General features: G+C 38.1%; 1 protein-coding gene across 4 annotated transcripts; it reads right to left on the reverse strand.

Moving 5' to 3' along the window:
- Nucleotides 1-3,431: 3,431 nt before the first annotated feature.
- LAMA3 (laminin subunit alpha 3) lies at nt 3,432-116,178 on the reverse strand. Of its 4 annotated transcripts, none has more exons than XM_048940779.1 (78): nt 115,800-116,177; nt 110,803-110,955; nt 101,384-101,501; nt 100,938-101,056; nt 99,357-99,527; nt 96,874-96,971; nt 94,204-94,319; nt 88,509-88,627; nt 85,201-85,291; nt 84,065-84,196; nt 82,662-82,724; nt 81,352-81,393; nt 81,087-81,224; nt 80,140-80,274; nt 77,469-77,603; nt 75,107-75,244; nt 74,598-74,644; nt 73,132-73,231; nt 72,182-72,234; nt 71,752-71,857; nt 69,743-69,842; nt 68,808-68,964; nt 65,406-65,538; nt 63,901-64,043; nt 62,480-62,580; nt 62,220-62,370; nt 60,702-60,862; nt 58,745-58,853; nt 57,759-57,856; nt 55,947-56,112; nt 55,365-55,491; nt 55,141-55,280; nt 54,619-54,734; nt 53,886-54,097; nt 52,844-53,048; nt 49,397-49,541; nt 48,510-48,650; nt 47,868-48,032; nt 44,941-45,042; nt 44,733-44,816; nt 43,436-43,666; nt 39,762-39,875; nt 36,447-36,556; nt 34,655-34,735; nt 33,147-33,253; nt 29,956-30,006; nt 29,425-29,576; nt 28,828-28,938; nt 28,613-28,724; nt 27,886-28,053; nt 26,662-26,858; nt 25,110-25,226; nt 24,391-24,545; nt 23,145-23,286; nt 22,520-22,619; nt 21,915-22,031; nt 21,652-21,831; nt 20,669-20,811; nt 19,461-19,637; nt 17,438-17,589; nt 17,177-17,339; nt 16,551-16,684; nt 15,954-16,104; nt 14,522-14,641; nt 13,471-13,595; nt 13,046-13,166; nt 11,776-11,916; nt 10,904-11,034; nt 9,904-10,035; nt 8,834-8,978; nt 8,385-8,548; nt 7,790-7,979; nt 7,014-7,163; nt 6,363-6,522; nt 6,101-6,228; nt 4,814-4,907; nt 4,355-4,474; nt 3,432-4,178 (listed from the first exon to the last, which is right to left on the reverse strand). In XM_048940779.1, the coding sequence occupies exons 1-78, from the start codon at nt 116,076-116,078 to the stop codon at nt 4,033-4,035; spliced, it is 10,341 nt and encodes a 3,446-aa protein (XP_048796736.1). In that variant the 5' UTR covers nt 116,079-116,177; the 3' UTR covers nt 3,432-4,032. The 4 variants fall into 4 exon arrangements, with proteins under 4 accessions (XP_048796736.1, XP_048796735.1, XP_048796737.1 ...); XM_048940778.1 differs by lacking the exon at nt 65,406-65,538 and adding an exon at nt 65,729-65,867; XM_048940780.1 differs by lacking the exons at nt 65,406-65,538; nt 77,469-77,603 and adding an exon at nt 65,729-65,867 and having other exon boundaries at nt 115,800-116,178.
- Between the last annotated feature and the right edge of the window lie 4,332 nt (nt 116,179-120,510).

The following is a 120,510-nucleotide window of genomic DNA, read 5'->3' on the forward strand; positions in this document are numbered from 1 at the left end:
TTGATTTCATTGGTACAGAGGGTCCCAGAAAGTGGCTGAGAAATAAAAATTCATTGGTTATTCTGCCTTCAGTTCTTTATAGTCAGAGGATGCTTAGTGCAACCCTGGCAGCGAGTAGCTTCTTGCTGTTTTGAGATGTCTGGGCAAGCTGCACAAAGCAGGTTTATGCTTACATCTTGCAATCTTAATGCCCCAAGTGCAGCTATACTGTAGTATTATGGCACTACCTCCTGTAACAAAGCATTTCCATTTGCCAGGGACATCCATTTGGTATATTTTTGGAACACAAAGATAAAACTACAGAAGACTGGGCAAGAGCGCCCTAAATTTCTTTACATCACTGGAGAAAGATGTTGAAGTTGTTTAAATGAGGAAACCACAAAGAAAATGGTAAGAGGCAAAAAGCTCTGAGCTCATTTACAAAGTCACAATGCATTTACAGATTTCTTAGTGAAAACACATTTTCCAGGCTACACCACTGTTTTATGAGGAGCAAAAAGGAAATAGAGGGGGTGAAAAAACAACAAACCAACCAACAAGTAATTCCCCAGGGACTCCAGAATAGGCAAAGCTCCAAGGAGTCCTGCCTAACAAGCGGTTACAAAAGCAGAGCGAGCAACTCACATTGCTTCCTACTGAAGTAAAAGCATGGGGCCTCTGCATTTGCAAGAAAGCTCCACAGCAGCAGCATAGTCTTCAAGCAGTCTCTGAAGATGTTTCACTGGGATACTTTTGTTTGTTAGAGCCAGAAGTAATAATATCATTAATAAGCAGTGAGTGAGTTATATTTCCCTTGTATTTACACCCTTTTTTTCCTACAGTAACCATATGTTTCTTTTGAGAATGCCCTGTGACCTACTACATTTTGTTTGCCTGCAATTCCCACTGTTAGCTCTGCTAACTATCTTTCAGCTCCTATTATCATTTGGCTGCATTTTGTAGTTGTAATAAATGGGAACTCACTGGACTTGGTGTCATTCACCTCAGGTAACACACTCCCATTGAAGCTAATCCAAATCAACTGGAGAGGAACCCTTTGCTCTTGATTCTTACACAGGTAAGAGAGCAATAGCAAAACCAATGCAGTTCAGTCTAGAGAGGCAATCTGCCCACTTTATGTGCCATTCAAATAGTCATCACGTCAACCTAAACACAGTGCTAACGTGCCCAACTATTCAGCTATGTACTTGCAGTGCACTGAGCACCGTATTTCATATTTCCCCATAAAACTTTTCAAAACCTTCCTCAAAAGCTTGAATTGAAAGAGGAACAAACACACACTGGTATATAATTTTTTTTTTACTATTTTTAAGGTGAACAACAGAAACAAAATTCAGGCTGTAATACCGCTGCACCCTTGAATACAGGTGATGAGTAATAATGCAGGCTTAGAAAGGATGGCCAAGGCTGAGTGTTTTTGCAATTAAAAATATTAGCATTACTTAAAGGCTCAAATTGCAAATAGTAAAGATGACTAAAGGATAAAAAATGAGAGGAAAAACTCTTGTGGGATTTATTTACTTTTATTATAATAGAGTTATTGATAGACTTAGGGGTCCATATGAAGTGGTACAGTCAAAAGAAGTAAATAATATATGGAACTAACTAGCAAATGCCAATACTCAAATGACAAAAGCCTTGGAAATAAAAATATAAGAATAAAAATAACATGACAGAAGGTCTACCCAAGGCTTGCTTTGCTTTTTATTCACTTAACATTCCATTTTAGTACATTTGGTCACTTACGGTCTGCAGTGCATTGGGCAAACTGTTTATTCTCCCAGAGATCTTTCCTGGTGAACCTGGAACAAAAGATGTCTTCACAACTGAAATTCCACGCACCGTTAATTACTTGAAATACTACTTAATTCATCTCTCATTTTCCAGAAGATATTTCACATGTAAGTGAACTCAGAATGTTCTGAGCACGGACCATAAAATGCATGAAATACAGCTCAGCATGCACATGGATTTCTTGAGAATTCTTCATGAGACTGACCTAAATGGGACAACTTCCTTCCTCACGTAAAAATTATCCACTGACTCTTCTGAGTCAATTTCTTTCTACTAAGAGATCTGTATCAGCCTGATACAGAGCTGGCCATGTTCAGGTACAAAGCTCAGAACTCTGGCTGGCCTTTAGTGATTGTGTCAGCAATTTATGATTGCCCAACTCTTCAGAAACAGTACAACTGAAGTAATCATGGAGGAGAGAAAACAAACCACCCTGAAAATTAGGGGGGCTTTCCAACTTTGTTGTTATGTATTAAGACTGACACTTACTGGTTACTACACCATAGATTTACTGAGGTCTTCTTACATTTTAAATTTATTTTCTATCAGCATTAAAATTAGTTCTGACAAAATAAAATCAAATGGAAGGGAATTGAAATCCAGGCCTGGCTCCAAGTTTGTGATGCAAACATTTTTGCTGTATTCACTTCTTCTGTGTGGAGAAGAGAAAAGGCTTTTTTTTTTTTTTTTTGTGGCTAGGGAAAACCTGCTTCAGAGAGCAGTCTGATGGGCAGGGGATATTGAAATGTTACTGGAGGATATCTTGATTAAGTTTAACTGTTCCCCCTTTCTTCTCATAAGAATTGTCAGTTCCAGCTAAGGCCAGCAAATAAAATGAAAATTTCCTCACTTTTGGTCATCTGAATATTTGACAATGTACTTCAAAGGCAGGGGGTTACTTCAAGGCATCAGGTATAGAAAATATTCGGTTGTTGCTCTCTGATAAGATGATTTCCAAATGCAACTCCTCCAGACAGTTGGGTATTCCTTTTCCACATGGCAGGCTGCCACAGAGGAGAAGTGGTTCTGCAGCATCTCCAGACAGAAGGTGTCTCCCCTTGTGTGCCACTCCTCTGCTTGCTTAAAGACCTCAACCCCACTCACTTTCACCCCATCCCATTCCAGCAGAATAGCTCTGCAGCTGAGAACCCTCTGCACCATGGAGTTGCTGTAGAAGAGAAGGACTGCAGGACTCTGCAATGAAGAGCTTTCTGACAGCCATCCCACCCCAAAGACCTGCAGCTACAAGTACAAGGACAGAGAAAGGAGAAGCCCTGTCAAGTTTATTTGGGCCAACCCTATATTTAGAAAAATGGAAACTGGGTTCCTTCACTCCACCACAGATCATGATCGGGTGCAAAGATGTGAATGTCAAAGAACACAGTCTGCTGTTTTCATCCTGCAATTCACACTTGAGAGTTGCAGCATGTGCAACTACTGCTCATAATCTAACTTGCCTTCATTTAATCAGAAGGAAAATCGATGGAAGAAACTTCTGGCTAAGAAGCTTACAAGAAAAAATTCTCTGAGGTTTTTAGGTGACACAATTCTAAGAAGCAACAGTGATGGACTCCTGCTTATCTAGGCAAACCAGATCCTTAAACCAGATGTACAAAGCAAGCTGGATTTAGGTGTCTGAAAAAAGGAAGAAATACTAGATTTAAAATAACCAGGCAAGAACATGGGTGGCTTTAAGAACATACTACTTTTATTTGGTTCCAGAATTTCTAGTATTTCAACAAACTCTCAGAGTTTCACTCCTTAAAGTGCTTCAAACTCCATTTATATTATTATTTTTAACATTAATGTACATTTCTGTATAAAAATTCTGTTCATCAATCCAAAGAGACTTATATTTTTATAAATTTCTTTACATCGGCGGATCGTATTTGCTCTCAAGTTTAGCATTAAGGCAAATTCCTGAAATTAAGACACTGGAATTCCACACAACTATACGCTGTTGTGGGTGAGAGCAGAATTTGACCCAGCAGGGTATATACAATTGCTTTTTCTGCATATGTTTCCAAAGACACGATGGATTGCCCTGGAAATCAATGACATTTAATTGGGAGTTTATCAAAGCCGATACTTCAAATTTGCTTTGGCACAATCCACATCCAAAGGATTCATTTTCTTACCAACTACTCTGTGACACAGCAAGCAGCAAAAGGGGAACCCACAAGATATGAATTCACACAGTACTTCAGCAGACCCAACCTGATGAATGCACAAGCAAAGTTACGTGGCCGGGCACCCACGCAAACTCACAGCCCCGTGAACCTCTGAAATTCTCTTGGTGGAAACACGTTTGCCATTGACGCTAATATTCTGAAGACAGCCAAAAAATGGATCTTTGACTGGAAGCCAATGTGAGTCCAAGTTTGCTAAAATGAGATAGAAGAATAAAGTCAATAAAACAAGAAGGATTTTAAAGATGAACTAATGTGAAGCTCTCAAAAGAGGGAGAATGATATAAAACTGAATGCACGAACAGAACTTTCGTTTCAGAAAGGAATAAAAGCCAGTAGATACATTAAAAAACAAAGCAGCAATAATTTACCTGGAATTTTGCCGAAGTAGAGAGCCTGATGCACATATTCAGGAGAGAAAGGTGGATGTCCAATGGTGTAGTTACTCTCCGTGCCTAATTCTAGCTGCACAGTGTTCACCTTCTGAGAGACTGCAAAAAACAAGTAAACGAGAGCTCTTTCTCAACTCTATTGAAGAACCAACCAGCTAGGACACTATTTTAAACCAGCATGAAAAAATTTAACTTGTAGGAAAAACAGATTTCATTTCAATTCAAAGTCAGATTGACACATTTAGGTACTCTGGGGCTAAATACAGCCAAAAAAAAGCCCTCTTATGTATAGCCTTGAATTAACACAAAACACTTACATTGTTCTTAAGAGTGCTTTAAGAATAAGCAGAGAAGGAATGATTAACTAAGATCTGTGGCTGCAACGCTCTGTGTCCCCTTCTTTCCAAGCTGCAGAAGAACTGGTGTGATACAACGTACCTGTGATTGTATGCCACTGTCCATTAGTCAGAGATTGCTGAGGTGTGACTGATGTCTGGAATTCTCCTGCTCTACCATTTCCAGCAGCAATGACCTGTAAAACAGTTTTGGGTTAAGTTACCACAAAGAAAGGAACAGAAAAATACAGTAATTTAAGTAATTTATTGAACTTGTGGGGGGCTAGGTTTCACCTAGTATAAGAGTCAGTCATTGTATACATATTCCAGAAATTTTGCTACCAGATTCTCAGGAACAAATATTCTACAAGTTTTAAAAGCAAAAATACATCTTACAAAATGGTTTTAATGGTTTTGAAATAATCTCTCTGCATCAAAGTCTTTTCTTCTACACCTACTTTTCAATTCCCAAAGCAGTCACCTATACACTTCACATCTCCAGAGAGAATCACTGCAATATATTTCCCTGGACCTTCACATTAATTCACTCAGAAAGCTTGCAGCCTGATTACTTACTATGACATCTCCAACAAGAATCTCCCTGTGTTTTCTCACATCTTTCTCTTTATTCCCTGTAAGCAGGCTATTTGTCATTGACATCTTCCTCTCTTTTGGTAATGGCCAAGTAGCTGATATGCTGAAATCCATTTTCTACCAGGTTCCTCTGATGGTGTTCCATTGACCTGTTTTTACTTCCTATTGCATCCTGTCCATGCTAACAGCCAGCACGAATCTAAGTTACTGCTGAAAAAGGTGTCTGATCTCATCCACAAGTGCTTCACAACTGTTGGTGCCCCTGCTTCTATGTGCATTTGTGTTCTGTTGAGCAGAGACATCTTTTTATTTGAGGTCTCTACAGAACCAAGCACAATGGTTTTCTGGTCCAAAATTCAGATTCTGAGGCTATCACATTACAAAAAAAAAGCCAAAATAAAACAAAACAAAAAAATCAACATTATGACACACCTGTCAACTAGAGAAGTAGCTTGCAAGCAAATCCGGGAGACACGGATAGTTTTTGCATAGGGTATGATCCCACTAGATCATATAGTATCAAGAAAAGCCTAAGAAAATGAAGACTGTGCCCTCCTGCTGACATGTGAAGAAAACATGTGTGAGCTAGCGTGCACACAATGCAATCTGGTAGTGTAGGCATAGAGACAGGTTAAATGCTTAATTTTCTATGCCGTGATTTTAAACCACTCTAAGGAAGTTGTTCAGTGTTAAACCTGGAGACAAACGTAATACATAAGCCCAGAGTTCAAGGTCAGAACTCCTCCCTGCTGAATGAGAGTAATACAGCTGTAATGGAATCACAGCTTGTTCTTACCTTTCCTTCTTTCATGTAAATAGTCAAGTAATTGCCTGGCTTGGTTCCAGAATGGAGGAGTACACCTGTTGAACTCCTTGGACGAATGGCAAATACAATCCTAAAATCTAAGCCCATTTGTAAATTACCTGTGGAGAGTCAAAGAGTGGGTAGAAGAAAAACTGGAAATCATCATAAAAATACATACAGAAAACATCCTTCTACACTTATACATACACATTTAAGGCATAATTCCATATATCATAATCTCTACATAGCTTACCAACAGCAATGTATCCTCCTTCCTTAAAGAAATGAATCCCCATCTCCATGGGAGCATCCAGGCAAGGAAGCACATCCTTTTTTTGCTGAGGTGCATTCATGACTTTTCCATTCATCTTAAAATTTCTCAGGCAACCCTTGAAACTCTTCATTGGTATATTCTGAAACCATGTTTCAAAACGTGAATACCAAAGCATGATGGCCATCTTTTTAGTAAGACTACCCATTAGATCTTTTGTATTGTTGGACTACAGACAGCCATCTGTCGTTAAGGGTACCTAAACCCCATCTCTGATGTGAAAAGACACCTGGCAATAAAAAGTGCTTTAAGCATTACAGTAAGAGCTAAATTTGAGTTGATGTAACTCCTGCTTGCAGCACAGATATTTCCTAATGATGTTTCAACACAACAGGAGTTGAGAGATCTCAAGTACAACGTTTCCTAAGATGCTGTTTATTTTAACTTGTCTTAATTGTCTAATTTTTAAAGTAAAATGAACAACACACATTTCACACTAATATTCAGGTGCTCAGTCAGTGCTTGAAAATGTATACTAAAGCTTTTCAACATGGAAATCCTTCATATTAACACTTGCGCATGGAATCAGTACAGCTTGGGGAGTGTGTAGAGGTGCCTGCATCAGCTCTTTACCTTTCTTTTCAGCAATGGTGGCCCTCCCAGGTAGACTGGTGGCTTAATTTCAGTGGTGGAACTTCTTGCTAATCTTCCTAATCTTCCATGCTGAGCCCTCAGACCATCAACAACCAGGAGGACATTCTTCCCATCTCTGCCACATACCACCTTTTAAGGGTGCAACAAATAATAGAATGAGAAACCCCAATGCTAGTGAAAGCCATTAGAGCTAGTGTACCAAACAGGAACTGAAAAACTGTGCTTTTAAAAGGTGAATCATATACAGTATAAATAGAATATTTTCAGGATAGTCTGAAACTAGCAAAAGTAGAAATGGAAGAGGATAAATAAGATATTTCAGTTGAATATCAAGATGATTTAAAAACCAGGAGCATCTTGCAAGTCAACCATTCAGATTGTCAGAGATTCAGATTCTGGTCATCTTGCTGGGGCTTGCAAATGGAGTCACTCCACACTCACTCTGTGTGTGACTGAAATCAGAATTCTGCCTGACCCAAACACCTCACTGTATTCTGCATCTTAGTGCTCTGTATGGGAGACGTTGAAATATTTGAACTGAAAATAATGCGGTGACCATCAGTCTCTGCAAGTTCTCTCCTAACAGAGACCTGTCAGTCACATGAGCTTTGAGGCAAACGAACTAACTTCAGGTCACCACAAGGAACACTTTCACTTTTTCTTCCCTGTCTCTGCCTAATAACTTAGAAATTCAGGCTGTGCCTACCATGACTGCTAGTCATGGATTAATGTGGTTTCTGTGTCATACTACTTACAGTATGCCATTGTCCATCATTGTATTTAACACTAGTTTTGATTTTGATTCGTCTTCTTCCAGAACCAAGCGAAAAGACAAAACGTCCTTTTGAAATGTGGAGAGCCGTGTAAGAGTTCTCAGACTTTCCCTCCATGAAAATGATTAATCCTCTTGATGATCGCGTTCGTATATCCACAGAAAAATGTAACCTGTAGTGGAAAGTAAGCATACTCAAACATATGTCTGTTTTGTCAGGTGTTGTATTCTCCCTTCATCAGAAAAGCATCAGCGAAACTCGATTTGTGAATTGCAGAAGACATTTTGGGTGGAATCACAGTGTTCTGCATCGCCCGCCTTCTGAACGTGAATTAAAGTTGACTTACTCAGGCTTAGAACTCGGCATCAATATGCACCATAGCTGCCCACCATAACCAAGTCAATCTACATAGTTTGGGGAAGTATGGAAAAAGAAAATTTCCTGAACCTTTAGAATCACTATTCTGTTGTGCCAAAAGATGGAAACATGACTAAGAATCCTGGCTTTTAGCACTTACAGATTCAAGCAGCTTTGAAGATTCAAGTATTGGGAGGTGAAGAGATAATATTTGTATTACCTGTCCATAGGTGCAGATGAAGAAAACGTGTAGGATATAAAACTGTTGGGGGTGTTTCCAAGGAGATACGCCTCACTGTTGACATTTAACTGAGTTAGTAAAGTGTGGTTTTGCTGGTCATGCTGTACATTAGAATATGTCAAACGATCAAAGTATTTTTCATCCTGGGAGGCAGAATAAAAACATTTATTATGGGTGAGCATAAAATAATAAATTCGACCTACACAAGAATTTCCACCTGAGGCAGTCAGTGCCCTTCTCTAAATGACAGAGAAGCTGTTCTCATTCTTGAGCAAGTACACACTTTGTGTGGAACTTCAACACAAAGAGAACCTGATTCAGAAGTGAGATGGAAGGCAAACAGTAATACTGGGCTCGATAAATCATGGCTGTGCAGACAGAGCCTCAGCATCAACATAGAGTGAAGATGACAATAATAACAGGCATACCTTGAGCATCTTAAACCTGAGTGGATTTTTGAATTCTTTCAGCAGCATTGGTTCAAGGTTCTCATACTGGTGGCAAGCTCCAAGGGATACATCAGTCTTTGCAGTAAAATTCATGAGATTTTGAACTTCAGGGAGCTGACCTGTCCTAGAGTGAGGAAAGAGATAAGTTCTGTGACACAGGTTACCTTTTCTCTCATGTAATCAACTACATACTGTAAAACTGTGTTCTGTACAAAATGGAATTCCCAGTGACCTGATGTTAAAATACCAATTTTCATCTTTTGATGAAAAATTTACATTCAACACTGCAAAAAAATATTCACATTTGTCCTACTTCTGCCCATTTCCTTTTAGGCTTAAAAGCAAAACAAAAAAATAATCCAAATTATGATGCTTCCTTCTCATCTCTTCTAAACACAGTCTTTTGTACTAAAAGATATCTACTTAAACAGAAATGAGCGTTAATAAAAGCAGTTTTGATTTCTGGATCAGACAATGAAATTTTACTCGTTAGTATGTGCATAGCCAGGCAGATCAAGGAAAAAAAAAGGAAACAGTAATTTACCCTCCTGTGCAAATTAGACATTGTAATGAGAGCTGTCAAAGCATAAGGCCCATCACAACTTAATAAGCAGTTCTGGTACTAAAGCCAAAATATCAGAAAGACTGTCGACACCAATTTCCTTTGTGGATAAAGAATACTATTAAATAATGCTATCATTTTATAAGTCATGGAGAATCTTTGATGATTAAATTACAAAACACTTTACAATTGAGAAAATGCAGTGAAACTCCTTGCCCATCATCTTCTGTGAGAAGAGTGGTAGAGCTGGGAGCAGAACCTGAACTTGTTTCAGACAAAAATTCCATTACATCTGAACAACAGATTTAATTACAAGTTGATACTGTCTGGATTAGAAAATACTCTGGGGCAGCAGAGTTAAACATTCATGAAGGTTTCATACATGTAGAAGAAAAGTGATTTAGAAAGAAAGCATCTTTAAAAAGGTGATTTAAAAAGGAACACAAGACAAAAAAGTATGGAACTGAAAGACTACCAAGCCAAATACCTTTCTATAAAAACATTTGAGATGCAACCTTCAAAATCATCTCCACCAAATCTGATAGGCTGAGTGAACGTCTGTGACCTCAGAAAGTCAAATGATTTTGAATCAAGATCATCATCAACCAGCAGTTTTACTCTGAAAAAAGCAAAGAAAAATGAGCATGAAACCTAAAGGAAAACATCCATGAATTTGAATGAAATATATATTTTAAAAAGAAACATTTGACTGATGTGTTTTCTCATTGCATTGTAAATACACTAGAGCTTCATTTGTTTACTTTTGGGATTCTTCCCATAAAAACTTACACTGAATTTAACTGATGTGAAATTACTCTGCTTTTTGGTGGTAGATATTGAGCAAGGACTGTCTTCAGTCCTTCAGTCTACAGTGAAATCCTGATCCAAATGAAATTCTTGAAAACTGTCACTGACAGCTACAGGATAAGATTTTGTTCTTTGTATCAAAATGGTTCTTTGTTCTTTGTATCAAAATTGCATTAGCAGCAGCAACTACAGATAATGTTGAAATTTATAATCATCCAAAGTTACAATTATTCAAAACTTTCCTCTGTAATGAGCACTTATTTCATTTTATGTGTGGCATAGAAATCAGTGAGACTTAGGAGCTTTCCTGTAAATTGACTTTTCTGATACCTATGAAATAGATCACAACTGAAAAAACAGACAATATTAGCTTCTTCTCTGGACCCATATTAGATGCACCTCTAACTTACAGTGACATATGTAAAGGCTATGGGGAAGTGGAAGAGCTTCCAAGCTCCAGTTTAACAAGTAGACAAAACTCAATAAATCAGACATGCATATTGATCAGCTTTGAATTCAGATATCACAGGGACTTATATGCACACCCACTATCCAAAAATCTCCTTTTGCTTCATTATTTCAGCATGCTCTGCTCCTGTATACCCAAATTACAAGTCAGACAACATTTTAATCTTTCTCCAACTACAACATAAAACACTCAGATAAAGGACTGGACTCACATGTCAGCTTCTCTTGTTACTGTCACATAATGCATTGACCCATCTTCATACTCCTTCTTCACTTTCATTTCATTCTCTCCTATCTTTGCATTTACAAAGCCAGGGCTCAGGTAGATGGTAAGAATATTAGGCTAAAAAAGAATTGCACAAAATAATCCTTAAATGCAGATGCCTTTAGTTCTCGATTATATCATCATTAATAAAGTTCTCTGTGGTCTCTATTTTCTCAGACAAAAACTGCATTTCACAGTCACCTCGTACCAGATTTTACTCCCAGTTCTTTATGACGAATATAGTTCACATTTTAAAATCTCTCTTAAGTAACCAGTTATTTAAAATGCTTGTTTGAATTGTTTTTACAATACCAGAGGACTCCGTTTTTCTTTTCTTAAATATCAAGTGTGTACTTCCATATCTTCTTTTTCAGCCAGCAAGAATGGCGTTTCTGCTTGAACCTTCCTGCGTTTTGACAGGTCATGGCCCAAATCAGCCTTTTCCTCTGCATATTTGATCACAGTATCATTTTTGCATGGGCAGAAGGCCAGTTTTACTCAGAATATTTCCAGCCAACTGTATTAGGCAACAGTCACCTTATTGGGATGGGGGTGCTGTGATACAGAATGCTCAAGGTTAAGGATCAGTTACTCATGAAATTAGCTTTGTATGAATGAAGAAATTGCCAGGATGAATTTCTCCATCCTATGACATGCAAGATGACAGCATCTAGAGATGTTTATACTAGCTATTTCTTGCCTTAAAATATGGGAATCTATGTAAAACTTAGTAGTGATGACAAACTGACATGGTCACAGACAAATACGACTGATCCAGAAATAAAAATGAACACATTCTAAACTGAACACGTTTCATACCCATAGATTGTAACTTAAGAGTGTTCCAGTCGATGCCATTGTTCGAAAGCCAAAGCCAACTTGGAAATCTCTGGGAAATGGGAAATTCGCTGCACTCAGGCTCAGTGTGCCCTTCTTGGAAAAAGCTGCAGATCTGACAAGCTGAAAGAGAGAACAATTTCAGTGTTTTTCCTTCCAATCTGAAGAATTGGCAATGGAGGACAACAAAAGCACTACTCAACATAACTGCAAGCAGCTCCCACCTGAACTACGTGCAAGGCAAACTGCAAGCACAACATTCCAGTATAGAACAGACAGACTGAATGCGTTCCAGTATCATTAGCTGATGTGCAAAGCTCTCCAGGGAGATGAGGGCAGCTGAGCATAACACATCGTTCATCTCTACTGTCTGCATTGACAGGGAAGTTTTTTTTTTTTTTTTTTAAGTTTTCACATTTGAGAATGCCAAAGTGAGCAGCTGGAGGAATGGTTTGTACACATTGAGCTATGGAGATGATCTAGTATCTGAGGCTATGCGAGTCATAGGACAGATCATTCCTGGGCCTTTTTTTAACAAAATGCTTGTTAATATACAGGAGATATACAAACTCAGAAAGAGAAATAAGGCTAGATCTTCTGCACAGAGAAATAACCTGTATGGTGATTGTTTAGATTCCACAGAGGGAATGAAAATGTCGGGACAGTGCCATTGGAGAAAGAAACCACATAAGGAGCAATAGGTAGAAGCAGACACGTTGATTTTCATTTCTCCATGCAGCACTGGGTAAGACAACACTGAAAAAGCCACACTGTCTCATTTTAAAAGGAATGTAGCAAAACTCGTGGGTGTACAGGAGATTTCACAACACACATAAGTGGAGCAATTGCTTTTTTTATGTGAGATTGCAGTGGAAGCTTAGCTCTGTCAAGGAGAAAGATTGAGATGTGACTTAATTATAAAGCATAAGCACCTCAGCGAGAAGAAAGATCCTGAGTAGTATTAAGTGACTACATATTCTGCAGTAACAGCAACTGGAGGCCAACAAATGTAAATATGAATTCTTAGAAGTATACAGTATTAAGAGGATGGACTATGTACTGGAGCAAACTATCACAGCAGGAGTGCAGATTCCTTTCTCTTTGTATCTTCACACTACTGTTGGCTTCTTTCTTGGCCATCACATGATAACCAAGGGCAGTTTTTGATTTGAACAAGACAATGCCCAGGTTTTACAGACAAACCAGAATCTATGAACTTTACCAAACATTTTAAAAGAATGCTTTTCTTTACCTTCCAGTCATCTGAACATTTCTTGCTGACACCAACAGTCTCATCAAAAACAACAGATGCAGTTTTTGGGTTTTTCACATTCTTCATACAGCCTCGGAACGGAGGTACGGTTATATCAAAGCTGGTTTCAGGGAGTGGGAGGAAAAAGAGTTCAGTAGACTGCTATTTCAAAACAGATACCAGTATAACAACCTGTAAATGCTGGCAATATAAGAAGTAGAAAAATAAAACGAGCAATCTTTATTGCACAAACATACTTCATACTGATCAAACCTGCTCCACAGGGCACACTCAAACTCACCATTAGCCAAAAATCACAGATTATGATTGTGATACATAATACAGAGCACGAAAGAACTTGCCTAAGGAAAGAGTTTAGATGGACTTACCACACAAAGTGCTACAGTCTTTTTATAGCTACTCACCGTTTCCTTAGAGAAGATGGAATGCCACCGAGATAATATTTAGTGAAATCAAAGACTTTAACGTTGGCTGTAATATCAGAGCTGACATAAACAATATTCTTATTTCGGGCAATCAATATTCTAATCTGAAATACGTGAACAATGAGAATTACTTCACTTACCAGGAACAAAATTATTAAGCATGTTACATTCAAAGAGCAAGATATAGCAGATTACATTTAAAGAGTAGGACACAATTTTTTTTTCCTCCTCTTGTTTATTAATGCTCTGAACCAGAATAGCAGCACTAGTTCAAAGGTACTTGGCAAAATTTAGGAACTTAGTCAAAGCAAATACCTACACAGAATGCTTGACTATTCAAATAAGAGGTGAAGTTTATTGTACTTAGATGAGGTGAATTTTTAGGACAAAGTTCCTAAACGTTCAAACATCGCCTTCCACTTGCAGTTGAAGATTCAGGAGCTGCTGCCTCCTGCAAAGGCTGGATCAGTCAGCTGACTGGAGGCAACTTAGCCCAGAGCAGCATAAACACTTCTTCCAGCAGTCACTGCAGCCTACACTACTTAGTTGGAAATGTAAGAAGGGGAAGAGAGAGAACTAATCAAAATAGCAATCAGAGATTTTAACAATGTCTTTAGGATTTCATGTTAGTAGCTCTACAAAACAGCCAGACTGAAGCTAAATAAGTCAGCAACAACACAAAGACTTTGAAAAAGTAACCTCTGTTACTGTTAAGTAACCTCTGAAGAAATACACCTTTATATGGTAAAAAGCATGAACTTACATTTTAAAATAATGTTGGTATGTACAGTGATCACAGATCTCTTCACATAAAACAATGTTCTGTCACAAAGGGCTTGATCCTTTGGAAACTGCTTTATTAAAACTAAATTTACTCACAGATAAACATAACAGCAAATAGTGAAGGCTTGCATCCAAACTAATCCTCAACACAAAAACTTCACAACAAATCTTTACAACAGAAGGTTTAGCTTCAAGAAAATTTATATTCCCACAAACAGCAATCAATCAATTGTTTAAAATGACTTACTTGTTTATACGTCCCATCATTTAAAGTCACATTGTTTTCTATTTCTTTTGGAAGCTCAGAGTCAATTTTGTATCTAAAAACCGGATGGCCATTTTTAATAAGCACACTGATGTACTGATCCTGCAGCAAGAAAAAGCACAAACTGTTCAACATTTCATATTTATGTCAGTGTCACATGAATTACTGTAACGAAGCTATCTAGCTGATTCAATCTTATTCTGGTTAAAAGCATAAAAGCAAGAACAGTAAAACTTAGAAGACTAATTTTGAATGCTTAAAAAAATCTTAGAAACAGATCTAGTATCAGCTCGAAATGTAGCTGTCAAATCTCTAGAGGACTTTTTCTCATTTCAGAATGTTTACTGATTTTCTTTTTACTTCAACAGAATGGAGATATTACTAAATGATATCACAGTGATAGTTATCATTCCTATAATACTATTACATGAACAGAATTGCTATTGTTCTTCAGCAATTTTCACACGTATAAGTGACCGTGGTGTCACCATGTCACTTCCTACGTTCTCCCTTAGTCTAGACTTGAGAAAAAAAGCATTTGCACTTCTGGAGGATTTCAGTATTTTGAGACTGGTTTGATTCGGGTTGCACCCTCCCTCTGTCACACAAGTCCAAATCCTGCGCACTGCCTATCAAAAGAGCTACTTAGAACAACTTTCAGTTAGCTTTGACAAAGTCAGTATTCAGCAGCAATTCAACACCCAGCAGAATCTACTCATCTGCCATTTGAACAAAGATAACAGTTTCAAGCAACTTTATGGAAGTTATTAGGGCTGCTCTGAAAGTAATGCCTCCTATTTTATGATGATGGCCCACAACATCAGAGGAAAGCGATGATCCTTCTGGATTTCCTAATACCCAGACATCAACTCTGACTGCTCCATTGCAAGGCGAACTAAGATGAAGGTTCACACCTCCAAAGTCATGCCAGAGAAGATGACAACCTTTCTCCTGCAACACGATAACACCAGGCCTCATACCAGTTGTGGAGCACATTGCCAAGCTTGGCTGGACTGTCCTACCACACCCACCACATAGTCCTGATTTGGCACCTTCTGACTTCAACCTGTTCAGGCAGATGCAAAATGGACTGCATGGGCAACATTTTCCTAGCAACAATGCTGCCGTAGCAGTTGTAAAGCAGCAGGTCACCTCCACTGGTCCAGATTTTTATGAGCACAGCACGCAGATTCTTGTTCATTGCTGGCATCAGCGCATGTTAAAAAATAGTGTTTCATAGCTGAGAATTTTCTCTACTAAATAGTGTTATTGTGCTCCTCGTAGCTGCTGTAGTTTCCATGGAAGCTTTACTATCAGATCAACCTACATGTAAGTAAATCTAATGTGTTCTCATGTCAGTGAACTTTTAAAAAAACTTCCTAGACCTCTAAACAACACAGAAGCATTTCATTACCTCATTTGCAGCAAAAAACACTATGCCTTCATCTGCAGTGGTCTGAATTGTCTGCTCGTAGCGTATTGGTACATTTGCATTTGTTTCTTTAGATGTGACGCTGGCATAACCAGTGCCTTCAAAATAGCTTTGGTCAGACTCTTCTTTGTACCTGTAATAATTCAGTGTCACAGGCGTGAATATACAAGAGTAAAATCTACTACCACATGGACTTACTGACATTAACATTTTTAAAAAACTGAATTTAAAGCATTTAGTGCAGAGCCACTAACAGGGACAGCTGTTAATCCAAGCAAAGAAAAAAAACTTTCCACTGGCTTCTATTAATTTTACATATGATCTTTAGAGAGGAAAAACCTGATTTTAAAATAATTAGTGATTTATTTTATCATTCTAATTGTGAGCCAATGGACTGAGATTGCTATAGCTGTGAATAACACCAACTCTGATGATTTCCTCTATGATACGTATTAATGACCAAGACTTAGAAAAAAAAAGTCATTCATGTAACTGCAGTGCTCATGCTTCTGGATGTTAAAAGACACAAAAAACTGATAAAGCCACAGAACCATCAATCTGTCTACCTCAGTATCGTACCTTCTGCAGGGTTGCACTTCAGTGGTATTGAGATTAAATGTCCTCTTGAAGTTGTAAAGGCTGATAACATTCTCATTTAAGTTGTCCAATTCAATGCAGCCTTCATAATGAGGATAGTCTAGCTTACGTGGAGGCTGAAAAACAGTGTTATTAAAAAACATGCTATCAACATCAGCTGACAAAATTTTACATTGAAATGTGACTGCTAGGACTTATTGCAAAAGTATTACTAAGACACAGAATGTGTCATTCTAATTTGAAGAAATTATTGTATTATTGTATCTCTGGACATAATAACCAAACCATCTGATAGCACCCCAGGAGCACTGCAGCACAATTCAAAGCAGAATCGTATGAGTGGACTGGGGAGAGTGCTCAGCAGGCTGGCAGGTTTCATGGTGTCCTTGGAAGAATAAAACCCATCATATTCCCTTCTTTGAGTTCCAGCAAGCTACAAGCCAGGCAGCTTCTGCAAGAAGTAGCATTTCTTTGCACTCACCCTATTCCTGCTGGCATGATCAAACTTTTATAGTCTTTGAAAGACTGCTAATTCCAACCTTTACTTGTAAGAGTAACAGAATGATTAACACGGAAATCTCTCTTAAAGACTGAATGACTCTTTGTACCCTAAAATCCGGTGGGTATCCTCCAACATAGAAGACAACAGTGCTTGGATCAAGATTTAGGAGAGTGTTTCCATCTCCACTGTTTGCAGTCAAAGGCTTTTCAAACACCGGAGAAGTTGACGTTGCTGCTTTGATGTAATTCAGCTTCACATACTGGTAAATTCTAAAACCAAAACAAACAGGCAAAATATCACATCACACTAATAAAAGACATTCCAAGCATGTTTTGGAAAAGACTGTTGCGTGCTATGGATCTTATACCTTTCAAGCTTAACTTGATCCATAATGGCTTCCTCAGTGTCACTTTCCATCACAAGAGGTTCCACAACAACTTCTACTTCACGATCTCCCAGGTTATAGACACAAGTGAGATGACCGTCTTTTACTGCCATACCAATATATCCTTTAGAAGCCTAAGAACAGCAAAGCAAATAATCATTAATTAATGACTAATGTTAATGAAGTTAGAATACAACATCCCTACCTCAGGGACACCATCATACTGTGAATGAGCCACAAAGCAATTCACCCACCCAATGATGAGAATTTTATTAAGTTTACCACTTTTTTTCTGGGAATAATAAATAGTCTGGAGAAAAAGAGACCAGCAGGTTAGTTCATTGCTCTCTACAAATTCCCAAGGAGGGGAAATGGACAAGAAGGTACCAATCTATGATTCTATGAGTCTTTTGTCACTGGTAAGCAATGATAGGATGTGTGGAAATGGCACAAAGCTGTGGCAGGGAACATTCAGACTCGACAATAGGAAAAAAAAAGTATTTACTGTGAGGACGGACAAACACTTCTGTCATGCTTTCTCACAAGGCTGTTGATGCCCCATGCCTGTTTGTGTTCAAGTGGTATTTGGATAATGTCCTTAATAATATGCTTTAACTTCTGGTTAGCCCTGAAGTGTTCAGGCGGTTGGACTCAATGATCCTTTTGGGCCCCTTCTGTTTTAACTATTTTATTCTATTCTAAATTGTAGTCAGATGTGTTGTGCTAATTTAATGAATGATGCATTGCTCTGAGTATGATTATTCGGAGAGAATATTTGGAGAGTACGGTTATAAATTAATTGAAGAGACATGCATGGCTTTTTATGTTTGTAACATAAAAAGCTGTAAAAGTTAAGGTAGTTCTCAATTCTAAAACATCTTTCAGCTAAAGCCATGGCATTTACTAAAAATTTAGATGCAATATTCATGAAATAAAATAGGTGCTAGGAACAGCACTCAGTCAACACTCCGTTCCTATTAAGTTGACTTAGAGCTGTGGAATCATAGACTGGAGAAGACCTCCAAGATCATCCACAGTCCAACCACCCACTTACCACCAATATTTTCTCACTAAACCATTTTCCTTAGTATCACATTTAACATTTCTTGAAAGCCTCCAGAGATGGTGTCTCAACCACCACCCTTGGCAGCCTGTTCCAGAGAAGAAATTTTTCCTAATGTCCAACCTGAACTTCATCTGGAACAACTTGAGGCCATTCCCTCTAGTTCTACCACTAGTTATGAGGGAGAAGAGGCCTACTCCTATCACACCACAACTTCCTTTCAGGCAGTTGTAGAGAGCAATAAGGTCTCCCTCCAAGCCTCCTGTTCTCCAGACTGAACAATTCCAGTTCCTCCAGCCACTCCTCATGAGACTTGTGCTCCAGACCCCTCACAGCTTTGTTGCCCTTCTCTGGATAGGGCATCCTTTTCATGAGGGGATAAAAAGGTGAGAGTCTATATAGCATAACTACTTTTATCAGCTTTCTGTATGTGAATGAGACTCACTAGAGAAACAATTGCAAACAAGAATTGAAAACACGTTGTTAGGAACCTCGTTGCAGGATATTTTTAAAATGATGTTTCCTGAACAAGCATGAATGCATAAGCAACTCTGTATTATTCTGCATATTCAGAAGAGAAATTAAGAGCTGAAGGGGAACCAACCCTTTTATCGTAATCGGAAGAGAAATTCACAGTCATGTGTGCTACAGTAAGAGCCAAAGAAGTGAGAGTAGGGTCACGTGATGATGATATTTATGACTGAGAAATAAATTCCAGCAAAATATCAAAGAGATGAGCAGTCAATCACTCAGTAAGTTGGCTTGCCAGTGGAGGAATGAACTATTCTTCACAAAATACTTATTCCACCACATGATGGCAATTATTAAAAAAAGAAGGCTATCGGTGGCTATGAACTTCAGTCAAAACAAATTTTCTCCCACCTGTTCCTTAAAGCATGTTGCCTGTTCTAAAAATCAAATTACATTTTAGAATATACCTACATCTTTATTGCCCAGGTACAAGACAAACTTATTTGATGCCCTCTGGGGGGCATCTAATCTTTTCTGAGGTCTTTGGAGAAAAAAAGTAAGTGAAGTATAGGCTTTCAAATCTTCAAGGTTGCTTGGAGGTCGAACCTCTACACCAGAGCTGCCATTGAACCTCATAGGAATAGCAACCTGTTAAGAAAAATAAAATTCAATACTTCAGAAGAATCTATTACTACGGCTTCTACTTATTTCTTTATTCAATCGCTAAGTAACCTACCTACTACCAGTCACTAAAGATTTAGACTCTGATCATACCAAACAACATAACTAGGAAACAGAATGGATAATGCCATATTCTGTGTTTTCAAAACTTAACACAGCACTTTATTTATTTATTTATTTATTTTTACTCCAGTCACTAACCAGCCTTAACCTCACTTCTGTCGAATAATCGTTACTTTCACTACATGTAATGGACAGGATGTGCCTTGTGGCTCCAAAGAGCAAGCCTATGAATTATTTACATGTCTACATACATATCTCAGTGCTTCAATTTTCTGGACTTGACTGTCTGTTGGAAATTGTAATGCACCTCTGATAATAACAAATACATATCTTATTACTGCTACTTACAGTACAGTCACAAATTCTTCTCATATACTGCATGTTATTCGTGTTTACCTCAGTAATGTTTCTGCTGTCATCTAAGGCCATGCCATCCATTGATACTATAACTATCACAGTTGCTTAAATGGAGAAAGAGCAAGATGCCTATAGCTGATGCCTAAAATGTCAAGGCAGATGGAGATACAAAGGCACAGGGCTGCACGTTTTCTGGAAATGCCAGCGTTCCACTGGCCACAGATGGGTAGAGATCCCTGCCTCTAAGCCTGCAGAACTGACTCTGCCCCTTGCTGCCAAAGTTACCCTGTTGTAAGTGGAAGAAAAATGGTTCTTGAATAAATGAGATCTGAAAATTGATCTGGAAAATTAGACTGTATGAGAAGGATGAAACTGGATGCTATTGCATCCAGCCATTCTTATGTATGAATTACACTTCTCATCAGCATACTAAATTTAACTGCTGGGTTATGCTATTAAATGAAATTTATGTCTGATCCTTCACAAATGTTTTAACAAAATGATTTATAAAGAGGAACAAAAGCACTGCAGTGTCCAAAACACTAAGAACAAGCATGATTGCAGTGTTCAAGACAGACCTTATTTGCAGCATCTCTTGCCTGCTGAATCAGCTCTCTTATGCGGTTTACGTTCTCAGAGATATTGCTTATTGGCATTAGCTGTTGGTTGATACTCTCAATCTTGCTGAACAGATCTGGAAGTTGGTTTGTCAGTTTTTTTACTGTAATGGGAAAAAAATCCACATTAGTAAGGGTAGGATGGAGGAGGAAAACATATATAATTATGGGGTATGAACACATAATTGAAAAGTAGTAGGGTGATAACAGAACTGTTTTCATTGGGATAATGGAGATAATGATGAGGATAATGAACAACAGAGAGGAATCAGGTCTACGTGCATCCCCCCAGGTAGCATGTCCTTCTGCACTGTTGGAGAGAGAATACCAGCATAAGTGAACTGTTGGTCTGACCTAGTAGGGCACATGTTACAGAATTCTTTGCTTCAAGGACACACTGCTGGCTCACATCCAACTTGCTGGATCCCCTGGTCCTTTTCTGCAGAGCTGATTTCTAGCTGGGGGGCTCCCAGCATGTCCTGGTGCCTGGGGTTCTTCCTCACCAGGTGCACGACTTTCCTCTTCCTTTTTCTGAACAGCATGAAAATCCTGTCAGCCCATTTCTCCAGCCTGTAGAACCACTGCCTCTGGATGGCAGCACAGTTCCTCTGGCATTGTGGAGGAATGCCACTCCTCCCAGTTTTGTGTCATTGGTAAAATTATTGAGGGTACATTTTACCCCACCATCCAGGTCATTCGTGTTAAGCAGCGTTGGAACCAGTATGGACTTCTAGGTACACCACTGATTACAGGCCTCCAAGTCTTCTGAAATGAGCCATGATATTACCTTTTAACACAGACTAACTCTCCTTCTGCAGTGCTTGCTCCTTCTGACTGGCAGCGGAGGAAGTTCACAATACTGGCTTAGATTAGACAGCCAACTTTTAGATGATTAGCAGAGACTAAGCAGATAGCAAGAATCCACAATAGAAAACAACACCAACCTGAATTGTTTGCTTCTGTCAATGCTTTGTTGAAGCCAGCACTCTGCGTGCTTCCATAGGTACCCTTCATTTTTTCCACATCTTCCTGAATTGGGAGCAGTTCATCCAGTACATTAGTTGTCACGTCCTTGGCACTTTTTACCATGTTCTTTGCACTGGTGATGATGCTGTCAATGTCATCTGAAAGGCACAAAAATGCATGTGTAGATTCTTACAGTAACTGGTGAAATAGGCAAAAGAGAAGTGATGAGCAAGTAACTGACCTCTGTTTATCCCATTAAGATTATTTTGAAGAGTAACAAGATCAATCTGTAGTGTGTTCTTCTTTCCATCAGTGACTCCAAGTCTTTGCTTTATGTCTTCGAGGGTTGGACCAATAGCTGCAAAACAGTGAAGGTCCTTTATGAACATTATACAGAAATATCACCTCTCTGTTGGCTGAGCTGTGTGGCTTGAATGCACTGTAAAACACTTGTGCAGGTCTAAGGATTTGCTGGGCCTGAGTGCTGCAAAGGAATATAGATAGCACCGTAAAGGTGAGAAATTCACTTTCTTGTCTTTTTATTTTAGAAATAACCATCACGATGTGTCCCGCAGTAATGGAACTATCCTCTTCTGATAAAATACATGCTACAGAGCTTTGGTGGAACTGTGAAGATTTGTGATTCAATGAAAGTTTCTGATGTTGACTCATCACGCTGGAGGTATTTAAAAGATATGTAGATGTGGTACTTCGGGATGTGATTTAATGGTAGAATTACCAGTGTCGTGTTGATGGTTGGACCTGGTGATCTTAGAGGTCTTTTCCAACCTAAATGATTCTGTGAGTCTATGATAACATTTCTATTCTCACTTTATTTCTCAGTACCTTTCAATGTCCTTTCAGTATCCTGTGCTTGATTCAAGAGCGTACTGCTCTCAGCTTTCAACTTTGCAGCTTTTCCTGATAGGTCTTCTCTCTTCACAGTCTGGTCATAGAAGCATAGGATTGTAAGACTGCTTTAATAATTATTCTGACATTCAAAAAGTAAAAGAGAAAGCCCAATCCAGTTTTATAAGAACAGCTATAGAAGGACAGTGATTTTATACAAAGAATAATACCTTAAAAACGAATTAGCTGTTACATGCTAATCCTCTGCTGAAGAGCTTATGGATATTACTAGTGCAAATTAAAAGAGAATAGCTGAAAGAGCTCTCAATGATCACTGGGTTTGCCTCATTCATCACTCTATTTTGCACTGAAATGGACAAGAAGCATTCAGATGGACAGCCTCATCAGAAAGGCAGTAACAAGTCTGAATTGTGCTGAAGCAAGGCAAATACATGAATGTGAAGAATAGCAGCTTCCCCAAATAATGGCCACAAATCAATACAACATACCAAGACACAGAGGACTTCAATTTTGGTGCTTCTCAGAGAGTAAAAAAACAAAACAAACAAACAAACAAACAACACTTATTGTACCATCATTTTAGCTGCTTGTAGGTACTTACTGACAAAGCTGAGTCAGCTGCACTCCCAGCTTTGTTGGCTGCTTCCTCTGCAGCTTTGATGGCATTAATAATATTGTCATAGGCAGTAGAAGCTTCCACAGCACAGCCTACCAGCTCATCCTTCCTGGCATTGTTCTTTATTCTGTGGGGAAAAGAGTGAAAAAATGCACCCTTCTGCAAAGACTGTGGACTATGAGAAAAGACCTGAACCAAGTACTTTCTAATTAATGCCAGTACAGGAAACATTTTTCATTTAGAACATTGATTAAAAGTAGAAAATTTCAATATACAAAATGATTCTTCAGAACATGGAAGAGTTCAAGTACTTGGAAAAATACGACTGTAGGCCTCCAAACAGTCTTTAACTGATTTGGATGGGGAATATTCCCCAGGGCACAAGGCCAATAAGCCTCCTTCATTGCAGCTTCCCAAATACAGGTCAGCTCAGAGGAGTTTAGAGAACAGTGGCTTCCAGATGATCTCGGGCTGCTCCAGCACTCTACAGAAGTGGTAGATGACACGCACAATGGAACAGCTTCAAGATCACTTGTGTTTTTGCCAAAGAAACAGTGCATGAGCTCTGGAGCCAGAAACAACAGACAATTCTAATTGGTGTGATGACAAAATGCAAACAACTTGCACAGAAAAAAAAAAAAATTAGGATTTTACTTTCTTTCATTTTGTCCTGATACACTGTGATACAGATATACTGTGAAAGGCCTCCAAAACCTCACTCATATTTCCAACATAAAGTACAAGTAAAGGAGAAATAACAGATTCATATCAGATTTTTATTTTTTTTTTTCTCCTCATATTGCCTTTCCAGAAGATTCCTTGAAGGATGAGAAAACTATAGGATTATTTTCCTCAGTAAATCTAAAAAGGCATATCTTACAGTTATTTACCCCAATTCAATGACATCATAAAGGCATCCCTGACTGCAGATACAGGAATTAACATCATAAAAAAATATACCATAAGCACTTATCTGCTCTCTACCTGAGGACAATCTCTCTCGTTAATAAATAGTTAGTACAGTAAAATGGAGCTGTATTTCCTGTGATTAGGAAAAGTACAAGATGACTGGGGTTTGGGATGAAAAGAAAACATCTCTGCAGAAGCAGAAAAAAATGACTTTTTTCCTAACTTTGCAAATGGTCATTAAAGCAAGTGAAGTTACACACAAAGCTTTGCAACTGTGAACATTGTGTACAGAATTGTCTCATTTACAGGAACAGTAACATACTCTTCCAGTTGTTTTGCCAACTCTTGCAAAGATTTGGCATGTTCCTCAGCCCTCACCACCAAAGGTTCTTTGCTTGCTGATAAGGAGCTATTTGTGAGCTTTCCATTCATATCCTTCCGTGCTCCATCAAGCTGAGCAGACAGGCTTTCATATTCCTACACATTTATAAAGGAAAAAATAAATTTATCACCATCAGTGGTATGTAAGTCTCACCCCTGAGAAGACTAAGGAGAAAAATAACCCTTCCCACACTCTGGAATTTGTTGGAAACAACTGCTAGTCATTACATTATCTTTTTAATACAATGGATACAGAAGCACAAAAACTGCTGTTCTAAGTCAGAGGCCTAGCATATTGCCCAGGTGGAAGCAATTACCTAGAAAGAAATACAGGAACAGCACAATCACTTCTGGTATTTCTCAAGCACATTCTCTCAAATTTCTGATATCCACAGCTCAGGGTCTACCTCAGACACACATAACAACCGTTAACAAGCTCCTCTTCCAAACATTTATGCAGGCAAGGATTCTCCATATAGAATGTGCTGAGATCACTGCTGGTTTTTTTTTGTTTTTTTTTTTTTTGTTTGTTTTTTTGGTTTTTTGGTTTTTTTTTTTAATATACAAGGCTCATGTCCTTGCCACTGAGCTCAGCTACCTATTAAAGTGTCAGCAAAGTATTGGATTTTTTAAATCTTAACCTAAACAGGTTAACAATACCTCTTTGCTCTTCAGCAGTAATCCAAGCATACTGTCAGCTTGTGTCAGGGAAGTCTGGGCAGAGCTCAAAATATCCAAGATGCTGTTCTGTTGTTCATTTGTCTCATCAATTCGTTTCTGGGGAAAAATAAATGGTTGAATATCGGATGATTGGGTTATAATTAAGAAGCAGGAAAATCACATCTGTGAGCACATCAGGACACACAAATCACCTAGAGCATAACAGAGGTTTTTTTCCAAAGATGCTACTGCTGTGTTTACCTGTAGTGTCTAGGATCTAATCCATGGATTAGAATAGTGACAGAACTTGGGAGTTTGCAGTGGTATAGCACATAGCTCACCAAGACAGCTGAGCAAGAGACCACAGTAGTTCAGTTATTATTGCTCAGACGAGATGATAGTAGTATGTGTCAGCCTAGATGAACAGTCAGGGAAGACCATTTAAGGGTTTGTTCTTGCAAACCTGGAATCTTTAAATACACCTCCCAAGTGACAAATCTGATCTTTTCTGCTCTCTGAAAGGCAGAAATAAGATCTTCAAGTCATCCCTTCATCTGTGGATGTCACTAAAAAGGAGGCATGAACCCTCTCCGTTTTACTTTCTTGATGGAAAAACAAATGGAAGTCCTTGGTCTAGAACAGTAATTGTGACAATTTACAGAGTAGCTCTAGGGTAATGGCACAGCATTACACACAACTAGACAAGAGGTAGTGCAGGTAAGGATATTAAACTCTCTTCAGTTGTGTTTCTGTCATTCTAAAAAGTCTCTCTCTAACAGAGAAGTGTAGCAGCAGATTTATGACATGAACAGATGCATCCATCTTTTCAGACAACTGTGCACACTCAGCCAACACATGCATTGTATAGTCCATGCACATAAAGGTGCAGTTCAACGTTTAAGGAACAGTTGAACATAGAAATTATTTTGCTCGAGCAGTGTTAGCAAACTGGCTAGACATGAGTGTTACAAAACAGCGACACTTCAGCAAAAATACAATTTGCTGAAAAGAATGCATCCTGAAGCACACTCATCTCTCTTTTACTATCAGCTTGAAAGAAATCAAGGAGAGTTCAGGAATGGAAGCATTGTCACATTTCTCATCAGACTTCAAAAGCAGTTCTGTGGACTATTAATCTCAAATAATTTAACAGTATTGGACACATTTTCCTCATCTTTTACAGCTTTTGTAGCCAATTACATCAAGAAACTTACTATGGGATGTGTATCAGAACCAGCAATTTGATCTACAATAGGAAACAAAAGCAGTGGCAACTAAAGAATAATGGTCAAGCAGAGACTCTTTTTGCCCTCTCATCAGAAATGAGAATCCTCATCCTTATCACCCTGTTCTCATTACATCAAAAGGTTGCAAGTGGGAGCAGACTACATTTATACCTGGTCATACACGCATACATCAAAAGATAAAAAGAGATCTTGGGAAAATAAGTCTAAAGAATTAGTGTTACTTGGCTTTGCATAGTCAAATGTGGCAATAAAAAGTAGTTTTATCTCCTGAAACTTAACTTTATTCTCTCAAACCCCAGCAGTACCTTAATGTCTTCCAATAGAACTCCATTTTCTCTGTTTAAGTTCTCGGCTTGTTTGGTTTGTCCTGTTGCTTCATTCAGAGCTTCACGAAGATCATTAAGTTTGGATTCATATTCATTCAATGAATCCCTCATAATTTTAACAAGTCCATGATTTTCTTGGTGGTACTTCTGCAGTTCATTCTTAACACGTGCCAGTACTGAATTATCAGGACCAGAAAGAAAAGCTTTGTTCAGAGAAGAAGGGAACTGCAACAAACCACCTTTAGAAAGGTCTGACATACAGGGTTAAAAAAAACCTAAGGGTTGCAGAAATTACAGAACATCCTTTGCAGCACTAGATCCAGTGTTACTGTAGCAGAGATACTATTCAGCATCTCACTGGATTAAATTTGCTCACAAATTTGCTGCTGCAGACACAGATCAGTGTTTATTTGGCTATTTCTAAATTAAATAAGGATGAAGTTAATCTTCTGCAAATACTGAATTGTTTCATCACCAATTTCACCTGCAGTGTAGACGTCTACATTTGAGCTAGACATCAAAGCTTCCTCTGTAATCAGTTGAGATTCAGGCATGTTTCACAGAAAGCAGAAACATAAAATAGATCAAATGAACCACACGTTCAAGAGCGTCCATTTCAATGCCTACATGTTAGGATACAGAATAGTTACTGATGGGAAGGTATCGAAGTTCAGAGTTAGGGGAAATTAATATCAATCACGTCTTTCACATTTCTCAACTACAGTGCTTGTTAGGAGATAAGCCTGTGACTGTGCTGACCTCACTGTTATTAATATAAGGTTATATTAACCATCCTTGTATGATCTGACCTATGTACTACTCTAAGAGCTTCTTAATATCTGTTGTTAAATTACAAGTGTAATTTCTCTGTAACAACCTCATATGCTGTATCATATATATTATAATGCACAGAAGCACTGGCTAACTATGTATAATTGGCCACATCTTTACTGAGATTCATTTCATTATTAGAGGGCTCTACTGGGTTTCTTCCCCATCTCAAATCAGTTTATTACTAACAAAGTAAGAAAGCCTTTACATCTCCTCCAGAACTACTGCTTTCATTTTGGCTAACTGCTACAAGTCCCAGCAATACATTGCAAATTGTCCCTCTCTGTATTCTTCATCGCAAACAGCCAGCAATGCTTCAGGTTTAAAATTGATCTTTCTAGAGAGCATGGAGCTTAAAGAACAAGCCCTTACACAGCCGAGCTTCTGTTCTCTCCTTCTCTGCATCTGTTTGCAGTTGGCCAAAGTTGCGATTTCGCATCTCTCTCATCATTCTTTGAGCTTCAGCCAGTTCTTTGGCAGCATCACCCGAGGGTAAATTGTTACCTTCTGAGTTCGTACCAGCTATTTGTTCCAAGAGCACTGAATTTAAAAAAAAAAAAAAAAAAAAAAAAAGCAATGTCAAATTCAAACAGAGAATGCACCATGTAGAACATTCAAATGACGGGCTGGTCTCTTTTCCAAAAAGACATGCCTATTCCTGAATCCTTTAATGAAGTAGATCAGGAAGGATTTTGCACTAACTGCACTAAGCTAAAAAGTATCCGTGTTACCAAGACAACATCAGCCATGAAGTTTTTCCTGAATGACCAAATTCAGCAATTATGTTAAGCTTCTAATTTAAGAAAGCCTATAATAGCAACAGATATGGAAATAAAGCTGAAGTTAGGATTGTCAATTAAGTGCCTTAGATTTCCCACTGGTAAAGTTTCTCTGTACTTATTCACTCAAAAGGGAAGGCAGGCTCCTAAGTTAGCATAATGTATTAGATTCTTACTAAGAAGATTGAATTCGGCAGCTAGGTCTAACTTGTCATTTCTTACAAAACAAACAAACAAAAAAAACCAAACTGCTCCCATGCTTAATTAAAAATATTGTTTTAATGAACTAATGAAACAAAACCTATTACTACTATTTTTACCTTGTATATTATTGACTACTATTTGTATTCTTGAAACCAAATCCTTTCCTTTTTGATGAGTTTGTCCAAAATTATTTAAGAGTATCTCAGCTGCTTTATAGTTCATCTCAGCCTAGCAAAGGAAAAAAAAATAATTCAAAAATATGTGGAGATATTTAGCTAATAATATATAATCAAGAGGTGCACATGTTTAAATTAATATGTCAGTCACCCACCTTTTCCTGGAGAGCATTTACATCATGATTTAGCTTACTGAATTCTTTCTCCAATTCATCTGCCTTTGAGCCCTGGTTATGTAAAACAGAACGGTAATTGTTCAGTAAGACCTGAAAAGAAATCAAAAAACAAAATCCAGTGAATCACCAAGACACAGGAGATAACGAGTGATTATCAAACCTGATCAACTGTTGCCCAAAAACTGGGCTTTTCCTTCTGTGAGGTCAGCAACTGCTGTTTTAACTGAAGAAAATTCCTTCAGGATGAATTTTGGTATTGGAAATTTGAATTTGGGGTTGTTTTATTTTCTTGGTCACACAGAGGCATGAAGTGCCAGAAGAAAAGACCTACAGGAAAACCTCAGAGATACAGATGCCAAGGCCAGCAGGCCTTGTGATGCTGGGTCCCTTAGAGAGCTCTGTGCTGAACTAATAACCCTCCTCCCATAGGTGAAACCCAGTGCTGTCAGAGTTCAGAATTTGAAATCCAAAGTTAATGTGTGTTTCCCTACAAGCCCATAAAAAGATGGCATGAATTCCTACATTCAACTCTTATCTGCTTCATCTGAATCAACTTTTCAGTTTACTTCACAGTACCTTTAAGTCTTTGATGCGTATTTCCAACTGTCTCATCTGCTCTAGTGTGTTGGCATCAGCACGAACATTTTGCAGCTGGGACTTAATCAGCTGAAGTTCATCACCTATTGTGCTCAGATCCTTCAGCAATGTAATTACACAGCTATCACATGCTAAAGGGAGCATAAGCAGAGGAAAACAATACATTCTAAAGTTATTTGTGCAGAGAACTTTTCACTGAATACATTAACAACTGAGATGCAATAGAAATTTGATGCCTGTCACCCTCTCTAAATAACGCAGGAAACAACAAAGCCCACAGTATTAAGGAGAGTACCAAATCCAGAAATGAAGAGAAAGAAGGCACCATCTACATCTGGCTAGCTGAATTCTGTCATCATTTTTGGCCAATTGTTTGGTTGAATCTTTGCTTTTAAAACATTCATTACAGAACACCACCATTTCTTTTTCAACTTTGTCACTCTTAAAAGAGTCACTGGCATGCAGTCAAAAACAGCAGACATCTTTGTGCAATTCTGTGTTGTTACTTACAGTCACAGTCTTCATTGGGATCCACATCTTTTGGTTCATTATTGAAACATTCTGGAATCCAAAGACAATCACCAGTTACCAAAACTTTCCACTACTGACTGCATTTTTAACCCTCATTTTTTTCATCTGGCAGATACTAAAAACACTGTGCTCTCCTTTCATAAATCCATGTCCATTATGCAAGATCTAGAATGTCTATAAGGCTTGAGCATGCTGAAAAAATCAGCTCTTACCTATGCTTTGATGAGATCAACATCTTTTTTATCCTTCAAAAGGAAACTGACTGTAACCCCGTAGATATGCAACTTCTATAAAAGCAGAATCTCTCACATCATGTGCACTGAGTGTATTCCTAGAATTTGCCTAGAGTAATAATACTGTGACAGGAGCCAAGACTATACTGCCTATTAGTTAAAGCATTTTACACAAGACATAGGTGCAAAACAGTTATCTACTTTAACATCCACATCCACATCAGGAAGTATTACTTTTCAGAAAGGGTGGTCAGGCACTGGAATGGACTGCCCAGGGAGGTGGTGGAGTCACCGAGCCTGGGGGTGTTCAAGGAAAGGCTGGATGTTGTGTTGAGGGACATGGTTTAGTGGGAGCTATTGGGAATAGGTGAACGGTTGGACTGGGTGATCTTTTAGGTCTTTTCCAACCTTGGTGATTCTATGATTCTAAGTTATCCAAACCACAAATCTTAATTCCCACAAGGATGTCTTACCCTTTAGATGCTGAGAACATTTATAGCCTTCTTTCATATGTGTTCCAGCTTGCTTGTTTAAGGGATTAATCAGCCTTGAATGAAATCCAGACTATGTATGGAAGGAGGCACTATACATTATACTTAAGCATGGTGCTTGGGCCATAGGTATAAGTAGTATGCAACAGACATTGCCTTCACTGCCCTTCCCAACAGGCTAGCACAAGCAATTATATGTTCAGTGTACTGTTTTGCTTGCTTATTTTACAAATCCCATTATAAGAAGCTTGATACTTTCCAATATGTGTGTGTATGTATATGTACAATCATAAGCCAGGATTCTAACTTCTAGGAGGCAGGATTGGAAAGGGCTTGCAAAAGTGCCTTCATATAGGATGGGAATCGCCCTGTCTTGATGTGCAAGTTCCCTTTACAGATCTGGTCCTAGTGGCTACTGCAAAACTGCTTGTACTGCCAACTCCTGTTGAAAACAAGAAGGGCTGTGCGCATCTTTTACTCTGAATTAAAAGGATGCACTTGGCATAGGCTGCTGTTGCCAAGAGTCAACAACAGCTTTTAACTGTGAGAGGATACAGTGATAAAATGGAATGTGAAATTTAACAGCAGCATGGAACAGCCTGGAACAAAATGCCTCGCTGTGCCATTTCCTTTGGCACTTTCACATTAAGTCATCAGAAAGTTAAACAGTATGAGTACTGAGTGCTGCTGCCAGAAGAAAACAAGTCACAAAGAATGTATTTTTAAGAGAAGGAAGGAGATTATTCTAAATGCAAATACATATGTGGTTCTGCTGCTGTATAATTCAGGCTTACACAAGATACATTTCAGCTGTCACCATGAAGTACCAATTAAATAAAACTATTATTACAGCTCGTGAACAAACAACATCAGCCAAGAAATGATAAAATAGATCTGGCCAAGTGCCGAACATCACGCACATGGAAGCCTGCTAGAACTTGCCGTGCTGATGATCACAGAGGGTTTTATTGCTAACGTGGAGAAAGAGATGGCTGTCTCCATCTGATCAAACTGAAAAGAAACTTGCTTGTTGAATTTTGCCCTACGGATCAGCTTGTCCTTGCAAACTCTTGCTTCAAGAAGAATGGAATGAGAAAACATCAAAAGCCGCTTGGATCTGTTCCACGTGAAGTATAAAAATAATGAAGATTTATTACTTCAATGAAATACAAAATGAGAACTACCTATTGAAAAAATTGCACCAGGTGCCAACAGCAGTTCACATCACTGTTTTCCTAATTTCTGTGACCAGAGAAAATGAAGGTGATCCTTGAAGTCACTGTAATGCAATATGAACGGTAGCACAGAGAAATGAATAATGTGCAAACATGAAGAGTTATTAGTTTGGCATGTCACTAAACACACCAGAAAGAAAAGATGCATCTGTGGAAAGAAAAGCATAACTTTGAAGAGAAAAAAAAACTTGGGGGAATCAAGGCTTTTTTCAAGTGCAGTGACTTGTGTGTTTCTAAATATAAACCAGTATCTTATCTAAGGAGGCTGAGGTGAATTGAGGTAAAGCCAGTCTAAGGAATGCAGGATAGAGCCTTTTACTTCAGAACTGTAATCTATAAAGCAGGTATAATAATATAATTCTGGCATTATATTCTTTTAAGAGCTTATTATTAGTGGAGCGTACATATGACTGATACTGGAAATACCAAGGATGTCTTGGATTGCATATAGGGGTATAGCAGGATTTATAAAACAGCCCTTGTAAGATGTTTGTCTCTCATTGTTAACACAGTTAGCTTGGATACCTAAGATGGCAGTGTCTGATGCAGACTCTGAAGATATCACTAATCTGTCCCAGATACATTTAAAAAAGACATATTGAGTGTTTGTAAGATTTGTTCCATAAGCTCATAACAGACTGGCAAGATATGACTTGAGTATGTCAAAAGAGGAATCCTAATGAATCCAAATATGTGACTGTGAAGCTTAAGAGCAAAATATAATCAATATTACTTACGAAGGGAAATATATGATAAAATGGTTTACAAGGATGAACTCAATGACTCAGAACAATCCTTATGTCACAGAATCACAGAATTGTAGGGGTTGGAAGGGACCTCCAGAGATCATCGAGTCCAACCCCCCTGCCAAAGCAGGTTCCCTACAGCAGGTCACACAAGTAGGCATCCAGGCAGGTCTTGAACATCTCCAGAGAAGGAGACTCCACCACCTCCCTGGGCAGCCTGTTCCAGTGCTCTGTCACCTCACTGTAAAGAAGTTCTTGTGCACATTTGTGCAGAACTTCCTTTGCTGCAGTTTCCGGCCGTATGTTGCTCTGCTTTTATGTTTTAGGAAATCTTCTGTTTTGTTAAAAACAATTTACATTTATTCTATGTTGAGATCTCTTTTTCCATTCAACTTAATTACCTTCCCTCTTTGCTTCTCTGAGAGAAATCAACATTACCTTCCACATCCATAGACCCTTACATACCTCCAGTCAGGTGGTCGCAGCTAGCCAGCTGTCCATTGTTGTTACAATTACATTTCTGACAGTAGCCTCCATATTTTTGTGGATTTCCAAAATATCCTGGAGCACAGCTAGATAAAGAGGGACAATTTTTTTTCCCCATTAAATATTTGAACCCACTTTTGTCAAATATACTTTCATTGGACAAAAATAAACAAGTCTTTCCCTTGAAGAAACTGTCAGGAACTTTGATTTCACACCTTGACTTACACAAAACGAAGGTATTTTTGCTTTTCAGTATCCACTGCCATATGTTAAAAATCTCTTTCCTAGTACTGCAGAAATTTTTCTAAAAATAAAAGCTCCCACAATACTCATATGAGAATAATTCATCTCATGTGTAAAAATACAATGCACATAGATACGTACATAATGAGAGAATTTTACAATACCTAACTGGGATAACAACACCATTTTGATCTGTGATCCCACCAGAAATCAAATATCAACTAGAGTCATACTGCAAATATGCATTGAGTTTTCAAACATCAGTGGTACTGAACGTTACCACCCATCTCTTGGGTGATATCTCCTTTTGCCATCTGTCAGCAAAGCAGTCTGTGTGAGTGCTCCCTGAATATATTATGGGTTAAATGTATTGTCTGGTCTTGCTAGCTAGTATTCCTCAAAGTAACTCTGCTGTAAGATCTATAGGAGTAGTAACATGTAAATCAAGAGACCATGATAAGGAGCTGAGTTATGGCTAGATCTGGAAGAGAAAATTTATAACCTACAGTTTAGATGTCAAATGTAACAGTCTTGAAGTACAAGATAATGTGCTACTGGTGGTATTGTCTTCAGGAGAGACATCAGGACTCACTGGCCTCAACTTTCCAAATCAGACAACTCTGTTATGCTGAAAATCCTCTTGGACTTGAAACTCACTAGAATTGTTTCCTCTTCCTGCTATAAACTGCTGTACATGCTGTATATATAAAATCCTGCTATAAAAGCTGGACCTCTTCTGCTTTGTCAAACTGCTGTAGCATTCCAGCAAAAGAGACGGCTTCAGTATTGTGTTTGTGCGCTGCAGCTGGGAAGTGCACCAAAATGGGTTGGGGTGAAGGGTATGGTGTTAAGTGTTACATAGTTGCTACTGGTAACAAATTAAGAACACTGAAGCACCATAAAGTATGCTGGAAGAAATGGGAAATCGTTTTCAATTGTAACAAGGACAAATTAAGTGGGATCTGTTATAATCAGACAGTCAGAGGACAAGGCAACACTCAGGGCACTTCAGCAAGAGGCTGACACTTCCCTTTTTGGTAAGAACTGTGTATTCACCAAATAGTCTTTGGAGAATGGTTTTCTTAAGGGAGTGTTGGGTTTATACCTACAATTACAACAGGACCACACTATAGCAGCTGTTTATACATATGTATATTCTTTAAGTGTTTGCATATTACGTACATTCATACAACGATATATAATGCAGACCTCCTTTTATTGGTCTTGAGAATCAAGTCACTTACCGTTCACAACGAACTCCAGTATAGCCTTCTTTGCAGAGACACTGAATTTCTTCACCATTTGCCACACAGCCAGTTGCAAACCTGTGAGAAGAAACCAAAATATTTTTGTGAAAGCACAATCAGATTTTACAGTCCAGAGGCTAAAAATAAATGTTTTTGTGATTAAATGTTTTTCATTCCATCAGCTAATTAAATCATCAATACATCACAGAATCATAGAATCATTTGTGTTGGAAAGGGCTTTAATGGTCATCCAGTCCAGCTCCCCTGCAATGAACAGGGACACCTACAGCTAGAATGGAGCCTCATCCAGCCTAACCTTTAATGTCTTCAGGGATGGGGCACCCACCAAGTCACAGGGCAACCCATTCCAGTATTTCCCTACTCTTACCATAAAAAACCTTTTCCGTCATACTCAGTCTGAATGCCTCCTCTTCATGTTTGAAGACATTTCTCCAAATAAATTGATTTGGCTATTTCTTTGAATTCTTTCCTATGTTTCCTTGAAATTCTATCCCTGGACCAAAACCCAATGATTTCCTGGCCCTCTGAGCTGGGTATTATAGCTCACTACCCAAAGCAATGCCTAAAGTAAACCTTAATAATGATGTTGTAAAATAAAACAACTCTACGCAGCTATTTTATCTTACCAGGCAAGAATCAATACCCTGTACTGAACAAAGTTTCTTCCTGTTCAGATAGCCTTTTTTGCTTTTTTTAATGGATTGAAAAATTAGAGGTTACTTTTATGTATATAATAGCATTTTTCTTCTTTTTTTTTAAACTTAGGCAGAATGGAGTTGCACACCAATTTGGGGAGTATTTCTGATAACATGAAAATTTCTATCTGTTCTTCTGTTCTTCCTGGAAGACTTGATTAGATTCAAATTTTTCTTGAGGAAAACAACTACTTGGCCAGTGTTTGGTAAGGAGAAGGCAGGAGGTGAAGAGGGGATAAGGCACGCTTGCTACTTTCATTTTTTAACTTACTAACAGTTGCATAAAGCAACTGCAGTAATGCCAGGTGGAGTGCATTTTTTACATAATAAATATTCTTTATCACTTTAATGTGCATCTATAAAGTTATTGCAGGTTTCATGGCCTCTTCAGATATTTCAACACTCTTAAGCCAAAAGATGAGTGAAAATATGTTCTTTCAGCCTCAGGCAAGCACCTGCAGAAGAGGCCAATGATGTCAAAAACAGATGTACTGAAGAGTTCTCTGATAAACAAAAAAGCTGACTATTGTCTGCTAGCATAGATCTATTACTTATGGCTACCTGGTGTGTGTTTTCTATCTTCTGTATCTTAATTTTCTGAATTCATCAAAAAGGCTTCTTTCATCACTGCCACATATCTCCTACCTAGACGGCGTTCAACATGAGATTAAAGATAACTTACACTTTGCATTCCATTAAAAAAAAGATTCTAGATACGCTTAGTAATGGAAAATACTTCCACCTTGCCTTACTCACTACTAAGAAGTTACTCATGTTGTTGTAAATAGGCACACCACAAGTGCCTGGTGATCTTCCAGGTCACAGCAGCATGTCTTTGTGTTTCAGCAACTGAATCAGAATTGGAATATTCAGCTTATTAAAACTGGCAATGCCATGAGATGGAACACTAAGTTACTTCTGGACCAACATCTCAAGTGGGTCTGATGCCCCACTGTGTTGGGTGATACATGAATATAAGGAAATATCCTTATCATATTAGCAGGATTTTGTTCTTCCCTCCCTCCCCCCCACCCTTTACCCTCTGCTTGGCTTCTCACAATATTTTACAGTACCTGTTTGTATATGGGCAAGGACATATCCGACAGGAACCTTGAGTGGCATCTCCAAAATAACCATCTTTACAGAGCTCACATTTTTCCCCAGCAGTATTATACTGGCAGTTCTTGAAAAGGAAACAAACAAGATGGTTAGCAGTGCTTTCCTACTCAATATGGCTTTATTTTAAATAATTATAGCAAATTTACTTGGAGGATACATTCTTTTCCTTCTACATAAATAAGCATTTTTCACTAAACTACTTTCACCACCAGGATAGATTGATTCTAATCGTTCTCTAATTGTACATTTTACTCACTGTTATGAAAAAGCAACAGATAAACAAGCAGTACAAAAATAGAAGTTTAATCAGATGCATAGTTTGTTAGTTATCGTTCACTTGATACACACTCTTGGTATTCCAATGGTATCTATGGAAAATTCAGTTTAAACACAACTTTTGCATCTTAACACTAATTAGAAGACAGACAATTCAAAGACAGGCAATGAATTGAGCTCAAGAACATTCTTTAAAATCCCATGAAATTACTATCAAAACTAAATATCTTCTCAGATTAAGATTAAAATTGAATTTCATGCACTTTCACCAATGTACACATAATTTGTAACCTGAAATAACTGGAATAAATAATAAAAAGAAAAGCCTGTAAGATAAATTAAAACTGATTGATTAACAATTGAAATATTTTTCCATGACAAAACTGTGGAAATTCATAATTTATTTTAAAACCATGTTTATTCCTTTTGTTGTCCAAATGTCAAACACATTTCTGAGGGGAGGATAAGCAACTTGCTTTTGCTCTATCTAGAGAGGTCCTGATTTAAAATAGAAGTTGTTGAAATAAATTTTGAGCAGCCAAAAAAATTCCATGTACCCAACATCCATGAGGCTCCCTAGTTCTACAGCTGTCTTCTTCAATGTGCAACAGACTAATCCAGTGTTCCACAGATCTGAGTGTTTACTAATAAAGTGAAAAAGAATGTGGGAAACTGGCTGGAAGCAGTCACTGAGCAGACTGCACTCCCACTGCTAGGACACTGACTTCAAGCTATGGCTGAGGGCCCTATTACTGTGATTTGCAGCAGATGGACACTTTCCCCTGCGGACGAACAACATTTCTGTCCTTCCCACCTTCTCTTATACTGCATTTTTCTTCACACCCAGACTCTCAAACACACCAACAGTGCTTGCCCCAGACTATGCACATAGTAGCCTATAATTTGTTTTGGGACAAGGATTGATTATGTGGCTCACTTGTGAAAGACCCTGGGAAAGAACAGAAAAAGCTCCAGTTCATATATGGGGCATTTAACTAGGGGAAGTTGAAGAAATATGAAGATATTATCATTCAAGAATGATTATAGAAACTGAAACAATTCCATAAATATCTGAATAAAGATATTTCACGTATATAAGCCACTCTGAATGTATCACAGTGTTCCTCTGGTTACATGGCATATGCAGAGTGAAGAAGATAACCCAGTGCTCCCAAAGCACAGAGAAATGAAGACAGATCAGCAACTCCCACGTGGGTCTTCCTTCAAGTTTCCTAGGGCCTGCATGGGAGATGAGAGCAGAGACAGCTCTGGTGTCACAGCATCTCCCTGCTGTCCAGTACTGCAAACTCTGAAAGTCAGACTCTAAGCTGACTTCCAGACACCCTTGTGGGTGCGAGAATACAGTGTTCTAGGGCCTCAGCAGAAACACCTCCTCCTATCCTCCATCCTCTCGCCCATTCAACAGGGCAGCACTGCACTCCTCTCCTTCCACCACCATGCAGCAGCTTATTTGCCTTAGCTGAGGAGCACTTTACTGCTGCCATGAGGAGTTGGCCGGGGCTTAGCTCAAATAGCCTTCTATGGAGGCCATCACTGGAGAGCAGCTGATGTGAGAAGGTACTGAGTCCAGTGCTCCGGGTGAGGGGCAGGAATGAGAAGGCCAAGCTTTACATTTCAGATATGAAACAGATACACCAGAAACTTGATACCTCTGTGCTGCCTTCTCAGCACTGCTGCAGGTCTCTGTTTGATGACTCTTGTATAGAGAGAAGAACCTGGTCTTTATTGGATGGAGGCTCATAATGGAAATACAGGCCCTCCAGGCTTTCATTTTTCACCACGTTATACCAGGTGACTTTGCCTGCCTTAAATTTTGTCTCATTTAAGTGTCAATTTAGTTCTATCTACCTGAAAGTTGATCCAGCTGGGAGGAAGAAGGGATAAAGAGAAACCTAAAACACATTTCATTTCATGGCCAAATGTGAAATATGTGTTTTTCTGGCTTCATAATTTTCATTAGAACTAAAACTTCCTCATCTCTATAGTTCTGTTGCAGCACTTTCCTGTCATGGCCTGCCCAGCCTCACCACTGCAGCAGACTGTAAGTCATTTGCCAGAATGTGCTGAATTGGTTTACAGCTTCCATTGAAACACCAGGGTTGGTTGAGACAAAGTCGAGGGGAATTACATAATGCGTAGGAATGCACCGCAGGCAGAATGGATTCAGAATGAACAAGGAAGAAATAACAGAGAAAACAAACCACGAAAGACTTTGGCAAGGTTCTTGTTTTCACTTAGTACGTAAAAAAATTAGTGAAAAAAGTTCAAGTAGGAATTTATTCAGAACAAACTGTTTAAAGGACTGTCATAGATACAAGCTAGAGAAGCACAGTCAGCCAGATGTCACATTCCCTAGGTTACTAGGGCTGATCAGCTCCTTTGAGTTTGCTTTACCTTTAGCATGGTATGCCAGGGAGCAGACTCTGCCCCAATATATCTCCCGCAACAGTTGGCATATTCTAATTAATCTAACTTTTATCTCCTTTATCATTTACTTCGCTATTTTTTTAAGCTGTAAATTTGTATTAGTGGAGATTTAATGATACTAATTAAACAAGAGATTCTGCAAAGAATGGTGCATGAATACACTATTTGTCATCCTCAGCAAACCCTAGTGTATATTTATAAAATGAAAGATTGCGTATGCAAGGATAAGATTCCAAAATTACTGTAAGTAACTGAAAACATTTACATATGTGCTAATTTGGTGACATTTGGAAAGAGAAAGAAAAAAAAACAAAAGAAAGAGTACAAATGGTTCTAACCACCCACAGTTATGTTAAACACGCATAACAAATGTTTATACAATTTAGGCTCCTTAGCACTATAAGATTCAAAGAATGAGGCACAGGAAGGGGTATTTTTAGTTGCTAGGAATTCAGCAATGCTGAACATTCTGTGCTGCAGTAAGGTACATGCTTTTTCTCTGATTTTATTCAAATTCAATTTTTTGAATGTTAATATTTACTTACAATACATTTCCCAGTACCATCGTGGCACCTATTTGAATTTCCGTTGCAGTTGCAGGGGACACAACGTCCAGTAAATAATCCTTTATTCTCACGATAAAATCCAAGGCCACATTCCTAGACAGTAAGCAGAGAGAAAAAAACAACAACAACAAAAATACAGTGAGCATTGGGGGAAAGAAACTTCTACAGGTTATGGGATGGGTATTTTGAAATTGCCATTTTCAAGGAGGAGTAGAGATATATATTTCTTGACAAATTTTTCTGAGTCCATATTATTGCTTAAATAGTTTTTTAACTCGGCAAATAGCAGTGAAGAACAGAGGTAATGAGTGTAATGAATGTTCTACACTTTGTGGTAGCAGCGATTTAATTTTGACTCTGACCTCTGAGCAGGACACGTTTCCTGTGGCTATGTACAAAGGTATAGAACATGAGTTTTGAACCACAGAAAAAGAATTGAACATTGTTCCCTACCACAATGTTCGCAAAGATGAACGCATGGAAGTCTCACACGTTAGCCATTAGTGGTTATGTGAAATCCTGATGCTAATTTAACTGCTGTGTATTCCTTGGAAATACTTCTATGATATATCTTTTACATTAATTCATCATAACTTCCAAAATAAGTCCACCTGGAGTTAGACAAAGCCATGCTTAGACAAAGAGCTTGGTGATCTTACAAAACATACAGCGGTCTAATTTTTAAGTACAGGCTTGTCCCAGAGCTGCAGGAAGCATGAAAAGAATGTTCAGCTATTGAAAGCACATGAGCAGAAACATAGCACGTCAGATCAAAGTTGGGTTTAAACAGGGGGTAGAACTGAAGGAATGAACATTATGAATGAATCAAGAGGTATTTGGTTTGCTAACTTGCATCAGATAAGTATTAACTAGCATTTAAAAAAACAGAGTCTTGCTTGGCGTGGGTAGAAAAGTACAAGGGCAGGGTAAATAGAAGGAATTCTTCCAGACTGTACACAGACCAATTCAAAAATTCCTGCCCATATCCTCCGCTAAAATATCTTTCTAGCACACCCACAACACTGAAAATGAGCTTTTATTCCCTAAATTTTTTCACTAGTATCTAAGCTGTCATGGTGCAAGGAAAGTGAGAGGCTATATGGAAGCAAGCAGAAAGCTGTGCTCCCCATGAAGAAAACACCTCCCAGATTCTTGCCGCAGGTGATGCAGTTCTGCACTGTACCTACGTTTCACCTGTAACTCCCAGAACAACATTCTGAAAACAAGTCACCGTGAAACTCCAAAGCCATAAATCTTTTTTCAATGCAGTTGTACCACCAAGACCGATGGGAATGATCTGAAGAGCAAAGAGTTTGAGGGACAGCGCCTCAAATCACGTGCCACAGTTGGTTGAGACAAAAATATTCAAGCAGAGACAGAAATAACCAGTGAACTTATTAACCATGCAACTAGAGAGGAGAAAACAAAATAAAACAAAAACAACAACAAAAAATCACCTCTTCCAAAGCAGATCCCAAAAGGAATACCGAGTTATCACTGTTTAAACAACAGTTACTAGTGGCATCTTTGCTTTCCTCACATATGGGATAAACGAGGAAAAAAAGGTGTGCAGAATACTAACAATACCAACAGCTCTTTTTATATTGGCTTCAGTGTGAGGAAGGACTTTATTTAGAATGAGCATCCCCAACTTGGAATTTTTCAGATATATTTTTAAAACAGGGAGTCAGTGTACACAGCTTTGCAGAAATCAGGGGCTGAAAAACATTAAACAGCATGACTATGTAAAATATAGGTTCTAATGCATATAGATTTTCTTTACTGAAAGTCTTATTTCAGAAAGCAAGAAGAATCACTTGTTCTAGAAGTGTATAAAAATGCATTTGGGGAAAAAAAACAAACTACACAGCTTTTTTTTTTTTTTTTTCCTATTTATATTCTCTTTAAACTTTAAACCAACACGTTTGGAGTGCGTGGGCAAGTTGTTTGAGAAGCAACATTCTTCATACTGAAAAATTTATTCCACGTGAAGAGAAAACTCTAAGCACTTTCAAGTACATAGGAGTTCAGGCTGATCTTTTTCTAGTAAACAACAATTTAAAAGAAACTACACGCACATACTTTTGTTAGCAAAGTACTGTGAGATGTAAGAAGATTTGCCTTATTACTTTTACCTGTCGTAAAAATGGATCATTTAAAAATCGGAGAGAATGAAGGAAGAAAACAAGGAAGAAAAAATTGAATAAATTACCTGTCTGAGGTAAAAATCCCTTTGAACTTGTTGCTGTTGACTTCTATCCTGAAGATGAGGAAACAATAATCTCTGCTGCATAGCTTGTGTTAAACAACATCCCATGGCTACTAATGCAACAACTTGCCAGCCTGTGTTTTTCAGCCCCTCTGCTTGGGCCATCATTTTACTTCAGCTCAACTGTTAACATGCAGTTTTCTTTCAGTATTCACACGTTCCCTTATACTCTCCCTTATTCTCCAGCTTCTGACTCAGATTAATGAGGCTATATGCTGAGATGGGCCCCACCTTTAAACTTTATACGTGAGTCAAGTTGTACGGCACACATTGCAGTTCCTGAAGTTAACAAGTAACTCTGCAGTTCCTGCAGCTCAATATATACCTAACTCAGGGTGTGGCAGGCATCACCTTCTCTCCACCTAATGCAGTCAGACAGAGCTAGATGATTAGCACAGTAAATCACTGCCTGAGTAACGCTGCATAAACATACAGCTCTTACGAATTACCCAGGTGAGTGTCTTGATCACTTCCTTTGGCTATGTATTTTCATCAGTATGTGTAAAAAAAAATCCACCTTAGTTTAATGCAGGCAGTATGTTGAAAGCAATGGGATGGCAGTAGGGACTTCAATCAATTCTCATTTTGCAAATAGCAGAGAACACCAGATATGTGAAAAATAAGTTTCTAGCAATATTTCCAAAATGACATTTGACAGATGATCAATAGCTACCCTGAGCAGTGGATGCACATAGGAGACAAAAGCCAACTGTAAATGTTTTGTTCAGCCTCTCTGCAGCTACTCCAGTGTAGCTATTCTTTCATTCTCATTTCAAAAATGTTTGTAAGGTTAGTACAGCAATTGCTGCTTTATGGCAACCATCAACCATCTTCTGAGAGAATAATTCCTCATATTGGTGCATTTTGTACACTGCTTATCTCTCCAGTACTTTATTCTGCTTTGAAGTGACAACCAAAACAATCACATCTACAGGAACTGCATTAGGGACTGAATACACAGCTGAGGCTATGATTCCACCGTTCTTCAGGTAGCAGTATTATTTTGCATTGTTTACATCCTCTTTCAGAAAAATATCTCCAAACAGTTTAGCAAATATGTTAACTTCAACTTATAAACATTTTCCAATAAAAATAGGAAAAGCATTATCAGAATAGGACAGTATCCAGGTTGTTTCCCTTGGACAACATTATAGTGCCTTACACATATAAAATGACATTTACAATTCCATAAAGGCGGTGAAGAGTTGAATACCCTTACAGGTCTTTACTTAGACAGTGAAAGTATTTGAGCCATCAAAAGTGCATGCACTTAAAAGATCTTTAAGTACTTTAATAACTAGCCTGTTCCTCTAACTAAACTAGTATGTATAGCTGTAGGCGAGACAGCAGGTAATGGTGTGGTATGAAGGCAAACATTTCCTACCTGACATGAGTCACCGGCGTACTCTGGAGGGCAGGAGCATGTTTCTACATTGTATGCAATGCTGCCGCTTCCTATGCTGGTCGTTTCCTCCAGCCCAACCTCACCAAGGGTTAACCGCTGAGTCTCAGTGAAGTAAAGGCCTCTGATGTGTAAGGCATCCAGTCTAGACAGGATTATCATCAGTTCTTCTCTGGATACAACGTTATTGCTGCTGGCATGTCTGAAGTTTCCCTGCACATGAAGGATACAATATGAGCACAGCCTTACAGCCTCTTAAAAAGAGAACCTACAAAGAAGACAGGATTGTCAGGAGGAAAAAAAAAAAAAAAAGGGAGAAAAAAAAGTGAACAAAGTTCTAAAGTCCCAGTGGTGTGAGGGAAGCAAACATCAGTAAAATAAGAACAATGAATGTAAACACAGGATAGGCAGGGAAAGGAATAATGAGTACAAAAAGAGATGTGCTTTGCAAGGTACGTATGGCTTTGAGGTATCAAAAAGTGAAGCAGCATACAGGTTCTTCTTCAGTCATCCAAATTCATAGATACATTATCTTTTCACCTACATGAGACGGATATAACTCAGTTTGATTTTCTGTGCACAGATTTAAGGAAGGAATAATCCTTGCCAGGTTCACCTCCCCAGACGTTGGAGGCCTAATCTAAACTAAGCACCTAGACTCCTTTGAGATTCATAGGAAGAAAACAGGAAACAATTAATTCCATCAGTTTTAAACTAAAAAGGGAGATTTGGATTAGAAGTTGGGAAAATCTTTTCACTGAGAGGGTGCTGAGGTGCTGGAACAGGTTACCCAGAGATGCTGTAGATGCTTCATCCCAGATGTTCAAGGCCAGGTTGGTTAAGGCCCTGGGCAGCCTGATCTTGTGCCTGATTTAGTGGTTGGCAGTCCTACCCGTGGCAGGGGGCTGGAATTAGATGATCTTTAAGGTGTCTTCCAAACCAAAGTCACTCTTTGATTCTATGGTCCCTATTAAGTACACATCCTGGGCTGCACTGAGTCATCTTACAGTGGTGACTAATTCAGTATTACACCACTGGCTCTGGAGGGAGTGCCAAGGACTAAGTTGGACAAAATGCCTAACTCAGAAGTGCTAAAACTAGATAGCATGAAACAGAACCTAGGTTCAATGTGAGAGTAAAGAGAGAAAAAAGTCTATATTTATGACCTGCAGTATTGAAATTTATGTTAATATTAGTAGGTATTTGGTATTTAATTATATATTACCTGCAAATGTACTACAGGGAAGAAAATGGAAGCCCATTCATTTCCATTTCTTACCTCAACTAACTGCACACGGCCATAATACTGACGGTCAGGCAGAGGGTTGCTAGGATCCACGTAAACAATCTTCATTTGCTGGCCCTGCATGAGAATAAGGATATAACATATATATAACAAGGTACAATATTTGCCACAGTTGTCAAGTAAAAAAAATCATGGCATGGGTATTGCTTGAAAGACAAAAAAAAAATGTTTTAAAACTTACTGTTAGTTTTATTTCAGGTCTCTTATCCAGAAGAACCATGCCTTCGCTAGGTAAGCCAAAAGATTTCACTTGGTAACTTAGGAAGCCACCATATGAAGAAAGCTGGATCAAAATACACATAATATGAATTACTCTACTTGTTATTGCTTGATATTAGTATAATTTGTATTCAAATTTACTGCACCTCAAGAATTGTAAACAATATATTATTTTTCTGTTCTTTAGGCCAAATGTGAAAATACATGTTGTTATTTCTTTATCTTGGTTCATGCTATCTGCTTTGTGGAAAAAAATCACATAATTGCATAAATGCTGCTCCTCCCCAGACTACAGAACAAATTTGGCTCATCAAAAGCAGATATCAGACTGATTATTGAATTGGTGGTCATTTATACCCAATGAACATACATGGGTAAGTCAAACTGACCATGTCTGAATGTGAGTTTCATTGGCTAACTCATTTTCCTAACTTGCTCATATGAATCCAAACAGGAAATCTTTGTTCCACTTTGTAGATGATACAATTTCTACTGGCATCATCTCTATTGCAAAATGATAACAGACCACTGTTGCAGGCTGAGCTGAAACCACCTGTCTTATGGCTCAGCTATAGAAGATCTCAAAAGGCCTCAAACCAAACCAGATTAATATTCCACCACATAAAACAAAGATTTAGGCAAGCATGTTTGAATCATCTATCAAACAGCTTCTCCGGGTTGTATCAGAAATTCTGCTTAAAATATACTATATAGAGACAAAGAGATGCTTTAGGCAGAGCTTGAACACTTCTTCTTCCAAAAAGAGCTTGCTATAAAGTTTTATGGGTGCTAGGTGAAACACAAACCTTGGAGGAGCTAGTAGGGGGCTTCTTATGTCTTGATCTCTCCAACACCCATATAGGAGCCTTTGCAGTCTTTGTGATTGAAAATATTACATTCAAAAATCTCCTGTTTCCATTACCAACATCTTCTCATGCAGCAATTGCTAACACTTTAAATTTTCTTTTCTCACGATTATGAGAAAAGATGACATCATCAAATCCTCTACATAAATATGAGAGAATTTTATGCCTTAAGTGTATACAGGAAATTTATGAACTTCCCTTTGGAAGTCTGCTCTCCATACAGAATTAAGAATAAAGATTTTCCAGCCACTTTGAAAGGGAACAATCAAAATCAGAAGCAGCACTTATCAGAATTGAAAATATTTTGCTAACTCTTGATTTTGGCTAATAAATTCTACACCGTAAGCTGTAAGTGAAATATGTGAAATTTGACTCTCGGTTCTAGAGAAGTGAGAAGTTCATTTTTGAAGAAAAATGAACAGATACATGCCACAGATACAGTACTTTGTTTTCAACCCTTTCCTGCTTGCTTTTATAACTTGTATTTGTTTTGACAAGCGAAAAATTGCTTTGTCAGGTTATAGTGTTCTGCAGGTAGACACCAGCATTTGCTCTATTTGTTTCTATATATATTGATGAATTACAGACAGTTATTGATGAAAAACAGACATGGCATGCCTGGTTTGATATTGCGACATAGAATACAAAAATCATAGCACTGTTCTTTGCAGCTGTGTTTAAAAGCAATAATAGATCAATTTACATTTTGTAATGGGAATAAGAAGTTTGTTTGGATTAGCATTATAATAGATGAAGTATACTTCTTCGTGAAATTACTTCAGAAAATTGTTTTTAGGCATTGCAGCAAGAAGCCTTATAATATAAACAGAAAGCTTACACACGTTGTTCAACTGAAAGGTATTTATACCTAAGCTCAGGAGAACAGGATGAAAAAACAGTGGTCTAGTCCTTAAAATGGGGACTAAAGAGGAACTTGAAAAATTGTTTCCTATTTAATACTATCATGCCTTTCTCATTGTTTTCTCATATGTGATATCAGAACTGCATCTGAAAAACCTGTACGTCCTACAACTGGTTAGCAATTGTAGACTCTTTCAGTTGCACACTGTTGTACAAAGAAGGAAGCCAGGACTTTGGGCCTTTGAGACACCAGCAGCAAAATCCTCCTGGTTCCAGTCTGAAATGTCTTATCAACATTGAGCAAGCATCTGCCTCTATCTATGAGCAGAATGAGAAGCAAGCAGTAGAAAGAATACAGACATGAAAAAGAAAGTGCTGTGTTTCCCTTCATTGAAACATCGTCTGACAGAGACAACAAACATACAGTCTATGAGCAAGAAATGTAGTACTGGTGTAATGCAGCAATCAAGTAACACAACTTTCAGCCTTTCCACCAACATATTAAAAGACAAGGGTTTTTCTTCTTTTTTCTTGTTTTTTTTTTCTTGTTTTTTTTTTTCTTGTTTTTTTTTTTTTTTTCTTGTTTTTTTTCTTTTTTACTTTTTTTTTCTTGTTGGCTACTGAGTATTTTATTCTTTGCTGAGCTTTTATTCTTTTGGAATTACTCTAGGGTATGGGTGTCCAGCATTCTGGCTTGCCTAGGCTGCATTGAGTGAAGAGGAATTGTCCTAAGTCATGTACAAATTATAATATAGTTAACATCCATAAGTAAAAAAATTTTTTATTATTATTTTTATTAAAATATAAAAAAAAAGAGGGCAACAAAAACATAAAATCAGTGGGTTGCACATGTACACTCTAGGGAATCTAAAGAATATTATGGCACTGGCAAGCTCTGTGTGTTCAGAATTTCAGGGAAGTACCTTAAGGTACCAGCTCTCCAAACCACAGTTCCTTATCATGCTTTACACAACCTTCTACTCAGAAGTCACATGTTATGATTGCTGGCATTTCAGGAAAGGCAGATAAGAATCTAGTGAGGAGAGAGAGAAGAGCATCCAAGGAATACAAAGAGACTCTATATCAACAATGCTGGCACACACACAAACAAAAGTGAACTAAAGAACAGTTTATTAAAACAGTGGAGTCGTGTGTCATTTACCTTCTCTCCCAGGTAAGATGTTGGTGCTTTCCAGTACAAACTATGCACTGAAGCAGGCAATTCTTGAACATCAGCCACCACACTATTACTGACTGGATTGAAAGTGACAGGAATGTCAATATTTTCATCCACTGCCTCCAAGCGCCAATTTCTCATGTCCACAAACTGAAAATATATCAAAGGAAATAAAAGTTTGTTTCATCTTCTATTAAGCTTAATTAACACTATAACAGGGGGAAAATTGTTTAGACTTTGGCTCTCGTTTCATTAAGGACTATACAACCTGTTATTTATTATTATGCTAGGGAAAAGAAGATATAACGCCTATCTACCAGAACATCTCAGAGTAGTAAGATGAGCAGATAGATAGGTTTTCAAGAACAATCTTCAGTAACCATTAGATGAAATCTTCTAAACATCAATTCAAGTTTGCTACAAAAGAGGGTCATTTCAACTAACAGGCACATTCAGACTACACCTAAGATTTAATCATGCTGCACCAAATCTGCACCATTGCTTACAGAACATTTCTTATCCTTCACAACTAATAAAAAATATTTGCAATTTCAGAACAAATCTGGCATTTCCATAGTGGAATAAATGTAGGTTCATGACAGCAAAGAAAAAAAATATCAAATACACCTTGGTTCGATGGCGATTTGTGCTGCGACAGCTGCTTGTTACCCCAAAACAAAAACAAGTGGTGCATCCCCTGGGATTAGAAGGGTCCAGGTAAAATGATCCGGGTCGGCAAATATCACATTCTGCACCTTCAACATTCTCCTGTTAAGGCATGGTTGAAAGAATTCTCAGAGTTTTCCTTTTGATTTTGGTAAGGCCCTCAAAATCTCCTGCACATAAAACAAATCTTCTGAAAGAATATTTATTTAAGTGTGTGGAAAAATGAATGTGATTGTCTGTATATTCCATATTCCAAATACAAATAGAACTGACTGATTTGAGACTATCTTAGTCATGAGCTGTCTTCACAGTCTGTAAAGTTAACTGCTGAATAATACCTATTAGTCAGAGACAGCTGGTAACTTCCCTGCCAAAACCCTCCTGCTGGCTTTTTGAAACCTACAATATAAAAGGTCACTTGTGAAAGTTCACATTTATCATATCTAATTATGCAAATCAGAACAAAGGAAGATTTCCTGGATACAATGCTGTAGTGAAATGTCAACTGACATAATATAGCTAAAAAAAGCCTGGGACCTGGTTAACATCCAAAAGCTGAGATGCAGATACATAGAGCAGATCTGTGCAGGGTACAGACTGCTTCAGAAAATCAATGAACATCTTCGTTGTATTGCTGTAACATCCTGTAAAAACTGAGATGAACTGTAAAACCAACAGATACTGAACTCATTTAAATAAATGCAGATAATCTGCACATACAAGTTGTGCCTTTCTACAGCCGAATTTAATTCTTAATGATCAACACACACTATTCACCATTAAATCTGAAATAACCACTGATGTGCAAACAATGCCTATGAGTGCAGAAATAATTTGATTTATCTGACCTTGCAGAGACAAATTCCTGTTCGAGGATCACAAACATCTGGTTCTGTTCCATCTCTGTTACAATTACATGGTATGCAGTTTGGGAAACCATAAGTACCTGGAGCACACTGATCACACTGCCGTCCTCTTATTCCTGGTTTGCATCTTTATCAAACAAAGAAACATGCAGGAAGGAATCAACAAGAGAGGCAGGAACAGAAAGTGGGAGGCTGGTGGCTTTTTGAGGCAAACGCATGTCTATGAAAAAACTTTGAGTTTCATGAAGAAACAGCAGCAGATTAGTACTGCTCTCAGTGGAATGGTGAGAAGAACTGCAACATTTTATAGTGGTCATGGAAATTATGGATTCGATTTTGAAAGATATAAAAGCTCACAATGGAATTAGAATTCTGCAGCAAATCAGTGTTTGGATCCCAAAGTTACTCTATACAGCAAAGAGTGAAACATGAATATTGTATACAGATAAGAGCACCTGGGAGATTTACAGCTGGAGGATGTGACTGGGCATTTCCCAAGTCACTCACCTGCTAACAAAAATGTGGAGAATCCCAGTCTTATGAATAATTATGGAGACATCAACTTGACACAAGTCTTGTGCTAGTTTGCAACTGTTCACAAGGGATATTTTGATTACTTATTGGATTGCCAACCAATAAGATCAAACTGCCCAGGAACCCATCAAGCCTTGCCTTGAATGCCTCCAGGGATGAGGCATCCACAACCTCCTTGGGCAACCTGTTCCAGTGCCTTTCTATTCTCTGAGCAAAGAATTTCTTTCTAAGATCTAATCTAATTCACTCCCCCTTGTCCTATTACTATCTACATGCATGAAAACTCAGTTTTCTTCCTGTTTGTAAGCTTCTTTCAAGTACTGGACAATTGCAATGAGGTCTTCCCAGAGTCCTCACTTCTACAAAGTAAACAATCCCAACTCATTCAACCTTTCATCATAAGAGAGGTGCTCCAGCCCTCTGATCATCTTCATGGCCCTCCTCTGGACCTGTCCCAACAGCTCTACATGCTACTTCTACTGGGAGCCCAGGCTGGGATACTGTGCTCCAGATGGGGCCTTACAAGAGCCAAGTAGAGGGGGACAATCATCTCTCTCCCTGCTGTCCACCCTTCTTTTGATGCAGCCCCAGATACAGTTTGCCTTCCAGGCTGCAAGAGGACACTGCTGGCTTATGTCTAGCTTTTCCTCCTCTAGCACCCCTAAGTTCTTATCCATAGGGTTACTCTCATCTCCTAGTCTGTACTTGTACCTGACTTAAGTTCAACACTTTGCACTTGGCCTTAGTTTTTGTGGGCCCTCTTTTCAAGGATTTACTTGAGTGAAGTGTACATTATGTGAAAGACACCAAACTACAAAAACAAGGCTTGAGAAAACCTAAAATATCTTTCTGTGACAGCCTTCCTCCTGCCTTTGGGACAAACTTTTACATACTGATAAGAGCAATGAAATTGTAGGTCTGATGACCTTTCTTCCTTCTGCTTATACTAACTTGCTTATTCCAGTAATCTGCCCTTAGTAGCCTAAAGATTTCAAGACAGTAAATTCCCACTTATAAAGTATGTCTTCCATCACCACCACCATCTTTATGTTTTGGTTGTGACAACATCATTCTTATAACAATCAGAGATTTGATGGAGTTTCCTTTGGTTTTCTGCACCGAATTTATACATGCGCTACACTACAAACATGGAAACAAACAGTTAAGTGTGTGGACGAGGTATACTGCACTTCATGTAAAATACAAAAACAATTACTCAGTTCACCAAACAATGGGTAAGGTTTCTCAGAGTCTCTCTGAATGCATTACCCCCTACGCATAAATAACTGGAGTTAGATGGGGACTTTGAACTTCATGTAATCCACAGAAGGAATTAATCAGAATGCCTTAGCTGGCTTTATACTTCCAGATCAGTTCAAAAATATTTGTCAAATGTGAGATTTTGCTTTAGAATACATATATTTTTTTAACAGGTAAGCTGTCATCTCATTTATGTCACAGGCTGCATGTTAGAGATATCATCATTACAATCAGGCAATACAGCTTTTCACTGAGAAAGAAAATCTATTTCTGCAGAAATTATCCTCAGCTTTACTCAAGCAGAAATGTGCTAAGCCCTATCTTTAAAGTATTAGATTTTATTTGACCGAATGATTTGATCTATTTTTGTACAGCTTTGTTGCCTGTGTAAGAATAAGTTATGGGGGGAAATGAAAGCAGAGTCCCATCAGATTAAAGTGTATCAGTGCAGAATATGAAAGAATAATAATGCTTGGAAAAGGCCTCTAAAATCATCTAGTCCAACTGTCCATTTACCACCAAATATTGCCCCCTAAGCATGTCCCTAAGTACTACACCTACTCTATCCATACACACCTCCAGGGACAGTGACTCTACCACCTCCCTGGGCAGTCTGTTCCATATATGCTACACTTCAATCCTGATTTTGATTTCTATCTACGAAAACAGTTTCCTATTTCATCATCAGGATAAAACAATTATTCAGTTCATGCAAAATCAACAGACATGAAAAAATAGTTCAATTTCAGGAAATAATATAAAACTCCAATATGAATTCTGAAAGTGAGTATTCTCTGTCGTATACATGGGACTAATGGCAGAGTAGGAAAGACTATATTTCTTCATTAGGACTCTGGAAAAGCATATCCAATCCAATTAAACTGTATCAAATTCAGCCTTATGCAACCTATTGGCTCTCACACGTGTATACTTTCTGTTTATCTCCCCCAAGGAAATAAACAGAAATGTTCAACTATACTAATACTGACAGCATCTGAAATTAAGATACTTCCCTACAATTATGAATGTATGCTTTACTTAATTTAGACAATATAAACAACAGGATACATAGAGGAAAATATTTTACCTCAGCATACCAAGATACATAAAAATAACCATATCATATAGAAGGCATAATAAAGCAATTCCAAATGTACGATATTTTCCATACACACAGCATCTATTTTAAGCTCTTAAAAATTCACTGCAATGCAAACACATGAGTTTTACAGTCCTTAAAAACATTACTGGATTTTAAACCCACACTTTAGACTGTGGAATGTCAGATTTTTTAAGAATTTGGGAGATAACATACACCATGATATGTCAGAGTTCCAGTCTGTGGTGAACTGCTATCCGGGCACTGAATAAGCTTACATGACGCATCCCCAGCAAACAAAATGCACGCCTGGGTATCTCAAATGCCGCCATTAGTTACTCGCACAAAACAGATTTCTACAGAGGAATGCATGTATCCCTGTAACAGCTGACTTCTACCTATTGTCAAACATCGCTTCTATTTCTGCTAATCGTGGTAAAAGTTCCCTGTATCCTCCCACATTCTCCACATGCCCAAAAAGAATAATGAAGCAAACAACTCATACGTCATGTATAATGCACATAATTCAAACTTACTTGCATTGCCCCTTGTTTTTTTCACATTCTGGTCTTGCTGCATTAACAACTCCTCTTTCTGAACAATTGCAGCTCTCGCAGCCAGCAAGAGGGTGATAGCCAAAGTGATGTTTCTCGCACACTTCACATTTTGGTTTCACAGTTCGAGGAGGGCAAATGCACTTGCCAGTTAAGTCATCACAAAGACGCTGCCCACAGTTGCATACTATGTCAAAGAAAACATTCTACAAATCAATCACATCTCAATTTACAATGATGAATTCTTATAAAATCTTAATATAAAACAAACACAAGCTACATTTTTTCTTTTCTCTCTTTCACAATTTTCAAACTTTAGGTGGTTTATTATTAAGTGGCTTATTCAACTCCAGCTATCATGATGATATGAGAGTGAGATCAGCCAAGGCCATAGAACATGATTATATGACTATAACTGTAGCTCCAAAGAGTAGCTTGAGACCCTGGCTCTTTTTCATGGATTGGTTGCTTGAATTCAAACTTCCCCAAACTGTCAAGTATTAAACAATTAATAGTTTTGGTTTCAAGATAACCACTTCTACAAAGCAATATTAACAGAGAATCATATATGGAAGGCAGATGAGGACTAGGGGCATGATCTACAGATCTGTTGATGTTATTAAGAACAATATCACAATGAGAGGAATTAAGAATGCTATCTGCCCTTGATTATCAATGGAAAATCTTGAAGGTGTAAACTGAGATATAGTAGTGTTAACACAGCAACTACTAAGCAGTCAGTGCAGAAAAATCAACTTAACTGAGAAGCAATACGGATTTTAACCAGTAAAATTGTAAGTCCTGATCAGATAATTCACATGAAGACACATTTCATTGTGAACTAGGTGCACTTAAAGGGAATGAGTTTATCTCTGCATCAAACTGAAAGCTATGCTAAATCTAAGATGACTCAACCAGGCTGCTCTGTAAGAAAGAGTGAAGGTGTGGTGCCCATGCAATGAAATGAGATAACTAAATAACTAAGGTCTTCTCAAGTACTGAATAAGCCAGAGCATGTACTTACACTTGCAGAATGGAAATCCATAGTAGCCAGTCTGGCATCTGCTGCACTGACGCCCGATGACGTTAGGTCTGCAAATGCACTGTCCTCCCAGAGGGCTGCAGGTGGGGCTCATGGAACCTTCGCTATGGCAATTACATGGCACTGCTCCATTGTTGTAGAACGCCACAAGTGATCTTGCAGAATCCTTACAAAAGGCTGATGATCTTTCTGGGCTGTTTAAGTTGAAATATAAATTTTGTCAGTATTGCAACTTGGAAATTGCTATCAGAATACTTCGCAGTGGTTCTGTAAATTATGATCCTATCTTTCAAACAAGTCTTTGAAACAAGGATAGCGTGCAAGGACATACTTACATTAATTATATTAGTAGTAAATGATTTTGATCATTATGTAGATAGGTAAGAGTAGGTAAGAGATTTTTTCAAAGTATGTACATTAGTCATATTAGTTCAGCAGGCCAAGCAAAATACCAAAGATGGAAATACCAAAGACAGAAAGATGACATAGATTTTCCTCTTCCATCCTGTGAGTAATAAAGTTACCTTTACATTTCATTTACAATAGAAAGTCATGGAAAAATGATTCATGCAATATTAATGAGCCAGCATAAGCCATGAAAAGCATTTTAACACAGCAAAGGGATGAAGTTTTTACTCATTTTTCTTTAATAAGAAGTGAAAATAATATTAAATACCAGCTTCAAATGCCCAGCTTTTTAGGAAGTGATGCTTACTCGATGTGGAAACTGTTTCCTCCGCACTGGGTAATAAAATCAAATGACTTGTCCATGGTCTTTTTGTCAAGAATTTTGTAACTGTAGTTGTCTACTGGAACAACTAAGACACTTTCCTTAAAACAGAAAAAGCTGAATTGTACATTTCAGGGAAAAAAAAAACAAAAACAAAAAACAAAAACCAACCACGCAAAAAGCTGAGGCATTTATATTTTTTAATGTTACTTCTTTATGAGTACTGGATTGTCCCCCCACAATATCACATTTTAACAAAAAGGTAGGAAAACATACTCGGAAGCTGTATCCCCACCCTCCTCCTCAAATTTACTCTAAAATCAGCATACAATAAAAGCAATGCATGATATTTTAGAAACTTAAAAGCAGCGTACAAGATCCTAACAATTTGAAACACTATATAAAAAAATCAAATACTTTCTTGTTAGCTTTCATCCTTGTACCTATCTCTAAATGGCTGGTGAAGTTGCAAGAGTATTTTCAAGTACACTTACGTAGTAAACTCACCAAAACCAGCATTCTTCTGTCAGGTATCATTACTGTAACAGAGACTTCAGGTTCAGAAATGTCAAGCTCAATTTGGTTTTCTGCAATCACCTGATCCCGACAGCCAGAAGAATGAGGGCAGAATGAAGCATTAAAGGAACCTAGAAGAAGCATAATGCCAAACAATGACCAGTATGTCAAAATGCTGAGAAGAGAAAGGAGTTAGATTAAATTTGGATTCCTACCTGACCACACATGTCCTGCATTCACATGCACGCGTACAGGGAATGTTGGATGTGCTGGCTGATAAAAATGTACCACAAATACATATTTGCCCAAGCGGGGCACTCTGCCAGTCATGGTTACCTGGTTCTGCAGAAGCAAGAACAGCTCTAGTAGTACATTTCTTTTGTGAAATATTCTTGTTTTTATCAACTTTTCTATATATATAATATATATTTTTTTCTATATATCTCCTAGCTGCAACAGTAAAGAGGGGACTTGGTATTTCTCAGGAAGTTAACAATAACTTCAAAGGCTACAGCATTACATCCAGATGCTCCTACTTGTTAACATGTCAAGCACATATAATGCACTTTTGTAGTTTCCAAGGCTACAGTTTAGTAGGTTTACAGTTTAGTATAGGTTTAGAAAGAAACTGGCACATTGTTTCTCTTTTGGTATATTATCTTTGTGGCTTACTCAGTCTGCAATATTATTTTGATCACTTCATTTAGTTTTTATTTTCTTAGAATGCTTCATCTAAAGAAATTTTCTAAGAACATCATTTGTGACTTTAGAAACAGTAGTTCCAAAATATGACCTACCTGTAATGATGTCAAGGTGACTCCATCAACTTTGTCAGAAGATAAAGGGGCACTCAGTGGCTGATGAAGTATATTTCTTTGTCCTTCAGAGATTTTCCCATCCCCAAATGCATCCAAAATCAAAGTTGCTGGTGGAGTTTCATACACTGAGGGAATGCATGTTACACTAAAAACAGAATAATATTAATTACTCTTGGGGTTGGGAACATTCCTTCAGCACCATGAAAGAAAATGCATTTAAATCCCAGAAGTTAACATGGTAGAATGTAATACAGTTAACAGTGCAATAGTAACCACTGTTACTCTTTGGAATTTTATGGACATGGTCAGAAAGTAAATGAAAGCAATAGGTACAGAGCTAACTTACAAAGGGGAAAATGCATGTGGACTGATTTTATTTACTCAAAGTTTCCATAAACTAAACAGTTATCAATAGTTTTCTAAGGAAACCAAGAGTTTTAAAATATAATTAAAAAAAATATTATATGATGCTGTTAGTTGCCTTCAGCAGAGTCTGTGCTAACACCAAGTTCTCAGTTCTACAAATATTTATGTAGGTATGACCTTTAAAAATGTAAGTTTTCCCACCAAAGCCAGTGGGACTACTTATGTACTTAAAAGTTAAGTATGTACTCAAAATATCTGTAGAACCGAAGCCAAAATAGTGCTCCTTGAAAGCATCCCAATTCATCCACTGTTGTGTTTAACCAATTTTTACTTGGTATACTCAATTCTTAATAATTTGATTGAGATAAATGTTTTACAAAACTTCAGGAGAAAATGTTATTTGAGGGTTTCATGCTGGTGTTTGTTCAGTTCTTGTAGGTACTCAGAAGACAATGATAACTCTTTGTTCAGGACAGACAAGGAACTGGAATGCCAACGGTGTTCCATTTCTGAGATTGAGATCTATTTGCCAGGTTTGTGCAGGAAACCATGTGCAACATCTGCTTCTAATACTATTAAACTGAGCCAAGATTCTGCATCTTTCAAGTTGGTGAACACTAAACACTTTGAGGAGAGCAAAAATTATGCCAGGTATTGGTCTTAAAAAAGGAACAGAAACATATAGCAAAATATGCAAATATAGAAAGAGACTAAAAAAAAAACAAGTTATATATATCTACATTAGTTTTATTTTAAATCATGTTTTACATCCAGCTTTTTTCCCCCATTTTACTTGGTGTATATATCGCCTAGGAATGCAAAATTCCTATCATGCCAGGACAAGTACATTCCATATTAGAAAGCTACTCTCATTTGTAAGACTGAACAGAAGCAGGCTGGCAAGCCAAGTACAGTTGCATACTTATATCCAATTTGCTATCCAGGTTTTTCTGTTTTCTATTTCAATTCAGCCATTATATTAGGAATTACCATCTGGAAAACTAGCAGACCTAGCCACTTAGTCACTTTCTGCCTCTGAAGTCATGCAAATAATATTCACTTTTACTTTGAGGCTCTCCTCATTGTCAGATCAATCAGAAAAAAGGTTTAAGACTCAAATCACTAGGGACGTGCAGGCAAGACTAACAGGAGCTGAAATGTTTTTTGAACTTGGACACTTACCACATTGGACAGCAAATGAAATACTTTTGTTTTCTAGTGCACTAGCACTCAATAGTTCAGATAGGCAAGGAAAAGGCCAGAATTAACAACATTTCAACTTTTTTACTAATTCTACCTCGTAAAAGTGGCTTACGAGCCAACTTTTAGTCACTGAGCAAAGGTTCATTAAAAAGAATGAAATTAAAAAGTCTCCCTTTCACGATATCTTCCAGAAAGCATAAAAAAGCAGAACAGTTACACTACCTTCTTTCATGAGTGCTCCTATAAACAGCTATGCAGTGCACTTTAGGATTCACATATTCTAATGAAAATTCTTCAGCTGGTATAATACAAACCTTGTGCTGAAAAATAAGCACAGTATTGTAAATAACAGGTATTTCCTATATATCAGGAGAATATTCAAACAAATCTCGAAGTAAGTTATTCAGAAAAATACTGCTGCATTTTAGAAATAAAAACAAAGATATTCCTAGTATAAAACCTCCATACTTAGATATATAGCCTGATAGTATCAACAACTTCTGGATATGGATCACATTAGCACAGCAACTGCTACAAGGAGTTAACGTATAGTTCAAATGGTATTTATTCACACTGAACACTGCCTCCAGAAAGGATTAATAACTGATATAATGCTTTCTTCATAACATTTCTATGAAACTACTTGTGTGTTTATAATTTAATCCTAACTCTGGACTTCAACCTGGTCTTCATGTTTCTGAAACAGAAACAGTTAGGAAAAAAAATCAGTGTCCAGAAAAACGTATTTCTGGCATGGACCAAAAGATGGCAGCGAAGGCTTTTTATTCCAAGCATTTCAAAGTTCTGTCGTTTCTAAAATGAATTTGTTTATTATCTGAAACTAAGAGACTTGGGAAACTCTCAGATAGATTTTGAGGATTAGGAAAAAAAAAAAAAAAAAAAGAAGAAGAAGAAAAAACTACCAGAAGTTTTTAATTTAAACTCTGCATATAGAAAACAGAAGGGCACTGAAATAAAGCCTCTCTGAAATAAGAGAGGGGGGAATACTCTTGGTGATACAGAATATAAACAGGAATTTGCCTTTCTTGCCTGACTCAGTATTCTCTGTGTATATATAAACCAACATCTTCAAGCACCTAAATTACATACTTTCATAGAACATATGAACATAAGAAGAATCATAGAATCATATGCATATCTGCTTGGGGAATAAGGATTACAAAAGAGAAAAGTAAATGAAAACTTACCAGAAGAAAATTAATTGATGATGCCTTAAGATGTATCTTTGTATCTGCTAGAAGGTCATAAGCTGCAATGCGATTCCTATCATCAACAACAACACTACGACAAAGGAAACTGAGACAGAAAGCAGGATTAAAATGAGCCTCTTGGCAAGGCCATGCTGTTTATTCTATTGCCTAACTCAGCTGCCTAGCTAGCCTCACTACTTGTGCCCGGTCATTCCGCTAGATTGTAAGTAACAACTGTGGCTGGCCACTGGTAAACACGCAGCATCCTCACAAAGGAAGCACCACCTATAAAATGATGCTTGTCCTTTTTAGGCTGATCTACACAGAGTTCAAACCTCCACACCTCAGCTCTGATGCTGAAACACACTTACATGCCGTCTGCAGATGTTACATGGCGTGTAATTAACATCCAGTACCCGGTCTGTGCTCCTTGAGGTACCAGAATGTACCAGCCACTGCTTCCATATCACTACACGTTGTTGATTGTGTGGACTAGCAGCTATTATCCACTCAATGGCACCTGCGCAATTCTTGATTTTATGAAACTGTCCTCTGAGATTCTCCTCAATGCAAGTGAAAAATTGCTAGTCTGTGTCTCTTATTGACTACCTTCATTTAGCTCTAGATCTTCGGTAAAGACAGACACTTACTAAGAAGAGTCTTGCTAGAGGCTTGGAACCCTGCCTTATTGAGGGAGCAGGACTCCTACAGCCTTACAGAAGTGGAAACAGTTCCCTTTGAGCAAGGCCTGACACACTTGTGATTTCTCAAGTTTCTCTGATGTGCATGGACTTCATTGTGGTTCAACTGTTTCATTTTCTAACAGAAGGGACACACGTCTTTCTGCTCAGGAAAGATGACACAGCAATTTACTTGCAACGTGACTATTAGCTTAATGTAGAATGGCAGCAGAAGGGATTTACTGCATTGCTACATTTAAGTAGCAAAGGCTTTCTTTGTTGTGTTTTTTTCCATGACTAATCTCTTAGTGTAACAGATACACTAATGAGTAAGATCAAAATAAGCCCATAAGAGATGTTTGCTATAAAAGCAATAAAATTGAAGCTCTATAAAAAGTGTTTGTGGGCTCAAAGTATTACACAACAGGCTAAAATAAGAACTTTGTCTAGCAATAACCTTGCAAGGTCACTGCTTCACATAGCTCTGCTCTGTATCACAAATATGCTGATGAAAACAATTTTTTCCTACTGGGCAGTTTCATCCTAAACAGCCTCAAGCCTCCAATCTGTCCAAAATTTGGCTGACAAGAAAAACTGATGCATGGCAGCAGTCTCCTCACACTCCCAGGGGCACAGACACTTGCAGTATCACATTTGAGTCATATTCTGAATTGCTCAAGTGTTAAGGACAATCTCACCAGGACAGGCAAAATCTCTGAAACATCTCCAGTAATCTCAGCAGTCAACAAGGATAAATCAGCGTATGGCTTACAATCTTGCCTACAGCCCAACAGCCAAAGGATGGCTACACTCAGAAACTCAGAGAAACATTTATACATCTGCTTCAAAAAATCTAGTTACAACAGTGGGAACACCCTTGTAATACTGACTGCTACTTTTTATTATAGCCCAAACCCTCAGACTGCTTTTAACTAAACAAGTATAAATACTGCAGACATCTGCTGCCAACAGAGCTGCTGGATGCCCTGCTACTGCCCTGCTACTGGACCCCAAGATTCATAATTTATAAAGATTTAAGTGTATATAAAAAATCTCTTTGTACAGAAAAAGTTCACCAAAGCAGCAGCAATATTTAATGTGCTGACTGCACAGACTTAAAAATGTATACAATACCCAGACAATCACGTATTTGCTTTTTAGTCAATCCAATATTTGAACAACGTATATAGCACAATGGATTCCAAAATATAAAAGGTACAATTATATACTGAATGGTTGCTTAACCATTTAGTATTTAACTTGGAAGTTCTCACCTGTATTTGCAACTGTATATTCTCACTCTGCCTTCTGTGATAGGTCCAGGACTATTTACTGCTACTTCAGCAGTGTATAACTGATCATCTTCATTGATGTATTCAAAAACAAGAACATAGCGACCAACTTGAGGAACATTTATGGTCATCTGTAAATTGACCTAGGTCAAGCAATGTTGAAAAAAAGTCTTTAGATTCTTCATTTTTTTTCTTGCAGGAAGCTCCCTTTTCCTGTCCTCCAACCTAACCAATCAGCATTAGTCTAGAGCCAACCTAGTACTGTCACAGCAAAGGACAATCCAACAGAATAGAAGTAGTGCTTATAAATTATCACTTTGTCTACTAATGAGAGTCAATCAAATTCAGGAAACAGCTGTCATTTAACAGTTCTGGGAAGATAACAGCAGATCTGCAAGATAAGCTGAGGCTTATTATTTCTGCTATCAACAGTAGAATTTACCAGTGAGGAAATTCTAAAGGTGCTAATAAATTGTCATTCTCATCTCTAGCCTATCTTTAAAAACAAATAAAAGCGAACTCTAATTCTCTGCTAAATAAACATTTCCATGAATATAATTCCTACTTCTGAAGTACTGTGTACTGATTCCCTATGAAGACTGAAAGCATCTTCTCCATGTAGCCATTGCCACTTTCTGAAAAAAACTATTTTTTCTGTTAGTTCATCTCTGCAAGTTGCTTAAAGTAATATTTTACAGAAAATACTCCAAAGTAGTTGAATGGAAAGTGCTGTGGTTGCAGTATTTTGTTACATTTGGCCATACAATTCAAATTTAAGATGTTTTTCTCAATGTCCTGAAGCTATGAACATTTAAGCAAGCAAATAATTCTGTCAACAGCCATCCTGACATCACTGAAATTACCAGTAGTTGCAAACAAGCACCAGGGCCTGTGGCACGTAAGTATCCTTGTTGTACTTGGTGTTTTTAAAAGCTAATACCACAGTAATAGAGGACATAATCATCACTCTACATGTAATTATCACACAATAAAATGTTTTCTTTCTTTCTTTCTTTTTTTCCAAACTGAACATGTTTCTAGTATAATTTTCAATTTCATAAAACATGTTTCTCTTTCAATGGAGCTACAGCAGTGGCATACTTTCTTCTGCCTGCTTTTTAAATGAAGTAAAAATTTTACATAACTATAGCTATTTAAGGAAAAAAAAAAAAAAAAAGATTAAGAGTCACTGATGACAAATCCTTCTGCAATTTCTACTATAATTAAGCAGTATACTGAACAACACAGTATGCCTGAAACACAGATTTTTATTTAATAAGACAGTTATGTCAGAGTGAAACATCTACTCTGGTCAAGGTTATAGATGTGCCTATATTAATCTTTTAAAATCTACAAAAATTTAGAACTTAACACAGAGTCTGCTGTAGGGATGAGTTAAAGATCTGCAAATCCTAAGCCATGAATCTGCAACTATTTTAATCCAGTAGTTTTATAGTTAATAGTGCAGATGGGACTGCAATTAGCATGCAGGAATCTAACCTCACTTCCACTGATATGTGACATCACTGGTTGATCAGGAGTTGGCTGTCGGACAGGCATTCCATGTCTTCCACCATGACTGAAATATAGTGCCTCTGAAGCAAGGACACAGGAAAATTTGCCCAATGGCAAATGCTGATAGAGCAAGCAGCTTACACAAAACAAAAAACAGAACACATCATTATTATTGCTTTCAGTTGCAGTGGGATAATAACAATATGATCCAACACAATGGTTTATTTTCCAGCATATATACTGACTTCTCTGTTGAAACATGTCCTGAATAGGTGCAAGGCTCTGTAACTTGGATCTGCAAGATGGATGCTTCATAATAATCTCTAGGTAACAGCACCATGTAATCCTAAAAACAAAGAATACAACAACTGCAAGACCATGCAGAAAAATACAGAAGAAACATCTCCAGACTTTCACAATGTAGTAATGCACAAAACCAACTACATAAACAAATTTTATGGAGAGTCTATCTGCAAGACACATGCTTTTGTTGTTACTTATCTTTTGTTAACTCTATTTGTATCTTCACAGAGATGGGGGAAAGGCACAGCTCTGTGAGCAGGGAAACTCTGCAGCCACTATTTCATCACATACTGTACAGGATGGTGTTCATAAAAGAGCTTCCCCACCACCTTACAGGACACATCAAGCCCAGAGCCTTGGAAACTAAAAGCCTCTTCTACTTAAGAGTTAGCTCTGAAACACATATCTTCTAACTCAAGGTTGATCTTGGTTTATAACCCCAATGATCCAGTTGCTTAATCTATTTAAGATGTGCTTTGTGTGTTGGTAAGACATGCTGGCTTGTTTTTGCTCTGCCTTTCCAATAAAAACATATTTAAGCTAACTTATAAAAACTTTGTACGTGTGTGTGTGAAAACATTCTGGGCTAAGATCATTAACAAATTCCTTTTCAAAGGTGTTATTAAAAAAACCTGGCACAACAGTACTGTCACTTTCAGTAAGAAACATGCATGCAAGCTTTTTAGTAACATTTTACACAATATTGCATAAATTTAACAGAGCCTCAGGGATGATGACTAAAGATAGTGGGTACTTGTTAACTCCATAAAATACACACATGAATTTCAGTGTGGTATCTTTACGAACAAACTTAAAGATGTCGGATCACAAACGATCACCGCAATTATTAATTTATTTATTAAACAGGAATTTCCCAGAACTGCTTTCACAGAAAACTTTTAAGTGTGTGGAAGAAGCATTAAAAACATTTAGAAAATCACCTTCTAATTATCAAGCCCACCATTTAATATTTTTCTGATGAATTTTTGTTAGAAAACTAACAACTTGAACATCTGTAGCAAAGCTTTAAATATGACACCTGATATGTAAGAATTAAAAATTTATATGAGCTTTTATGCTCAACCAGTTGCATATATTAATACTGCTTCATCCTTTGAAGGTACATATTTTGGATAGACAGAAAGCCTGTAAGTACATGAAAAATTAGAGCAGATAAAAGTCAGAGGACAAAACAAAACAAAACAAAACAAAAAAAAAAAAGGAGTAAGAGTCTGAAGATAATCGTGCCACTGTACTCCTTTCACTAATGCTGGATTTCAATTGCTTCCAGACTTCTTTCTGGCAAATAATTACAGAATCATGACAGTCTTCAACCACTCATTTTCCTCAATTGCTTTCTTACCAAGAGGACTTCTTCTGCTATTATACTGACAGTCCACGTGCCTGAAACCAGTGAGAAAGACTCTGTGGAGTTTATTCCTGGGATCATGACAAAAGCTGGCTCCTTGCTGGGTGGGAAGACAAACTCTTTGCTCTGAGAAGCACCTGCAAGCAGAAATAAATAAATAAAAATAGAAATAAAAGACTGTAAAATGTCTCTAGCTGCTTATTGCTCTAGACTTATTATTACATATATTATACCTGGTCCGGTAGGAGCTTATCAATGCTCTTCTATTAATACATATTAATAACTGCACACAGTAAATAACAGAGTTATGCAATTATTGTAATCTTCACTCTCATTAGTCTTGAGAAAATTGGTTTAGAAAAGCAAACTTTTTCATAGAATCATAGAACGCCTTGGGTTGGAAGGGAATTCAAGGATCATCAAAAGCTCCAACCCCCTGCCACAGGCAGGGCTGCCAACCTCCGTATCTAATATTAGACCAGGCTGTCCAGGGCCCCATCCAACCTGGCCTTGAACACCTCCAGGGGCAGAGCATCTACAACCACTCTGGGCAGCCTGTTCCAGCACCTTACCACTCTCATAGTAAAGAGCTTTTTCCCTTATAATAGCCAGTTTTGCAATATTCTGAAATGTTTTCTTACCCTCTATCTCCCATTATTACTGATAGACACAAGGCCTGTTATACAAATTTCTGCTGCATATTTTAGATACCAGAGGTTCTCAAAAGCACCTAAAATGTTATGGATAGCAAAGGTTTCCTCTTGGAAGCTCCAAGACACAGACAAAAGCTTTATTTAAAGCAGGTTCCCTTGTCTGCCAGGCAACGTAAGCCAGACTTGACTATGAAGCTGCTTCTATTCTAATGAGTGGTACCTGACTTCAGATCTGTCTTCAGATCTGTCCTCTCCAAACTACTGAGAGGAACTGTGACTAAATTCCACTGATTCTCAGCAGGCTGATAATGCTAGGCATAATACAAGATAATCCTGAATGCAGACTTGGAATGCCTCTGCCATTCAAAGGATATGGAGTACTTATCTTTTACCAGAGCACACGTTGTCATCACATGTTGTTGAGGTCTGTAAGCAGAACTAAATTGATTGATAGGGTTCATCATGAAATAAGTATTATTCATGGCAGGAAGGGAGAAACTACTTTTAAACTGAAATATTAAAGGCAACTAAATCAAGTGCTGTTATCCTTTATCTGAAATCTTCCTAAAAACACACAGTTCAGAGCTTTCGAGGACAGAACTGAAAGTACCAAATTTGGTAAACTTTTAAAAAACAAAAGTTGATTCCCACTGCAAGCAGAAGTTTCATGCAAACATAGCCACATCAGTTACAGCAAAATATATTAGGAAAAGGACAGAAGCACTGACACCGTTAAAAGCAATGCATTTTAAGTGACAATACAGATTTGAATTAGTAGTATCTTGAAATGGCTTCTCTGATCTGTCATTTATCTGATCTGCTGCTGTGCTGTTGAGTCGTACCTACCTGTTTCAGGCCGAGTTTGACAAGCAGATATGCGGCCAGATAATGATGCACCTCCAGGGTTAATATATCTCAGGACAATGCGAAATAAGGAGAGGTTTGATTTTTCCACATTCAAAGATATCCTCACTTCGTTCTGAAAAATTGAAGTTAATAAACAAAAACAGCCATAAAGTGCTAAACAGAAGAACAGTTAGAAGCCATGCAAGCACCATACTGATTGCCTACAAGAAAAATGCACATGCAGACAAGTACATACAAGAATGACAGTGCTGCGTATAACAGATGAAGACAGGTAAGCCTAATGAGAAAATTAATTCACTTACAAGTATAATTAGTGCCAAAATGTTTTCCCTCAGCAACTGAAATCTTTCCTTTAGAGCTTTTTGAACCCAGGTTGACATAGCGGAGGACTAGGTGGAAGAGCTTAGGGGAAGCCACAGTGACAGTCACAACCACCTCTGGCTGGGAAAAATAAAAAGAGAAAAAGGAGGAAAGGAAAGTATATTATTTGTTACTAGCACCCAGAGAAAGAAAAACCATTTGGCAAAGACAACTCTATAACAGAAAAGGAAGGCTCAGGCAGCTTACAAAAGAATATGGAACTAAACCTCCTGTAAAAACTCTTGTTGACTAATAGCTTACCCAGAAAGATACAGAATAACTTAGCTAGCATGTATGCTGATATTACACCTTGAAACAAGGGCAGTGTTTTACTGGAATTCTCCCTGCCTCTGCATTATGTGACATTGCCTCTGCAACATGTGGCATTAAGGGAATAGACTTTACTTTGAGATCACACACAATGCTCCACAGCATGCAGACATTTCAGACTGATACTGCAACTTCTTCTAGTCCTCTACCACATCACTCAGCATCTTAGATATGCGATCCCATGACTGTTTTGCCATGAGGCTGAACTGACATCTCTGGAACTATATGGTCTCATCAGCCCTAGTCTGGCATTGAGCTCACAGAAGACCGAATTCACACAGCTCCCATTATTTAGAACAGAATCAGCAAAGAATTGTTCAAATGCTGCTGGCAGACAAAAAAATAAAAAAAATAAGAAAATTAAAAAAATGCTTGGTGCATTCTCAAGAGTTTGGTTTCTTTTTTTCATCTTAAATTATAAAGCCCCCATCACAATCCAACTCCCACCATCATAACCCACTCAGCATCCCATTTCAAGACACTTCTGGTATGTCAACCTTCCCACAACTGTGGCTGATTCTCTATCTCCAAAAGCACAGAGGTTTTCCAAATTCTATGCCTTTCCGAAGGGAGCATAAATTTCCTCTTCCTGCCAAAACTGTTACAGTGCCAGCTCTGTATGATTCTGATCATCACAGATATGTCCACTTTTTAAATAGCAAAGCAGAAAGCAAAGACGGACATGCAATAGATGACAGGGATGCGAGATCTACAAAGGTTAGATGGACAAAATATCAGTAACTGCAGATCAGGAGAGAAAACAAACGTGGGGGAAGGTTTTACAACTGTTGTTTTAAATGGAGAAGAATGACTGTTGAAGGATAAGACAGGCACTGAGGGAACACTTTAAAATAGATAGAAATAAAAAAGAAAAGGTGAAAGAAATAAGCATGCCTCAGAAAGTTTAACAAAAGGGTTCCTAAGCTTTTGTGGAATATCTAGAAGACACAGGTGAAGAAAGAAAACTGACATACATGAGCAATGAGGGAGAAATACATGTCAGTTCTTGACTTCAAGCAAAAGCAGGAAATGGTGAAAAATTATTCTTTGAACTCTGCCACAGACTTAGGTATTTCTTGGCAGTGCTTTAAAATCTTGTTACAGCTCTCAGCTTCTCAGTCCATAATGAAATACCCATATCAGCAGCATGGATGCAGCATAGCAGCACTGTGTACCATCCACAGGCTATTCACTTCAGAAAAAAAAATCAGCTTCACAAAAAGTTGTTACATTAGAATTTTGTGTGACAGATATTGTAATGCTATTGATCTTTCAGAAAATAAATATCAAGAATATTTCAGTAAGATACAGACAAGCTATGCCAAAATTCTGAAAGTCCCTTGAAATGAACAACATACAACTATTTGTGCAAGGATCTAACTGTGGAGTGCCTAGATATGGCAATTAGTTATATGACTTGAAAAGCTTTATTCAGGTGAGCAAAGTAATATATGCTTCCAGCAAGATTAGAAACTGCTCACTACTTCTTCACAAAATGCCAGATGGACATGAAACACAAAAAGCCTCCAAGTTAGAAAGCAGAAGTTAAGAAATCACAGCTGCTGAGCAGTTGCCTTCATTTGTGAAAGTGAAATAATTCTGAAGAGTCAAAAAAACAAACAAACAAACAAAAAAAAACGAAAAAAAAAAAAACCAACCAAAACCAACAACTCCAGACACAAAGGAGGTTCTGGAATAAAAGAAAAAGAAAGAATGAAAAAAAGAATAATAGAAAGAAAACCAGTCAGCTTGCACAATGGTTATGTACTCGTGTCTGTCTGGAGTGGCCCATCTGCCTTCAGACAGCTTACAGAGGCTGAGTACAATTATAACTGAGGACTGAAAAATCTCATCAGCAGAGTACTACACACAGCAGAGTACTACTTCGAGACTACAATGAAAAAACTCCATTTGATGGAATCCATTTGATTCCATCAAATATGTTCCATATTGCTCAAATCTACTGTTTTAAAGTCCTGGTACACTTGCTTAGCAATTCAGTCCACAAACAGGTCCTCATACAATTAAATTTTGCTGATTTTCTTCTAGCAATGTACTTATTCCCTCTGTTGTTGTTTATTTCTAGACTGTCAAGAGACAAAATGTTGCCAGTGAGAGCTGCTGCTCTCATCTTGTTTTACTGACTCACACATTTTCCTGTTTGCTGTAATGGAAAGGTATAATTCCTCATGAAGTTGGAAAATTTCTCTTCCTTGTCAACACGAGGCGCAAGTGTGAAGGCTTTGTCATTGCCTCTGTGATGAAAATCTCATGGATACAGACTGCTATGGATCTCTGTAATCCAAGCGATTTAGCCAAATGTCAATCTTCTGCTGTTTTGGCTGTCGTCATAATGATACCAATTCCTGCAGTTAATACTTTAAATCTACTAGTTCTTTGGTTTAAACCTACATCAAAATGCATCTCAAGAAGAAAAAAAAACACAACCCCAAACCAACTCTCAAATGACACTGCTAAAGAACACATTTGCACTAGCAACAATCAACTTTAGATAACATGAACAGTTAATAATTGAAACAGTGACAGAGTGCCAAAATGTTCAGATCAGTGAGATCCTGTCCTTTCTTCAGTTTTGCTCATGACCTTGCGCACACAAAGTAGTACAATGGGGGAATACATATCATACATCTATGTTCTCACCCAAAAGCATAGAGCGAAATACCACCTTACTTGTATAGCAGACATCTGGGCATATCCTCTCCAACTGAAGCTAGGAAATTCCTCAGGATCGTAGCCAAACCGAATTTCCTTTCCCTTGACTGTAGTACCATCTTCAATCTCAAACTTCATGTGGTGCAGATCAGGGAAAAAATAGTTTTTCTCGGGTCTTCCAAGAAGGGAGAAAAAAAAAGTTAAATTTTCAAGGAAACTTTAAACTTTTCTTTCCTCTGAATCTTCATGTTTGCTCTCATTGTCAGTTTAGGTATTTCTACCAGTGTAAAATACAAATATAACCACTAATTGAACCTTTAATATTAACTTGGAAGTAAGGATACATTAAGTAATGCACCTAAACCATGTCACTCAGTAGCTAAAACAAATTCATTCTGAAATGATTTTTCATTTCACCACTATTTAAGCTAACAGTGCCTGATGAATTTATGGCATTTCCTTGTAATTTGTCAGTTGAGTATCACTCCTACTTCCAGCATGTTTTGGCAAGAAACCTCCATGCAACCACCATGATAATTTGAAAGAATTACCAATCATTGTGTGGTCTACAACTATAAGAATAAAAAAATGAAGGGAAATGATCGATCGATCACTGAGGAATCCTGATAGCAGTTAATAAAATTGAATGAAAATTCCCTTATCGGGAGCTTTTAGAGCTATACCTTTTTATATAGCTGTTGATAGATACAGATACATTGATATATGTGCACTGTGACTGCAAAACTTGCATTGGTTATTTAAGAAAACCAAGTTTAAAAAATCTTAGTAAGGCAAAAGAAGAAAACTGTCAGACAAAATGAGTAGCATACAACAATTTACCAGCTTATTTATCAATAAACCTACAACCTTGTGTGAAAAGCTAGCAAAGAACTGATGTGCAGTTTCAAATGAACTATTCTGAAGCATAAGCTGTTTGCTACAGTCAGACTCACTCCTGACAGGCCTTCCCCACAACATGCTCTCTGCACTGGCAGGCACCCAAGGGTTCAGCACACGCAGAGCTGATGGATCCTCCGACATCACACTGACAGCCTGCCAGGTAAAGAACAGAAGCCAAATATCTGATCAGAAAAAATGGTAAAATTTACCAGAAAACACACCTCACTTCCTCTAATTAAGCACTACTATCAACTCATTTCCTCCTTCCGGAGCCCTTTAGACCCTCCTCAAATCAAATCACCCACAGATAAACTGCAATTATTTCTGGCTTCTCACTTTTAATGCTGTTTTCTTTTTTTCTGCTTGTAACATTAGACCACTATTTTATTTTTAAATCACAAATAAAAAGCCACATTTATTAAATGCTGAACCACAGTTGTGTAGAACAGCCATTCAAATGTTTTGCTAACAAGCAAGAATTTCTGTGTTAAAATCAGGGTGATTGATTATTTAAAAGAACATCTAGCTTACAAAAGGAGAAAGAAGTTCATTTTTCAGAATCTAGTACCACAACATAACAAAATCATACATGCATATACACATTTTTAACCAATACTGAAAAGCACTGAATGACTTGATGCAGGAGACATGACTCCTGGCAAGAAGTAAAGGACACATCTAATAATGAGGCATAGTATATCATACTAAGGAACAAGTACATGCAAGCTAAATATTTGAAAACTGACTTAAAGGTTGAGAGTTCCTAAGCATATTTACAGAATGTTGAGCATCTGTAATCTCACTGAAATCAAAGAGAATTAAAGTACTCCTCAACTTTGTGAAGAAAGATCCTTTTCATTAGATCTTCAGTTTGAAAATTAAGCATGGAAGGTTTATTTGATAGATCTGTCTTTGTTTTGTTGGGTTTTTTGGTTGGTTGGTTTTTTTGTGGTTTTTTTTTTTTTCACTTTGCACATATAAAATAATTGCCAAAAGTACATCATGCTTTAAAAATAAATGCATCATCCTTGGACACTGAAGACAGTGAAAGTGTTTTCAATAAACTGAACAAATCCAAATCCCAGGTGGGGCAAGGAAGGACAGGATCCACTGATGTGGCCCTACAGCCCTAAAGATACATGGCAGAGTGAGTATCCTCCAGGAGAATGACTGCTTCCTTTATATCATTGCTATGCTGTGCTTCAAAACACATTGAGCCTCAGCCTAAAGCAATACACAAACATATCAGAAAAAAATGAAAAAAAAATATCAGGGTAAGTTTTTAATCCAACAGAAGACTTCAGAAAAGTGCTAAACAGAACAGAGAGCTACCACACTTACAAATAATGCCTACAGGAAAATCAAACATCCCTTGCCCTGTGTTCCGATAAGAGTAAGAGAAGGAATGACCTTCAATTACCTTATCTCTTGTCTTTTACCTATGACACGTATTCTCCTAGGATGAAGTATTTTGAGAGTGTTATGTATCTCATTATACTTTATACTGAATTTTAACTCCTGACTTCACCGAAACCCTCTCAGAGTGGGAGGTATTAGACTTCAAAATGGATTAATGAGATGAGCTTCATTAATGAGGCTCAAGCAAACATGCAGGAATGAATGCCAGGCACAGAGTGTAGGATTGCCCAAATTTACACTGATTTACACTGCGCTGGGCAACCTTCAGCAGCTCCTTGTGCAATCACACAAATGGCTGTGAGAACAAATCCTCAGACAGGTGTTAGTAAACCAAGGTACTGGGGATGGAGAGACAAAAGATGATGAAGTGAAACAATTTTTCTCAAGTTTGAAAGTCACAAAACTTCTGAGAACTACAGTGGTAACATCTGCCTTGCTCTTTCTCCTTTTGGAAGACGAAGGAAAATTTTCATGTGCGAAATTCTTTCAGCTCAAACTGAGACTTGCACTTCTGTTACAAGCAATAGTACAAAATACAGTGCAAAAGTGATTCAGTAAGTAAATCCACATCTGAAAAAATAACCTATGGAATGCCGAACGCTTCTGTGTTAAATGCAAGTGTGCTACTAGAAACATTCTTTACCTTTGCAGCCAAAATAATTTTTGTTTTCAAGAGCATAATAACCAGCTTCACAGGTGTTACAGAAATCTCCACACACATTAGATTTGCAATAGCAACGTCCAGTTTCCTACAAAGAAAATAATTTAATCAAAAATGTTTCAGCACCTTCTCCAGAACTTCATTCTTTCAATACTTCGCATTCACTGTAATTGTAAAGAATAAAAATTGCTCTAATCTCAACAAAAAAAGTATTATCTGGACATAACTTTTGTTATTCATTAAGTTTAATGAAAAGATGAGAAAATCTCTATGTTTAAGATGATTAAGAATGTTTAGAATTACGATATCAGTAGTCACTTATTGTCATAGCAATTCTACCTTACCATGCATTACAGTATTTTATCTTTATAGAAATCATTGAATTCATGGCTTTCTTAGAATTTCACTTTACCTGCTGACACTCCCCAACTCCACTTTGTGTTCCACTCACATCGCACAGGCATGCTGCCCAGGTGAAAAAGAAAAAGAAAATCTGCATTTCATTTTTCCAAGATACATAGCAGGAAAACAACAACCACTACCATCCTTAACCTGCAATTTTGAGTCGTAGTGCAACATGGGAGATTTTATTCCAGAAGGTTCAGAACAGCAAATGGATACTGGCACAAGGTGAGAAGAAAAAGCAAAGAAGAATGAAAACTTGTGCGCATGTGCAGTTAACTGATGTATTTTAAAGAATTCTAATTGTATCTAATAAAAACAGTCTTGAGTTTGGATTTGGAATTGCTTTCTTTCTTAGAAACATTAAGATAATTGAAGCAAAATTGTGTCTTTCACCCCGAGTGGCAGTTTCTATTTTACAGTGCTACTTTGGGACCAGCACAATTTCTCATATGAAATACAGATGAAGAAAATGTTGTGGGAATGAGCTATGCTGACCTAGAGGTTTGGTGAAATCCAGTACTAACTTTGTGACTGAAATCAAAGATGATCAATTACATGAGAAGTCTGGAAAACAAAATCTGAGATGCTTGGACTGTTAAATATCGAAAATGAAAGATGTATGCACAAACTAGGAGATAATAATAAATGAATAAGAACCTGCTTTCTCAAAATAATAAGCCAGATTCTGGTCTCAAGCGTTAAGTACAGAAATGCTGTAAAACTGCAGTAAGACCATAGGAAGCATAAATCATTGCAAGACAGAGAACACTTGCTGTCATACATAATATCCCTTGCTGTCACAAGTAATTAGGTGTCTAAATTAAATAATGTGGAAAAACATGCTCTTAACAAGTTGAAAAAGTCATTGCGTAGCAAAGGCGGCTACAGCTAATAAAGATATTTTCAAAAGAATAAAGCACATTTCATTACCCAAAGAAAAACGTCGTGAAGCCATACCTGTACATCCCTCAGGGTTTTCTTCAGCCAGGTTCCAGTACAACGGTTTGCATTTACTGCACGTAGGACCTTCAACGTGCTGAAGACATTGACAATAGCCCTAACGACAGAAATGAGTTAAAAGAAATTCATCTGTTTCACAAAAACAGCTTTTACTGCTTTTATTAACAGCAACTCAGGCAGCTTACTGACTTTCACAGAAGCATGGAAACTGAGGCAGATTCAGACTTCTTGGATTTTCTTTCTCATGCTATCAGCACAGGATTGTTTCAGACTGCTTATTTTCCCATATCTAATTACTATAAATCTCCCAACAGATGCACTTTGCAATACTTTTATGGACTTGTTAGAACTGCTCTAAAGCATTAACTGCTTTGCAAAAACTTTAAAATACAATTTTCCTTAAAAGTAGTCATTAATTTTCATGTCTTTTTTCCTCCTTTATTGCTCTCTTTTTCTTAGGAGGGCAGAGTAGAAAAGACAGCAGTAATGTGAACCAATTCAAATTAAAAACGTTAATATTACCAGTAATTTTTTCAAATTATAGTAATGGCATACTAATAGCAGATATGAGGTCCAATTCTTTCTGTAGAATTGATTTAGGCACATTTTTATTTCTCTCCATCATATTTTCTCATATTCTCCATTCATAAATAATTGAAAAAATAATTATTAAGAGCTAAATCATATTTTTCTGAGGCAACAACAACATTTTTACTCCTATATGCATCTGTTCTCACGGACAAGCAGAGGCAAATACCACTGAATTCTGTTTTTCATACCTCCTTTTTTCTATCCTTTTCTGTAAAGGAGTCATGGATGTCTCTCAGCAGTATTATCTGCTCAGATATATCAATATTGTTTCCAGGGTGTAACTATCTTACATATGGTTAACTTAAAGAAAATGTGGAAAATGCACACAAATGTGTACATGAACCTAACTCTACCATCTGCCAGTCTTCATCTCAACCCATATGTACGGGTTATAAGAGATTCTGATCCTGACTGTGATTTCTGATAGCATGCTACTAATAACCATCACAGTATTGAAAATGATAATAGCAGAATATCAGCAGTTACTAGGAATAATTTTTTCAAGAATAATTTGGTGCTAAAATGCTCTATATCAACCCAGAATCAGACATGCACAGGCACAAACGCATATCTGCATGCATATACTATGATTCTAGAACACCAAGTACATAAACAGTATGCATATTCCACATTTAAAATATATAAAAAGAACAACCACCATCACCCTCAGGAGGGAACTGCATTGATACAATCAAAGAGCAAAACACAAAGGTCGTTTCCACTCTCACTCTACAAATAAGTCTGTGTAATTCTTTCGCAGTCGAAAATTAGGCTTCAGGCACTTAGGCAATGAAGTGAATGTGGCCAGCAAAGACCTAGACTGTACATGAACTGTTAACAGATACTGCTCTTTGCAGCAACAGAATACTTACAGAATGAGAATCAATGCTGCCTGAAGGGTTACATTCACTGTTGACTCCTTTATGAAATTTAAAAAACAAACAAAACGTTAAAAGATCTTTTGAAAAACAGCTGTGAAATACAGTAATGGAAAAGTACAATATAACATTTGCAACTTTCAAAGGGCTCCTTAATCCAGTCACCCTGGAGTGACTTAAATACTTTAAGACCAACAGAAGCCTTTTATAATGGTTATTCAAACATTTACTTAGCCTAGTTTAGACTGTTTCAGTATGCAATGCAGTCACTTGGAAAAATATAGCATCAACCTACAACTGAGAGATATTTTCTTAGAATTACATAGAGAATGATGAATGTATTCATCTAATGTGCACACCTTGTGACTCCCTATGGGGCCCTCCCTTCCCACACTCCAGCAAGTTTCTACAAAATTCCACAAAGCAGAATGTCCAGGAGAATCCCACAGTAAAAACGGGGGGAGATATGAGTTAAATGGAGGATTTTCCATCTCAAGCATTACCTTCACAGTAGGGGAAATTGTGGGCTGCAGAAATGCACCTGTCACACTGTCTCCCTGTAACGCCCGTTTGACACTCGCATTGCCCCGTCGTTGGCTCACATATGCTGTGCTGGGAACCACGAGGAGAACACTGACAAGCTACAATATAAAACAGTGTCAAAAATATTGGTACTGTCCATCTTGTACATACCAAGCAATAACTTTTAAAAACTCTATTACAGTAGAGGTTTTGAATACTTCATAGAGTTCTTCATTGTTATTTGAAATTAGTAAATCACAGGGTTCTCAGCTCTGCTGGTAGAAGTTGGAGATGGTCTGTTCCATCCTGACACTGTTTTCATCTTATTGACAGGAATAAGTATAATTGATATGACAGAAAAAAGGAATGCCAGCAAAAGGGACTTGGACAGGCTTGAAAAGTGCGCCCACATGAACTGAGTGAAGTTCAAGAAGGCCAAGTGTAAGGTGCTGCAATTGGGTTAGGGCAATCACAGATTGTGCACAGATCCTGAGAACTCATTGAGAGTAGCCTTGCCAAGGAGAACTGGGAGGTCCCAGTGAACAAAAAGCAGGGCATGAGCTGACAGTGTGTGCCTGCAGCTTAGAAGGCCAACAGTATCCTGGGCTGCATCAAAAGAGAAGTGGCCAGCAGGGTGAAGGAGGTGATTGTCCCCTTCTGCTGTGCCCTCGTAAAGCCTTATCTGGAATATCGTGTCCAGACATGGGGCACCCAAAGCAAGAAAGACATGGAGCTGTTGAATCAGGTCCAGAAGAGGGCCTTGAAGAAGATTAGAGGGCTGGAGCATCTCTCCTATGAGGACAGGCTGAGGGAGCTGTTGGGCTTGTTCAGCTTAGAGAAGTGAAGGCTCCACAGACAACTCACTGTAGCCTTCCAGTATTAAATGTAGCTTATAAACAGGAGGGAAATATACTTTTTACACGATCTGATAGTGATAGAACAAGGGGGAATGGTTTTAAATAAAAAGAGTGAGATTTAGCTTAGATGGTAAGGTGATTTTTTTTAAACAGAAAGGGTAGTGAGGCATTGGAATAGATTGCCAAGAGAAGCTGCAGGTGCTGCATCCCTGGAGGCGCTCAAGGCCAGGTTGGATGGGGCTCTGGGCAGCCTGATCTAGTAGGTTGCAGCCCTGCCCATGGCAAGGGTGTTAAAACTGGATGGTCTTTAATGTTCCTTCCAACCCAACTCATTCTATGGTATCTGGAACTATAATCTCTTACCCACCATCTTTGTTCCATCTTGGTTTTGACTTTGTTTTCTCAATCTTCCTACAGTTATGGAAAGAACAGGGCAAAATCTTTCCTAAATTCTAGACCTGCACTTAAAAAAGAATGGCAAAATACAGAATATAGATGCTCACTACATTTTTACATCTGAGGGGTGAGGAGACCTAAAGCAAACTTTAAAATAAACTGTGTAACAATCTTACTGTTTCAAGCACCTATATAACACACATATGGTAATAAGGCCACAAAAATAAACAATACTACTGCAGCTCAGGAAACAAGTTTTTGCTCTGACACAATCTGAGGCTGAAATGAAATGAAATTACTATTTCAGTAATAGGCCTACCTCCTAAAAAGGAATAACAAACCTGTAGGATTATTTTTTTATTATTTTAAAATTATTGTGATTATCCACATAATTCATTAATTAATATGTTGCTCCTTTAGTATCTATACTTTTCACTTCTAGGAAAGAAGAGTCCTATTCAGAATGTTTAGGTAGATCGTTGTTTTAAACACGGCATCTGCGGGTTTCATTGTGCCTGTTGTAAAAACACACATGGTCTGGGCCTGATCAATTAATACGCTTAGTCAAAAGAAAAATAATGATATTGTGGAAAATTTGCAGGGTCAAGCCTTTCTAGATTAGTATTTATGGCACAGTTTTATCACTTGTCAAGAGCATATACTAATGCAATTAGAAGTTTACAGGATGATGTATCAAATATTAGAAGGCCAAACCAGTTGCAATGAAACTTATACTCTTGAAATGTAATGAGTCAGAACACCCATTAAAGCCTAAGCTTTAGATTTCATGTTTTAAAAAACAGATACAAATGCACCAAGGCCAAACACTTCTGTGCTTACATTAATCCAACTAGTACAGATAACAGGAACAGCAATATGCACCAGGGAGGGCTACCAGAGCGTGTGTCTGCCTGGAATCTGGCTGGATCTTCAACAGTGTTCCTGTTGTCAGCTTTGAAAAGGAGGAAACTATCATGCTTACATAGGTTGTTTTATATTGAATATATTCGAGAAAAAAATGATTTCCTTCTGTACTGTATGGTAATGAGACAGCAACCTCTCAGCAGAAAGAGGAAAGGCTGTTACTCACACAAGCAGCTGGGATAGCTGTAGTAACCTGGAGCACATTGGTCACATCTAAATCCAGCATAGTTAGTATGACACTGACACTGTCCTCTAAGATCACATGTATTGTCCAGTGAGCCAGTAGAGTCACAATTGCATTCTGCACAGAGGAAAAAAAGAATAGCTAAATAACCCGAGGGATGCATCTCTAGTTAAGTAGTTATTTTAAAATAGAATTTGCCAAAAAAAAAAAAAAAAAGTCACCTTTAAATGTCAAATAATCATGGGGAATCCAGACAAAACAGTTTCACCAAATATAAATATCTTGAAATAAATATTTATAATATAATTGCCTGCTCGAACACTGATAATCATGTTCTTTCTGAAACTCTATGGTATACAGTTTATAGATCTCTTCTTATTCCTTACAAAATATCTGTGTAAGGAACAGAAATGCATCTTAAAATTGAAAGAAAAAGCACATGACAGAAGTACTCAACATTTTAAAAAAATAATCTCTGACAAAAAGCAACTACAAGGCTAAACTAGGTCTGATGCCTGAGAATAACCTTACTAGTATGATACAGCAGGCACGCTGTAAGACTTAACTAGCTGGATGGGTACTTCCCTTGCATTTATCAGTTTTAGGCTAATAGTTCTATCATAGATAAGACCTGTTACTTTATTGAAATGATGCTGGAATTTACACAAGTGAACATTTTAAGGTACATGAATGGGAGCCCATCTGGGAATCCCAGTTGCTAAGGTCTGCAGTTAATCACTTGTATTATACAGCTAACAGAAATGACTGTCTGACAGAAATACAAAACAAACACTGCTCAAGTACTATCTTTCTGTTCCATGTTCATATTCCCAGTTTCCCCTTTCAGTTCCTCCTTTACTGCAGCCAAGGATATTAGGCTTTGCTGTGTTTACTTCAAAGTATAATGGAAAGACACAGGATTTGCTAGGAAGTTAGCATAAGAAAAATATAAACATTAAAGCTTTCAAAATCATCACTACCGCAGCTGTCTACTCTCAGCTGAACTCTATATAATGTTTTCTCCTTATTTTAACTGCATTAATTAGTTTAAAAGCATTAATTAGATTTTTGCTGCTATTGAATAGGTTTGAATACTACAGATTTCAACAAGGCAAGATCAGAGAGGCCAGTTTTAGTTGCAGCAGCCAAGAAGCTATCAGAACTACCTCCCTTTAGAATATGATAGCTCCAAGGAGCATCAGCCTGGGCTGCTCATCTTTGACTACAGTCTACAGCATGCTGCATTAATTTAAATTTGACTAACAGCAGCTTATTTTAATAGAACAAGTTGCGAACTGCAGCAGTTTTGAGTAATACCACTGGTTGTGTTTTCAACTATTTTGCCTGCCTTCTGCTATTCATTTTTGCATGCTTTCTTAAACTTTTATGTCTCTTCTCTGCTTTTGTTGTTATAAATTTGAACATATTCAATACGGAACTGATTTGCTTTAAGATTTCTACTTAATTCAGTTCAAAGAAAAAAATTACAATATTTTAAAGCCCACTAAGCATGGTGCACCAACACAAAACTTGATTTTATGTCTTTCATTTTTTAAAAGCTAATCTACTCCAGATCATTAAGATACAGTCATGTTGTATTATTTTATTCTAACCATTGTGTTTGGTAACACAGTGCAATACATCTTTGAGAGTACTTAAAGAATCCAGCTATTTACTGGATATAAACAAGTACACAAAGTCCAAAAAGAAGAAGACTGCCATAGTCTGAAATAATAAGGAAGAAAGTGGCGAATCACGATGTTCTATATAAATTCTGTACAGGAAATTAAGCATCAAAATTCAGCAATATCCTACATTCTTTTTCAGTGTAAAATTCACTGATCATTGAACGGTTTAAGATGGAAGGGACCTTAAAGATCATCAATTTCCACTCCCCTGCTACTGTTGGGGGCAGGGATTATCAAGAATTACTGAGGATTAAGGGTCTCTCTCATTCACCACAAAGGCAGACAGAACATAGAGGCAGATAGGACTCAATGGTACCCTCATGAACACACAGAAGTATTATGCTTTTCAACAACATACTTCCTCGGTATTGATCAATTTTCCTTTCATGTAAACAGTAGGCTAGTCCTTGACATCATATACACTGGTAAAACCACATAGAGATCATTCATGCTTCACATTTATATGTTCAAGACCTGCTATATGATGCTAAAATGAGTAAGAAATCACTGTGAAGGGCAAAATGTCACTTTCAAATTTACAAAAGACATATTGTGTGAGGAACTAAACAGATCCTCTGCAAAAGTAGATTAGTTCTCCACAGCTCTTTTTTTTTTTTTTTTTAACCATGCCAGTTCCTTGCCAGCAATCAAGTATTTTCTGTTGCTTTAGGCCTCCATTATTAAAACAGTTTTCATATCTTTTAGTTATTATTAAGACAGCTGTGCTAACTGAAGCTAAATCAGTCTGATTACAAGAAAAGCCTGCGTAATTCCCTAGTACGGAAACAATGCTTGGAATTAGTGCTTAGAGAATGAAAATGCGTCAGGATTTCACTATAAAAAAGAAGAGTGTCTTGCTCACTTAGTGCTGTGAATACAACTTCAACCCCCTTCAACATTAAAAGCAATGCAGTTAGCCTATTCAGGGGTCTGTTGGATTCCATACATGCAGTCTGCAACCTTACCTTCACAGACAGGGAAAGAATGGTGGCCAGGCTGACAGCTGTCACACTGAAGTCCAACTACCCCTGAGCGACAAAGACACTTTCCAAGAAAATCACAGACTTCAGGCTGGGTACCCACTGAGTTACATTCACACACTGCAACCAAGAAAAGAATTTTCAGATGCAGTCTCTAGAGAGCTCTCTTCTTTCATCTTTCAAAAACAAAAACAAAAAAAGAAAGAACAAAAGAAAAAAATATTCTCTGATGGTCAGAATCTTTTCAGGCTGTCACATTTGTTTCTTATTAGCTTTTATTGATTGCTCATCAGTAGGAATTAGTATTGAGGTAGATATTAATGAAAATCTATTAAAGAAAGAATCTGGCTCAAAGTAACTATGGAGTTTGATGCCAGTGCAAAAGCACACAGTCTGTCCTCACTCATGGACAGACTCATCAATCCTAAGTGGTGTTTCAATCACTGAAAGCAGTTCCCCCTTCTCTAGGCTAAAATCAAACAATTTATGGTTTGGGATTTACAGTCTCAGGAGGGAAAGGTTAGTAAGATGCATAAGAAGGCAGTACAGATAATTAAAGTACTCTAAAAAGAGACAGTTTTCTGGTGTTGATAAATCAAGCTGCCCTTTCTCATCACAGTAAGGTTACAAACTAAAATTAAATTTAAAAAAAGATAAGTAACAGAAATGCTTCAACTGGTATTCTAGATATCATCAAGCATAAATTAACTGTAATCTGATATCTGCATCATAAAATAGTCAGCAATCAATTAATAGAGGCATTTTTAGTTAGGAATCACTCCTCATCAAATTTTTCTTCTTTTTTGACTTTCATGAGTTTTGGGAGAGTTTGCTATAAACACATCTCCTTGTCAAAAGATTTTCATTTCTCAGTACAAAGTATGGATCTTTATTTTTGGATATAGCTGCTGAAAGGGAATGTTTTGGCTTACCCTGGCAGAAAGGGTAATGAAAATAGCCAGTTGCACAGGTATCACAGGAAAATCCCTGAAATCCAGTTCGACATCTGCACTGCCCAGTATTTCCATCACAGTCTCCACCCAGCACTCCTGCGCCGTGGCACTGGCACGCTGGAGAGAACATTGCAAAGAAAACATCTGCAGTGTTACGAATCTTACAGTATTTCACTTGAAAGCCAAATGTTGGCACTTACACTGGAAATCCGGCTCCAAGCATAAAAGAAACTAGAGAACTTACGCAGACACTGGGGGCCAAAGTATCCTGCTTTGCAGCCACCTTCTAGTTATAGTAGGAACAAAAAGACAGAAAGGAACAGGAGTTAGTAGATGAAAATATGCAACTCCTCGTATTTTTACAGAGAAAATGATATTGGTCCTTAGTAATTATTACTACTGAGCTAACAAAAGTATTTGCATGATCCTTACACACAAATCTCATTAGAAAAGTAAATCATAATCACAAGCTTAGTCTGAGAGCACTAATTCTTCAGATACAAAAATTTCCATTTAAAGACACCCACCTTTCCTATGCCTTCAGACTGAGATACTACTGTTAAAAATGTAAATAGTTTTAAGACCTGTTTTCTCCTGCATACTTTTCCTCATTTTATCACTGCAATTTTTTTTCTTCTTTATTTTAAACATATGTAAGAGAATATACAACAGAGCATACCTACATGATACATTTTTGATGCTATCCAGGGATGATAACTGTCTACCCAAAACTAAAGCTTTGTGAGCTATATAATACTAGCAGCAGACATTTTCAAGGGATTTAGAACTTGTAAATGGATGTGCATTCTCTACCTATCCCTGCTTTGTTCTGTAGTGTTTTTGGGGGGGGGAGGAGGGGGAGAAGGGTTTTGGTGGATGTTTTTTGCAAAAACTAGTGGAAAATTAAGTGGAATTATGTTGCTTTCAGGATATTACAAAGTATTCTAATATTTGTTGTTGTTGTTTGTCTGCTTGTTTAAGTTATTAATCCTGAAGTATATTTCAAGTAGTCATTTGTTCTGGCACAGGCTGTGATGTCTTAGTACTGCAGTATGATGACATATGCTAAAGAACCCACCGAGGCAATCACTGTATTTCAGACAGCTTCGGGGTGGGCTAAATAAGAAATACTTATCCCTCAGAAATGCAAGTTCTTTACTGCCAAAGGCAATGTACAATTTGCCAGGTGTAAGAAGACAGCCTAGAAACAGAGGCCAGTTAGCCCTAAGAGATTTACACTGCAAAGCAGCTGACAAGTGGTACATGTCAGAAAGCCTTGATGGATCTGTTCATGAGTATTTAACAAGATGGTCAGGATCTTCTGCAGATGTTTGCCGGAGGGTCGCCAAACTTGTTTCTGATCCATAACTTTTTTGGAGCTAACCTACTAAAGTGTTTAATATGAGTAAGACTACGTAATGAACTTCTGGTAAGAAAAAAGACGCTTCAAAAGATAAATAGCAGCACTGAATAAATCTTCCTGAAAGAACAAGCACTACTGAAATAATGAAAAATGATTAAAGTGGGAAGATAAACAAAACACAAAGAACTTGCCTATTATGTCACCAGCTATAGCATCTCTTGGATTTGGAGAAGTAAAAGGATAAACAGGAATATCTTTAAAACAAAAGAAACAATAAAGTATAGTTTAAAGAGATGCACTTATTTCAGTAAAAATCATGACAAATTATAAAGTACTGTCCTGTTGAGACAAAGAGCATGATAATTACATGACTCAAGCAATCAACTACCGTTTTGTTCTCTTTCAGTTAGGAAAGTCTAAGAAACTTTTAACTTCTGTTCTCCAAATCAGGTAAAAGTCTGTCCACAAAGAAACGCATGAAAGGCCAAACATCCTTTGGAAATGCTAGTACATTGTTTTCCTGCTCTCTCTGATTTCATACAGAAAGATTTCTTGTTCTTGACAGCATGAAGAGAGTATCTGGGGAACTACATATTTATTTCAAAGTTTTTATTTCCAGTTGAACGTTCATCTCCTGCTATTTGCCATTATGACTCAGTGCCCAAAACCCCAGCATCTGAGACAAGATACTCTCACTGTTGCATTTTTAGAATCAGATCACAGAGTCATAAGCTTTTTTGCAGTAAACACAACTCTGACGTTATATCATCTTCCTAAGGGGAAAACATTTAATTTTCTCAATTGCCAATGCATAGTTTTAATCTGTGTTAAAGTAAAAATCTAATTTTCAATTAATTAATGACATTTGATTTTGTTCTGTTACCATTTTCAATAAATGGAGGCACTCGGCATTTGTGTGATGTTATTTTTTCTCATGCATTTCTTTTCTTTAGCTTTACAAACATCTTTCCCCGAATCAATTAAATCTTAAACAAACCTGTAGCCTTCCCTTCAACCATATTATCTGCACTTATCTGCAGTCCAGCAAAAGTATGAAAGCACCACTGACAGCTTTATGCTCTGCCAGGAGGGCCTTTCCAACATTATGCAGGTGGTAATTTACAACTATTTTAAATTATTTCTAGAATCTTCTGAAAGCCCACAAACTTGGTTTATTAGGGTTGCAAGTTCCAAATCCTTTGAGACCTAGAAAACACAAAACCATTTTCTCCTTTTTCTCTCCCTAGTAATAGCCTACTTTCTAGTTCAAGTAAGTTATACATAATGACCCTGAAACACATTTGAAAAACTGCTCCAATGGCTTTAGGACTGGAATTCGTGACTGAGGGACAGAGAGATGTCTTGCATGAATTCTGACAATGCAATACAACCTATTTGATTTTCAGGGAACCACTGCTTCATAAGTAAACCAAACTCTTCAGTGTTATGACTACTGATTTCTCAGAAAATGTGAACATGAAAATCTGAAATGCCAGATGAATCAAACAGATGAAATAAATCAAGTGTACGGAAAACAGTCCTTTAAAGCACATTTACAACACAAGAGAAGAGACATTTTTATTTTCATACTTACAGATACAAGATGGAAAACTATAGAATCCATCAGCACAGTGTTCACAGTTTTCTCCCTGGAAATTCCACTTGCAGAAACAGCGGCCTGATCCTTCCTCACAGCCCTCCGCACGCTCCAGATCACAAGGGCAAGCTAAGCAAGGATAAGAAATTTAGCACTTTTTGGAAATGAATTAATTTGTCTTCTGGAGCATTGCAACATGGAATTATAATGTTATTTACAATTGTGAGTATCTCCTCATTTCAAGAATTAACACCTGCATGTCATTTCATATTTCCCCAAGTACTCTATATCATCAGTTAATCTTTACAACACCCCTTAGAGGTGAGATGCTCTTAGTGTTTAACTTTTTTAATCCAGAAAGCTGCACTTCATTACGTTATTATTCTGCACAGCATCTATTTTTTCTGTGGCTTCTGTTCATCTCTCTCCAAAGTCTAGGCTGAGGATCCACCTTCCCTTACACATCACATGCAGCATTACAGTAGAACTTTCATCACTGTTTGACCTTCCATCCATATCAAACACAACAAACCATAGCTTCCTTCTACTTAACACAAAGCTCCATCAGCCTGTTCATAATTTGGCTCTTCGCTCTTATCTATACGCCGCTCATCTTTTTTAAATGCTATATTAGCAATGATCCCATTGCACTATTTATTACAGATGATTCAGCACTAGATAAAGTAGGAGCAACAATCCTTAGGAACCTTTTGAGTTATAAAATAAAATTTACAAGTGACTAAGAGCCAACAGATATGTAAATAAGAGAGCTAAGAGAAGCAAAGTCACGAGGTTATGAGATAAGAGTGGCTTCTCAGAGGGCATGCCAGCTGTGGGGCGTGTAGTTGATCCTACCTCCTCAGCAGCCTTTTATGGCTTACTTCCTGCTATTGTCCTGCTGCTGGCCTGAAGCCACACATGTTGAGAAGAACATCATTGAGGGGGTCTAAAGCAACACAATGTGTTTGCAGTTCTTTTCAAATATCTTTTGAGCACTTTTTCCCTCCCAAAAATATGCATCCCCTGCACTTGTTATATAAAAACAAAAAACCAAAACAAACAAACAAACAAAAACCCACTAAACCAAAACATCACTACCACAATGAGAAGATACTGAATACAGAAGACCTTACATATACAGCCATCAGGAGCTCTTGCTGGAACACCGTAAGGACGATAGTAACCTTTTGCACACTTCTCACAGTTAACACCAGCTGTATTATGCTGTGCAAAATAAAACAGGAGGAGAATATGAACTAAAAAAGGGAACTTGGAAGGAGAATTAAGAAACAATAACATCCTTAACACTCTTCCTATACACAACTAAGAAAGGATCATCTCAGGAAAAGGAAAAAAAAAGAAGTATTTACACAATAAGTACAGCATTTGTCATTTAATGCTCTTTAACTACTTCATCTGTACAGCTTTCTGTATTGCAGTACTCTCACATAAAGTAGCCAAATTTTAACTTCAAATCAGGAAAATGAGCTACTTAACAGAAAATAATTTCAATTTTGTAATAAAATTCCTCCTTTTTACACTATCACTATATTTATTTTATACTGCTTTCTGTTTTGTTTTTTGCAACATGTACATCATACAGACAACTGCATGGAGCTTTCCTCATGCTATTATTTCTTATGAATACACTATCCAATATTAGCAACCTCAATATAATCCAAAACCTAAGCAGTCTACATGAAACACAGACAAAATAGTTATTCCATTACAAAAATATGCATTTCTACAAATATGTTTTAGAAACACAGAAAAAAAAACATCATACGTATTTTGAAATACAGCAAAAATACATCTCAGGTGAAAAAAAGTCCTGAGTAAAAAAAAATAAATTGTAACTCCTGTAGTAAAGCTCTCCCTCATGGTGAAGGTGACAGGAGCATGCACCAGTAATGGCATTCATAAACTGAGCAATTAGGAGTCACAAAACACCAGTGGAGTCAGTCTCATGAGCAAGGGATGAGAGAAGGTTGTAAATTTTGCTTTGGAGCAAGCAAAGCAGCAGACATCTGCCCTCAGCCCCCTCGTGCTGTTTAGTTCCTCCTCAGGGTGTGCTGCAACACATGGCTGCAGAGACTAAATGGTTCAGCTGGCTGGGCAGCTGATGAGCAAGGTACTCAGTATATTGCTATTGCAGTTGGTGTTCTCACATTGCTCAATAGTCCGAGTAGTTCTGCCAGGTGCTTCCTCTAGCACCTCCACAACTGAGTTACTGCTGAGAAAGGCTAACAGTAGATTAGGGAAGGTGATCCTCACATCTCACAGTAGATGGAGACACAACAGCTGTTGCAGCGCGTAGCCTGGCAAGACCCAGTAACACTGCTTAAGACTGCAGAACTACTTGAAGATTGTGCAGCAGTGGACTCAACACGTTGCAGGGCATGTTCTTCAGAGATTCCTAACACCCATGGCACATGAGAGGCCTCATCCTGGACAGAGGTGAAGGTGTGAATCCTGCAGGTGGTGAATGCCATTCTCTGGGTCGGGTGATGAACATTGGCACAGCTTGTTGGTAAGGGTCAGAAAACACAACACCACCACTGATACTGCAATAGGTGTGTTACAGACTGCCTGAACAAGAAGGTGGATGAAGTACTTTTTTTTTGGCAGCTGATCTTGCAATCACAGGCCTTGATACTCAAAGACAATTTTAACCATCCCAATGCAACAGAGAGTAAGCAATTCAGAAGTTAATTTTACTTTATCAAAGGCAGTTTTAGGATGCAGGGGTTTATGAACCTGAAGGAGGAGATACTCTGTTCAAGAAGACTCCCACAAACAAGGAAGAACTGGGAGAACATGTGAAAGCTGAGGGCAGCATTATGCAGTGACCACGAGACTGAATTTTAAGATCCTGAGACATGCAGGAAGGACTAACAAGATAAACCTACCAGACAGCATGAACAAAGCTGTGCACAGAAATGTTGACTGGGAGAAAAAGAACATTTTTTCTGCTCATGCTAGTAAAAAATAATTGTATTATCTTCTGATTGCTTTTTGGATAACACTTGATTAAACTGTGGTAATAAGATGGAAAACACCCTTTTAAATTTTACTAGATATCAACTTTTTTTTTTTGGCTTCTTATATACAGCCATATTTTCAAATGCACAACATGGTAATAGATACAAATCATTATTTGTAGGTTTCATAGGAGAATAGGCTTAATGATAATTTCCCCTTATCATCATACTTCTGAAGACTCAACAACAAAAGGAAGACAGATTTTTAAATCTCTCTGGCTATATTTAACCCAGAAATCACAGACAATTACAAATTTATATTGGTAGAAACCTCAGCAGTTCAGGTGATCCAACCTTACTCAAAGCACAGATAACGCCAGGATTAGATCAAGTCGTTTAGAGTTTTGTATGATCTTTTCTGATAGTAGTCATAGTACTATAAAAGTTACTTAGGATGAGAAGGATTCTTTTACAAGAATGTATTACTCATTAATGACATATAGTGTGAAGTCTCTGACTCCAAATTGACATTTGTTGGTCCAAACCAGCCAAGCCTCTAAGGATGCTAAGGGTCTGAAGCACATGATATGTCAGGAGAAACTGAGAAAAGGGCCTTGATTAGCTTGGAGAGTATACATTTAAGGACAGTACAGTGTCTAGTGGCAGTTTTCTATATCTAATAGGAGGTTACAGAGAAGACAGAGCCATGTCTTCTTAGACATGCATTGCAAGACAAAAGCCAACTGCCACAAGATGCAACTGGAGAAATTCCCACTGAACAGCAACAAAAACTTCTTTAACATAAGAGTACTTAAGTGCTATAATAAATTTACCCAGAAGCTATGCAATCTCCATCCTTGGAAGTTTTCAGAACTGGACTGGACATTTTTTATGCAAACTGATATTACTTGCATCTATCCTTGGTTTGAATGGAACTCTAATCCAAATGACTTCCAGAGGTCCATCCTACAATTCCACATTTTTTCAATACCAAAAACCTTCCTTCTTGGTACCACCTTTGTCCTCCTTTAGTCCTGATGATGAAGGAGAGTTCTCTTCTGTTTTGAAGCGTTTTGCTTCAATAAAGAACCAGCTGGACTGTGTTGGTACTTTATTTAGGAAATTTTACTTCCCCTTATTAAGCAGAGAAATGGCAGACTTCATAATAACAGGAAAGGGAATTTTTTGTAGTTAATTTAATTGTTTTACTGTGTGGCCTTATTTGAATCACATAGAACGGCGCATAAACATAATGTATGTATCATTATACACTGACAAGGAATATTGTATGATGCAAATTATTTTCAGACACCTATTTCCCTACTCTAAGTACAAGTAATAACAGTAGAGGAATGGAGCTATCTAAACTGGCCAGCCTCATAACTATCAGTGCAGGCACAACAACACTATAGTACACCTTCTTCAAAAAATCATTTACTTAAATGACAAAATCTTTTTACCTGGCAGTTAATGCAGACTCCTCCACCTTCATAATGCCCATGAATATTTAGGCTTTCTCGACGCTGATCAACATCAGCATCATAGTAGCAGTCAGTGGCATGTCCATGACAATTGCAGGCTGGAAAAGTAATACTCCAAGTCAGCTTTCATTATCATGCTAGAATTCATAGAAACATAGAATCACCACGATTGAAAAAGACTCCCAAGATCATCCAGTCCAACCATCCACCTACCACCAGTATTTCCCACTAAACTATGTCCCTCACTACAACATTCAAATATTTCTTGAACACCTTCAGTGATGATGACTCCACCACCTTCCTGGGCAGCCCATTCCAGCACCAAAACACTCCTTCAGAGAAGAAATTTTTCCTAACATCCAATCTGAACCTCCCCTGGAACAACTTGAGATCATTCCCTTTAGTCCTACTGCTAGTTATGTGGGAGTAGAGGCCAAACCCACCTCACCACAACCCTCTTTCAGGCCACAGTAGAGAGTGATAAGGTCTCTCCTGAGCCTCCTCTTCTCCAGACTGAACAATCCCAGCCACTCCCCATCAGTCTTGTGCTCCAGACACCTCTGGAGTACAAGTTGCCCTTCTCTGGGCAACTTGTTGTTTTGTTGCCCTTCTCTGAACACACTCCAAGGCATCAATGTCTTTCTTATAGTGAGGGGCCCAAAACTGAACATAGTACTCAAGTAGTAGCTTCGCTAGTGCTGAATACAGAGTGCTGATAACTTCACTGCTGCTGCTGATAATACTATTTCTGATACAAGGCAGAATGCCATTGGACTTCTTCTTCATCTAGGCACAATGCTGGCTCATGTTCAGCTGAATGTTGACTAACAATTCCAGGTTCATTTCTTCTGCAGTCTTCCAGCCACTCCGCCCCAAGCCTGTAGCATTGCCTGGGGTTGTTGTGACCAAGATGCAGGACCCAGCACTTGGTCTTGTTGAACTTCATCCCATTGGCCTCAGCCCAGCTATCCAGCCTGTCCAGATCTTTCTGTAGGGCCTTCCTGCCTCCAAATAAATCGACACTTCGTCCCCCGTTAGTGTCATCCACACATTTACTGAAAGTGCACTCAATACCCTTAACTAGATCAACAAAGACTAAACAGGCCCCAGTGCTTACTTCCTGGGGAATGCCACTCATGACATCATCAGATTCAACTCCATTCATCATCAATACAGCAGAGGTGAAAAAAACAACTAGATTATTTATATATACAAACGCTCATATGTTTTGTAGTACTCTCCAGAGCACATATTTACCTATCACCAACTAGATTTCCATGCTAGAAACACAGGAAGATCATCTACACATGAGGAAGACATGCTGCTAGGCTTTTTAGAGAAAAAAATAGTTGTACCATCTCAAAACTATATGCATAAAAGCAGAACTAGAAATCTCCAGATGTATGGTCTCAGCAGTTTTGAAAATACACGAAAAACATGTTCAAATGCTTATTCTATTTTTCCATTTCCAAAAATACCTCTGGGTTGATGTATCTGCATTCACTCATTCACTATGTATTTATTTCAAATAAACACTTATCTATAAGTTATACATATTTAAATAAAAAGATATACACAAAAGGAACTCACATAACCATAAATAAAGAGATATCAACAAATTTAGCTATATATTTATCCAGCTGCTGTTCTCTTAATGGAGAAGTTTTAAGTATAAATTCATTCTAATGCCTGAGAATTTTGGATTCAAAAAGATGTACTGTCTGAAAAAACACAGTATAAAGAACAGTAACAAGAGTAATAATAATAAATTGCAATGTTAAAAAGGACAGAATTAAGTGATTGAGAAAATGAATTTTCCCCAGTTTATGGTTGTTTACAGCCTCAGCTGTGACAAATTTTACTTTGGGTACTACGTGGTTAGTTCATCTCCTGTATTTTCCTTCCTATTAAGCCAAGTAAAGGTAACAGTTGAACTCACAGAGGATATATACATGTCACTCCATCTCTGAATAATTGTTCTGTTACATTTTTGATTCCTTCCAACAGATGTTTGTATTGCAGTGCTCAGAAGAGACTGAAGAGACGGAAAGACACATATCTGAGAGACTTTGCTTCTAGGCACCTTAATGTCATTTGCAAATGCCCTGGCCTAGGAAGATCACCTACTGAGAACATCTGAGATGTTTCCGCTGATAGCTTGTGGTGTTGTATATGCATCAGCTGGCTTTACCAATCAAGGTGGGAGACCTAAAGCTAGAAAATCCCTTACTGTTTTAACTTTGGCCAAAAGGCCAAACAATACAAATTCCAGGACTAGCCCAATGTTCACGACAGGCTTGTAGAAGAGAGTTAAGTTGACAAATAGCTCTACATTTTTATTAGATCCTACAAGTACAGTTTGAGTAAAGAAAACGTATCTAATTTACAATAGATCTGCTGTATGTAACTTGTAATTTGGTCATCATGGAAGATATTAGTCAGAATTAATCTCTTAATTTTGGTGCCTTCATTCAAGGAAAGCTCTGTCTTCACTGAAACATTCCAAAACTGGAATACAATACTCATAATACAATTATGAGTAAGAATGAACCATAACAATAAACAAGTAGAACAAATCAAAAGCAGGACCATGGTTTTAACACAAACTTACCTTATTTCCTTTTTTTTCTTGCAAGAACAACAGGAAATTTTTTGAAAGAACCCAGGAAAAAAAAAAGGCTTCCAGAAGTATCTGGATGCTATGTAAGCTTTTATTACAAATGCTAAGAGAACCTTCCTAGGAGTTCCTCAACTTCTGACTTTATAAAGCAATGGACTTGACACTTGGGAAAACCTTCCCTTTGCCTGGACTAGGGGATAAGACAATCTGGAAAAAAAAGGATTCCTGGAAGTGCTTCAAAACAAAACAAACAAACAAACAAACAAAAAAAAAAAAGGTGAGAACTCTGGCCCTATTTCATGATGAGGGAAGAATTTCCTCATAATGTATCCTACCAAATACTATTCAAATCACCTAGTACAACTGGGAGCATGACTCTTGGAAAACCCATTCTCCAAGCACTGTGTGATCGTACAGACAAAGCTGGGAAACTGAATCATTCTCTGCATCTCCTCTATGCCCTTATGTCTTAATAGCTTTGGACAAGGAAGCCTTTTCATAGAAATTGTCAAAAACAGAGCTGAGGAAAATGATCAGATTCCCTCATGGTTTGCTGCCAGGAACCAGATAGGTCAAGCTTAGGTTCCCTGGCTGGGTTTTGACAAATAAGATGTTGGCTCAAGATATTAAGTCAGCAAATAAAAGAAGCAATCACACAGGAGGGGGGAAGAAAAAAAAAAAAAAAAAAAAAAAAAAGTGATTGCTGGAAGGAATTTAAAGGAATGAAGATAGGATGTTTTTTTCACCCTCAGCCCAACTGCCAGACAAAATGAGGATCTGTGCACAGAAATGAACATTTCCCTTTCTCTGTACTGTGAACAAAAGCTCTTTCTAGCCAAATCTTCTGTGAGCTACACACAGCTCACAAGTATGTCTGTTAACACTGATGAGAAACAATTTGGTCAAAGTAACATTTTCTCTAGCAGGTGAACATAAACTTCCTCTACCTCACAAAGCAGCTTCTTACAACTTTGAGCCATTTGGTGACCCACACTGTTCTAGGAAACTTATAGAGACTGGCCCCATCTCTTCGAGTTCCCACCAAGCTCTTCCAGCTCCCCTAAAGGAATCTCAGGCTGCTGGGAAGTTAATGAAGCTGTTTTAATTCCTTCACTACCAGCTTCCACAAGAGGCCTGCACCTGGCCAACATTCTCAGCAAATCAGCTGGAAGTGCTAGAAGCAATCCATTCTAACAACCATATTTTTTTCAGAGGCAGTTAGAAGCTAAGCTGTTTTGGCTCTGAATCTTGCAGGTGAACTTTTATAAACTCATTCTTTCAAGGACGTGACATTATTTATACTCTTTGTCTATCTCTTCCTGACAGAAAGTATTTTTCTTTCAAAGAGGGGAATTCAGATGAGGTTTCAAATATTGTCCAAAAATTGAGTCCCAACATGCCTATCTTGGATCAAACGTTTTAATAATTTATTTATTTTTTTCCCTCCTCTCAACACTCTAAGCACTGCAATTTAGATTCAACAGGTAGTCTCTTTATTCCTCAAACTAATTACAGAGGTACATCTATTTGGCTTTCAGATAAGCCTCCCCTGCTAACGGTTTGTACCCACAATCTACAATAATCTTACAGACAAGTTAAATAACTTAGGCCAGACATCAGGTAAACCAGATGCTACCAAGACATTTGCTCAGAGCAGAACATGCACAGAGATGGCTAGCACCGTATCACAGACACTGTTTTCCAGTCAAAAAGACGCACAACACTCATGTCTGACACTACATATCCCTCAAGGAGAAGACGGTCCATGTGGTCACTCTTTCACTTTTACATTTTCTTTAACAAAAGGATTAAACACATGAAAGATGGAAAAAAGATCAAGGGGCTTCTCCAGCTTGACTGTTCAGTCTGTGGGTCTAAAGCACTTCAAACTCCTTAACAAAGAGCACAGAAAGAAAGACATGTGGAGGGGACTCCTCAGCAGGAACATCTTTGTGACCACTTGCATCAGGTCAGCAAGGGGCAGCTGCTGGCTTGAGAAGGGAGCACAGACCAGACCCCTGTCAGTGTTAAAATGACAGGAAGCTCAGAGTAGACTGCTTATGAGCCCAAGACAAGCAAGGCAGAAGTATTGCACTGATTTATGGGTAACGTGTAACACTGCCAAAGTAGGACTCTACTGCTGAAAGGATTTTCAGATGCATTTCATGGTTATTACATTGTAAATTTAGGAGTCTTTGGAGAGATGACATTTTGCACTGGTTCCTGAAACAGTGAGCATGTTCAATTCCCAAAGGACAGATTTTCTTCTATAAAACTGTTTTATGAGAGAAACTTTTGAACTGTGTGCCTTCATAATATTAAAGATATAGTAGCTACAATGACAAGACCAATGAATAACTCAGATCCTCTTCCCAACAAAAGACAGCAAAGACTGTATCATTATGTCTTACAATTCCCAGCTGCAAACTCTTAATGAATATTTCATTGTTTCATAAGGGGGACTGCCTACATCTTGCTACACTTCACTAAGTACTTCTTATTCCCTCCAAAAACAAAAATTCATGCCACACAGGTAAACCTACAGAGTACCCTCTGCTGACAGTAGCAAAAACTAGAAGTCACAGCAAGAGTTCTCCCTTGACACATCAAGTTAGAGTGACCTGTTTGCAAGTTTAATAGAACTAAGTATTTATGCAGTCTCTCTCTCTCTTCTGAATACAAAGACCTTTGGCAACGGGGAGGCAAGTTTCAAAGCTGTACAAGATGCATATAATCTCTGCTCTGCTACGGAAGACCCATGGTTTGTCAGCACAGTGACGACTAGGTGGAGATGTTGATTTAACATACTACAGGACCATTTCCACTTTGCTTATGCAATATTCTCACAGGTATGATGATATTCATTGTTTAATGAGAAGAGAAAAAACACAAATAATTTTCACTGCATCATTTAGTCCTTATTGCTGTGTGGAAAGAATTTTCTCGGTACCGAAAAAAAAGTGTCCAAAAAAAAAACGTGTGCTAGGTACTCACCACGGCTAATTCCTACCCACTCAAAGTCCCTTTTAAACTAACTTATTTTTGACTACTCACGTTCACATATATTTGTGTTCCCAGCTGTCGCAGGTTGCCACTGTTTCTGATTATATCCAGGGCAGCAGTGGTCGCAGGTTTCCCCACAAGTGTTATGCTGACATTCACAATGAAACCTACAAAATACAAGTCGCTTATTATACTGAAGTTGGATTTTATTTTTTCTTAATCTTTTTTTTTTTTTCCTTAATCTTTTTGCAGTCCAAGATTCACATGTATTGTGAAAAGGACATAAGTTTACGTGCAGAGAATTCAAAGAGTGATAATAGAGCACAGTAGAACTTGCTTGTAATTATTCATGACTGGTTACTTTAATTATATGATTACAGGCTTGTTAGCATAAACGAGTTATAGAGAACATGTATCACTGGATTCAATAGACTGGATTAAGAAACCTTACGCTAGAATATTAAATTAAGCTAAATCAATAGCTTAGGATGTACCCTATTTTAATTTCATTCCAAGGCTCAAGCATGTTGACCTACAGTAAATCAAAACATCTATCCCTTTTCTATGCATGCTTTCATCATTTTTCAGTTATGCTTGGCTTACAATTACTGTCTTTATTAAACCACAATAAGAAGTCCACCTTGTTACATTTAAAGTAGCTCATACTATTCATCAAGAAAACATACACCATATTTATTTTGATTTAGTTGAACAGCCTCCGTAAGTGCAGGCTCTTATTATGAGCTAGGTCTTATTATCATGCATAGCAACTGAGTCCTAGGAGTAACAAATAGACCCCTGAGACTGGAAAGGCTTTTCCCCATTATCTGCGTAGCCTAATAACCAAGGGGCAATATAATTTTAGTGTGTGATCATTCTTTTCTGGTAGATTTCACACTTTCTGCACTTACTTCTCCCCAGCATAGGCATCTGAAAAGTACTCATTTGCCCAGTTATTCTTCAGTAGAAAGCAATTTAAATTATTACATTACATTGATTGTTTAAATGCCACCATGGATAAAAGCAACAGCTATTTGAAACTAGGCTCTTAAAATGTTGGAAAGCCTGATTATTCACAGCCATTTTCCTAGAGCAGATGAACCACAAAGGCCTAATCTAGCCCCTTGTGAAATTAATATGTATATCATAAAATTCACAGGGAAAGGGAACTTTCCTATAGATTACAGATAAGTGAATTACTAGCTGTTATCGCTTTTAAGTCAGGCTCACTCACAGAAAAGTACATTTATAAATGAAGGTACAGTAAGATAACATACCCATTCCTTGACGTAAGTATACTCCTGCTGCCAAATGACTGAAATAACATTTTGTTTGCTAATTGCTCATGTATGTGACAATAAAAACACTTCCTAAACAATTAAAAAACTGTAAAGATAATTGTAAAATATCCCAGATACAGCTTTTGCAACTATTATTCTAAACAAATATTATTTAGAGCCAGATATCCAAAGGACAAATAGTCATCAGTCCCAAGTTCTGCTCCAACAAAAGATTCAAGCAGAAAAATGCAGACATTTTTACTAACTTCATGGCTGTTTTCATTAATAAATTAAGAGTACAATATTGAAAGAAATGCGTTACTTTTATAAGTATTCATATAGTCAGATCACTCAAAAGAAGTGCCATTTCACCATCAACAAGGCAAAAGCTCTGAGCAATCTGATCTATCTGTAGATGTCCCTGTTCACTGTAGGGGATGTGGGCTAGATGACCTTTATAGGTCTCTTCCAACACAGATGATTCTACGGTTCTAAGAAAAGGGTATAATTCATTCAGTTTCTATCTTTATTTTTCCAAGTAATTGTCAAAAGCATTGGATCTTGTCTGAGCTCTATACTGTTCCATATCTTGAGTGTGTTCACTTTGTTCATAAGTTGGCCTTCTAATTTCTTCTGTTGGGAGATGATATCAAGCCGTGTTTTCCAGAAAGAATTAAAGGTTTCTAATGAATTATTAAATCTTATTTCAGATAAAAAGAAAATCTAATACTTATTATTCTCTACTCAGCTCTTGTGAGGCCCTATCTGTAGTACTGTGTCCAGGCCTAGGGCCCCCAGCACAAGAAAGACACAGAACACTTGGAGCGGGTCCAGAGGAGGGCCACTAAGATGATCAGAGGGCTGGAGCACTTCAACAAAGAAAGTTTGAGAGAACTGGGCTTGTTTAGCTTGGAGGAGTCTCCGGGGAGACCCCATTGTGGCCTTCCAATATTTGAAGGGAGCGTATAAACAGGAGGGGGAACGGCTGTTTATGAGGATGGATAGTGATAGGACAAGGGGGAATGGCTTTAAACTGAGACAGGGGAAATTTAGATTAGATATTAGGAGGAAATTTTTCACACAGAGGGTGGTGACACACTGGAACAGGTAGCCCAAGGAGGCTGTGGATGCCCCATCCCTGGAGGCATTCAAGGCCAGGCTGGATGTGGCTCTGGGCAGCCTGGTCTGGTGGGGTGGTTGGCGACCCTGCACATAGCAGGGGGGGGTTGAAAATAGATGTTATCATTGTGATCCTTTTCAACCCAGGCCATTTGATGATTCTGTGATATTTCATATAGAATAGTTCTTGACATGTTTTCACATCAATTATTGTCAGATTCTTGTTTTCAAAATATAATGAAAATGTACATTTGGCAGTAAAAAAAAGGCCATTTGAAAACATTTGCAGGCATGAAATTAACGTCACGCTCACTTTACTTACTGGTATTGGTTTTCAGCGCTTTTCGCGTTACATACTTCAGCATGGCCATGGCAAACACATCGACCACCAATACTGATGTCCTTTATACTGTAGTAATACTATGAAACAAGCAGAGTTATATTTTTGTATAATTGTATGAATATCAACATCAATTATTTCTACATTGTTAGACCTTGCCTATCAGAATTTTAAAGACATCATTTTACAAAGGGGCAAAGCCAAGCAGTCAATAGTCAAATCTGTATTGATGTTATGACTCAGTGCGAGTTCCAGCAAATCGAAGTCAATGCCCATATAGCAACAAAATCCATTTGCAGGTTTGTGCAGCTCACAACAATTGCGTACTGCTGTAGCCTTCCACTCTCCAGCAGCTACGCAACCATCAGTACCTGAGCCCAAAGCTTGCTAAAAGCCAGCTTGATGATGGAGAAGTAAAATACATTATCAGCATCAGTTTGTGAGACCTTGGTCTGGTCAGCAAATAGGACATGCTTGTGTGCGCAGCACTGTTTTGCCCATTCAATCATATGTTGTCACTAAGCACTAGAAACAGTTCTAGAAGATCAATTCTTTGACAAAAGTCACTGCGACTCAAGCTAGATTTGAAATTGTGACCTGAAATCAAACTGCTCTGTAACTCATCCTAATGCCTTTCAGGCATTTAGGCAACAGAAGATAAAAATGTAATTAGTTCAACTCACTAAAAACCTCATTAGCACATAATATCAATAGTAACTACCGTACATATTTTTTGTAGCTGAGAAATTGTTTACTTAATGTACCAAGCAGAACAAAGAGCTGGTTGTAATTTTTGATCTCGGTGTACCTCCAGAAAAAAAATTAAAGGGACAGTTTTAATGCCACTAGTGGATAAAAAGGGTTGAAACATTTTGCAATTTTATCTCCTGTGCTCTCCCATTCACAACATAGCCCATGTAAGAGGCTATACACTGCACTGCAGGTGAAGTTGTCTGGCACAGAAAGAAGCTTTTTCAAGGCTGAGAGCCTTTTCAACTCCCTTGTCTGGCTTCTGTAAAGCTACTTTTTTCTAGGCAGGTGAAAAACAGAAGATGGGAAATGAGATCTACACTATTTTTCTGAACAATCTCTATTCAAATATACAACTTAATTTCTTACTGTGCCTACCATTTTCAGACTGTAAATAAAATCTGTGCTTCCAGTGCCTTCAAGCACAGCTAGAAATAACTACTGTGATTCTTGTAATCATATTTAACTGTTTGGGTTTTTTTTTTTCTGTAGTAAGATTTTTCACAACCAGGTCTACAGTTACGTGCAGCTTAGCAGAGCTATACTGTACTACTAACAGTAGTTGTACTGTTACTGCTTAGTAATAAATCATATTAGTAATAGGCCAAAACAATTAATAGGTCACAGTATAGACATAAAACATACCCTATAAAATTTGATGTGCCATGAATTTAAACCATTAATGGAAGACAGACAGTTACTTGGACAGGATAAGAGAACTCGTCTGGTTTTCATCTGTTTCTCCACTAACTTGAACACTCAAACTTTTCTTAGTAATATTAACTCTTTCCTAGACTTTGAAGGTCTCCATAATGAGAATTTGTTCTCTCTTCTAGCAATTCAATATAACACTCAATGTTTTTTTCATTTGTCCTACATGCCATAGCCATAACATCAAAAGTACCTTACATTAAGACTATGCTCCTTGCCAGGTAAATACTGCATTTACACTTGCCTGTAAGCAACAACTTAAAATTTACTTAAGGCAATAAAGGTACTTAATGTGAATGCTATCAAGAAGCTGGAACATTTTAGTTACTTTTGATGCAGAAACCCACACACATATGCAGTGCCTCACCTCAGAGCTTCCTCTAATTATTACTGAGTCTTCATTTTAAATAAAAAGGTTAAAAATAACAATATAATATGAAGTTTACAACCTCTCTAGCATATGAATTTCTATGCATTGTTCCCTTAAGGGATTTCCTTACATGGGAACAGGACTTCGGCTGTTTAGCTCCAGGGGATAGCCCCAAATTCACTGAAAACTCCTATGCATCTCAAATAATTAGTGTACAAATGGCAACTTTTGAGTACACTCTTTGATTCCTGCTCCTTCAGAAACTCAGGTACTATTTCCTGAAAATCTCTTTGAATAAATAAGAGAAAGCAATGTAAAATAAAGCTGATGAAATCTAGCTCCTCAGCTCTGTGAAAGACAGCTCAGAAGATTTCTGGACAGGCTCCTAACAGTTCCAGTGATGCATCCAATTTCTTTTAATATTTGAAACCAGGAAAGAAGATAGTCTGTTAAAAATCTTTACTTCCCCTCTCTAACCCTGTGCTATCTCAGCCACCTTCTTACCTCAAATGGACCTGAAGAAAATAAAGGGATTTACAGATAGGTCACTGCAAATTCTTTTTTTTTTTTTTCAATGTTGCAAACTTTAAAAAAAGGAATATCGAATACACCTCTGTGAAAAAACAGTACTTACTCTGCGGGTTACAGTAGGGTCTCGTTGAGCTTTTGATATCAAGTGGCCAAGAAGTGTGTTAGTTCTGAGAAAATGAAGGCGGATGTTTGTTGCTTTTGTGAATTCTCGAAGACTAGGGGAATAAGTGAAGTTTTTTGCTCCTGGGCGGCCATTTACCAAAGAGACTACAATCTAACAAGAAAAGTAAGTATATTTTTATTAAAACTTATCAGCTGTAAGTATCAGTACTGGGCATAGAGCCAAGTTTTGATTAATAACAGAACCAAAAGGTTTACTATTGTTTCTGAGCACATTTCACGCTGAAATCAAAACATAAAATGCACCGGGAAAAAAAACCATGTCTTGGACTCTCCTGAATTCTCATTGCTCATATCACACTGCCTTAATAGTGTACCCACAATAGTGATTACACGGAAAGAACACAATTTGACAGGAAAAAAAAAACCAGGAACAGCTACAAATAGTTACATTAACAGTTGATGGTGTCAGTGGAAGTTTTGCCTGAGTGAAAACGCCAGATTTTGGATCTTTTCCAAAGCACATTTATTTTGGGGTTAAGGCACAAACATTCCTGGAAAATATTATTGTTACCAGGTCCAATGCCTGAGAGCACATTAACAGTCTCCTAAGGAAAGTACATGGTGTTACTTTACAAAATCCTTTCACATGAAAGCAGGTTTATCTGACTTCCCAAACAGGTGCTCCAGCACTTCTTTATTTTTGAAGAAATTGGTGCCAGCAGCCTAGCAACCATGAATCTATATTAAATAAGCAATCCAGTGTGCATGTAGACCTCTGAGTAAGAGACTTTGTTTAAAAACAGCCAGACAACAGATTTCTAGTTTCAAACATCTGCAATAATCTGAAGTGTGCACCAGCAATGTTCTTCTACATAAACTGTTGTTGTAAAAATTTTACAGTTACATTAGTAGGCAATATCTACTTTAAACTACAACTCCAGATTCATATGCACAAAACTCTGGACAATTCTGGAGTGGCTTAGATGTGTATTCTCACTGCTTAATGCACAAAACAAGAACATCAGCAAGAGTGAACAGTACAGCCAGGAGTTTAGCTTCAAATGAAGTCACACAAGCCACATTTTTGCTTAGCAAGGAATGGCAACTAAACTAAAAGCAGTACTTTTGCAAGCACATGTAGTATATTATTTTTAAAAATGTAGTATTTTACATATTTTTTTCTTAAATAGTTACTTATTCTTGAATGGTCTACAGCATTTGGTCCCATGAGGAATTCATATGCAGTAAGTTAATTCAGACGCAGAAACCACGCAGAAAATGTAGTCAGTATCTTCAAATGCACATTCCTTAAGAGAGGTAACCTAAACTACAACAAGGAATCCATACATGCGGCCCTGCCCACTGGTGTAAGTTAGAAAAAGTCAGCTCATCCTCCAAAAATTTCACCATCTACTTAAAATCATGGTTATGGATTTATTAATTTAGTTTCAAGCAGTAATAAACCAATAAATTACTTTATGTTCTAGGTTTTTATTTTAACTGCAAACTTCTAAAACTGTTCACTTCCACCATTACACATCATTTTTCTAAAAGCACTTACCTCTCCATTTTCAAGAGGCACAATGCGAGAATACTCTGTAGTGCAAATGACATCGCTATCCCTCCTCACGGGAACATTTGCTTCCTTTCCAAAGCGTTCCAAACAATCTGCTTTGGAGTCTGGTCAAATCAGAGTTATTTTTATATATGAAAATATACACCATTGTTCTAATTTGAATTAACAAAGAAATTTTACCCGAAAGCTCAGAGAACTTCTTCCCCTAATTAAAGAGAAACAACAACTGATTTCTTCACTTAGTGCATAAAAATGAAAATTCCTAAATATAAACTGTAAACTATCATCTATAACTAAACGTTTTTGACACCCGCTGCCTCCATTACTGCTAAAACATTCAGCAAAATACATGGCCTGATTTTCCTGCTACTGGGCAAATGATTAAAGAAACTTGCCTACAAAAGAGCAGCAATGCAAGACTTAATACTTACGAGCAAAATACTGCCAGGGAGTGTAAGTTCTTCCAAAGTCCACTGATCTTTCTAAGATCCAGAGATCTGGACGAGGAGAATTTGCAAACTTGATAAGAATGTAGGCAACATGGAAGAGCTGGTAACAGAGCATACAGAAGTACTATTAGAAGCTTTTTGAACACCTCAGAAGTACCACATAGTAGAACAAATGCTAGTAAATCCCTTTTCTGCTGTGTACAGAGAGAAAGTTATCCTCTGCTGTTTCATTCCCATTAATAAAATAATAGGCCAGATTCCAAGCTGGTGTTCTCTAAGTATTTGTATCAACCCTTCTCAACTGGCATTGTGCTCCAATACACTAAAAAAGCTGCAGTAGAACTGCGCTATAAGCCATCCGTTACATTTCAGAGTGGTTCTGTTCCACATCTGACTGATGGCTTGGGTATGTTAAGGGTATAGTATTTAGCCTTGAAAAATTAGCATCTCAATTCACTTAGATAAAATACTTTTACAGAATCCTGGCACATTCTCTCTGCTTGTTATATTCCAGACATATAACTGTGCTTGTAGTTAAGGAAAATCACATTAATCAAAATACACACACTCTTTACACTGGTATTCCTTTGGCTGTATTTGATAATAATTCAAGTTATCTGTTCCCTCACTACAAAGATATTTCCAGATAATTTTGCCACTTTGTGAGTAGCAAAAGCAAGTCTGTGCAGAGTTTCATGTGTATCAGATATAATGGGAGAGATTTTTATGACTGGCAGATCTTCCATATTCTGAAACCACTCAGAATATGGACGTAGACCGCAAGGCAGAAAGCTCCCAAACACTAAAGCAAATATGGATTTCACATGAAATCCTACTCTAAGTCAAATTTAGTTCATTATTACAAATTTAGATCATTAGATTTCAAACTACAAATATGTTCAAGCTCCCAGTCACAAACTGGGACTGCCATCTGTTGCCATGCCTGGCCCATTCAGCTGTCAGCTAGGACCAATTCAGCAGCTCTCACAGCAGTCAGAGCCACCAAAAGCAGATGCAAATGGCCTATTAAAAAAAAAAAAAAAAGGAGCAGAAATCTTTGTCCCCATCCAGTAGTGTACATGATTTACTAAGTAATGGTATCAAGCAAATTAAATGGCAGTTATTCTGTTGACAAAACCATTCTTTTTCCAAGGGCTAGACATGGTGACTACACAGGTGAAGTAATGTCCTTAAATGACCGACTGAAAGTCCCCAAACCAGATGTCAGAAACAGCTGAATACTTTGAAGACTGTGCTGAAATTTGCTGCTATTGAGTTTCTGATACTCAGCCAAAGTAGCTTCCGCCACTTGACAGCCAAGTGTAAGAGTAGGGATATTGGCCATACAGCCCTTACGTGCAATTCAGTATGGCCATTCAGACTGAAACCGGGTATCCTCACAGAGAAGGGCCACGGTTATGTAATTCCTAAAAGAAAACAGGTTTATGTTCTCAGTTTTGGACAACAGGATCTCTCAAAGCTAGGTCTGCACTGGGCAGGCAACTGCTTACCCGTTAGTATTCTCACTTCCCCTGTGCTTTAATGTCTTTAGGAATTCCATCCTCACATGCTCTATTGAGGGTGGAGGACATTCTGTATCAATCAAATCAGATCAGACTTCATCAAGACAAGCAATTTAGAAAGCTCATGGGGACACAAAAGAAGCATACAAAAAGGCAGGCTGTGTCCTCCAGTGCACTGCTATTTGTAGCCATGTATTAAATCACTACAACAATGACCTTCTACCTACTCTCCAAAAAAGCTGGCAGCACCTGCCTCAGCCTGTCACACATTGTATTCTTTTCCTCTGATGATACTCAAAGTGCTGATACAGCCCATCTCATCTTGTAACAGGTGATTCTATAAGCACAAGCAAAATAATAGCAGTAAATTCTGTTTCCACTGGACTTCTTCACTGCTGAAAAACTGAATTATAACAAATGCTCACTTATATATCAGTGTTACCCAAGACTTTAACCTTTTAAACACACTGAAAGAGAACAGCGGCCAACACGATTGCACACAGTAGTCTCCTATGTGACACAGCTGGATTAACACACTGTGCTCTTCAAACAGCTGTGTGACAACTGCTATTCAGCTGTGGAATTCACAGAATCACAGAATTGTAGGGGTTGGAAGGGACCTCTAGCGATCAAGTCCAACTCTCCTGCAAATTGGAAGTGGCTCAAGCCTGGGACTGTACCGTGCACGTGAAGCTGAAATACTGCCCAACGTGTGTTACATCAGGAGCCCACTCTTCTACCAGCTCCGCTAGACCTTGAAGAACTGCCTCAAAGAACCAGATTTTGCAGGCTTACATGCAAACCACAAAAGAACAAAGTAAAGTACAGCAACTTCAAGTTACTCATGCACATGGGAACCTTCAGACCACGTGAGGCTCTCCCAGCATCCCATAGTTTGAAGTGCTGCTTGGGTTTGTACGACCACATTCAGAAAGAGCAGGGAGATAGGTTTTTAGGACAGTTAAGAAATGTAGCAAAGCAGTAAAAATAACTGTTATCTTGGTACAAGCATACCGTAGCATTTGTCTGCATCAAAATAAAGAGAGGGGAAAAATTAAAAAAATCCAAAATATGGTTTAATCAAAATTCTGATCATTTTCTCATCTCAGTAAAAAAATAAAAAATAAAAACAGAACTTTGTTTCCAGTAGCAGAATTGTTCCACTTTGAAAATACATGCTTGAAAGAGGATGCATTCCTGTAAATTTCCCCACACCATTTCCAGTTGTAAACTATCAGCACAGATTAAATCCTGGATTGCCAACAAATGGAATTTAACCAGCTCCATCCTGATGTGACATTTTCCTGTTCGCTCAAGGTTTTTTCAGATTTTTCTAGGTAGTGGCCTTGGAAATTCCCTAAAGGAAAACTGACATTTAAAAAAAAATAAGCCAGAAAAATAAGCAAAATATCTTCATCATCTGAGAACAGAAATGACAAATTCATCACTAAGAACTACCACAAAGAGAGAAATATTTCCACAGAAAGTCTCGTAGGTTACTGTCAGACTCTTAAAAGAGCTCACTTAGATTGAGAGTCACACCACCACGATTGTAATGATACAATGTTAGAGATCTCTAATGACATGCATAATATTTATGCTAACAAAATACAAAATTCCCTGTAACATATTGTATCCTCGTGGGAATTCTAAAAAAGTATAATAAAATTGTTTAAAATGTTGTCTCTATTTTCTCCTTAAAATTTTAAACAATTCTCTAAATGAGGAATTCCCAAGACTTGTTTGATTCTTGACATGTATTTGCAAATATAAGAAAGTTAGATGTGTCTATACAAAATTATAGATTATTTTTCTCCACCCTCCACCATAAACTCAAAACAGAATGAAATTTGTTCATTAAGTACAGTACATAAACTAGTACAAAACAAAGACACACTCTGTTCTGTGCAATTCTGCTGTGTGCTGCAGATGTAGGAAAGGATCATTCTCCATTTTTGGTTCATGGAGAATAACAATTTCTGATATGGTAATAAGAATACTGAGGTCAGATATACCATCTATCTGAGGCAACTTGAAGGTTTCAGGATGTGTTTTAAAGACATACCACAACAGTTCCTCTTCATATAATCCAAATGTTAAAAGAATGGTGAACAGCTATTTCCACAAGGAGAATATTTCCTCAAGACAGTATTAGCAGGTATATCTACACCACCAAAATTACCTCAGTGTAATAGACTGTTCTTGTTGCTTCCGATATGATGCTATCGTGGCTGGCATTGCACATTACCCAGAAGACAGTGAGGCTCCTACACTGACAGATGACTGCAAACTCTGTCCTTTAACAGCAAAGGTATGATCTTACTGTACTTGCTGTGTAAACTGGAAAAGCAGGTGAGAAAGTGGTAAAAATTTGATGATCATTCAGTCGATAAAACAAAACTCTCAGATGTGGGCCAATGCAGGAGTGGGATTTTAAGGAAGCATGAATTGCTCTTACCTCACAATAACAGCAGTTATCATATATGCAACTCCTCCAAAACATTCCTCAGTACCACCAATTTCTCAGGGTTGGCATGTGCATGCCCAAAAGTTACTTGCTGTAATGAAGCATTAAGGTCTCAAGCACTGATTTTTCTCAAAGACCAATTGATAAAAATAACAATATATTTAAATGAAGTAGAATCCTATGTGTTATTGATCCAACTGAAACTTTGTTGTTGCAAAGAGTTCAGCACCCCCTGTTTGTAACCTCTCAGTAGGACCTGAAGCACTCTTATAAATGCAGAGACTTACTTGTCACTCCCAACAATCAATATTTAGTGATCTCTAACCGTGGATTTTACAGATGAAATTCAAAAATGTCAAGTAGAGAGAGCTGAAACAGCATTTTTGGCAGGCATCTGGAAAAGAAGCTACTGTAGAGGTTCAGAGAAAAGCCCACATGGATAGTGACTGAGAGGCATCAGATCAATTGAATGTGTTTCATACAGTTTAATGACACACACATATATGCAGCAGTGCTGATGTTGCAGAAATGATGACAGTGACTGCAGAAGCTCACGCTGCACAGCACACAGAAGCCATTCCCTACATGTTAGACTCACCCTGTTGGGTACAGAAGCCAGAAATAAGCAGAGGACTTCCAACATCGTTCACTTAGAACTGTGCACGCTGTATTTATACCACTTCTTCATTCGACCAGTCACCAGTGCTAAGAAGCTATGCTCCTAGATTTAGTTATCTAAGATCGTGCCTGTGAACATGCCTCAGTGGAGATGCTAACTCTTTTCTCTATATCGCAGTCAGTGTGCAGGATCAAAAGGGAGAATCACTCCACATTTCACAGGCAGTATTCTGGAAGGAACGCTTTCGGAAATGAAAGGGTAGTCCATTGTCCAGGTTCAATCTGTCCTTGGTCTTTTTGCCAAGGCTGCAGGCAAATACATCAACTATTGTCAGTTATAATCCTGTAACTTCTCATGCAGCCATTTTTCCATTGGGAATTGGACAAAGACCAACTCAATGCTCATAATTATTTCTTACATATGGCCTATTTCTTCACAGAACACTGAAGCTATTCATTTGGGAGAGCATTTATATAGTTCAGACCTCAGTTGTTCAGGAGATAAACATCCCATTATGAAGGCTACAATCCAAAGTTCAAAGAACACAGAAGTACTGTCAGCACTGGAAGAAAACATGGGGAAGCATGGAGGGTTGAAGGCTATCAACAGAGGTTCTGCTTTTATTATGTTGAGTTGAAAGTGAAGACAACACATCACAGATCAAAGTAACATAGAGATGGACCACAGAGGGGGAGATGGCAGAAGCTGAAGTACAGACATTGAGGGAAGTAAGTGAAATCAGTAAATGGGAACAAAAGTCTTCCTAACTGGATGCTGAAAAACCAGAAGAAGGTAGTATCAGGAAATCTAGGGAGAGCAATCCTTCAAGTATGTGTCTGTACATTCTAAAAATCAAATTCTCTCAACACCAATATATGCCTTATTGCAAACATAAAAATAATAATAAACCAAGCCATTCAACCTGTCTTTTTTAATTAAACTTTTAAGAGAACAGCAAATAGCCTTTCTCACAGCATAAAATATGAGCAAGAAAGGGTTTTTTAGGGTGACTACATCTGTCAACTGTGCTTAGGATGGTTGTATTGGGGCAGAGGAATAAATGGAGCATTTGTTATCTGGATCTAATTTCAGGATCATCTTTTATAAACTGTTGTCAGCAGTCAAGTACAGTGAATGCAATTACTACTTTTGGAGGCAGTTTAGTACAGCTTACCCTGATAGCTTCCCCTGAGAAGGGTTTACAAGACACTATATTTTACAGAATGGTTGTTAAATTAACAACTGTAACTTCAGATCCATTTTAAGAAGTAGTGTCAGAGCATTAATAAGTTAAGAATAATTATTTTAATAAACACAGTCACTGATTAATATTCCCAACAAAAAATATTTTTTGTCAAGCTACACCCAGATGATTACTATAAAACAAAAACTAAATCCATAAGAAATATCTACCATGAAAAAGCAACTCAGAATATATACAACCATGAGAGGTTTTTACAAATTCTTTATGTGCTTCAATTGGGAGTGACAAAAACATGACGTACTCCACAGGCCACACCATAAATCTGAAATCTATTTCAGTTTCCTTCCCTGCCTACAGAAAGTACTATTTTGTACACTACATTCCATTTCATGCCTTCAATTTACAATACTACCTAATTAATAACATCACTACAAAAAAATAGCATTTAACATATTACTGAAGAAGATCTCACTAAGTCTTAAGTCTCTCAGCACCATACTATTGACACAAAAAGCACAGTAAAAAAAGTACAGATAACTAAAAGCTATGATAAAAAAATCATGGACAACACTTTATAAAGATTAACAGTTAGACCTTAGTTAGATTTGTTCTGCACCACACACTATAACACAAGCCAGAAACTTCACCTTCTACTTCAGAAGAGCTCAGGAAAAAAACACCTGGGGGAATATTGGTGTAATATTTGCTAGGCATTAAGAAAGCCAAAAACAAGAGCACACCTGCTATAGTCAGGCAATCCAAAGCATCACAGAAACTGCAGCTAAGTTCACTCAGACGTTACCGAATAGTTAAAAATGAGTTGACAACTGCGTTGGGAAGATTTTGATCAATTAAAGGAATATGTGAATCTTCATTTGATCCAAATATTTTAAACAAGTGAGGAACAGCCAAAGCATAAGTAAGTATGTAAACTGAGACACTGCCTCAGGGATCAACATTATAATTATTATTCAGGTCTGTGATTGATTAGAATTGTAACTGTAGTGCAGAAAGTCAGAAAGGGAAGTAAAGCAGGGCTTCAAGTTTTTTGCTTTTTCCTCATATTACCAAGAACAACAAAGTGAGCAATCTTCTAATTTGAAGATTTAAGATCCTGAAGGAACTTTGACTGTCAAAATCTCCCCCAGTCCTTCTAAAACAGGAACAGTAGCAGGTGGGTGCTCTAACACCATTTTAATAAACTCTCAAGCTTTCAACTATTCAATTAAATATTCTCTTCAGAATACTAGCAAAAGACTCCACTGGGACTCCACTCTGAGTCTTAAAGACATAATGGCAGGAACACCGCAAATTAAAAGTCTTGTGATGGTGCTCTAAGCTCCACTTCCTCTAATTGTGATTATTTGATAACAAACTTACAACTCAGTCATTGCTTATCTGCATGCATGTGTACCTTACTCTTTGCTGTATTTTGGATATGCATAAACATGCAAAAGTACTTCTCTGTTTTGTCTTCAGAAAAAGGTGACATTAAAAGAAAGAACAAGCTATCAGTGAGTAAAACCACATTTGTGATACCTTTCTAGTATCATAGCATGTAGTTCTGCAAGGCATTTAGGCACACATTTGATTTCAAGCACATTAATTTTACCTTAAATAAAAAGCAAAAGCACTCTAAAAGTATCTGTCTGCCTGTCACTGTCAACTGCATAGAAAGTCTGCAAGATTAACAGAGCAAGACCTTAATTTTTAAGAGCCTGAAATAAGGTAAGGAGGGTTGAGGTCTCAGTATTTACCTGTTTGCTTGAGTAGACTTACTCTGTCACAGTATTTACTTTTCCTCCTCATTATTAGTTATGTGCCTACAGCTTGAACTTGGAATGGGAGAATACTGAGCAAAACGTCAAAAGTAAATCTCAAGTTCAAACCAATTCTGAGATTAGGGTTTAACTGACTGAACACAGATATGAAAATGTCTGTGAAGTGAAAAACAAACAAACCATATGAGCCCTACTAAATCCTCATCCATTCACCAAATAAAATTATCCCTTCCTGATCATGAGACCTGAAATCATTTTGACCTTAGTCTTCTGTTTCCCTCGTTTCCTCACAAGGGATTTTGGAGTCACCATTCCAAGAGGTACCAGTGTAAAGAGAAATACAGTCTTTCCTACTGAGAAATCCTTTAACTAGAATTTCAGCACAAAGTTGGTCTCTAAGGAGTCCCACAGGAAAAGGACATTCAGTCAACATCCCTACCCTGAAAGAAAGTGATTTCTCAGAAGTTTACTCAACCCATAAAAGATTAAGTGACTATCAGCAGCTCCTCCAAAGAAGCTAGCAAAGACTCAGAGGAAACAGTGGTTTGGATCAGTTTAGAATAGTTTTGTGGGCGCTACATAATGTTCTGAAGATGACATTCAAGTTTTGGTTGCAAATATGAAGGGCTACACAGCAAAGCAATTTACAGACTCTAGGCTGCAACCTTATTCTATGTTTTGCAAAGACCACGATGGGTGCAAGCAGCTCATTTCCTGGGAGCACAAAGTATCAGGGAATGCTATACTCCTCAATAGTGTATTTTATCAGAAAGAGCAACATGACTCAGAGAGATCAGACCAAGGTGTGCTAGGCTAGTGAGGATACTCTGGCATAAAACTTTATCAGCTTATACATGACTCTCTCCCAGTTCTAGAAGAGGTAAAAAGGTTTGCAGCCGAATCCCCAACAAAGTAGCAGCAACGCCTCATAGAGATTTTTTTTTCCTTTGTTATTCTCCTCTTGCTATTAACTAAATTGAAAGCCAATTTAAAAACTATATATATAGTTTTTAATAATAATAATAACAGTCCTATCTATCATCAGTATAAGTAAATAGTTACTACTGACCAAAAAACAATTATATTTAGACACATATATATTGTAGCCCCCAATGTATATTTATAGCAACATGTTTTCAGCTGGTGTAAAATTGCAGAGCATAACTAATTTCTTTGGATCAGTGCCCAATTAAGGCAGCTGAGAATCCAGCCCTGTGGCTTGAAAGCTACATTTACGGCTTTCACTGTGAGCTATTTGCCTATCACCTGCTGAACAAATACAGGTGTTCGTGTTACTATCATCATACTATTTCCTATTACACTGTTTTTGCTGTCTCCACCTTTTTAGGCCATGTTATCAATATTTTTCTGTCTATCTTGAAGATCTTGCTGGATGATAGAGGAACCAGAAGGATCCCTGAGGCAAAAGCAGACTCTGGACATTATTCTCAAATTGCGTGTATGCAAAGGATCATGAAATCTCTTCCCTTATGGACTCATGAAAAAGGAGAATTTGCAATGTAAGCAGAGCCCCAGTTTCACCTGGCCAATCCCCTCAGATTAACAAGTTTCAGTGTCTCTTCATGACAGCATAATGTCACTGAATCAGCATGATACTTGTGGCAAGAATCTACATCATTATACTCACTCGAATTGGTTAAAAAAAAAAAAAAATGAGAACATGAAACAGATGAAAAAATATGGTATTGGAAGTTAAAATCACTTGTTCAAACATCCCTCCCAACTGCGCAGCTTTTATGTAGATGCAAGAAATGATCATACCTTAAACAACAGCTCACGCACTCACCTGCCCCAGATCTAAAGTGACATTGACTTCATTGTACTTTAAGCCCTTAGAAAGAGGAGGACTTTGCCACCAGCTCTCCGTTCCATCAATGGCATTAGTGATTGGGTGAGCTTTACTGGGATCACCAGCATTGCAGTAGTCACAAAACTGTCCCTGAAACACAGAAAATTAAAGAGGTTGTCTCAATCAAGATTGTACATGCTGCAGATGCGTGCTCTTGTTCACTGAGGTTCTGAATTGGAGCCCAGCCTAAAAATTGAGTTAAATCTTGCTTCTCTATGTATATAGTGTGCTTGTACAATGATTTCTCTTGCAATTAAAACTCATATTTATACCTTGAAATACAGAATGAAATTTCAGAAATCTCTTTAAAGCAAGCAATCAATCTTTTATTAATACATTTACTGATACTTTGTTGCTGAAATTATCTGTATTACATCTGCAGGCACTTCCACAGGAATGTAATGAAACAAAGACACTTATAGCTGGGATAACACCAACATAAAATTTACTCTCAATCCTCCTAAAAGACTGTGAAACATCAACGTATATACATGGACCAATAGTAACAAACCCATAAAAAATCATCTACAACTTCTGAATGTGTAAATTCATAGTTACAATTTTACAGCATGAAAAAATATATATCCATGTTACATATATAACACATTCTGAATCAGAAACTTGAAGAAATACACATCTATGGAAAGTGCTATGGATTACACAGAGTGTTCCCTTTAAGGACGATGAAAGAATCCCATTGTATCTTCATCTGCCAAAGTTACCACACAATTTTTAATCCACTATTAAAGCCACACTCCGGATATGCCCCGATAATCTCTCTTTGGTAGTTTCTAAAGCTCTTTATGCTGTTCCATACAATAATGATGAATAAACTTCAGGAAACTTAATTTTAATTTGGCATATTGGCTTCTCTCATAGCAGTATTTTTATCTTCAAGAAACTGCATTGTACAGTCTACTAAGATTAGTGCTGAAGAATCAAAATTAGCTATTAAGGAATCTTTTCACTGTCCAATTCACATCTTATTCCAGTCACTGGCTGTAGATAATTGATGTGAGAGAAACCGTGCCAGGCACAGATCTTTCTTTCTAGAACCTCAACAGAAAAATGACATTTTCATTAAATGCTACAATCCCCTTAGTTTACTTCAGCCAGACAGTCGCTTGAACAGTTCAGTCTGTGACGTGCTGACACTGCATTGGATTTGTGTTTTAAAGAAGGTAGTATGTCACATTTGAACCTTCTCCTTTTCTAACTGAACAAATTTTTAATAAGATGTGGTTGTTAAAAGGGTTTCCACAACCCTTGTTGTCTAGCCTTAAATATGCACCTGCCTTGGAAGTATTAACAAACTTCCATACAACTGTCATTGTTTTGTTTGCCACTGCTGTCGCACTAATCAGTGCAAATTAACTAGAGAGGTCACACTTGTCCACTTCTAACACAGGAATGAGAGCAGTAGTTCTGTCCTAATCCTGCTCTTCTGGCAAGCTCAGAATACGACACTGGTGCCAAAAGACACAACCACCATTAGCTGATCAGTTGATCTGAATCATTAATCTTGAGAATTCCTTGCAGTGCTTGAAGGGAGTTTATAAATAGGAGGGAAATCAAATTTTAACTCATTTTAATAGTGATAGGACAAGTGGGAATGGTTTTAAACTAGAAGAGGGGAGATTCAGTTTAGATTTTAGGAAGAAATTCTTCACTCGGAGGTTGGTGAGGCACTGGCACAGCTGCCCATAAGCTGTGGCGCCCCATCCCTGCAGGCGCTCAAGGCCAGGTTGGATGGGGCCCTGGGCACCTGAGCTGCTGGGTCACAGCCCTGCCTGTGGCACGGGGAGGGACTGGGTTTGAGGTCCCTTCCAACCCAAGCTTTCCCATGATTCTGTGAATTTGAAAAAGTTATTTAAAAATGTACTAAATCTGTATGCACATGGGCTGGCTAACCACGGCAATCAAGTTATAACACATTCCTCCTCTAACCATTAGAGAAGATTTGGATGATTTTTGTACAAACAACTGTAGTACGCCAGGACACTATGGGTTTCTAACATAGTTGACACCACATAGGCTGTGCTAGCTACAAGTAACACTGCCAGCTTCTGCAATGAGGCCAGAGAACATTGTGTCACAATCTGCAAAAGCAATACACTGAGAAATGAATCCAGGGACCAAAAACAGCAGTTGCCACCACATGAGTGCATTTTTATTGTTCAGATTTCCTGGTGAATGCATGCTTAGAGTTCTGATATAGGTAGTACACCACCACAAGCCTATCCTAAACAGTTTCATAGGACACATGAAACATCACCTTTACTTCACATTCACAATGCTCTGGCTGGAAATACACAGGAAACAGTTGCTGCCATGGCAGTTCCAGCCTTGATCCAGCCACAGCCTCAAGAAAGGCTGAATGAAAAGAAAGCAGTGAGGAGTATTCAATGGCAGAGTTACATTTACATACATCTACTCCGTATTTCAGTATACCAGAACACTTGATCTGAGCTCAAGATACTTTTTTTTTCTTTTTGAACACATAATTCAAAGCATTTCATTTCAACAACTGGAGTTTCAGTTATTTAAAGTACATTCCAGCAAACCTGCCAAAAAGACATTAAAAAAAAAAAAAAAGAAATGAAAGAAAGAAAGAAAGAATAAATGATTGGGCTGAGCAGCTTTCCCTGCTCTCCCCTAGCAATACCTGCAGGCATGCTCCCCCCAGCCTGCCTGCCACAGGACACATCTCCATCCAGGACCCTGGGCACCCAGCCACTGCTTGAATTTGGCTGCAGTTCAGCAGCCAGGCAGGTGTGCATCCGCTGGTGACCTCGTTACCCTCTTCCCCTCAGTTATCTCGCATGGAGGAGAGAAATGAAACTGCATAAAGCAGTTTGCTGAAATACTGAAAATGATGGAAAAGTCTCATCTGTATATAGTAAAAAGCTACGATGAAGGATTTGTTCACAAATACCTAGAGGAGCCATACCCACTGGCAAGGCAGGACAGGCATGCAACTAACTTTAACTCACACCCGCACACTGCTGTGGACAGACCTGCAGGCAAAGCTAGGCATGCCATTTATCTGCCAGAGCTGTTGAAATATTTTGCACTGCAGCACATTTGTTCACTCAGCACTGCTCTTATTAAGCTATTGTCCCTCTTGCCAACACTCTAAGTAACAGAAACACTGCTTTCCTCAGCATACATCCAGCACTGCCTCACAAGCCTCAGACTACACCTGGTGGCTGAACTAAGTTGCACCTGAAGGAGTGGCACACCTGAAGGGCTTCCAACAGCCTCTTAATGCTCTTCCAGGATTTGCTGGGGATGATGAGCTCCACTAAGGAATACAATAAATCATATAAAGAACCAAAAGACAAGATGAAAAGAAGAGGCCAATGCAAGAAACTTGAAAGGAACTTATAAACAGGTGAGGGATTGACTTTTTATGTGGTCTAACAGTGACAGAGCAAGGGGAGTGTCTTTAAACTCAAAGAAGGGAGACTTCAGTTAGATGTTAGGCAGAACATTTTCATTGAGAGGATGGTGAGGCACTGGAACAGGTTTATCAGACAAGCTATGGTGCCCCATTATCCCTGGAGGTGCTCAAGGCCAGGTTGGATGGGGCCCTGGGCAGCTGAGCTGCTGGGTGGCAGCTCTGCCTATGGCAGGGGTTGGAACTGGGTGGGCTTTAAGGCAATTCCAACCTAAGGCATTCTATAATTCTGTGAGAAGCAGCAGAAAAGAGGCTGAGCTGCTCTTTCTGCCTTATTTTAATTGCTTGTGTTGGTACCGTAACGGAGCTGTCTCTTCCCTCTTCTCACCTTCTTTCTGACTTCCCTGCTCATAGGCACAGCAGTGCCATCCATCTTTGGACAGACTCCAGAGGTGAGTGACTCAGGTGCACAGCACAACTTCAGTCTGAGACTGTCACAGCAGCCCCATCTCTGCCACCATACGTAAAAGCTGCCTGATCCTCCCTCAGACTGTTAAGAAACAACACACAAATGCTTATGCTGATCTAAATCCATCAACATAGGCTCAGCTTCTGCAACACTTTAATGTGCTTCTGTCCAATTTTCCACCAATAAAAAAACAAAACCAAGACTCTCGTATTTGTAGTGACTTTGAACTCACAAAGTGGAGGGGATTGATAATATGCACATTGTGCTGCTATCACATTTTCCATGGCTGGATTTCCCTGGCCTGGGGAAGGAATTTTCCAAGTTTTCTCAGACCACAACAACTACAGATATATTCACGTGCTGTACCTCAGTGGGGTTTTCTTAGAACTAGAGAGCAATGCAGCTGCATCCACATTTACATGAAGGCAGGAGGCACAGCAGGCTCGCACCAGCAGTCCTCCAGGGAATGGAATCAACCCTGACCCATAACTGCCCTCTAACCCAGGGCCTGCAACATCAAAATTTAACAAGAGGAACCCCCATCCTTTCACTCTCTTTCTACAGAAAGCAAACCCTCATTTCCAATGGGATGCAAGTACATAAGGGAATAAATACAAAAATAATCATGTCACAAACAGCAGACCATGCAGTTTCCCTATCACTGCACCTCAGCTGAAGTATTTACTACCTGCAGCCCAGCTTTGCTAATAGGTAAACTACGTTTCTCAGCCTGAGAGCACCTCAAAGCACTCCAAGCTTTTTGTGAGAGGCATTCTGCAGTTGCAAGGTACAAATGGAAGAGCTCTGGGAGGGCTGAGGCCAGCAGAGTTCTGACAGAGCTGATATAAAACATCACCCCAGTCCATCACAAAACTGACCTGCTGCTCGCTACCTGCCCTCCCACAGGCACGCTCACGCAAGGAGCTTTACCACAGTAAAAATGTATCTCCATTAACGCCTCTGGAGGAGTTCTGTCCCTTTGCAGGTGCAACCTGCCCTCACCCCTGAAGTGGGAGCCGGCCTGCCGTCGCCATCACCATTCCCCTGCCCGTCCCCACCCGTTACCTGTATGGCTCTCCCCAGCGGGGCTGCGGCCGGCCCCCCCACCAGCTTGCAGTACAGCTCCGGCCGCCCGCCGCCAGCCTCCTCCCCACAGGTGGCGGTCGCCGAGATGCCGGCCGTCTCGGCCAGGTTGAAGTAGGGCGGGTGGAGGCTGAGTCCGAGGGAGTCGGGGGGCTCCGTCTGCGCGGGGCACAGGGAGAAGAGCGGCGGGAGCAGAGCCCACAGGAGCCGGCAGCCCTGCGATGAGGTACCGTGAGCAAAGCGGCCCCGCGTCGCAGCCATCCTGAGTCGGGCTCTGCCCTCACCTCCCCCGGGGCGGCCGTATAGCTGAGGCGGGCGGAGGCCGGGGGCTGCCCGGCCGCGGTGTGTGGGGCGGGGAGAGGCGCGAACACACCCCCGCTGAGGCGAGGCGGCCGCGGGGAGCGCGGAGCTCCTCGGTAGGAGGCGAGGGCTCGGCATGGCAGCGGCTGCCAGGGCGAGCGAAAGGGTCTCTGGGCTGGTGGGGCTGTCTCAGGTGCGCGCCCCGCAGCCATATCGAGGTGATCCTCCCCCTCCTCGGGAAACGTATCGCTAACAGAGCGCAGAGACATCTCCGAGCATCCCACCCTCGCAAGCCGTGGCTTGTCTCACATAAAATTAAGGTTTTGCAGGCTTTCTCCTACAGTTTCAGTCAAGGTGTGCCCTGCTGCTGTCTGCAGGCTCTCGGGAAGGCACCTTGCCATCTCATTTAAGGTATTTGGCACAGGTTTTAGAAAACAAAGTCGGGGAAGGAGAAAGGGGCTAAAAAACAAACCATTCCCGTCAGCTTCACCACACTGCTATCCTCTTTCATACCCATTCCCATTCCCTCCCCCCTGCATGGTCACACGTCCACTGCTCAGATTTCTTAATAAAATTCATAGGATTCAGACACAAAGATACACATAGCTCTAATATTTTAATAGTGATTCATGTGAGTAGCAAAGGATTTCATAACTCATGAAAGCTATGCTGCATGTCACATAGCACTAGCAAGGGAGATCTATTTCAGGAAGTGCCAACCACAAGCTATTGATTTTGTCTGCAAGCAAATATCACCACCTCTTGCCCTGTGTCACTACAGCTTTAGCACACCATAGAAACATCTGTGGGAAACAATTTTTCTGTCCTCCATAGGAAATGTTGTGTGCTTCCACTGTAAATACATCAGACTTGGGTATTTTTTCCATAGATGCTTAAAAATATTCTCTTTTCCCAATTATGACTTGGGGGAAATGAAATTATCTTAATGCACATGCTTGCCATATAACTTCCCATGATACTTTGTACTTCATAAAAACTACGAGAATCACAGAATGCCAGGGGTTGGAAGGAATATCTGGGGATCATGAAGTCCAAATCCTTGCTAAAGCAAGCAGAACTGTAAAAACAATTAAGCAATATCATCTTTAAATATTCCATTAAATGAGATGCTAAACTATCAGATTAGATTTGCACTCACCTTTTAAAAATCTGTTAAACAGTAAGGTATCTAGAGTAAACCAGTTTTTAAAACATCTGAAAGTATCTAAGTAGCCTTTAAGTGCAGAGCACATGTGCCCTTCTATCTATTAATTTGCTGAGTATTTGTGTTTTCTATCATTATAGGAATAAAGAAAAAAAAAATCGAACGAAAGCTGAACAGAGCACATTCCTGGTAGAAAATAAATGTTTAAGTACTTTAAGGAAAAAAAAATACTATGAAGTACTTCATTAAGAGGAGCTGGTGAAGATTAAAATTATGCAGATTACAAAATCATCGTACTCAGAGTAGCCAGATAATCACAGAATCATCGAATGGCCTGGGTTGAAAAGGATCACACTGATCATCAACCCCCCTGCTATGTGCAGGGTCGCCAACCACCAGAGCAGGCTGCCCAGAGCCACATCCAGCCTGGCCTTGAATGCCTCCAGGGATGGGGCATCCACAGCCTCCTTGGGCAACCTGTTCCAGTGCGTCACCACCCTCTGTGTGAAAAACTTCCTCCTAATACCTAGCCTAAACCTCTCCTGTCTCAGTTTAATACCATCCCCCTTTGTCCTATCCAAGCTGGCCATTTAGCTAGCATGCTTTGAAAGATGTTACCTCTGTATATAACTAGCAAGCCATCAAATATTGTTTCCTCTTCATTCACAAATAAACTTTTGGCTTTACACAACATTTGGGGAAATTAGTTTACACCTGTGGTGCGATTGTTGATTATATTGACAACAATTCTTTTGATATGAATGTTTTAAATTGAAAAAACCAGCATTAATTACAGAGATTGTATGTAGTATTTCTTAATTTTGAACATTAAACTCTTCTTTGTCACCCCTGTCTCTCTGTACTCTTGGAAATAAGCATTTGGGAAGGTATTTCCTGAAAACTATTACCTTAGAATAAGCAAAGCACAGACCAGGTGTTTCAGATGTTTGATGAATCTTAAAGCAAAACAAAACAAATAGTGAGTGTTCTCAGGCCCATATAATCTCTACATCAGGGAAGGAATAGAGTGTGAAGAGCTATCCCTGAAGAATGGCCATAAGTGAGTTAAAAACCTATGGTTGATAGTTAGAGACTGAGGCAACAAAGGGAGCCTTTTTGGTTGGCATTTACTACAGGCCAGCTGATCAAGCAGAGCCTGTTGATGAAGAGACCTGAGAGGCCTCTCAATATCTAAAGAGGTGCTATGAGAAATAAGAGGACAGACTCTTTCGCAAGGTCTGTTGTGATGGGACAAGGAGAAATAGCTTCAAACCAAAAGAGAAGAGGTTTAGATTGGATATAAGGGAAAAAGTTTTGTAGAATAAGTGTGTTGAGGCACTGGAACAGGTTGCCCAGAGAAGTGGTGGATGCTCATCCCAGGAGATACTCAAGGTCAGGCTGGATGGGGCTCTGAGCAACTTGATGTAGCTGTAGGAGTCCTTGTTCACTGCAGGGGAGTTGGATCAGATGATCTTTAAGGGTCCCTTCCCTCCCACGGTATTTTTATTCCCCATAGACTTTAACTGCAGCTATGAATATCTGCAGCAACATCAGTTATTAATTAGGTAGTATGCATAGAGTTTGAATGTCCACAGACACAAAGCACCTGAATACAGGCTCCCTGGCTTCTTTCTAGCTGGGCAGATGGAAGATAGGTAAACAGTTAACTTCCAGCTGAGTCATAAAATCAACATATACAGAGGATAAGTAGGGAAAGGAAATGGAAATGATAGCTGATCTGTATACAGTAACATAAGTGGTAAAACTTCAGGAAGGCAAAGTTCCAACACTGAGTGAGGAAGAATGAAAAAATAAGGAATAATATACCTGTACAGATGTTAACATACAGGTAAATTTTAAGCTCAGCTGCTTGAGTGCTGAAATGTATTTGCACAAAAGGGAAAATAGTACACTGGTGCATATGCTGGACTGAAAATTACTCTTAGCTTATAGTTGTAGACTTTTCATTGAGCTCTTCGATGTGTCACAATCTTTGTGACTAAAAGCATTGATTTACTGTGAGTAACTGAGAAAGAGGAAATAAAAGAGCAAATGTATTGAAATACTCAAATGAACATCTGTGGAAATTATTTTGTATTCAAGTAAAATGCCAGCTTCTAACATCAGTTAGGAAGTCCACGTGAAGAAAGCATTTAATAATGCACTTGTGATTTCTGGCATCTTGGTGTTCTTACAGTGGCTTATACCAGCAAATTTTGATATTGAATAGTCGTAAAAATATCCTAAAAGCAGAAGAACCACAGAGCTAACAGGAAAATTCAAGATTGTTTATTCCTGAAAGGATGAACGCACACAGTTATGAACATGTTGTGTAAACTATTTCTATTATTAGACAAACTTTTCCTTTTTCAGGTTCAGATTTGTAAATTCCCCATACTATTTTTAAAAGGTTTGTAGGATACATAAATATTCAACCTAATTTGCCTGAGAAGCTATGGAATTTGTTTCTGGAGTTGTTTCTTCTATTTCTCTTGTTATCACTCTCCCTTTCTAAAGGTATTTCTTAAAATAAAGAGTAACTCAAAATATATTGTTTACATGACAAGTTTTAGCAGAATTGGCCTGTACTTTTGTAAATATTATACAAGCAACAGCAAGAAAAAAAAAACACACGTAGCAGGTTATACTGCAGTTTAGAAAAGGGGAAATCAATATAAAAAATAGGCCAGATGGAAATTATTTTATTGACTGTTTTAGTTGTTGATGATGGTTTAAATGTGTTTGTCTGAACAAGAAAAACTTAAACCAAGCCCATTATTGTGTAGCACTTTATTTGTAGGATGTTTATAATGCCCGCCTTATACCGTAAGGAAGTAAGTTTCTATTAGGTTCTTCTAAAATTTGAGTATTTCACAGGTATCTCCAGCACACTCAAATTTCAAGATTTCTCGGTCTGCTAAAAATAATAAAATCAGGTAATGTGAAATATACAACAAAGTTTAGAAGAATAACAGCATTCTGCCTTTGAAAAGATCTCATGAAATGTTAGTCAGAATCAGCTGCTGTATCATGCAGGGGTTTGTGTTTATAGCTCTGAGCAGCTGGAACTCAAATTGCTGAACAAAGCAGAGCAGGTAGAAAAATGTATTGCTGAAAGGGCAGTGCTATTTAAGAGGCAGAAACTTCTGGTCATCACATTTTCTGTTCACAGTTCTTTCTGTGAAGTACTAGAAGTGAAATATGTCCTATGCTAGCTTCATGAGAGAC

This window comes from Lagopus muta, chromosome 3 (genome assembly GCF_023343835.1).
Source record: "Lagopus muta isolate bLagMut1 chromosome 3, bLagMut1 primary, whole genome shotgun sequence".
Lineage (NCBI taxonomy): Eukaryota > Metazoa > Chordata > Aves > Galliformes > Phasianidae > Lagopus > Lagopus muta.

What these genes read in the sequence shown, in the direction of transcription:
- LAMA3 (XM_048940778.1), bottom strand. Translation starts at nt 116,078, where the DNA reads ATGGCTGCGACGCGGGGCCGCTTTGCTCACGGTACCTCATCGCAGGGC. An exon ending in CACATATCAGTGGAAGTGAG is followed by an intron (nt 60,863 to 62,219) that starts GTTAGATTCCTG and finishes TGCTTGACCTAG; the next exon opens with GTCAATTTACAGATGACCAT. An exon ending in GACCTGAAATAAAACTAACA is followed by an intron (nt 44,817 to 44,940) that starts GTAAGTTTTAAA and finishes ATTCTCATGCAG; the next exon opens with GGCCAGCAAATGAAGATTGT.